The 144179-nt window shown below is 41.0% G+C and overlaps 3 protein-coding genes across 7 annotated transcripts; 2 read left to right on the top strand and 1 right to left on the bottom strand.

The window, feature by feature from the left end:
* Positions 1-29360: 29360 nt before the first annotated feature.
* Positions 29361-96270, bottom strand: CFAP91 (cilia and flagella associated protein 91). Of its 4 annotated transcripts, none has more exons than XM_014792219.2 (18): positions 96094-96270; positions 90683-90759; positions 90011-90168; positions 89142-89225; positions 87982-88038; positions 76595-76776; positions 63070-63247; positions 59419-59576; positions 56044-56226; positions 54937-55079; positions 52773-52889; positions 51225-51296; positions 49877-50023; positions 46952-47173; positions 44271-44419; positions 43602-43693; positions 40358-40519; positions 29361-30896 (listed from the first exon to the last, which is right to left on the bottom strand). In XM_014792219.2, exons 1-17 carry the CDS (start codon positions 96215-96217, stop codon positions 40359-40361), a joined length of 2304 nt encoding a protein of 767 aa, XP_014647705.1. In that variant the 5' UTR covers positions 96218-96270; the 3' UTR covers positions 29361-30896; position 40358. The 4 variants fall into 4 exon arrangements, with proteins under 4 accessions (XP_014647705.1, XP_087295783.1, XP_087295784.1 ...); XM_087439657.1 differs by lacking the exon at positions 29361-30896 and adding an exon at positions 32202-33026; XM_087439658.1 differs by lacking the exon at positions 29361-30896 and adding an exon at positions 33986-34154.
* Positions 96271-104039: 7769 nt separating this feature from the next.
* Positions 104040-111780, top strand: COX17 (cytochrome c oxidase copper chaperone COX17). Its single transcript, XM_004436536.3, has 3 exons — positions 104040-104233; positions 106144-106232; positions 110817-111780. Exons 1-2 carry the CDS (start codon positions 104127-104129, stop codon positions 106226-106228), a joined length of 192 nt encoding a protein of 63 aa, XP_004436593.1. The 5' UTR covers positions 104040-104126; the 3' UTR covers positions 106229-106232; positions 110817-111780.
* A 6973-nt stretch (positions 111781-118753) lies between these two features.
* Positions 118754-134805, top strand: POPDC2 (popeye domain cAMP effector 2). 2 transcript variants are annotated; one of them, XM_004436539.3, is made up of 4 exons: positions 118754-120125; positions 124015-124123; positions 128856-129264; positions 134368-134805. In XM_004436539.3, the coding sequence occupies exons 1-4, from the start codon at positions 119635-119637 to the stop codon at positions 134451-134453; spliced, it is 1095 nt and encodes a 364-aa protein (XP_004436596.2). In that variant the 5' UTR covers positions 118754-119634; the 3' UTR covers positions 134454-134805. The 2 variants fall into 2 exon arrangements, with proteins under 2 accessions (XP_004436596.2, XP_004436594.2); XM_004436537.3 differs by lacking the exon at positions 134368-134805 and having other exon boundaries at positions 128856-129435.
* Positions 134806-144179: the final 9374 nt, after the last annotated feature.

Here is a 144179-nt window from a genome sequence, read left to right as displayed (position 1 = left end):
AGAAAGGAAGAAATGGAAGAAGAAGGAAAAATCCCACTAGAGAGATTAAAAGAAACTCGAAGAGTGAGACAAATAGAAAGCACAAGATAAGATGGTAGAAATAGCAAATACATTGATAATTAAATGTAAATATATTAAATGTGGCCATTAAAAGACACTGAGAAAAATGGTGTCAGCATGTCAGGCTGGGCCAAGCTAAGATTCAGGATTAGTAGTTTGGGGACAGGCTTTATGTTGGAGAATAACGGATGGGGCAGATACTAAAATGGTAACTAACAATTATGGAAACTCACAGTGTTCTAGGTCTTTTGCAAAAGGTAACTCATTTATTCATCATAACAATTATCATAACATTTATCATTTTACTCAACAAACGTGTTTGAGCATCTCCCACACACCAGATACCCTGCCATGTTGGATCGTTTTTCAGGTCCTACGAGAGCTAGAAGTCACTCTTTTGGCCTGCTGTAAAACTCTCTAACGACCCACAGGCACAGAGTGTTCCAAAATGAAAGAGCATCACAGGAAGGGAAAATTTTATATGTAAGGTACTGTTTCAGAATGCACATTGGAGGAGTACTACCTTCCTTAATTTTCAGCTTCATTCAGGAGCCAGTATGAATAGTAGAATCTGAGGCTGTGGAGACGGTTGGCAGAGATTCTGCACATAAATTATCAGCTTTAGACAATCAGAGATAGTGAGATGGCACTTCCTCAGCAATCAGTACAAATGCTGTTCCCTAGAAGGGAAGTGATGATCACACTATGACTGCGTGAATCACAGGAGAAGCTCAGCGGATGGCATACACCAAGAAGATGAAAGAAATGTCTCCACAAGGACAGAGGAGAGATGTTTACTTAAACTGTGTCTGATTAATACAGTCCCCAATGCCTGAATGAGAAGGTATTAGAATTAATGCCAGAAGCTCATTCTATAGCATTTTTATATTTGGTTTTGTTTTGCCTAAATTTACTGTTAAATAAGCAGACACTGGCACATTCTGTAGTCCAGTCTCTCATAGCCTTATGAAGTCCCAGTTAGAGAACTCATGACAGCTATTTTCCAAAGATGGCCCCCAGTCAACCACACCTCCTGGGATTCCCACCCTCGTGCAGTCCCTCCATGATGAATCAAGGATGGTCTGGGATTTAACGGCGATGTGACACTGTGCCAGGTCTGGGCTCAAGCTGTAAGAAGGCCTGGTAGCTTCTGCTTTTGCCCTTTGAGGAGCTCTAAGACACCATGTGAGAAAGTCTGGCTATGCTGTTGGAGCAGCAGCCCAAAGGGACCAGGCAGAGAGGCCATGTGAGAAGGGAGAGCCTTGAGACGACACGGATGAGAGAGGCCCAGCCTTCCAGCCTTCCAGCCTTCCAGCCATCCCCACCAACCTCCGGTCATGTGAGCAAGCTCTCTTGGACATGGCAGCCCAGTTAAGCCTCCAGCCGATGCCATGGGGAGCAGAACTCCCAGCTGAGCCCCATCAACACACAGAATCATGACAGGAAACAAAATGGTGGTTGGTTTAATCCAGTAAGTTTTGAGGAGGTTTGTTACACAGTAAGAGATAATGGAAACGGAAATCCTGGAGTTCCACTAGAAATAGGTCGGCGCTAGGGTGGGGAGTGCCAGCTGACACCTGCAGTCCTGACCCTATTCCACTCTTACACTAGTCTTCCTTACAGAACGGTGCCCTGTGGGCAGGAAATGACAGTGACTAGATGACTGCTATGTGCCAGCCACATGTCTCTTTCATGTGAATTTCACAAGCCCAATTAGATGCGTAGTTTCAATTGATGCCAGCTGTATTTACTCTGAGAGTTGCACCTGCTCCTCACTGTGCCTGGTATTCTGTGAATCTAGCCAGCAGAGGATTGAAATGACTGCCTCTTGTATTCAGTGAAAGTAAAACACTTGTTCAGTGACGGCTTTTCAAACATAATTGTAAAATTCAGTATTTAGGCTGAATACTAAAGACAAGATATATTCTCAGCAAGGAAGAGCCATCAGTAAATGAATAAATTAATGAATTTAGTGTTTCTACACGACTGGGGCTCACTGCATTGGGCACATGTGGCCCCACCCCCTCTCTGGGTAGGTGATTGGTTGACATTGCTTAGCTAGTGGGAGGTGGAACCAGCAATTTGAATCCAGGTCAGCCTGACTCCAAAACCTGTGTTCTTAATTCAACATTACGCTGCATCCTTCACAAGACTTGTTTCTGAATGGGTGAACCACTTATTAAACTCCCTTCCTTTCTATGCAAGCTTTTTCCCAGGCAGTTCATTTCCGAGTCCCTCCACGTCATGTGATTCCTTTGGTGTAGCTGTCTGTTCTTGGGTGGAAAGTGATTTCCTGAGGCCCTCAGTTCTTGCCATCTCTACGCTAGTTGTAGCAGAAGGGACCGAGGAGCCTTGCTGCCCCTCCTGCCACATCCAGAGGCACCTTGTCCGCCCCGCTCTGAAGGGCTGCAGGGCCTTCCTTCCACATGAGAGAAGCATTCGAGGTTGTAATGGCCGTCCACTGGGTCTTGACTAGTCGCTGGGAGGCTTCCTCTGTATCCCACACCCTTGACTTTCTGAGCAGAGGCTCGTGGAAGCAGATGGCCACGTCTAAAAGAACCTGCAGCTTCTCTGGGGTTGACGCTGCCTGTTCCCTGCACATGCAGTGGTTCTCAGCCTCTGTGTTTTAGTCACTGAGGCTTTTTCTTCTGTTTTTCATCAGCCAGGGCCTTTTACTGAGCCCTGAAAAACACCAGCTTTGGCTTAGTCACAAGGGCCCATTGGAGAGCTTTAAGGTGGCCTACACATTGAGGATGGCCCCCCAGTGTGCTGCTGCCTAAGAGATGGTTGAAATTACAGAAGGCTCCGTCCTGCGCGCGTGCAGCAGTAGCCTTACCAGGCTGATGGACATATACACAGTGACTTCATTTGCTAAGGGCCCCAGAGCCCCTGTTAAATTAGGGAGAAGGGAGGTCCACAAATGATACACACATTCTCATGGGAATGACTCATCGTGACCAAACAGGACCCAGCTGTCCCACAGTCTCCTGGAGGCCAGAGGACTTTGGTTTTTGCTCCCTGGGGCTGCAAATGTAGTGACATCACCCTGGCCTCATTGTCAAGAGGGCCTGGTCCCTGCCACTGACCCTGGACTAACTCGCTCTACTCACTAACTTCTCTGCTGCTCAAGATCCTCGTAGATAAAATGCATCCTGCCGAAGAGGCCGACATGAACTTCGGGGTGAAGAGGGAAAGAAGAGTGCACTGTTACGTGGGATGTCGCCACGGGGGCAGATCTGGGACTTGGGGAGAAAGAAAGGAAGGAGAGTGGTGCATCCTGAGAGGATAATGGAGGGAAATTCTAACATGAATTAAGTTTCTGCTCTAGAAGGAGCGAGGATCCCCAGGAGGTAGAGGAGAGGAGAGGGACGAGGTTGGAGGGGGAGTCAGAGAGGAGAGTAGCACAGGGCTTGAAAGAGACCTCAGGGCTGAACTGGGAGCAAGGAAAGGGCTGCAGAGGCAGCCCTGCTGGATGAGAACTAGGTGGAACCCGTGGGTGGGCTGGGACAAGCAGAGAAGGACGTTGGGTTACGGGAGGTCGCACGGGGACTTGTGCAGAACTGTCCGGGAGAGGACTAGGAGCGATTTCAGGTTCCCAAATGTGGTTGAATGAGACCCTGCCTCAGGTTCCTGGACCTAGGAGTTCCTGATCCACAGGGATCAAGCTGTGAGATGCAGCACACTCCACGTGAATGTGGAAACGATCTGAGATGACTCAATGATACGGAGTAGATGGCTGATCATGACAACAAACTAGAAAAAAAATTAGAAAAACGTGTTCATATGCATGCCCCGCCCCCCCGCACCCCCTCCCAAAACCGAAAGAGCATGTGAAAGGGAAGCACTACAAGGAAGAGACTTGTGCCTTGGGGGAAAGTGGGAGGGTGGGAAGCGTTCAACTAGTAACATTTGGAGTGAAATGTTTAGAGACTGTGTGTGAGAACACGGGGAGTGGTGCTGTGGACACATCTAGGCCAACAGGCCAGGAATCAGGTACAGACGTGGGAAGGGGTTGTCTTCATGCACAGGAAAGAAAAAAATGCTCAGTAAGAGGTCCAAGATGCTGCCTGTTCGGTTGCGAAGTTTAGCAGAGATGTAAACTTCGGCTGCGGCGAAACAGAAAATTCTCACTAGAGCAGGAAGAACAGAATGCTAGAAGGGGAAAGATGGGCAGGAGAGAAGCCGTTGTTGAGGTGTTGGGATACAGTTGAGAAGCAGAGAGAGAGAACCCTAAGGAAGTGAGAATGGGGGACTGTAGTTCAGGACGAGCCAAGAGCGAGGGAAAGAAGTTCAAGCAAAAGTGAGGGGCCGGCCTCAACCAGTGGCCCAGGCGGTGGGAGGGGAGGCAGCATTAGGAGATGAAGAGGGCAGATGAAATGGGGCCCAAGAGAGATGGTGGGTGATGGGTGTTTCCGTCAGATGCACGAGAAAAGAGAAAAGCAGAGGGGCCACTGGTTGATGCTGAGGCCAGAGAAGAATCCTAGAGGAAGGCAGACGAGCTGTAGTGTCGTTGCTACAAACTAGGGAGCAATAGCTGAGGGTGACCTGAGGAGAATCGTGGTGCTTGTCAAAGCAGGAGGTTTATTCCGTTCCCAGGGTAACGGTTCGGGGGCTCCTGCATCACCTCCCACCCCTCACCCCAAACGTGCCCACGCCAAGCTTGTGTGTTATTCAGGGCGTCCCTTCCAATTTGTCTCCATGCTGCTCTTTGCTGGGGTAAGTGACTCTCTGGGGTCACAGACAGAAGGAAGGTCACTGTGTGAGACACAGGTCGTCTCCACCTCCGCTCTTCCCTGGCTACTTTGGCCGAAGAGCCCACCCACCCGAGCCAACAGCAGACTCTCCCCAGCTAGTGGTAGGAGAAAGTTCATCAAGCTCTCAGTTTAGTCAGTGGGTGTGTGGAGGCGCCCTTAGTCAGCTTAACTGGAGTCTGAGGCTTGTACAATCGGGGGAGTCTTCTTAAGAAAAAGAATACAAAATTGCAAATACATAATTAGGGACAAAAGAGAATATGTACTGGTGAGAAAGAATGAGAAAGGAAATCACAATAAATCACAAATATTAAAAAGGACAAGTGAAAAAACATCACAGAATCCAGAAGAATAGTGTAACATCTTAATTGCCTGACGTACCTCTATTCTATCTTTGGTTGTCTCTTTGTGGGAGACAGAATAATGTCTCCCCAAGATATCCACATCCTAATCCCTGAACATGTGAATATATTTCCTTATATGGTGACAGGGTCTTTGCAGGTGTGATTAAGGGCACAGACCTTGAGATAGGGAATTATCCAGAATTACCCAGGTGGGCTCAATCTGATCACATGAATCCTTAAAATCAGAGAAACTTTCCTGGGTTTGGCCAGAGAAAGGGATGTGACAATGGAAAACGGGTCAGATGCTATGTTGCTGGCTTTGAAGATGGAGGAAGGGGCCATGAGCCAAAGAATGCAGGTGGCCTCTAGAAGCTGGAAAAGGCAAGGAAACAGATTCTCCCCTACAGCTTCCAGAAGGAACCAGTCTGCTGACACCTTGACTTTAGTGCTGTGATACTGATTTTAGAATTTGGATATCCAGAACTGTAAGATAATACATTTCGTATTATTTAAGCTACCAAGTGTGTGGTAATATCACAGCAGCAATAAAAAAATTATACTCCTTATATAACAATTTTGTACTGTCATGTTTTATATAAAGAACAGAGAGATAATAAAGTCTTCCTTCTAGCATTGTTGATTAAGATTTACTTTTTCTTATGATAATGGAGAAAAGTTGCATCTTCACAACTGGCTGAGGATGGTTGTCAAACATAAGAAAATCTCTATCAGTCAAGATTCTTGCATATAAGTAAGTCTCCACACTTGGAAGAATTTTCCATGGACTAGGTTGTGCTCCACTCATGTCAAACCTCATCCCCCTCCTTTAGCCTGTGCTGGAACCACACGGTGTGGTGATACTGTGACACACCTCGGGCCCTGCACCTTCCCGTCATGTCTTGATGCTGGATGAGCCGGCAGAGTGGGGTGGTCCTGGAACCCGCTGCTGCACTGGATGGCTGGCAGTCACTCAACTCTACATGCAATGACTGCGACCATGTGAGTACACCCAAACTATGTGTGTCCCCAAGTCAGCTGCCCGTAGCCTGATCCCCAGCATGCCCATGGCCATGCCATCATCACTTGACTTCAGGGAAATTGTGACAGTGGAGTAGAAGTCATCTAAAAACAACCGTGGTTAAATATCTTACTTTTGAAAATGTTATGAATGTGTATCACTGTGAGAAGGAGCCCATGTAAGTGAGGGGCCCAGAAGCCTAAGCTTCATTAGCTTAAATCCATCTCTGCGCTGATTCCATGGTACCTATGAAACTAAGCCACACAAACGGCTAGAGTCTCCAGGGGCGACTACATCTCAGACTAGCAGCAGAACCTCTACTGCTCCATCTCCTCTCTTGTAAAGGAGAGTCTTATAAACTCACCCAGCCTGACCTTGCAGGAGGAGGATGCTCGCTAGGCCTCCCCCACCACTGCTGCCCTCAGAGGGGCTCCTGGTTGGACCAGGTCAAGGCCCTGGAACAAGGGCCCACAGGCTTTCTGTGGGCCTGTGAAGGATGGTTGCTCTCTCCCAGGGACAAGTGATACACAGACCCATTCAGATCCTCTCCTAGTGAATCTGGATGGCAGATACATAGACAGAGCCAAATTAAAGGGCCAGCTGGCTGGGCTGCTGCCTAGGGGACCACCATATTCAAATAAAACATTGCTGGAAATGAGGTAAACCATAAAGTGTTTCTTTTCCTACCAAAGTAGTCATCACCCTGAGGTGGAGATTTAAAACACTCCCTGAGAGTGCACACTCGTCTCTGTGGAGTGATCAGGGGCATTTATATGCCTGTCACACAGGGCCACTCCAGCCAATCACCTGAGGACAACCCGCTGGAGTCTGCAGACAGAGCCAAAATGGAATAATGCGTGGTGTAGGGCTGTGTGCAGGGAATAAGTGGACTATTTTATTATCTAAACACCTAAACATGGCTTCCAAGAAGTTTTCTGGTTTGGAAAATTGCACACAATAAAATACTTACTTTGACCATGAAGGACATGACACACATTAAAAGAGCATCACTTGCCAGCAAGCATATGAAAAGATGCTCAACAGCACTAATCATCAGGAAAATACAAATCAAAAGCACGAGGAGATGGCTCACACCCATTAGGATGGCTGCTAGCACAAAAACAGAAGATAACAAGTGCTGGCAAGAATATGGAGAAATTAGACCCCTTTTATATTGCTGGTGGGAAGGTAAAATGGTACAGCCACTATGGGAAACAGTATGGCAGTTCCTCAAAAAATTAAAAATAGAACTACCATATGATCCAGCAATTCCACTTTTGGATTGAAAGCAGGGTCTTGAGATATCTGTACACCGGTGCTCACAGCAGCATTATTCACAATAGCCAAGAGGTGTAAGCAACCAAAAAGTCCATCAACAGATAAATGAATAAACAAAATTTCGCATCTATGTATAATGGAATATTTTTAGCCTAGAAAAGAAAGGTAATTCTGACACATGCTACAAAATGGATGAACCTTGAGGACATTATGCTAGTGAAATAAGCCATTCACAAAGGACAAAAACTGTATGATTTCACTTATATAATGTACCTAGAATAGTCAAACTCATAGAAGCAGAAAGTAGAATGGTGGCAACGTGCAGCGTGATGGCTATAGTTAACAACACAGTATTGTTATCTGTGGTTGCTACGTGAGGTAATGGACGTTAGTTATATTGATCTTGGTAATCACTCTACAATGTATATGTATATCAAATCATCACCTTGTACACTTTAAATATATACAATTATATTTGCAATTATTCCTCAATAAAGTTAAAAAAAAAAAAAGTAGGATGGTGGTTGCCGGGGGCTGGGGGAAGAGGGAACTCGGGAGATGTTGTTCAATGGGTATAGAGTTTCAGTTTTACAAGATGAAAAAGTCTTGGAGATTGGTTTCACAATATAAATATATTTAACATTACTGAAGTGTACATTGAAAAATGGTTAAGATGGTAAATTTTATGTTATGTGTATTTTACCATAATTAAAAAAAATAACATCCCTTGTCACTATATAAAAGCTGATCTAATATGTGAAGAATATTAAAAGGGAAGCCAAACTATTAGAACCACACGCGTGCCCATGTGTCTCAGGGCTGCCTTGTACGGGGGCCCAGATACACGCAGAGAAGGCAGGACATGGAGCCAGGACGAGCTGGGAGGAAGTGGAAGGCATGGGGCAGAGAAGCAGCGGAAAGGGAAGTAGCAACAGTAGTTAAAAGCACTACAGTGAGGAATAAAAGATAACCAGGACAATTAAGCTGCTTTTGATCCTGAATGACCCTAGTTTTTGAACCACATTTGGATCTCTGCGAGGCCTGGGTCTGTGGCGGATAAGATTGTTGCCTGCCTTCTCTCCCAGGTCTGCTTCAGAACCCCCACTGCTTGAGGCAACCCAGAGCACATGCTTATAATCTAAGACAGGGATTCCCCAACTGTAATGCGCGCACAAGTCACCTGGGCATCTTGTTGACTTGCGCATCCCAATCCCTAGGTCTGGGCTGGGCCTGAGCTCTTTCCTGCCTTTCTGACAAGCTCCCAGGGGATGCTGATGCTGCCCGTCTGCAGTCCACACTTGGGGCAGTGAGGACCTAAAACATCCAGCTAACCCAGACAGAAAACCGCCAGTACACAAACAGGACATGATGGAGAAGTACACAAAAAGTACAGTACACAAAAAGGACCAAGTGCTGGGCAGAGAATACGGCAATAAAAACATTTTGAAGGTTCTAGAAAATAGAGGAAGTAAACACACGTGTGAAACAACAGGCATCATAAGTTGTTGTTTAAAGTCAATATATATTTGGGGGTGAGCTAGACAGCCCCCGCCCAGGAAAGAGGAGAGGCAGATACATCTAATCTTCAAATGAGTCAAATCAAAAAGCTTTGGAATCAGGTCACCAAAATTATGGGGAGGAAAGAGTGGGCAACTTGTATATATATATTCTGTCATGCACCACATAACAATGTTTTGGTCAACGATGGACTGCATCATACGATGGTGGTCCCATAAGATTAGTACATATAGCCTACGTATGCAGTAGGGTATACTGTCTAGGTTTGTGTAAGTACACTCTATGATGTTCGCACAACAACGAAATTGCCTAACAACACATTTCTCAGAATGTATCCCAGTCGTTAAGCGACATATATTTTTATGTATATATGTGTTAAAAAACAAAATTCAACTGAGTAATTTAAAGATCTAATTGGCTTTATTCAATGATCTATGAATTGGGCAGCATGCCATTTAGCAACTAGAAGGGAGGTCTGAGGAGCTGTACAAAATGGAAGACTTTTATAAGCAGAAGGAGGTGGGGCAAGGAAGTTATTCTAGCAAGGAGTGGTTTGTTTCAGGCAAGATCAGCTTCCTTTGGAGGAAGGCAGGGGTCTAGCAGGCAGATTACCTCAGTGGTGTTGACCAGATAATTCCAGATTGGCTGGTTAAAGGTTACCTTCCTGGGAGAGGCTGAAAATGCAGTTAGACTAGGTATTGTCTTGGTTTGCTGACATGGGGCTTAGCACAAGTAACTCTATTTTGGGCCTGTTATTTCTTTTTTTTTTTTAACACATGTATTATGTGTGTATTTATAATATGTATATATCTAAACATACATGTGAGTGTGTGCGTGTGTCAGAACTGGCCAGAGGGTAAAGAGGAAAAAAAGCAGATAGAGGGAAATTGTATAAGAATTGAATTCTAAGAAGTCGACAGTGAGGCTTATAAAACTGTTGGCTTTGTTCAATGAAGGGATAAGGTTGGTAAATTTATTAACTCACATTACGCAGGTTTTGCTGTTTACAAAATGATTTCAAAATCATCACCTCGTGTGGAGGTGCCTGTAAGGTAGGCAGAGCGGGGCCTGTCCCCGGTTGAACAGGGCGGGACAGGTCTTATTCTCCCTTTTACAAACGACAAAACTGGGGCTTTGAGGTGCGTCTAAGGTCACGAAGGCAATAAGTGATAGAACTTCTTTTCTTTTCCCTTTATTCTGGTTCTTCCTCTAGTGCAAATGGATATACTTTGTAAGTTAAATTTTTGTCACAAAACTCATGGGGATAAAATGAGATCACATACTTAAAACATTTTTTGAAATGGATCAAATATTGTGAGCAAAATTCTCCCCCTCCTTGGCCCTGGCATGGGACAGGTGCCCAGAGGGAACTCAGATGGCAAAAGTCACAGTGTATGAATTCAAATATAGGACGTTAGCTGCTATCTTCAAATCCATAAATGAAATTTGGTCTTTGTGCTTCCTGGGACACAGTCATCAGATCCAGGAGGTCAGAGGGTTTATTCACAGACACAGATCAGGATTGAGAGTGGGTGTCAGCCAAAGTCAAAAGTACACCCCGTACCCTCTTCTAATATTTAACAAGGTGCAGTGACCTCTGATTTAACTGCCTGTCTCTTACATGCATGGGTAGTGCTCTTGTTGCCTGTGGTTTTATAGTTTGACTCTTTGTTTGGAATTCACAGAGACCCAGGAGACTTGTTTCATATCTTATGTGAGGGATTTGGGTGTGTCTCTTTATCTTAATTTTCAGTTGGATATTCAGTTTATTTCATAATGTTTCACAGAAGTTCAGGAGGTGTGGCAAGAGGATTGAGCAGCGATTGGGTGGCAGGGGACTCTTCCCAGTTCCCTTCAAGTCACACCACCTAAAAGGCCCCTGTATACAAAAAGAGTCCCACACATTCTCCTATGTCCTTCCCAGGTTGTGACCAGGGCACAACCCCAGCCTCAAAAATCCTACAGAGAAGTCTCCAAGAAATATGAGTTCACAGTATGAAATAAAAATGAGTTAAGATCAGAAACATGACAAGAATGTCTAAGACATCTAAGTATTTGTGAAGGGTACCCCTAGAATTGTGCAGTGTACAACCCACACAACTGTATACATCAGCCCTGAGACTATTCTCTGTCGTGACTATTACTCCACACTGCCCTGGAAGGCCAAGAAAAGGCAATGAGATTAAAAAAAAAATAAGCTGTATAAAGATTAGGAAAGAAGGAACAAAACTCTTGTTATATATATATAATATGACTATTTACCAAGAAATTCCAAAGGAATCAACTGATAAACTTTTACAACTCTTAAGAGAATTCAGTAAGGTAACCAAACAAAATATCAAAACACAAAATAGATTTTCTATATATCAGTAAAAAATCAATTAGAAACAATAAAGCTGTAATGGAAATTGGCTCAGAAAAAGGAAATAAAAACAGAGTATCCAGCAACAGACATGTAAAAGTGAGAATTTAGTCCATGATAGCGGTGACATTTCAAGTGAATAGGGAAAGAACGGGCTTTTCAATACATGCTATTGGAATAATTCATAGAAATTAGTTCCAGTGGACTAAAGACCTATTTTTTTAAATGATAAAAGTATTAGAAGAAAATGTGCCAAAATATCACCATAATCTTGAAGGTTGAGAAGGCATTTTTAAATAAGACCTAAAGAGCAAAATCCATAAAGGAGGAAATTAATAAATTCAACTACATCAACATATTAATAGCAATAACAATAATAGTAAATACTTCCTTTGGCTAAAAACACGATGTAAACAAAGTTAAAAAAACAAGTGACAGGGCTGGCCCCGTGGCTTGGCGGTTAAGTGCGCACGCTCCGCTACTGGCGGCCCGGGGTCGGATCCCGGGCGCGCACCGCCGCACCGCTTCTCCGGCCATGCTGAGGCCACGTTCCACATACAGCAACTAGAAGGATGTGCAACTATGACATACAACTATCTACTGGGGCTTTGGGGAAAAAAAAGGAGGAGGATTGGCAATAGATGTTAGCTCAGAGCCAGTCTTCCTCAGCAAAAAGAGGAGGATTAGCATGGATGTTAGCTCAGGGCTGATCTTCCTCATAAAACAAACAAACAAACAAAAAAAAAACAAGTGACAGACTTGGAGAGAATATTTATTGTATGTATATCAAAGGATTACCTCAAGAATAAATATTAGGGGCCGGCCCGATGGCGCAAGCAGTTAGATGTGCGCACTCCGCTACAGCGGCCCAGAGTTCGCTGGTTCGGACCTGGGCACGCACCGACGCATTGCTTGTCAAGCCATGCTGTGGCAGTGTCCCATATAAAGTAGAGGAAGATGAGCATGGATGTTAGCACAGGGCCAGTCTTCCTCAGCAAAAAGGGGAGGATTGGCATGGATGTTAGCTCAGAGCTGATCTTCCTCACCAAAAAAAAAAAAAAAAGAGGAGGATTGGCAGATGTTAGCTCAGGGCCGATCTTCCTCACACACACACAAAAAAGAATAAATATTAGACTCATACAAACGAGTGGGAAAAGATAACCCAATATACAATAAGCTAATGATATGTATAGGCAGATAAGAAGAGGAAACACAATGGCCAAGAATTATATAAAAGATGCCCAACCTCACTGGTTGTAATGGGTTGACTCATGTCCCCCAGGACCTCAGATTGTGACTATATTTGGAGATAGGGCCTTTAAAGAGGTGAGTAAGTTCAAATGGGGTAGTTAGGATGGGTCCTAATCCAGTATGACTGGTTCTTGTAAGAAGAGAAAATTTGGACACAAGAGAGACACCAGGGATGGAGGCACACAGAGGGAAGGCCGGGTAGGTGGCCGTCTGCAAGGCAAAGAGAGAGGCCTCGGAAGAAACCAAACCCACTGACACCTTGATCTTGGACGTCCAGCCTCCAGAACTGTGAGAAAATAAACTTCTATTGTTTAAGCCATCCAGTCTGTTGTGGTATTTTGTTATGGCAGCCTTGGCAAATGAATAAATTAGTAATCAGGGAAATTTAAATCTTTTCTAAATGGGGTACTATTTTCACTCATCCAATTGGAAAATTAATAAAACGTTTAATAAATAGCAAGCATCAGGGTATGGAGGAACAGTAATTATCGTTCTCTGCAGGTAGGAGTATAATCTGGTACAGGCACATGGAGGGTAATTTGACAGCATCAAAAATTAAAATGCACATATCCTATGATGTTGCAATCTAACTTCTCAGTATCTCCTTTAAAGAGACACTTGCACATGAGCACAAGAAGACATATACAGTGAGGATCACTGTAGCATTGTTGGTAAGAGAGAAAAAATGGACACAGCTTAAATTTCTATTAAAAAGGAGATGGCTATCTACAAGGACTGTACTCTGTGGAATACTATGTGGCAGTTAGAATTAATGAGGTAGTGTTATAGATAGACATGGTAAGTCTCCATATGGAACACGGATATGGAAAGTTTGTTAAGTGAAAAAACAGAATGAAAATAATATGACAACAAATAGTTTATATAAATAGTCATGTGCCACATAATGACATTTTGCTCAATGATGGATCACATGTACAACAGTGGTCCCATAACATCAGTACCATATAGCCCAGGTGTGTAGGAGGCTGTACCATCTAGGTTTGTGTAAGTACACTCTATGACATTCACTCAACGACGAAATCACCCAGCAACGCATTTCTCAGAACGTATCCGTGTTCTGTTAAGTGACACCTCTCTGTATATGTATATGTGAATTACCGTCTGGTAATAAACACACCCAACTGGCTGTAGCAGTTACTTTCGAGGGACAGAGGATTAGCATTGGCAGGGTGGCTGAAGGAGAATTTAGCTTTATCCATACTGTCTTTTCATTTTACAAGGAGCATGTAATCATGAATTACGTCTATAATTTTAAAAAGCTGTTACCTACTAACAACAGTTTAGTCACTTTTGTGGTTCTCTCTTACGTCTATTCCATAATAATTGAGGAACAAGCTGATAGCTTTAGACTAGGAGTTGGTGACATTTTTCTGTAAAGGGCCAGAGAGTTAATATTTCAGGCTTTGGGAGCTACTGTGTTTCGCAACTACTCAACTCTGCTGCTGCAGGGCAAAAGCAGCCACAGACGATATGTAATGAGTGAGCATGGCTGTGGGCCCGTAAAACTTTGTTCACGAAAACAGCTGGTGGGCTGGGTTTGGCTTGTGAGCTGCAGTTTGCCAACCTCTGGTTTAGACTAAGTTTATTATACAACTAAAATGCATTTTAAATAAGTATGTTTGCTGTATGGAAAAATAATCTTTCCTATTAACCAACTGATTAAATAAGTAGTAGCCTCTGGGGCCTTGCTTAGAATACTTTAGACTCCGGCCATATCATCGGAGACTGAACGCCCATCCCAGTGGAGATAATCCTGTCACCTTGGCCGTCTCGGTGGTGACCATTGACTCTCCCAGCAGCAGAGTCACACAACCACCCCGTGTGGGAGGGGGACAGTGCCTGCCACAGCTGACTCACTGAATCAAGGTTCGGTGGCCTCAGAGGTCACGTCTGACCGTCCACAGATGTGGAGTTGCCTTAAGGCGAAGCCTCTGGCCACAGCCTCAGCCAGACTGGGCTGTGATGCGGGGAGAAGGAGGGCTCGGTGGCACTGAGCACACGTAGGAGAGGCTCAGCTCTGTGGGACAAGGTGCCTCCCCCACAAACCAAGGTAGAAAACTCATTGGTCCAAAGCCAACTCTGTCACAGGGCTGTGCAGGGGCGTAGCAGGGCCTCTGAGGGACCCCTCACTGAGGTGGTGAAGCTCTGGGACTGTCAAGCTGCTGTCTCAGCCTTGGTCCCAGGAACTGCCAACACTAACCCAGCAGGCTGAAAGGAGCCAGGGCTGAGCTGTTCCCAGCTCCCACAGTCCCAGACTGGGGTTCTTTCTGGGTCGGGAGATTCCAGCCCTGCAACAGAGAGGCGGCTGATTTTACGTATGACTCATGGCAGCTTATGTAGAATTGAGGTTTCCACTGTGATTATTTCTCTAGGAGGCAAGTGTGGGGTCAGGGAGCATCGTTAATGGGACTCAGTATTAAGTGATTGTTTTCATGGTTTCTTCCAACCTGGAAGTGTGGAGAGCAGCAAGGCCGACATGATACACAACCCCCTACGTTGCTGACCTCAAATGTAAGATCTATTTGTGTTCCCACACTTTTGCATGGGGCTAGGGGGCAGTCCACCCCCTGCAAAAGAAAAAGAAAGAAAAATCATACCTGCTTGGTGATAACTTCTTGGCTGTGACTTCTCCTTTGAGGTCCGCTTTGAGCAATCAGGAACAAATGATCAACCAAAATATCAATACTCCTGAAGCAGCGGTCTGGGGAGAGACTGGAGTATTAGCTTCACCTTTTGCTTTTCGCAGGAGTGAACTCTTCGCTGCGCGGAGAGGCTGTGGCTCCTGCTGAAGTCTAGGCCGTGCTTCGTCTTCCCGTCCTGGTCACAGGTTATTATTTCCCAGCATATGAGCCAGTCTTGTCTCTCACCTACATTTCAGCCCAGGTCAGGTGTAGGCTCTGAGCGCCACCCGTCTGGCACTCCTAAGTCCCAAGTCCAGCACTCGAACCAGCAAACGAACAGATTACCATATTTACTCTCACGACGTGCCCCCCGCTTTTTTCTCTCACGTGTCTTCACTGTAAAACATAGGAGAAGGGGGGAATGTTGCTAGTATCTGCTCTGCCTAATTAGTTCTGAGCAAATGTCATGCATCTGAGGGTCTCTGCGCTTTAGCCACTAGGCAGAGTTAATTTGAACCTAGATCTCCTGCCCCTTCTTCCTTTGTCTAAGCAACCTTCCTGGACAGTGTTACTTGACGTGAAAGTGAGCAATGTATTGGATTATGACGGCAGGTTTATGTCAGAGAGAGACAGGCACAGGGAGAGAGGGGAAGAGCGTGAGATGAGGTGGCCAAGCCCAGATCATGAGGGTGCGTGCGACCTGCGGCTCCAACCTCAGGACCGCTGGCTGACCAGGAGCAGGGAGAATGACCATGGGGAAAGGTCCTAAGGGTTCTTTCCTCCTCCAGGCCTGCCAGGATCCAGCAGCTCCTCACTCCTCAGCCTAATCCTTCATGTTCCCCAGCAGCAGCTGCTGATGGCTGTTCTCGCTCTCAAGGGAAAAGACTAGACAAAAAGCTCAGGTGGGTGGGTTTCACAAGATGTTTCTTCTGCTGGCTTTGATTTTCAAGGAAGCTTTATGGAAGATGTGAGGAATGCATTGGGCCCATGCTTCAGACAATGGCAAAGCAGGGTCATCGGGCGAGGGGGAGGGGACTGATTAGACAAGCGGAGAAGAGAACTAGGGATTTCCAAAAACTTATCACAGCAGTCAAAATTTGGACTTCCTTACACTTATTTTCTGATTTAAATTGTTCTTATTTTTAATTACATGTTTTAATCCAGCCCTCCTGATGAGAAAAGCAAGAATATCTAAGTGTGGTTTTTTTTTTTTTTTTGGTGAGGGAGATCAGCCCTGAGTTAACAGCCGTGCCAATCCTCCTCTTTTTTTTTTTGCTAAGGAAGACCGCCTCTGAACTAATATCTATTGCCAATCCTCCTCCTTTTTTTTCTTCCCCAAAGCCCCAGTAGATAGTTGTATGTCATAGTTGCACATCCTTCTAGTTGCTGTATGTGGGACGCGGCCTCAGCATGGCCAGAGAAGCGGTGCATGGGTGCGCGCCCGGGATCCAAACCCGGGCCGCCAGTAGTAGAGCGCGCACACTTAACCGCTAAGCCACCGGGCCGGCCCTAAATGTGGTTTTTTGTTTTTTAGTTAAACTGGTTTCTTCTCTCCCACTCCAGCTGCCCCTCGCAGGGGTAAGGAGGATTTGAGTCTGGGATTTCCTAGGGGTCAACGCTTCTCAAGTGGTTGCTTGTCTTACTCTTCCCAACCAAAGGCAGAAAATAAGATGGCTCACACAGCTCACTGCTAGCAACCTTCAGCCAGCAGTGGTGACTGGGACCTGTGGTCAAGGGGCTGCTTTCTTTCAGTCAAGTTTCCGAATGTCCACCGAGGATGCTACTAGGGCTGGGAAGCACTGGATTATAAATCCCACTGGTTGGGATTTTTAGGATAAGTGAAATACCGGATTCAGGTCCCAGTGGAAGCAGCCTGTCTAGTGGGCCCTGGGGGCTACATGCTGGGCCTGGTGGCACCTCTGGTACCCTGAGAAGCTGTGACCAGAAGGCCATGACCATAGCCACAGGGGTTGGGAAGGCTGAAAAGAGTTAGGAGCTCACTCCAGGAAACTTTATTTCCAAGATTAAAAGTAAGCCTTTCTGGGAGCACAGAGGATTTTTAGGGCAGTAAAATACCCTTGTATGATACTATAGTGGTGGGTACATGTCATTATACATTTATCCAAATCCACAGAATGTACACCACCAAGAGTGAACTTTAATGTAAACCATGGACGTTGGGTGACCATGATGTGTCAGTGGAGGTTCATTGATTGTAACAAATGTACCACTCTGGTGGGGGATGTTGATCATGGGAAGGATGGCATGTGTGGGGGAAGAGAGTATGTGGAGAACCTCTGTACCTTCCTCTCAATTTTGTTGTGAATTGCTCTAAAAAAAATAAAATCTTAAAAAAAAAGTAGACCTTTCTGTAAAGACAGACATCTCTGCGTCCAGGAAATCAAGGCAGGAGCCCAGCTCAGGTGGGGCAGCTTGCCAGAGATCTTGGGTCATGGCTAAAACACATAGCTTTCAGTATCTCTCAAATCTCTCCTGGCTCACAAGGCCTGGCCTTATCTCTCTTATAAAAGAGGTGAATTATTTACAACAGAAACAGGGAACTAAAGATAAGTTATAAAATCACTGAGGCAAAGGAACTATTCTCAGGCTTTTCCAGAGATCGTCTGGATCCCCTTTCCTCCAGGTCTGTGGTGAGGTCACGGACCAGACGACTGGAGAAAGGCTGTAGGACTGTCAGGCCTCTCGAGTCTATGAGTGCAGTTTTGACATTAGGCACAGCTCTGAGCTAAGAAAACACTCAGAAAATGCACTCTAGTTGTTAAGGACAGCGTACTGATGGCTCTGACAAGGGTCTGAATCAACCTCACGCACAGCTGGGAAGTAGGAGAAGCTGGAGTCCCTGGCCCCCATTCTACACTTTGTCTATTGCAGCAACCAGAAACGTGGACCTCCTAAGCCACTCGTAGAGAAAAGCAGATCTGATAAGCCTAGGGAGTTTCCTTAGTGTGAAGTCATTGACTGTTTTACCTCTCTCCAAGGAATATTTATATTTAAAAAGAAGAACATTGAGAGCCAACTAAAGGAGTTGTGCCCTCAACAAATTAAATTCAGGTGGAACCTGAGGAAAACAGGTGTTTATCAACCAATCAGGTGCTCCTTCTCAAAATCCCCTAGGATTCCTCTGGGGTGTGCTCAGGCAGGCCCCTGGAAAAGGGGGCAGCCAGGGCAGGACATGGAGGTGACTCTGACCCCGTGAGGCAATCTTGGAGGAAGCCTCTCTCTTTTTGCCCTTGGGTGGAGGCAGCAGAACGGTGCCCAAGAAGACTAGGAGTAGGAACCTTCTCTTTGAAAGTGGTCCCATTTTGTCACGTGGAAGCAGTGACAAGAATTTTCCTGTCCTAGAAATGGCAGGTTCCAGCAACTGGCGTGTAGGGGGAACCACTAAAATTGAGCTTCAGCTGTTCCAGACCCTAGAATCGCTCCAAGCCTCCATCCATCATACTTGTGGTTGGAGCCTCAATATCTCTTTTTTCAGAATCATGGAGCACTTAGTTGTCACCTCGTTTATGAATCATACTGAGCATGTGATACCTATGTCTTCCCTGCTCTCCAGGTTATAGTCTCCCTGAGGGCAGAGGCCCTTACCTGTCTTTTATATCATCTTGTACCAAATTCATTTGCTGGGGGCTCAGTTCAGTTTAATAATTCTTTTAAAGATGATCTTTCATAACACCGCTTTAATAGTTCTGCTTTTATTGAAATGGAGAAAGAAATCAGCTCACAACCACCTTGAGAGAAACTTCCCTGAAGCTCATGCTACCATTAAATAACGCTCATGCTTACTATTACTTTGTTATTAGATGAAGTAACGCTCAAATGAGTAAAACCTGTTAAACTTTAATTTTTTAGATTTGAACACGTGATGATGGCCAATGTCATGATGGAGATACATTATTATGTTGATAGCAAAGAGATAACTGGGTATTTAATATATGGATTTATCTAAAAACCAAGAAGTGATTTGGAATTTTATATACATATTTTTAATAAATCATTATAATGTATAAGAGGGATAAGAGATTGAGGACAGAAAGTGAAAATCTGGAACCTGATAACACAACAATGCCTCTTTCTAGCAAGAATAATATGACAATTACCTTCTCTCAATAGCTGTAGCTGTTAAGTTCCTTTGCTCCACAATGTTACATGAGAAACTCCTGAATAAACTGTAAATTTAGGAGTCAGATGGGGAAGACCTCTAGCCCATGAGTTGGATCATCTCTAGGAAAAATTGTGCCTATTCCATGGATAGACAACCAAATACTGATCATATTTACAACTATTGAGGTTGCTTAGCCAGCCAACTTCAGCCAGCCAGTTGCTTAGACCTGTTTTGTCTCTGTAAAATGAGATGTAACACTAATTCCTAGAGTAGGAATTCAAGAAATTCATTCAAGTATTTAAGTATCTCAAAATTGCCAGGTACTTTTATTTTATTAATTTTATTTTTAAATTTTTATAAAGTACAATTTATTAGTCTTTAAAAATTTTTTATGATGGTAAAATATATGTAACATAAAATTAGCTATTTAAGCCATTTTAAATGTACAATTCAGTGGCATTAATTACATTCACAATGTTGTACAACCATCAGCACTATCCATTTCCAGAACCCTTTGATCACCCAAACAGAAACTCTATACCCATTGAATAACTCCCCATTCCTCCCTTCTCCCAGTCCCTGATAACCTCTAACCTACTTTCTGTTTTTATTAATTTGCCTATTCTAGATATTTCATATAAGTGGAATCATTCTATATTTGTCTTTTTGTGCCTGGCTTATCTCATTTAGCATAACGTTTTCAAGGTTCATTCATGTTGTAACATGTATCAGAACTCCATTCCTTTTTATGGCTGAATAATATTCCATTGTATGTATATAGCACATTTTGTTTATCCTTTCATCTGTTCATGGATACATAGGTTGTTTCCCCCTTTTGGCCCTTGTGAATAATGCTGCTACGAACATTGGTATACAAATATCTATATGAGTCCCTGCTTTCAATTCTTTTGGATATATACCTGGGAGTGGAATTGCTGGGCCATATGCTAGTTCTATGTCTAACTTTTCGAGGAACTGGAAACTTTTCTTTGTCTTTTGACAATCTGACTATAATGTGTCTCAGTATAGATCCATGTGAGTTATCCTGCTTGGAGTGTGTTGAATGTCTTGGATGTGTAGATTCATGTCTTTGATCAAATTTGAGAAGTTTTCAGCCATTCAAATATTCTTTCTGCCCTCCTCTCTCTCTCTTCTCATTCTGGAGCTCCCATAATGCATACATTGATCTGCTTGATGGTATCCCATAGGTACCTTAGTCTTTGTTCGTTTTTCTTCATTCTTTTTTCATTCATACTCCTCAAACTGGAGAATTTCAATTGTTCTATCTTCAAGTTCACTAATTCTTTCTTCTGCCTGCTCAAATCTGCTGTTGAATCCCTCTAGTGAATTTCTTATTTCAGCTATTGTACTTCTCCGATGCGTAATTTCTATTTGGTTCCTTTTTATAATTTCTATCTCTTTATTGATATTCTCATTTTGTTCATACATTGTGTCCCTGGTTTCCTTTAGTTCTTGTCCTTGGTTTCTTTTCATTCTTTGAGTATATTTAAAATAGTTGTTTTAAAGTTTTTGTCTAGTAAATCCAACGTCTGGGCTTCCTCTTGGACAGTTTTGTCAATTTATTTTTTCCTTTGAATGGATGATACTTTCCTGTTTCTTTTATGTTTTGTGACTTTTTTGTTGTTGTTGAAAATTGGACATTTGTATATTATGATGTGTTAACTCTGGAAGTCACATTCTTCCCTTTCCCCAACGCTTGCTCTTCTTAATTGTTGAAGGTTTAGCTTGTGTTCAATTAGTGTTTTGACAGAGATTTCCTTGAATGCCAAGAGCTAAACAAAACAAAACAAACAAAAAAGCCCACCTCTCCTATTTCTTTGCAGATTGGCTCTGTCCTGGGGCCATTTAAAACTCTTCATCAGCCCTCCCTTCCTCCTTGCAATGAACCTAGAGATCAGCCAGTGGAGAAAGCTTAGGTTCTTCCCAGGTCTTTCTGAACATGTGTCCTGTCCTAGGCATGCATGTTGCTTTCTAAACTTCCTAGTATACACAAACACTTTTGAATTGCCCTAATTTCCTAAAGAGACTCTCCCTTGCTTTTCCTCCCAGGCCTTAGGCAGTCTATTGTATGTCTCAACCTTAATCTTTTGCCCACTGCATGTTTTTGGTTTGCCTTACAACGCTTTTGAGCAATGCTTGTCACTTTACCTCTCTGAATGGGTTCCAAATTAGGCAAATGAGAGACAGCACTTTGCATCAGTCCTTTGGTTAGCCCTCAGTTTAGGACAGACAAACACAATAATTTGTGCATAAGGTCTGCTCTGTTCCCTCAAGAACCAGAGACCAGGGTCCCACACTGGGAATATAGGCTGCTGACTTCAAGACTGCTGCTGAGTCAGGCAAGGGGTGTGGCAAGAGCAAGTAAAAATGCCACAAAGCTTTCCTACCATTTTTAAGTTGCCTTTTTGTTGATTCAGCATTTGCTTGCTTTTTGTAAACCTTTGACTCTTTTGAGAGTTCTAGCAAAGTTAGTTCTGACAGTTGCTGCTTGTTTGTCAATATTTCTGTGGAGGGACAGGAGTTTAGAGCTGTCCACTCTGTCATTTTGCTGATATCACCAGTGCTAGTGGATGACTCATTTCTTAAATTCTTTGTGTATGTCTCAGTTCCCTGCTCTGTACAAGGAGATGATACAGGCTGCTTGTGGTGAGGCTTTCCTTTTGAGAAAAGTGACCAACAAAATTTAAAAGAGCTGATTCCAGAAGCCCAAGAACTTTTTGTGTTGGGCTTTGTGTCCACATTGGTCATAATGGTGAATGACATCTCCCCAGAAGGAGCTGTAGGCATCTATCAGTCTTTTTTTTTTTTTTTTTTTAATGATTAGGACTTTTTGGGTCCCTTGCAGATAAGTCATGAAGACTTTCTCCTATGTTTTCTTCTAGGAGCTTTATAGTTTAAGCTTTTAACTTAATTCTGAAATCCATCTCAAATTAATTTTTATGTTTAGTGAGATGTAGATGTCAAGATTCATTTTCCCCCCTTTTCATTTATTCAGTTGTTCCAGTGCCATTTGTTGAAAAGACTCTCCTTTCCCCATTACATAGCTCTGGCACCTTAGTCAAAAATCAATTAACTATATACATATGGGCCTATGTCTGGACCCCCTATTCTGGAATGTTTATCAATCTATCCTTATGCCAATTTCACACTGTCTTGACTGAAGCTTTACAGCAAGTCTTGAAATCGGGTGGCATCGGCCATTCATCTTTGCTGAAAATTCTTTTGGCTATTTCTAAGCCCTTTGCTTTACCATATAAAATTTAAAATCAACTTATCAAAATTATTAAAATGTCTGTGATATTTTCATCGTGATTGCATTGAATCTGTAGATCAATTTGGGGAGAACTGACATGGTAGTAATATTGAGTGCTCCAGTACATGAACATGGTATATCTCTTCATTTATTTGGATCATTTTTTTTTTTATCATGACGTTCTGTAGTTTTCAGTACAGAGCTTTTGCGAGTCTTTTGTTAAATTTATTCTTAAGCATTTAATTTTTGATACTATTGTAAATAGAATTTAAAAAATTTCATCTTCTAATTATTTGCTGCTAATATATGTATATACATTCTGCATATTTCAATGTGTCCTGTGACTTTGTTAAATAGTTCTAGTACTGTTTCTTAGTATTCTTTAGGTTGTTGCATGTAAATAATCATGTTTTCTGCAAATAAAGACAATTTTACTTCTGCCTTTCCAATCTTTATGCTTTTTTCTTGCTTTATTGCACCAGTTAGAACCACTAATACAATATTGAATAGAAGTGTGGTGGGGGTGGATATCTTTGCCTTGTTCCCAATCTTGAGGTGGGGGCATTCAATATTTCACCATTGGCTATGATGCTAGATGTAGGTTTTTTTATACACACTTTTGTCAGATTGAGGAAGTTCCTTTCTATTCCTAGTTTTTTGTTTTTTTTTTTTTTTGAGAATCTCTGGTCATGAATGAGCTTAGAATTTTGGTGAATTCTTTTTTCAATTATTGAGATCATAATGCTTTTCTCCTTTTTCTCTATTAATATGGTGAATTACATTGATTTTTCGCATGTTGAACCAACCTTGCATCTTTGGAATATATCCACTTGTCTTGATGTATTGTCCTGGTTTTGTTTTGTTTTTGTAGTGCTGAATTTCATGTGGTCACATTTTGTTAAAGACTTTTGCATCTATACTCATGAGGGATATAGATCTGTAACCTTATTTTCTTATTTTTGTCAGGTTTTGGTATCATGATTATACTGGCCTCTTAAAATGTGATGGGAAATGTTTCCTCTTTATTCTCTGAAAGAGTTTGTGTAAAGTTGGTATTGGTAACCTTAAATGTTTGACGAATTCACCACTGAAACCCTCTGGTCCTGGAGGTTTCTTTGTGGAAGGTTTTTTTTAATAATGAATTCAATTTACTTAATAGATACAGAGCTATTCAGATTTTCTATTTATTCTTATATCTGTTTTGGTAAATTTTATATCTCAAGGACTTTGTCCATTCCACCTAAGCTATCAAATTTATTGTTTTAAGTTTTCAAAATATTCCCGATTATCCTTTTAGTGCCTGTAGGATCAGTAGTGACATCTCCTCTTTCACTGTAGTGATACCCTCTCTCCCATTCTTGACATTGATACTTTGTGTTTTCTCTTTTTTAAACTGGTTTTGCTAGAGTTTATTAATTTTATTGATCTTTTCAAAGAACCAAATTTTGGTTTTGTTAATTCTCTCTATTGTTTGTAAGTTTTCTGTTTCATTGGTTTCTGCTCTTACCTTAAAATATGCCTCTTATGATTTTGGGTTTACTTTGCTTTTCTTTTTGTATCTTCTGTAGGTGAGAACTTAGATAATTGGTTTTAAACTTTTTTCTAATATGAGCATATCAAGTTACATATTTCTCTCTAAGCACTGCTTTAGCTGCATCCCATAAATTTAAAAATTGTATTTTCTCAATCATTTAGGTCAAAGTATTTTCTAATTTCTAATGTGATTTCTTCTTTGACTTAAAGGTTATTTTGAAATGTATTGTTTAACCTCTAAATGTTTGGGGATTTTCTAACAATTTTTTTTGCTCCTAATTTCTAATTTAATTATTTCTGTGGCCACAGAACATATTCTATAAGATTTCAATCTTTCAAAGTTTATTGAGACTTATTTTATGTCCTGAGATATGGCCTATTTTGGGAAATGATTTATGTACACTTGAAAAGAATATGTGTCCTGTAGTGGTTGGGTGTAGTGTTTTGACTAGGTCAAGGTGGTAGAGAGTGCTGTTCAAATCTTCTATAATTTTACTGGTTTCTTGTCTAATTGTTCCATCAGTTATTGAGAGGAAGGTGTTAAATCTTCAACTCTGATTTTACATTTGTCTATTTCTTTCTTTACTTCTGTCGGTTTTGCTTCATGAATTCTGATGCTCAGTTATTAGGCACATAAATACTTCAGATTGTTCAGTTTTCCTGATGAATTGATCTTTTTATCATTATGAAGCATCCTTCTTTATTTCTGGTAATACTTCTTGCCTTGAAGTTTCCTTTGACAGCTATATTAATAGAGCCACTCTAGTTTTCTTATGTTAAATATTTTCCTGGTATATCTTTTTCCATCTATTTACTTTCATTCTTTCTGTTTTTATATTTAAAGATGTCTCATACAAATATCATATAGTTGGGTTTTGCTTTTTTTTAAATCCATGTTGACAATCTGTGTCTTTTATTTAGAATACTTAATCCACTAATATCTAATGTATGTTATAATTGAATTTAGGTATACTGTTTTGCTATTTGTTTTCTATTTGTCCCATCTGGGTTTTGTTTCTTCATTCCTTCCCTTGTCTGGGTTAAATTTTAGTACGTCTTCTCAGTCAGCCAGGGATGTATGGAGAACTTGTCTCAACCCTTTCAGGATCTCCCCATTAAATGTCTGGTTGGTCTGCTGCTCACCCCAACTGGGACTGCATCCTTGGGCTAACAAAGCTGTGGGTTTTCTCTGTTCATTTCTGAGTTTGCTACCTTTAGCATGTCAAGTCATAAGATTTCTCTCCACCGCCCCACCCTAAATCAAGTCTTCCCCTTCTGGCAGCAAAGCTGCTGGGTTAACGACTACCATTCCTGCTGACTGAGCTGGGTGGGGGTTGGGGGAGAGTAGTAGACTTCTGTTGTTCTTACCTGAATCTCTAGCAGGTTTTCAATTTGTTGTCCAACTCTGATAGATTTCTAGTGCCCTAAAATGGGTATTTTTGACAGTTTTGTCCAGTTATATACTTTTTTTAGTGGAGAATAATTGCTGATCTCTTCTTTCTGTCATAATTGGAAGCTGACTTTATAGTTATGTTTTAATATAATGTCTTTAACCTTTATTAAAAATAAAATGAACAGTGAGAACAACATTTCTGGATCTTTTCTAAAACCTCTGTTAGAGGTTTCTTAAGTTGTTGAATGTTGTTTGTGCAAGAATAAGTGGGATAAATTCCTTTCAGGATGTAGTACAGAGGTCTCCTCCTCCCTTTATGACTTACTTGATTCCTTCATAACAGGCCCCAGTTGAATCACAAAAATTTAAATCTTTATTTGATAGAAATGAATATTATAAACTAGAATTTTGTTCTTGAAAACTCATTTCATGCCACAAAATACCAAGACATCATAAATGTTCTTCAAAAGCAGACAAATATTTGCTTTTACAAAAATTAAGAATGTAGAATTTCATTCAATAAATACTTATTGAGAGATTACCACATGCCAGAGACTGTGCCAGGCACCAGGAAGAAAAACAAGTGAACTCAGGAGGCGCAGTTCCCGCCCTCCCCGCAGAGCTAACAGGCCAGTTGGTGAGAGAGAGGATTATGCAGGCAATTACAATCAAGTGTGATATATGCAATTGCAGAGGAAGTTCAGGTGTTATATTGTGCCCAGTATCAGTGTTTCCTCCCACATTTTCTTTTTTGGTCTTTGGAATCCTTGAGGCTTTAGAAATAAAATATCATTAAAACCTAGATTGAAGACACGTCTTCTGTGGTAAGTCTCTCTGAATGTTAAATGCTTGAGGATGGACAGTTTCCTTAGGAAAGGTTTCTCCTACTCTAAACCTTGAAAATGCATTAGCTTTTAAAAAATACCCTTGCCTAATCAAAATGAAAAGACAACCCACCAGCTGGGAGAAAGTATTTGCAAAGCCTATATCCAACAAGGGGTTAATCTCCATACTCTATAAAGAATTCACACAACTGAACAACCAAAAAGCAAACAACCCAATCAAAAAATGGGCAGAGGATATGAACAGACATTTTTCCAAGGAAGATACACAGATGGCCAATAGGCACATGAAAAGATGTTCAACATCACTAATCATCAGGGAAATGTAAATCAAAACTACACTGAGACATCACCTTACACCCGTTAGAATGACTATAATCACCAAGACAAAAAATAACACATGTTGGAGAGGTTGTGGAGTAAAGGGAACCCTCATTCACTGCTGGTGGGAATGCAAACTGGTGCAGCCTCTATGGAAAACAGTATGGAGAGTCCTCAAAAAATTAAAAACAGAAATACTTTATGATCCAGCTATCCCAGTACTGGGTATCTATCCAAAGAACCTGACATCAACAATCCAAAGAGGCTTATGCACCCCTACGTTCACTGCAGCATTATTCACTATAGCCAAGAAGTGGAAGCAACCTAAATGTCCCTCGACTGATGACTGGAAAAAGAAGGTGCGGTATATATATACAATGGAATACTACTCAGCCACAAAAAATACAAAATTGTCCCATTTGCAGCAACATGGATGGACCTGGAGGGTATTATGTTAAGCAAAATAAGCCAGACAGAGAAAGACAAACACCGCATGGTTTCACTCATATGTGGAAGATTAACACACAGACAGAGAGAACAGTTTGGTGGTTACCAGCAGGAAGGGGGTTGGGGGGCTGGGCACAAGGGGTGAAGGGACACATTTATATGGTGACTGACAAACAATAATGTACAACTAAGAGTTCATAATGTTACAAACTATTATGATGTCAATAAAAAAAAATAACCTTGCCTGGCTCTACTTCTAGAGATTCTATCTTAATTGGTCTGGAGAGAGGCCCAAGAACCAATTTTCTTAAAGTACTCAATGATTTTAACATGCAGCCATGGTTGAGAACCATCCTAGCCCTTGCTTCCAGTTTCCTCTTGCTTCCAGTTTCCTCAACATTTGACACCTATAATAAAAGATGCCTCCTTCTTCAGTGGTTTTAGTTAAGTTTTCTGGGAAATTCTTCTTCACGATATTTATGGCTTCCTTCTACTGCTCTGGTGTCAGGTAGAGAGGGAGCCCTTATTATCAACACTTTAAGGTTCTTCAGAACCTGGGGCACTCATTCCTCTCCCCCATTTGTGGGAGAGGAGGGATGATAGCACATCCATATTTTCTCTCTCTTATTCTCCCCCAAGTGAGATGGAGAAACTCATCTGGTTGGTTAGAGACTGACATCCACTGGGCCACTTTCTACATAGCCGTAGTTGTAGTTACTTTGCCTTAAAAACAGGAAACATGCTCCACCCATCTCTCTTTTACTTCTATCCCATAGTGATAGTAAAAGTGGCCAGTTGGTGCTTATTCGGTGCTTACCATATGCCAGGTGCTGTTCTAAGCCTTTTACGTAAGTGAATTCGTTACATCCTCACACCAACCCCATGATGTACTTTCTGTAGTTATACCATTTTAGACATGAGGAAGCTAAGGCTTAGTGAGGTTAAGTAACTTGTCTGAGGACACACTGTCACTGGACTGGGATTTCAATCCAGACCATCTGGCTCCAGAGCCTATTCTCTTAACCTCCATGCTACTCCACTCCTAGGGTGCTAGCTTGGCTTTTGCCCCACAAATGGTAAGCACAGTTGGAGGCCATTCACTGTCACTCCTGCTCGCTGTCATTCTCCATACTAGTGGTAACTGGGTCTGTGAGCGTCTGTGCACCCTGCTGCATACAAGTACTCCAAGTCTTCCTAGTAGATGCAACTCTACTCCCAAGTGGGTTCCATGGTCCAGCATTGAGAAGGGGGATGAGAGTTGTGGGAGTTTCCCTTGAACCAACATACACTCAGACTTTAATCTAATTTTTCTGGGAGCTCTGTCCTTCAAGATTTGGAATCTTTCATCCCAAAGAGATCCTTTACTCACACCACACACTTCTTCCTTGGATTTTAAGCATTTTGAAGAGAGGCAATGCCAAAGGCATTGCCAAAATCTCTTTGTCATTGTGCCTTTGGCACAAGGATCACTATATCTGATTATACATCCATGCAAAAAAGTTTTCCACCTCAGAAATCAGCTCATTGTGATTGTGTATTGCTATCGACTGGACTAGTCTAGTGCCAATCCATGACGTGGCTCCAGCTGCCATGATCATGTGGCTTTAAACATGAGTTTTGTTCATCATTCAAGGTGTTTTATTTTCAAGAGCAAAGGTTTTTAAGTTCAGGAGTTTAATTAAAGCCATTATAAGTAGAGGGTTTCTAGCATCAGGAAAACATTTTCCTCTGCTGGTAAACTTCAATTAGCTAATGAGAATTCTGTAATATCTTAATATTTTCATTTTTGTCTAAATACAAAGCTTAGTTTTAGAAGACTACATGAGGATAAATTTTTTTTAGAAAAGATTCTATTTTAAGTTTCATGATAAGTTCTTTATTAGAAGCCACTTTAAATCCTTTTTCAAAGTAGGCATTGATTTTAACTTTAGTTCATTGCTATGTAGCAGGGATGGGCAAACTATGGCCCAAAGCCAAATCTGGCCTGCTGCCAGTTTTTGTAACCTTTTGTAAAGACTGATTGGAACACAGCCACGTTCATTCATGTGTGCGTCATCCTTCGCTGCTGTCACCCAGCAGCGGCAGAGTGGCGTAGTTGCAACAGAGACTGGCCTGTAAAGCCTAAAATAGTTACTATCTGGCTCTTTAGAGAAAAGTCTGCTGATCCCTGCTGTACAGCATTCCCCTCCCACCTCTATCCCCTCATGCCTCACTCGCTTCTTCTCATTTTGTGTTCCTGGTTTTTTATGTCACAAGTGAATAATATCAACTTTTACCTAGTTCAGGTTAGCATTTTTAAAGGAACAAAACAAAGTTCCATTGCCTCCTTACTCGGGCAGCACTTTTCTGCCGGTCAGTGATCCTCAGGAGAAAAGTTGCCCCCATCCTAGTTTTCCAAGTCAAGGTCAACTCTTTCAAGTTTGTATGGTCAAGTGTTTTTTCAGCTCAGAAAATCTTTTATTATAACTTTGATTATCGTTTCTATTTTGTTTGTGTTGGTTTCTTCTTTACGAATTCCTATTGCTTGTAGGATTGTCCTCCAGAGCCGGCCTCTTTGTCATTTTCATCTCTTTGCCCTTTCCTTCCCAACGCATACTGGATGACCACACATTGTCAGCAACATCCCCTGTTTTAGTCTCTGCTGTGATATTTCTGTTCTTGTAACTGAATCCAAAGGGATGTCATTGGATTTTTAATCTTTTTGTATATTTTTTTGATCTTAGCCTGCTTTCTTTTATTCTCAGCCTGCATCTGTCTCTTTTTTGGGCTCTGTCTGTTCTTATTATTCCTTGCTTCACTTCCCTAAGAGGCCATTTCTTCTTGCCTTCTATTAAAAACACCAAGCAGACAGTTTCTGAAGCTTTTCTCATTTCCTACAAAGAAGGTAGGAAAATATCCTGTAAGATATTTTCTAAGACAGGCTTTTATTCTGTTTTCAGAGTAACATACATTTTTTTTGGTAAATTCTTTATATGGGTCCCATGTTGACTTGTTGTTGATGCTTTTGCTTATTTATTGTTTTTCCTATTTACTGATCTTTAAATGAAGAGGGATCCATTCAACCCTGATGCTTGTCAACCACAGGATGGGCAGATTGCTCTCCAACAGCGCCCTTTCTATGGGTGTTGCGTGAATATACTTCTTAGATCTAGAGCTCAGTAGTGAGTTGATGTGCCACTCTACAGATACACCACAGTTTATTTTTCTGTCCCAATGTCGATGGACATTTGGGTTTCCAGTTAAGGGGTTATCACGAATAATACTGCTATGAACATTCTTGTCATGCCTGTTGGTGCACATACTCATGCATTTCTACTGGGTATATATTTAGGAGAGGAAATGCTGGGTCACGGGGTATGCATATTTTCAACCTTAGCAGATAACGCCAAAGCGCTAGGAATAACAAACCAAAACTGCTTAAGATATATTTAGTAACATTTCTTTTTGTTTGATTCTACAAGCCAACAAATCCTCATAGTTAACAAAATGCTGAAATAAGAGACGAAAAAGTTTTCTCTTGAAGTAGAGCATCTAGGAAACACCAAAGAGAATAAAACTCCTTCATTTGATTACCATCACTGAAAATCATTTTAAATTATTGGGAGTTTAAGGAAAATGTATCTCTTTCCTCATGAATCACACATTGACAAGCCCATAAGAGCAGCCCATCTTGGGAGAAGCATAGACTGCTGGATTCTTTATGATGATTTATACAGCTTCCTTTAAAAAAGATCATAATCTGGAAAAAAAAAACACAAATGTTTATGATTATGTCATCTTTTTAGAAGCAATCATTATCAGATCAATACATCCAAAAATTGCTGTGATACAATTACACAGAGCCCTGGTTTTGAAGTCAGACAGCCCCAGACATATCCCAGCTCTGTTACTTATGAGCCAAATGTTTATGAACTCAAAGGGTCTCAGTTTCTGAATTCTAGCACTTAAAATAAAACTTTAACTGGGTTATAGGCGCTGGCTGCATGGCGTAGCGGTTAAGTGCACGCTCCGCTTCTGGTGGCCTGAGTTCAGGTCCCAGGCGCGCACCCATGCACCGCTTGTCAGGCCATGCTGTGGTGGCATCCCACATAAAGTGGAGGAAATTCGGCACGGATGCTAGCTCAGGGCCAGTCTTCCTCAGCAAAAAGAGGAGGATTGGCATGGATGTTAGCTCAGGGCTGATCTTCTTCACACACACACACACAAAAAAACAACTTTAACTGGGTTATAATTGAAAACTTAATATGTGTACGTCATTAAAAAATTCAAACTACAGTGGATATAAACATGAGGAAAGTAAGTCTCTTTCCCCCCAGTCTGACCTCCTCCATTCCCCAGTTTCCACGCCTAGCAATAACTACTTACCAATTTCTTTTGATCTTTCCAGAAATATTCTGTGTATACTGCAGGCATAATGTATGTATATACATGTTTGTATATATATGTTCATATTTCTAACTTTTAATTATGGAATATGACACATTATAGGCAAGAACAGAAAACCAATGTGCAGCTTAATGAATTAATGTGAGGTGTTCATCTGTGTAAATACCACTCAGGTCAAGAAATCCCATAAGCTCCCACTTACTCCTTCCCAATCATAACCCTCTCCCTACCCTCTAAAAGTAAGAACTATTCTGATTTTTATTTGATTTTTAAAGTAATCACTTCCTTGCTTTTCTTTATATCTTTACCTCTTATGTATGCATTCCTGAACACTACAGTTCATTGCTTATTTTGAACTTTATATAAACATACTCATACTGTAGATTTTTGGGGGGGTTTGGCTTCTTTCGATCCTTATTATATTTGTGAGATTCATCCATATTGTTGTATTTAGTTCTACTTCACTCATTTTAACTGCTGCAAAGTAGGAATTCAGAAACTTTTTCTGCAAAGGGCTGGATAGTAAATATTTTAGCCTTTGTGAGCAAAAAGACAAAATTGAGGATATTATGCAGGTACTCAAATAACAAGAGAGAAAACAAATTTTCACAAATTTTTTATTGATAAAATTCAGAAGATAGTAATAACAATTGCCTGCAGTTTTTTGTAATACAGATCTACTAATGAGAAGAATGGAACTCTTATTTAGGGGATAACATTTTGCTTAATTGGAATTTAAATCATCAAAATGTTCATCTGTTAATGGTGATGTGTATCAAGACTTCTTCCCATCTCAGCTTTGAAAATGTCCTTCACACAGATAGGTGCTGCCAATGCTGATATCAATCCATGAGCATATGCTTTTAATTGTGCGTATTTATTGCCTGGAAGGCATTTACAGAATTCCATCAGATTCTTCTCTTGATATTTGCCTTTTAGCACGTCATCACAATGCAGATTAGCCACTTCCAACGGAAGGTTAGATGGACATGCCTCCAAAGCAGTTAAATAGATTTTGAAATACGGAAATTTCCTTTGCATTTGTTTCAAGGTCCAAAAAATGCTTCTGGAAGTATAGTTAAAGCTCAGAAAATATATTCACTGCAAGTATGTGTGGGAATTGAAATCCTGCTTCTTCTTGTAACTTTTGGCAGCACAGGAAGCATGTAAAGCATCTTACCATTACTCACAATTCAGACAGGGTTAGTTGCCATGGAAATGACTTTACTATAGTACAAGTTCTGCAGATAAGCTCTGTTTTGCCTTGTAATTTTAGGCTGGATCCATTAAAGAACATTACCAAGTCTGCAGCAAGAGCTAATTTCCAAAGCCGTTCAGTGTTCCATAATTGTGGTTATGGGTAGTTTTCCTACTTAGAAAAACCTCAATCTTGGTCCGAGCTCAAAAAATTACCCTAAAACATTACCATTGCTAAGCCATCAAACACCCGTGTGGTAGGGCAAGTCAGGATTTTCAGCTATTTCTGTCAAAAAAAAAAAAAAATTCATGCAACAATGAATCAACAATGGTTAAAGCCATGAGACTGAGTGAAGATCACCTTTGACACAGCCGATTAAATAACACAATAGATGCCAACATTTTTCCACTAGTGAAAAGTTATCTAGCAAAAACCAAAGGCTGACATTCTGTGGGGAAATTTGGCCTTATGTTTGGAGCTCCTCTAGATTCCAGTCTATCCTCTGGCCCACACAGACCTTAGAAGCCTTGCTGGTTTCTGTTTCCTCTAGCAAAGTCCCTCTGCCTTTGGCAAGTCTGAGTCTTACCTTGTGCCCAGACTTGGCCAATGGCCCAACGGAAGAAAATGGCCAGTGAAGGACTGGAAGATCACTTAGGAAGGACTCTTCCCTCTCCACCATTTCAGTTCCTCTAGTCCTCTTTATTTCCACAGCTCTCCAGTGTCTTTAAAAGCATGACATTCACAAGGTATCCATTATTTTCTCTAATTGTTGCAGCTACTACTACACCCTACCTCAAATCAGAGGACCTGTCTATTTTCTGTTTTATTAATTTTTGTTGTATTTTTATTTTATTATTTCCTTCCTTTTACTTTTTTGCATCTAATTTGCTGTTCTTTTTCTAATTTCTTGAAAAGGATGCTTAGTCTTCTTTTCACTTTTTCTTTTCTAATAAACACCTTTAAGACCACAAATTTCCATCGAAGCACCACATTAGCACCATTCCACAAGTCTGATATGTACATAGCATTTTTGTCATTTTTCAGTTCAAAATGTTTTCTATTTTCTATTCTGATACTTTCTTTGATGAACAGATTATTTATACCTGTATTTCTTAATTTCCAAATATATTAGAATTAGCTTGCCATTGATTTCTAGTTTCATTGCATTTTTATCAGAGGACACACTTTGCATGATTTCAACTCTTTGAAATGGTTGACACTTGCTTTATAACAGAGTGTATAGTCAGTTTATGTAAATGTTCTGTGTGTGCTTGAAAATAATATGCATATAATATGCATTCTATAGTTGTTGGGTGTAATATTCTATAAATGTCTATTAGGTCATTTCTTAATTATGTATCTCAAATCTTCCACTTTTTACTGTGTTTTTTTCTCTGCTTGCTCCATCAGTTCCTGAAAGAGATTAAAATTTCCTACCATTATTATGGATTTGTTTATTTCTCCCGGCAGTTCTATCAAATTTTGCTTCACATAGGTTGAGGCCATATTATTAAATGATCCATTCAAATTCTGACTCATCACACTTTCCCAATGAATTAGACCTTTATCTTTATGAAGTGTCCCTCTTTTTCTCTAGTAGTGCTTTCTGCCTTAGAGTCTTCTTTTTCTGATGTTAATATAGTTACATCAGCTTCCCTGTGGATGGTACCTTTTTCTATCCTTTAATTTGTAACCATTCTGTATATTTAGATTTTTATACATATGTCTCATAAACAGCATATAATTGAATTATTTTTTATTCAGTCTGACAAATTCTGACTTTACTTTGAGCATTCAGTCTATTTATATGTAATGTAATTAATGACGACAACGATAAAACCTACAAATTTATTCAGTGCTTTCTATTGGTTCTATTTGTTTCACTTTTCTCTCCTTTCTATCCTCCTTTTGTATTGTGTTTTTTATTCTCTTTTTTTCTATTAGCTTAGATGTCATACATCTTTTTACTATCCTTTAGGAGTTACCCTAGAGGTTACAAAATATTTCCTTGAGTTATCAAAGATAATCTTAAATGATACTTTTATCCTCCCCCTAGACAATGCAAGTGCCTTAGGACAATTTAATCCATTTATGCCCTTTCTGACTTAAATTTCGTTGTATAACCTTACTGCTGCTATTGTTTCTGTTGTTTTATGTAGTCAATAAATATTTATCCACATATTAATCCTTCATTTACTTCCAACCTTCCAACTGGGATAATTTTCCTTCTGCTTGAAGAACACTCTTTAGTAATTTCTTGTAGTGCAGATCTCCTAGTGACAAATTTGCTCAGTTTTCTTTATCTGAAAATGTCTTTCATTGTCATTCTTGAAGGATATATTTGCATGGTATAGAATCCTATTTTATTATACTATTTCAGCATATTGAATATACCATTCTATTATTTTTCTAGCTTTGTTTCTGATGAGAAGTCAACTGCCAGCTTAATTACTGCTCCTGAAGGTAATTCATCCTTTTTCTCTGAATGTTTTCAAGATTTTTTTCTTTTGTTTTCAGCAGTCGTATTAAAAGGTACCTAGGTATAGACTTCATTTTATTTTTTCTGCTTGGGTTAAGACGGCTTCTTAAACATTGAGCCTTTCATTGATTTTAGAAAATTCATATTTCATAGGATTTCCCAACATATTTCTTCTCTTAGCAGTCAAATGTCTTGGACCAATGGTCGAAGCCTACTATCCTTTTGTCCCTTCCTAAGGATTAAGTTACCCTACATGTCTCCTTCCTTCTCTTCTGCAGTTTCCATCCCTTTGTCCCTGTGATTCTTTCCAGGTAAATTCTTCTGATAATTTACTAGTTTTTTCTTCAGCTATATCTATCCTGCTGTTAAATCCATTCATTGAGTTTCTCATGTTGACTATTATATTTTTAAAATCTAGGATTTCTATTATTTTTTTCAGATCTGCTACATCATTTTTATCATTTCTAGTTCTCTTGAAAATTTCAATATTGACTTTCATGTCTTTGAACATAGTAAGTGTCTTAGCTCACAAAATACCACAGACTGGGTAGCTTAAACAACAGAAATTTATTTTCTCATAGTTCTGGAGGCTAAAAGTCTAAGATCAAGGTACCAGCATGGTTGGTTTCTGGGGAGGACTCTCTTCCTAGCTTGTAGATGGCTGCCTTCTTGCTATGTCCTCACATGGCAGGGAAAGAGAGAGAGAGCAAGCTTTCTGGTGTCTCTTCTTATAAGGGGCCTATTCCCATCATGAGGCACCCACCCTCATGATCTCATCTAATCCTAATTATCTCCCACAGTCCTCATCTCCAAATGTTATCATACGGAAGGTAAAGGATTCAAAATATGAATCTTGGGGGGGACACAATTCAATCCATAGGATTCTACTCCAGCCCCCCAAAATTCACATCCTTCTCACATGTAAAATATATTCATTCCACCCCAACAGCTCCAAAAGTCTTCACCCACTTGAGCATCCATTTTAAAGTCCAAAGTCTTAAACATCATCTAAATCAGATATGTGTGAGACTCAAGGTATGATTCATCCTGAGGCAACATTCCTCTCCAGCTGTGAACCAGACAAGTTATGTGCTTCAAAAATACAATGATGGGATGGGCACAGGATAGATATTCCTATTCCAAAAGGGAGAAGTCAGAAGGAAGAAAGGGGTAATGTGTCCTAAGCAACTCCAAAACCTAGCTAGACAAATTCTATTGGATCTTAAAGCTTAAGATGAATCCTCTTTGGCTCAATGTCCTGCCTTCCAGGTCCACTGGGATGGCAGCAGTACTCCCATGGCTCTGTGGGGTGGCCCTGCCCCCTCAGCTCTGCTGTGCCCCATTACCCACAGCTCTCAGTGGGGGTCCTGTCACTGCAGCTCTGCCAGGGTAGGGTCCCATGGGCAACCCATCCTTAAGGTTCTGGGGAGAGGCCATCTGACCTATTGAAACTGAGGCAGTGGCCTCAATAATCTCTGAATTGCCTTCAGGGTTATTTTTTCCTCTTCTTGAAGAACTGTGCACAGTCACAGCGTAACAGCTCTCATCCTGTCAAATCCAAGAAGTCTGACAGCCTTCCTTCATTTCATACTGTCTCCATCCCCTTCAGTTCAAATTGGCAGTGTTCCTACTTTTATAATGCCATAAGCTCTTTATCAAATAGCTGTTCAGCTACACTCTTAGTGTTCTTTTCAGAATATACTTTCTCATTTTTTGAAATATAGATAGGCTGAGAACTTTCCAAATCTTCAAGTTCTTGTTCTTTTTTGCTTAATAATTCCTTTTTCAATTCATCTCTCTCCTTTCACATTTTACTATAAGCAGTCAGGAGGAACCAAGTCACTCCTTCAATACTTTGCTTAGAAATCTTCTCAGCTAATTATCTAATTTCATTGCTCACAAGTTTTATCTTCCATAAAACACTAGAACAAGTTCAGCCAAGTTCTTTGCCACTTGATAACAGGGATTGCCTTTCTTCCAATTCCCAATAACACGTTCCACATTTCTGAGACCTCACCAGAATTGCTCTTAACATTCATATTTCTAGCCTGCACCTCAAAACTCTTTCCGCCTCTACCCATTATCTAGTTCCAAAGCCACTTCCACATGTTTAGGTATTCGTTACAGCAGCACTCCATTCCTGGTACCAAAATCTGGCTTAGGCAGATCAGGCTGCCCTAACAAATACCAGACTAGGCGGCTTAAGCAACAGAATTTATTTTCTTGTAAGTCTGGAGGCTAGAAGTCCACAGCAGCAAGCATGGCTATTATAAAATCTATGTCTAATAAGGCTAACGTTTTAGATCCTGTTAGGTCTGTTTCTATTGTCTGTGATTCCTGCTGCTGCTTGTTCATGTCTTCTTATGTATCTGGATAGCTTTGATTGTGTTCTGGAAATTGTACACGAAAAACTGTTTGTGAAAATAAACTGAGGTCCAGGATGATGTCAACGTTCTCCAAAGAGAATTTAAGTTTTGTTTCTGACAAGTTCCATGAGACAATAGGAATCAAAGATCTCTTTAATTCAATCCGGGATTGAGATTTTTTCTGGATCACTCAGATGATTAGAAGCTAAACTGTAGCCTATGTGAGGGACAGTTTACTTCCTATTAACTCTTATTAGGGCATAGCCTTTGGAGTCCCAACCCAAATGGAGGAGGTTTACCAGGGCCTCAACCTTGAGGCCAGTTTTTTTTCCCCCTAGTTTTGCAAACCTGGTGAAAGCACTGCTCAGCCTTTCAGCTACATTTTCTAGAATTTGCATATTCCTTCAGAAAAAAAAGTGGCCACAAATGCCAGACCCAACCCTCTGAATTTGTCTTCTCCTGAATTTTTGCCCAGGAATTCTTCACTATTTTGATAGCTCTCCATTGTCTTCAAGCTGATTAAAAATATTTTTTTAATCAATGATCCATGCCTACTGCCCCTTTCCCTAAGCATTATTAAACAATCTCATATCTGCCTTTCCCTCCGAGAGAAGGAAGAGAGAGTAATATATACTACAGGGGCAACTTAGCACCATGTTCCAACCATTTAATAAAGTATTAAGAAGATACTTTATTAATTTATTGGCTGATCTTCCTTGCTGAGTGTCTGTAGTTAGCCTGGCAACTAGATTTTTTTTGAAACTATGTTTTATAACTACAATACGCTTTACATAGGGTTTTTTTTTTTTTTTTGGTGAGGAAGATTGGCTCTGAGCTAACATCTTTGCCAGTGTTCCTCCATTTTTTGTATGTGGGATGCTGCCACAGCATGGCTTGATGAGCGGTGAGTAGGTCCGCACCCAGGATCTGAACTCACGAACCCTGGGCCGCTGAAGCGGAGCATGCGAACTTAACCACTACACCATTGGGCCAGCCCCTTAACATAGGTTTTAATGAAATGTATTTTACTTTCAGTAAATATAAAAGAGAAAATCATTTTAACAGTCCTCTGGCTTGATTTCACAGATCACCATGGATGTCACAGAACAGATATTATACACAGAAGTAAATGCAGATGAATTCAATTCAAATTATGCAAATTATTAATCTTATTAAATTTGTACATAAGAAAAATGACTACCCCAACATTAAGGGTGATTTTTATCACAATAATAAGATAGACAATATGCTTTGGTCCTTGAATTTATATTATACAGATAGTATATAACATTATATGTAAATACATGGTTTATATCTTCAATGATTTCAGAGGTTATTTCATTATTAATTAAAAACAGAAGATTTTCTGCTGTAATTTACAGCCACAGCTTGGTATTTAAGAGCCCTTTATCAGTTTTCTCTCTGCTTTCCTTCTTAACTGCCCCCTCATCTCAACCTTCCTTCCACGATCCTCTTTGATTGAGACTTAAGGTCCCAATAGATTCCCCTGAAGAGGGTCTCTTGGTCACATATGCATGGGCAAACCTCAAGGAAGGGAAATTATTTGCATAAGATTATACAGTTAGTGGCAGAGCTGACCGACACCCAAACCTTCTGAATGCCAGGCTCGCATTTCCCCTAAGCTTTTGTGCCTTCCCCCACCTGACAGCACACCCTTCAACCAAAATAGCGGACAATGTGCCTCCACCACGGGAGGGCTGAGGGAGACGGTATGGGTAACGGGTTCACTCCCTTTCCCCTTCTCATGAGGATTTTACTTTCAATTGACTCTCTAGCTCTGTTCTCCTAGTAATCTGATAAGGTGGTATGTGCCAACTATGTTACTAAGCAACAGTACTTAAGGTAAAAATGACCCCTGATTGGTAACTAGCATCTCACTAGGAAGAATTATAAATGAATTACCTGATTGATACACCTAATAGGAAACTGCAGCTTTGAGCTTTCCTGAGTGTGCCAACTTTTGTAACTGGGCATATCCATTAGGGGAAGCCTGGAAACTTCACCTATGGAATTATTACAAGAGATACTAGCCCGTGGGGCAGGTAACCCAGGGCAGCTCCTGCACCGACCCAATGCAAATCTCTTCTCCTTGCACCTGAGCTTTGTAACCTGGGGGCTAAAGAAAATAGCTACGTGTTCTTCTGTGTGGATATGGCAAGAGCTCCCAGAGGAAGAGAAACTCCTGATGGTGCCCTGCGGGAAGCTGTGGTTCCTGTCTTATCTCTTTCTGAGCAGACTGATACTCAAATCAATCAAATACGGCCTATGTTAGTGTCACGAGTATGAATGTTTGGTTGAGCCTAAGACCAATGCTTGGTGGGCACTGTGGAAGGCATCTGGGTCACAACTGGGCAGACTGTGCCTCGTGCTATGCTTACAACTAGCACAATGCGACAGAAGTACCTTGTCTACCTCCATAAGAGCAAGCTTTTTTTTATAACACTGACACATTTTGCAGCTTTTTTTGTGATGGAATATAGTCAGATGCTAAAAGAACCCATAAAAAATAATCTAGAGTCCTGTTTTCTGGTCACAAGAGTCCAAATGCTGTAATATCAACTCTATTCTCTAATAATTTCAATAGCAGATTACATAACCTAGATGAAATGTGCCAATTCAAATGGGAGTACTTCCTTTTCTTAGACAATGGACAATCTTTTGCTTTATGACTGTCAGAGTATAGCACGAAGCTGAACGATGCTGCTTTTCCTCCTCCCTCTACTTCCTTCCAGATGAAAAATCAAACTCACCTTAGCTGTCTTTCTCATTTTGGGTTTCTCCCTGTAGTAACTCGTCAGTGTCCGAGACCTCATCTTGCTGCTGCTCAACAAGATTCTTTCTGACCACGGCTTCCGTGTGCCTGTGGATGATCTGATGGGCTGCAAGAAGATGCTTCCGCTGTGCGTTCCTCACTGTGCCAAAGTCACAGAGGAATTTTTACTCTGAAAGTCTGAAATCATTCCCACAGGTTTTCAAGGCAGGAGTGATAGAAATGATAATTTTGCAAACCACATATTCCTTTGCTGAAGGCTGATTGGGTTAAATAAAAATTACCTGCTCTCTGTTTTAGAAGGACACCTTCTAAACGTAACCAAACCCAAATCTGATTATCGCTGCTCCCCTGTTCCCATTCTCTGTTTCTGTCCCATCATACCCCTCCCCACCAGGCTTGCCTCCACCCCACTCCTCAGCCAATTCCCTCGCCTGGGACACCAGCACTCCAAATCCTACCCTTTCTGCAAAGCCCAGCTCACGTCCCAGCTCCTCCAGGACATCTCTGACTGCGTCAGCCCACATTTACCATCACCACACCGGAGTGTGTACCAACCCATTCAGCACTGAAGCACTTCATGTGAGTGACATTTTCTTTTTTACCTAGATTGTAAATGACTTAAAGGTAAAGCCCTTATCTCAAACTTCTCTTTGAGCTTCAGTTCCTAATATGGAATGCACTTGTTGATTGATGATGAGTTTCTGAGCTCATGGCTTTAGAAGGTGGTCCTAACTCCATATTCTAAGAATATTTACTATCAAGGCTTAGTATGTTAAGCATTCCATTTCCCTTGGAAAGGAGTAATCAAGATGATGATGATAATGGTGTTAGCAGTTAGCATTTGTCCTTACTTTGTGCCAGGTACTGTTTTAAGCAGTTGGCATATGATCATTCATTTAAATCACCCTACAATCCTACAAGAGAGTACTATTAGTATCACCATTTTCAAATGAAGAAACTGAGACAGAGAGATTAGGTAATTTGCCCAAAGTCATACAGCTAGTAAAAGACAGTAAGAGGTACTGCGGATTCTGTGCTATTCAGGTATCAGCCAGTTCACATACGGTAAATCACACGGCAGCCAATAGCACTTCACAGTAGTATGGCTGAAAGAACGGGGGCTTTGGAGCCACACAGACAGACCATGGTTCAAACATGCAAGTCGTATAATATCTCTAAGCACTAATTTCCTTAACTGAAAAATGAGAACACACCTACAGCTATTGTAAGAAATTGAAATAATGTACTTTTAAAAACCCTTAGTACGTTGTCTGGAACTCAACATGCACCTAAAATTTGGCAGTTTCTGTTATTTTACATGTATATACAGGTCTCCTCAAGGTCCTTCCAATCCATGAGCTTTTTAAAAAATGAGATATCTCAAAATGGTCTGTATATAACATTAGCCTATTTTTGGGTAAAGAGTATATGTAATACATATGGTTCCCTTATTTGAAAAGAGAAACTAAAGGTCCTTGTGCGTGCTCCCTGTCCATATGGCTTTCTTGATTTGGTACAAATACAAAGGGAAGAGGCTAAGGACTCACCCAGCTTGCCCACAGACAAGTCCTGCTGGATTCCTTCAGCTCAAGTCCCCCCTCCAGCTTAAGAGAAGCTCGGGGAGGGGGTCACAAACTAATAACTATTAAACACACTATTTCCCCCCGTCCTTCAATTCTCTCAGGTGGAATTTATCTGAAGCAGGCTGATCTCACTTCAGACCTGAAAGAAGTAGATAAGAGTTGCATGTTTTCTGAGGGATCTAGAAAACACAAGATCCCTTTTATAACATAAGGTGACACAGAAATATTTATTTAATCTGAAAATTAAATTTTGTTGGTATAGGCACTATTATATACTGTTGACAGGAGAATGAATTAGAACAATCTTTTTGTGGGGACAATTTAGTAACACCTATCAAAATGTAAAATGTATATATCCTATTTCCAGCATTGCATTGCTAGAATTTACTCTCAGAAGCATGATGAGGATATGTGTAAAATATACTGACTGAAGCACTGCTATTTATAGGAAAACACACCAGAAACAAACCAAATGCTTATTACTAGACGGTACTGGTTTAAAAATTACGGTATAATCATGTAATGGAAAAATAAGATATTTCTTCATTCTCTTCAAATGCCTTAGAACTCCACCATTCCTTTATCCCTGGTTAAGTGATCTGAAATATTACACTCTTTTCTCTTAAACCTCCAGAATTCCCCTGCATACCTCTTTCCGAGCTGTTATTTCACTTAAATATTAGTCTTCTCCTGGTTGCCCCCCTTCCTCTGGGATTAGGTCTGTCACCAATAGTCTAAGAGCTCTAGAAGAATATTCTTTTTTTTTTTTGATGTATTTTTTCTTTCCTTCTCTATTGACTCAAAGCATCAATCTTCAAAACCATGCCACTTTGACACATGATAAACGAGGATATTCAGACTTAGATACAGTCCAGGCAGACACAGGAGCTATTTGTGGCACAGCCGGAGCAGCCGAGGAGACTCGGACCCTCAGGCATCCCTGTTTCTCCACACCCACCTCCACGTGCCTCCCTCTGAGAGGTGCTACAGCCTGAACATCCTACATATTCTCAGCATTTGTTTTATGTTAAAAAAAAAAACAAATAAAAAAATACACCTCTTGGGCTGGCCCCGTGGCTTAGCGGTTGGGTGCGCGCTCCGCTACTGGCAGCCCGGGTTCGGATCCCAGGCGCGCACCAACGCACCACTTCTCCAGCCATGCTGAGGCCGTGTCCCACATACAGCAACTAGAAGGATGTGCAGCTATGACATACAACTATCTACTGGGGCTTGGGGGAAAAAAAAAAGGGAGGAGGATTGGCAATAGATGTTAGCTCAGAGCCGGTCTTCCTCAGCAAAAAGAGGAGGATTAGCATGAATGTTAGCTCAGGGCTGATCTTCCTCACAAAAAAAAATATATATATATACACCTCTTCTGGGAACTTTGGAACTTCCTCTTAAAGAAGGTTTAGATTGGGGTACTCTGTCCAACTTATTAGCACTGCAGCCCGTCTGCACTAGAGGTGAGAATGTTCTGGAATCAGCCTGAAGAGAACCTGACAATCTCTGAAATAAGAAACCTCAGGGCTTCTCCTTCAGAAATCTCCCCACACCTCTACTCAGGTTTAAATCTCTGGGATATTGAAAATAATTTATGTCTCTTAAAAATCATAAAATGAAGCATTTACATTGGCTTACCTTTTTCTTTGACAAACTCCTTTTGCACCTGTGGGATCAGGAAACTATAAACCAGCTCGGCAACAATCTCCTCTGACTGAAGCTGAGTTCGACTAAAAAATAAAAAACAAATTAAACTATTCCTTTGTTGCCTTACTTGAGCTGCCGATTTGTACTCAGCTCCTCCTTGCTTGTGTGAGGAGCTCCACTGCTCAAATCCCACCGTCGCCTTTTCCTTGATTAAGTGATCTGAAATATCACCCTCCTGGTGAGCTTGGTTAACTCTGTAGAAAATTCAGAATTGACCCTGTCCTTCATTTACCTGGCCTGCCAGGAAGGGAATGTGAGACATACAGCTTATTTATACATGGAAGCCAAAAATCTTGGGGTGAAGTCCGAGTAATGTTGCACATCCTTATCTACATTGCTTTCCTGCTGTTCTAACAGTAAGTAATATGAAGGTGATCCAGATTGCAGAGGATTACCGAACAGTCTATTCCCAGTGCTCCTACCACACTAAAGTATAGGCATGTTGCCTTCTAAAGAGTTATGCTAATAAAACAACGGACACTGAAGCGTGAGTTATATATTTGTTTCTCCTTGGTGGTGAAATCTTAAGCTCTTGAAAAAATACACATGAGTAACAGCAAATGGGCTGTCCATTCTACCACCTGTTCTCTTGGTACACACCGGCTTTCCATTTCATAAGCAATGTCATTGATTTCCTCAGCCATCTTCTCAATTTCTGCCCTGGCTTGTTCTTCTGCAGTATTCTCTTCAGTATTCAGTATTATGTCTTCCAGGTAGGAAGTTACAGTACTTTGGTGAACTTTAATCACCTGTGAAAACCAAAAATATCCCAGTTACTGAGAACAGGAATGCTGGTAAACAAGACAAGACAAATGCACAAACATGGGTGGACTTTTTTTGAGCACTTCTACTTTGTCCATTAAGTCAACAGTCCCCTCACTGATCATTCCTCTTCTTCATTATCTAGTCAGTCTATTTGTAACCCACCTACCTGCCCATTCTGGGTAGCCCCCACCCATCTAGCCCATTTTAGATTATGGGTCTTACTCGGGGGTGGGCAATACAACACTGAAGAAAGATCATGGGCTTCAGAGTCAATGACCCTCTAGCAATATAAAGTACTTGTGTGTTTACATGTACCTTTATAAATGTGTAAGTTTCTGGACACATTTGTGCTTGTGTGCATATGAGTGAACAAGGAAACATAGGCGGCTATATGTGTGTTTCTCCATGTATTTTTAATATTATGTACACTGGATTATATTTGTGAATACATCTTTGTATATGTGCAGGCAAAAGTTTGTGTGTTTAAATATGATTTTATGACCTTCTGTACCTATGTTTCTCAATATCCATATGTTATTTTTCTGGAAATTTACTTAATGTATATATTTCTGTGTTTTGGTATATTTATGTGCAAGCATGTTCATCTTTAAGAGGGTCGTATGAAGCGAGATGGGGAATTTAAATGATGGATGGTATTTGAATCTGGGGTCCATAGATAGCTACATTCTTTACAGAAATGATCTGTAATCAGGCTGGAAGGGTCATCCCAACACTTCCTTGCCTTTCCTGGACATGGCTGACATGTCCTGGTCATTCCCACTTAGAATATCTCTTCCAAGAAGGCCTTTACCGCTCCTCCTTTCCATGTTTTTGAGCACAGTGGCTCCTCTGTCCCTTTCCTTTGCATTCTCACCCCTGTTGGTTCTTCCCACCCCAGCTGGGTTTTCCTTCGTGATATTAGGCAGGGGATAGTAAGTTCTGGTTTGCTAATCATTTCTACTCAGTAACTCTTTTTGAAGCAAAATGTGTTAGGACGACAGGAAGCTAGTATATGAATTATTATTACAGGCTGTTACCATTGTAAATGATCTGCCACTCCAGTTAAAAAGCTGAACTTGACAATATATAACACAAAACTTCTTAAGCTGTATAGACAGAAGGCACTCTATTTAGTTTTTAACAAAACATTTTTTTATTTAAAAAACCAAATACTATTCATGGATCAATCCTAAATCCACGGGAATCGGGTAAATCCTTAAAATCTCAGATCAAATAAGAAGACTCCAAATTGACATTGTATTTTATTTTATCTGATGAGCTCAAAGGTATCCACATATACAACTCAGACAGCCTCATGGACAGGAATGTTTTTAAGTTCCAGGTTGGCTCTTTCTCTCTTTCCCATGTGACCCACATCTGGTTCAAGGGAAACTCTCACACAGGCTCTGCCCTGACATATTCTGGGTATGCCCATGCAGCCTCTTCAGTGCCCACTTCCAAAGCAGCCAGAGAGCCCAGCTCCCCTTCTTTCCATTCCTAGGGGGTCAGACTCACTGAGAAAATTCATATCAAGCTCTCTAAAGACTACAGGAACGGGAAGTACCTCCCCAACCTCTGGGTGTGTTTTTAGGGGGAGTATTAGTCACAGCACCAGCACAGATCCCCTCCAATTTTAACACTTGAGCTTTTATCTTCTTGATGCTGGTGAGGGCGCTTTGAGACATTACTGGTTCCTTGACTCTCCTCTCAATTTGCATCAGGTCATTTTGGAATTTCACATCCATTGTGTCTTGGTCAGAATTATAATTTACGAACCTGGTACTCTAACTCCCAAGTTTATATCTTTAGACAAAACCTCTCTTCTAAATTCCATCTTATATATCCATCTGCTGAAATGGCACCTCTACTGAGATGTCTCCAATATAATATAAATTAAATTCCTGCTTCCACCCCTGCCCCTAAACCTATCCCACGCTCAGCTTTCCCATCTCAGGAAATAGTAGCATCATCTTCCCAGTTGCTTAAGCCGGAAACTGGATGTCATACTTGACCTCTCCCTGTTTCTCACTCTGGCCTATACTACTTCAACAGCCTCCTTGCTGGTCTCCTCATTTCCACTCTGTGCTCCCTCCAACCTATTCTCCTCACAGCAAGCAGAGTAACCTGTTTAAAATGTGTCACTGGACCCCATTTGTCTCCTTCATGAAACTTATTACATTTTCTAATTCTACACTTATTTGCACATTATATAGTATTTAAGCTCCAGGAGAGAAGGGACCCAGTCTGGCTTTTCCCCTCCAAAGTATCCCACAATGCCTCTGCCCAGTGCCTGAACCCAATATATATATATGCCCAATATAGTATATTATATATAGTATATATATACCCAATATATATGTATACCCAATATATATACCCAATATAGTAGGAAGCCAATACATACTTGTTGAATACAATGAAAAACAAAAACAAATGCCATTTTATATCATGAGTTTCCCTTGGTTTGACTCCGCTCCTTACAAGCAGCTTCCAGACATCCAGCCGCCCCCACTTGCCTCCTTAAATATCTGGTCCTCCTCCCGCAGGCGCCTTTGTTCCACCTGGCGCCGACCACTCTCTTCGGCTTCTCGCATCCTCCGCTGCCGCTCGGCCAGCATGGCAAAGGCGTGGACCCTCCTCTCTTCCTGCAGTCTCACCAGCTCTTTGGACAGAAAGTCAAACATGTCGGCCAGCACCCTTCCTTCCAGTCCAGCCAAATGGTTTTCCACCAGTGACACCTTAAAAATAACAATACGATTTTAAGGATACTAATTCCACTAAGAACGGTGATTTATAAAGAGGGATGCTGGAGTACCCAGAACTCTTGACAGTCACTTTACTTTCAGAATGTACTTAGTTTTCACTAGGAACATTATCTCTAGACTGGCCCCAGCCCAAGGTTCTTACTAGGAAAGCTTATGACACAAACTTACACATGAGAAAGTAGATTGCTTCATCAGTCACTGATGGATTATAGTCCTTTAATTATGAAGAGGCTTTAGCAAAACATTTCTGTTAGCATCCACACAGAATGTTTTTTTTTTCTTTTGATTATATCCAGAAGGTAAAATGCTTGTGTCTTCTCAGACGTGAAGGGAAATGTCAAAGTTTTTATCAAAAGATGATGTTGGAGTTCAATAAAATAGAATCTCCTAGAAATTCACTCATGATACCTTTTAATATTTTAATGCTTGGTCCTTTAACACAAGTTTGGGGAATTGTAAGCTCTTGATTAACATGAAAGTAGAAAACTGTGGTAACTTTTTGTTCTTTTAAATAACTTCAAAGTCATTAAGAACTATCTTTGAAACAGAGCAGGAAAAAGCCTCCACGTCTGTGTAATTATTGAGGTAAAGTAGAGGCCTGAGTTCCTGGCCAGGAATAAGCCACAGTATCTATTTATGGATCCCTCTGTCCTGGCTTTGACACATGGAGAATAAAAGTGTTTAAGAAGATTGTATCCTTTGCAACTTCCTCCTCTTCCCTCTTCTATCCTCAGGTATAAGGGAAAAGAGCTCTTCTCCCAGCCATATGCTTCTGTAACACTGACACTTCTCCCTCTGTGCTCAGTTCCCCTCTGGTTTGTATCTGAAGGCAGGAAACCCCTACAGGTCACAAAGGTGGTGTAGCTACTGGGTGAGACCGTCATTCAAGTGTGGTTGTTAGCCCCAACGCCCTCATCCTCATCCTTACTCACCTCCCCGCCCACACATACTTTCTAAACACAAAGTTCAGCTTTACCTATATAATAAGGAGAGGTGGAAAGAAAGGGCGAGACTAAGATGCACCTTACATTTAGAAACTGTGGCCATTCAGCCCAGAGATCACAAACACACTTTTTCCTGTCTCCAGGGATCACAAGCTCCCTCACTTGGGGGGCAAAAGCAACCTTTAAAGTCCCAAGATGGCTACCTGTTCATGTCTAGCCTTCTCTCTCAGCAAGAAATTTGGGTATGCTCAGGTAGTACAATCTAATTTGAACATTAAGTAAAAATATTTAAGAAGGTGATTCTGCTGTGATCATATCATGTAATGTATTACATAATTGGGAACTGTGCATTTTCTGGGCTGCTTTCCACAGAAGTATAAGAGAAGGAGAAAAGGAGAGGATCAGCATTGCTGTAGGGATACATGAGGCACCCACTCCCTCAGACCCCTGCATCTCATTGGTGTATCGAGGCACAGCTGAAGGGAAGTAGGGTGAGTCCCTGGCTAAGCGACAGCTCTTCTCATTAACTCCTCCCTTAGCTCTTAGTTGACACAATATCAGTCAAGTATTTATCCACTAAATGGGATAGATAGATGAGTTGAAAAGCCTGGATTGTCTTAGCTGCATCTGCTAAAGTTTATAATCAGAAACCTTAAAGGGCAGAGGGGGCACTTTTCCATCCAGGACCTGGGACCTGGTGCTTCCAGGGTATTCTGTTCCCTCTCTGAACAGCAGTGCAGCCCCATCTTCATCATTTCCAGGACTCTCGGACCTCCAGAATTCAGCGACTCCAGTGTCCACATTCTCTTCTTTCTCTGGTCTCTCTGTTGGGTCTCACAGCCTGTGGCTTTCTTCCTCCCTCCCCCATACAAGCTCCCCAAAACTCAGCGACCATCCATAGTCCTGCAGTCATGTAAGAGGAATAACTTGTGCTCATTTCCAAGCTGCTTACCATTTGTGCCCAATTCCACACAGCATGAGAGTTATTTGTGTTACCAAAGGTGAGTCATATTAACTCAGCTGTAAGTTTACTTTCTTAAAACACTACACTCTGTGCAAACTGATTCTTTTTCACATTAATTTACAGATAAGGGGGAGAGAGTGTAAGAGTGTATCTACAATGAAGTCAACAACATTAAAAACTGTATATATATAGACAGACGCCAGATAAGTAAAAACATTTACAGTTGTTGGGTTAGACCTGCAATTACCAGCCATTGTCAGATGACACAGAGCTTAGAGGTCATGATAAAAGTCACAGAATATCATGAGATATTAACATATTGAGTATGCAGTTTAACCAGCATGCTATGTACAACTCCAAAACTTACAAATAAGTGCTGATGTTTTAAAATAAATCCCATTTCTCACTATTTTTCTTATGGCTTTTATTACTTATTCATTCTGCTAAGCTCCCACTGAAATATAGTTGAGTCACCAAATACTTAAGAAAAATTGGAAGGAAAACCTTCTAAAATGTGGGGTTTCTTTTCTTTTCTTTCTTTCTTTTGCAAAGAAAGAAAGGCCATATTCAAATCAGCAAGGGCACACCACATTCAAATTATGGGCTGCGGAAGCATTGTGTGAAAACGCTGATGGGGACAGAGTGATGGGATTGTGGGGGATGCTTCCTTTTCATCACTTCATTTATTGTTATAATGTTGCATATACAGTAATAAACATCGAGGGAGAAAATGTAACAAGAAAGTAACAAGCAAGAACAGGAAAGGACCTTGTGCTCACGCAAGTTCCTCTGCCGCTGTAGGGCCAGGGTCACTTGCTTCTCCGCCTTCGTCACCAGCCTGTCATCTTCCTGTAGCGCATGGCTCGTGCGTAGCTCCTGGATCAACTCCAGTCGCTTTTCTTTCCCTTCGAACATCTGTACGAAATCACAGAGAGACTTGCGAATTAGCATCCCTTGTGCCAGGAGCGAGGACTCGCACACAGCGACTTGTGGGGCACTTGTGAACAGTGGGTTCTGTTCTGCCTATTGGGACCACAGAGCATGAGTGTTCCACAGAGCTGGAGTCCAGCCCTCTTTTCTACACCTTCAGCTGCTCAGGCAGAGAAGGAGCTTAGTTATCAGGTAGTTGTTTACTCAATTTCTTAAAAAAATGCCTCTCAAAGACCAGGTGAAAACTATAGGGTCATATTAAGAAACTAGAACTTTCCCCTCATTTCCTGTGCTCCTTCCCTAAGAAGCTTGGGGATGGTATTTTTCATGGCCAATATTTTCTTTTCTAAGAGATCTGCCCCTGGTTTGTAACACATAATCTGCTGTCTGAACTTAACTGTGGTATTTCTCCTGGAGAAAACTGAGCAGAGAGTAAAGAATAATGCTGAGCACAAGATGCTCCAGACTTACTCATCATAACTGAGTCTCTTAAGAGTTATAGCTGTCTGGGAGAAAAAACTTTTTAGCTGAGGCTTTATATCAGTCCATTTTTAAATTGAAGCGTGCTTGTTCTAGCAGCACAAATAATCCAGTTAAGGCTTTATAGTCAGGAGACCAGAGTTGAATTTGCTGGCAATTAACATAATCTCTCTCAGACTTACATTACTTGCTTGTAAAATGGAGTAATTGATAGAAAAAAAAAATGAGATGATTTATGTAAAGCAAAGAATATATAATGTGAAAATATAAAAGGGGTTCAAAACTGTAGTTATTATTATTTAGCTATTTCATTTATTATTCAGGTATTGCTAGCTATAAGCAAACTCAAATAATTATATTATGACTTTATGGAAAATTAGGGAATCCACTTGGTTTGTGATGCTTTAATAGTCAAAATTCAGGTAAGAAAATTGGTGGATTTAGCAATCCCAAGGAAGACATTAGTTTCACACTGCCTTGGTTACAACCACGGCAAAGAGCTGCCAGGTCCTTTCTCTCCTTGACATCCTGCCACCCGCCTGGACAAACCATGGCAGTAGAAGGGAATGGGTAGGTAACTCAAGAGTGTAGTGCCGTAGGACAGCAAAGTGCAAGAGGGAATTCACTCCAAGGAACCAAGCACATGTGCATTCTAGAAATCTATCCTCAAGGAGAAGCACAGGGCCAGTGGTTGGACCCTACCCACCACGTTCTGAACAACTCTGCCCCGGAGTAACTTCTGAAGGTAGATTACAGCCATTTCTATATCTTCTTCTTCCTAAAAGAAGAAAGGGAGAACCAAGCAGCTTGAGAACGGCAGCAGTCTACATCAAATGTTTTTTGAAGACTTACATCAAGCAAAAGAGACTGTGCTAGACGCCAGAAGGATTTAAAGAGAAATAAAACATGGTCCCCACCCTCACTGAACATAAAGTACTTTAAATGTTACTTACTGTATTGTTATAATTCATTATTATTTTTCATCATAAATAAGATATCATTAGCAAATCATATCAAGAGCAAAAATTCACCCACTGTCATGCTATCCCTACAAATTAAGCCATTTTCATTTTCCTAGACTCCTTTCCAGCAAAATACTCCTTGAAGCAGCAAGCATTGCTTATAATATCCCTTTTGCAATAGTTTCCTCACGTTTGATCATGAGTAGACAAAGAATACAGCTAGTCTCTGTCACAGTCTAGAGTGAGGTGCTTCTCACAAGAATTTAGTTAAACTGGGAAAATCAGAATATAACGGACAAGATTAGCCATCTGCAAAAATTACCTTAAATAACTATGTTTCAAAAGCAGAAAGAGCAGAGCCTGCAAATCTAACTAAGATGCCTCTGGATGCAAAAGAAAGCAACAGTCGAATCAAGGGCACTAACACATGTGAAAGACAACAGGTTAACCACAGCTGGTGGTCGGCACGAAGTGTAGAAAAGGGGACGCTGTCCAGAAGCACGTCCCGGCCAGTCAGTGGGAGCATCCCAGTCCCTCCACAGAGGTGACCCATCAGGGACGCTAGTGAGATCCCCCGTCACTCCCCTCCCTCTGACAAAGCACAACAACCTTCTGAATACAATTTGGCTTCTTGTGAGAACAGCCCGATCCTGGGAGATAGGGCTGACCTGTCAAGAGGAACATCCTGATCCATCACACGGTTCTATTTCTCTCCATAGAGTAATAAATTTGCATTGTGGCACCTCTAGCAGTTTCTAGTGGGTTTGTTTAGTCCTCGTCAGTCTAAACCTTAACCAGCTCTGGTACCTTGCCCAAGCTGAGTTTGGGGATCCACGAGGGTGAAGTATGGCCCTGGTCGGGGCGAACTCTTGGAGCCTGTCCTACCTCAGAAGCTGGCCTGCCACCTCTGGCATTTTGTTCCTCTCTGCCTCCAGCTGTTATCAGCCACCTCCCCGTGTGGGAAGATAGCGATGACAACTGAGCATCATTTGATCTGCTTTTTTTGTTTGACATACATGAGGATTACCTTCTGATATCTATTTTTCTTGGGAAGATTTTTTATTCTTTGTGTTTTTATTCTTGAAAAGGATTGGGTTTAGATTTGATTTGATTTCATTTCATTTTGCTTGTTTTTGTCTGTGTGTTTGAAACATAAAAATAAAAGCACCATAAGTCAGATCTTGGGAGATTAACACCATTAAATTAGGTTTGTTTTTAACCCAAACTATCCTAAGAATAAACGGACAGTAATACTGAATTTAATATTTCAAATAAAAAAGTTTCAAGCTTACATTGGAACTCATTTCCAAGGTTGGAGTTGGAAGCCGAGGTTGAGGAATTGGCTTTCTTTGAAGAAAGCGCAGAGGTTTCTTTGGTTCAAGAGCCTTATTCTTCTTATCCAACAGTGCCTGCAATAACACCAACAAGTGTCATATCTTACCTTTGTATTTTCTTCCACTACCAGATCTAGGCCACAGATCTGAATATCAACCAGAAATAATCTTCTCTATGGCTGTGCTAGGACAGTTGGACAAAGTCCAAGCCGGGGTGTTTGTATGTCTTAAGGGATGCTATGATATTCCTAAGGATAAGTTAACCACTGAATACACATAGCACATATTCTAGGCAGATCCATTTAAATCAAAGATTTGGGGGATTTTAAAATTAAAAGTTTTTAAAAGGTTCTGTCATGTGTGTCTGCAAGCAAAACCCCCAACTCCTATTCTTTCACATGAGCTAAAAATTCTGAACAACATTATAGCAAATCAAATCCAACAACATACTGTCATGCACTGCATAATGACATTTTGGTCAACAATGGACTGCATATACAACAGTGGTCCCATAAGATTAGTACCACATAGTGTAGGTGTGTAGTAGGCTATACCATCTAGATTTGTGTAAGTACACCCTATGATGTTCGCACAATGACAAAATTGCCTAATGATGCATTTCTCAGAACCTATCCCCGATGTTAAGCAATGCATGACTGTATTAAAAATAAGATAACACACCTTGACCAAGTTAGGTTCATGCCACATATGCAAGGATAGATTAATATTTGTAAAAAATTATAAATGTTCCTTACTATAATAATAATTTTAAAAAGAAAAAATATGTAATTACCTCAATAGATGCACACAAAACATTTGATAAAATTCAACATAAACATACAATTAAAAGCTTCAGTAAATTAGGAATAGAAGGGAACTTCCATATCCTAATAAAGAGTATCTGAAAAAAAAAATCTTACAGAAAGCAAGAGAATGATGAATATGGGGTTCAGAATGGGTAAAGGGAGACAGGGGGATGAGGTGGGCAAGAACCACATAGACATACGTAAATTATTGTCAAAGTCCTAATTTTTATCTTGAGTATGGAATCCCATGGATTCTTATTCTAATACTAACACTAACTGAACAGACAAACATGCATGGACCAGTGGTGAGAGTATGTCACAAACCAGTGAGTCTCAAAGTGTGGCTCCTGCAGCATCAGCATCACCTGGAAACCTGTAAAAAATACAAATACTCCAGCCCCACCCCAGACCTACTGAATCAGAAACTGGGAGTGGGGCCCAGCAACATGTGTTTTAACAAGCCCTCCATGTGATTCTGATGCACACTAAAGATTGAGCACCACCATTAATAACCAGGAATTCTCAAGTATCCAAGTTTCTACACCTACAGTCCAGTTAACAATAGAGAAAGTCCAGCTGGTGGATGCTGTGTAGTTGGTTCGTGGGGATGATCATCAAACTTTCTCATCTAGTTGAATTTTAAACTAGATGAGAAAGGAGTTGAACGTGACTCTCTTTCTTCATGATGCCCTGGTAACAAATCTAAAAGGAAGAAAATGAGGCCTATTACACTATTAAAACCAATAGTAATCCCTAACATTAGAAACTTGCGGGCCGGCCCTGTGGCTTGGTGGTTAAGTGCGCGCGCTGCGATGCTGGTGGCCCGGGTTCAGATCCCGGGTGCGCATCGAGGCACCACTTCTCCGTTCATCCTGAGGCCGAGTCCCACATGCAGCAACTAGAAGGATGTGCAGCTACGACATACAACTATCCACTGGGGCTTTGGGGGGAAAAAATAAAATCTTCAAAAAAAAAAAAAAAAAAAATGAAACTTGCTACTCCTCAACGTAGCATCAAATTTTATTATGTAGATCCAAAGTCAAAACCACTTTTAGAAAGTAACATGACTCCTGCAAATGGGAAGAATAACCTCCAAAAGGTTTTCCTACATTTGAAACGAGAGAAAAAAACACATTGGTTCAGCACAGCACAGGCAACCTCCAGAAGAGAAGAGTCTAGAGGGGAGAAAGAATGTAGGGTTGTGTGTTGAGAACTATGGGACATTGCTGCCCAAGACAAAGTGCAATTTTTGGAGTGAAGTATTTCTCTGCAAAAGTCCCACTAGAAGCATCTTGTCTTCCAGATAAGGATTATACCTTATGAACCTCTGCCAACTCATGGTCCATCCTTGCTGCCCTCTTCAGAAAACCAGCTTTGGTGGTAGTGACTTTTGGTTTTGGAGGTCTGATTCGGGGTTGTGTCACAAAATCTGGGAGACACGACTCAAGCTCGACTAATCCTGTGGGAAGCAAGTACATGTTTTTAGTGTCTGGTGCTTAAATTTACCATTTTAGAAGCATATTGTTAATTTCAGTGGCTGTTTGCCAAGTGGTTTCATTTAGAATTATTGATAAGGTGTATCTCATATAATTGAATTGTCCCCAAAATGTAAGGTAAATTTCTGTATAATTAACTCATGTTCTCAGTGACTTAGACTATAAAATGAGAAATGCATTCTAAAATGAAAACAGTGCCCTACAACAAAAGTAACAAATTCCACAAAAATAACCAACAGAAAATTAATTATCATATGACAGATGGCACCACCGTTCTAAAGTGAATGTACACCAATTTATCATATTCTGCTCTGGAGATGGTTGGCTAGAGCTACAAGGTCAACAGTGTGACCATCAACTCATGGTCTTGGCCATGTGATGCTTCAACTTGTCAACTGAAATTTCAACAATTTAAATTAAGCCTCTTGGACTTTATAACAGGTACAGCCCTGCCCATGAATTTATCCCCTGCTTATCCATCCCGTTGCCCACTAGTCTTCTGGCATTTCTTCCTAAAGGGCTTATTTCACTATATATTTCTTGTTTGCTTCATAAACCTGGTATAAAAGCTTTTTCTATTTCGTTTTTGCATCACTTTGATTATTAGTGACATTAAACATGTTTAAATGCTTAGTAGCTAATTGAGTTTACTTCTTGATAAATTGTTGTATCCATATATATTTGAGTCTTAGTAGTTTTTGTTAGCTTGTTTGAACTCATATTATTAATAATATTAAATGTATTAATTGTTTTACAACTACAACTTAATACAATTAATTAATTTAAATGTATTAAAAATATTAATTTCTTACAAATATTCTTATTTATTGTTTAGCTTTTAATCTAAATTGCTATATTTTACATATCTAATTTATATTTCTAAGATAACCCTCTTATTCTGGACTTGTAATTATGTAAATTGCTTACCTTCATAGGTGTTGAGATAGTGGTTTTTTACTACAAAGTCCTCTGAGCTGTTGTCTGGGAAACGACCAAGGCGCGATAGAGGTCCATAGACCTGTGATGCATAATCAGAATAATCCTTGATGATGTTTCTTCTCTCCAACTTCCCTTCTATATTCTTCCCCTTTCCCACAAGTTTTCTGATTGCTAAAACAAAACATACCTCCATGACTATCTCCAGAATATTGTTCTGAACAATCCAAATGCAGAAGAGTAAACCAGGTCTAGTTTTATTCACAGGGAAGATACTGAACCGAATGAATTTCACGATGACCACTCACTGCAGCCAGAATGTAACACTGAAAACAGAGCTCTGTCATCTGCACAGTGGGAGTGACAAGCTGAATCAGCTAGTGCCCTCAATTGGTACTCATCAAAAATCTTTTATAACTGTATTCCAAGCTCTGGGCCAAGAAGAGGTATTCAATAAAAGTTTGTTAAATGAATGAAAGAAACTCAAAGTAACTGAAAAATATATGTTCAATGGAGACTAGGGGAATTATTCTCTCCAGGAGAATAATTACAAGGGAGGGAAGAAAGGCAAAGGGGCACATGTATATGGTGATAGATGGCAACTAGACTTCTGGTGGTGAACATGATGTAGTCTACACAGAAGTCAAAATATAATGATGTACACCTGAAACATACATAATGTTATAACCAATGATACCTCACTTAAAAAAATAAATTATAGGAAAAAATATATATACAAGAAGAAGAAATGAATGAACTCTAAAAAAACAGAAAAAAAAAGAGGGAAGACTACGGGTTCTTCAGTAATATCTATCCAGCTTGGCTAACACCAGAATAAATCAGAATCGATCCTAGCTAGTAGCTTTCAGAATTGTTTGGCAGTCAGAGGGAAAAGGCCCAGCTGTGCCTATTAGGAGTCTACTCATCTAAGGAGTCATGCGTACTACCCCCGCCTGCTCCTTTTTCATTCCTATCACAGACTCATCCCCTTTTGAAGGCTCCACATCCTGCACTCTCAATGGGTACAACATCACATCGTGAGACTGTGAAGTCATATTGCAAGAGGTGGCGGTGGGGCCTCTACTCCTTTATGGATGTTGTCTCTGTTTTGATCCTCAGTGCTTTTGTGTGTGACCTGGGGTTTTAGAATTAAATAAAAACAGTTCACATTTTATTATTTATCTACAAAAGTTAGTCAACCCATCATTAGTTATGTCAAGTACTGAAAAGAAAAAAATGTTGACAATATCTAAATGCATAACTAGCAGCTAGCTAAGTTAAAAGTTATTTTCTCACACACACAAAAAGTTCAGGGGCATATAACAGTGAGAACAGATAACAGGGCCCTGACTTATCTGAGGGGTCCTTGAAGGCCTCCCTGAGGAAGTGACATGTGAGTTGTGTCTTAGCCTGGGTTCCCCCAAAGGCAGAGCCTGAAACATTGGCATGCGTGCAGGTAGTTTATTTGGGAGGTGATCCCAGAGGGCAGAAGGGAGGGACAGGAGGAGTAAAAAAAAAAAAAAGTCAACCCATCATTAGTTATGTCAAGTATTGAAAAGAGAAAAGGTTGACGATATCTAAATGCATTCTTAGCAGCTAGTTAAAAGTTATTTTCTCACATCAAGAAAAACTTAAAAGTTAAGTTCACTAAAAATAACTTTTCAGGAGTTAATTTAATTTTTATAATTGTTTTACTTTTGCTAGAAAAATAATTTTGAATGATTTTTTTAAAATGTGATTACATTGCTACTATGTATGTAAATCATTAATCTGCATATATAATCAATACCCAATAATTTTTATAAGCAAATAAATTACAGTAGTCCCTCCTTATCTGTGATTTCGCTTTCTGTGGTTCCAGTTACTTGCAGTCAACTGTGGTCCGAAAATATTAAATGGAAAATTCCAGAAATAAACAATTTATAAGTTTTAAATTGTGTGCTGTCCTGAGTAGCATGATGAAATTTTGGCTGTCCTGCTCCTTCTCACCCGGGACGTGAATCATGCCTTTGTCTAGCACATCCACAGTGTATATCTGCTACCTGCTCGTTAGTCACTTACTGGCCCTCTGTGTTATCAGATCGACTGCTGTGGTATCACGCTGCTTGTGTTCAAGTAACCCTTATTTTACTTAATAACGGCCCCAAAGCGCACGAGTAGTGATGCTGGCAATTTGGATATGTCAAAGAGAAGCCGTAAAGTGCTTCCTTTAAGTGAAAAGATGAAAGTTCTTGACTTAATAAAGAAAGAAAAAAATCATACACTGAGGTTGCTAAGATCTACAGTAACTTTTATTACAGTTTATTGTTATAATTATTCAATTATTATTCTATTATATAATTATTCTATTATTCAAATAGAATAATGAATTATTCTATTATTCATTATTGTTGTTAATCTCTTATTGTGCCTAATTTATAAATTAAATTTTATGCTAGGTATGTCCCTATATGAAAAAATGTAGTATATATAGGGTTCAGTACTATCCGTGGTTTCAGGCACCCACTGGGGGTCTTGGAACATATCTCCCACGGATAAACAGGGACTACTGTATATTAAAAGTTACTCAGCAAATACAGCTACAAAGTTTAAATGTTACTAAGTTAAAAATTTTTTAATTTAAATTTTTATTTAGTCATTCGTAATCCTCCACTGGATCCTCTCATTGTATACAGTACAGATACACTTACAGTACCTAAACAGATACACAGTATATCTGTGGTATTAAAATTTCATGGGAGTGGGCGAGTGGGAAAAAAGACGTCTGAATGTCTCTTTTAGGAGGCAATAATGAAAAAAAGGTTGAGAAACAGGGCTCACTATCCAGGGCCTCAGCCCGTGAACATGAGGAGCCCAAAACCTACACACACACACACCCCATAATGTCAATAACTCAGTTACCTGTTAGAACATCATGACTTGATTTTCTTAGTGAGGAATTTCCTCCATTCTTCTACTTTTTTTTTTTTTTTTGAGGAAGATTAGCCCTGAGTTAACATCTGTTGCCAATCCTCCTCTTTTTTACTGAGAAAAACTTGCCCTGGGCTAACATCCATGCCCATCTTCCTCTGCTTTATATGGGACGCTGCCACAGCATGGCTTGATAAGCAGTGTGTAGGTCTGTGCCTAGGATCCAGGCCTGCAAACCCCGGGCCGCCAAAGAGGAGCATGCAAACTTACCTGCTACACCACCCTGCCGGCCCCTTGACTCTTCTACTTTTGAGAAATAACTCATCTCCCGTCCCTTACCTATTTAGTAACACTAGGGCCAAAAAAGAATTATATCACTGTTAAATTAGGTTTGGGCAAGGATCCAAAGCAAAGTCAACTCTTCCATTCTCTGCATTGTTGATACCACACCATTACCTGATACGTGTGTGTGTTGAATTTGCGCCAACTTTGCCTCCTTTGCTTCCTGCAGTTGAGACCACTGGGCATTCAAGTGCTTCATGTTCACTTCATTCTGATTCTCATCACGCTTCTTCAACAGCTCTTTCAGAACTTCCAGGCGAAGCTCCTGCAGTCTTCAATACATCACAAAACACAAGGAAGTATATGGTATCTCAAACCAGGTGTTCCACTAGAGAGAAAGGGAACACCTGCCATACACAAGATCTCTGGGCTGGTATCGGATTCATGTATTTTAAAAAGACCACTCTGGCAAAGTGTGACAAAGGAACTGGGGGTTTGGAGGAGGCAACTCCACCGTGAGTCTCTGTATAACAGGAACATGTATGGGTGTAGTTCTGAAGGACGAAGAAGGGTGGGTCAGGTAGATGGGGTGAAAATAGGAGCTCTCTAGAAGACAGATCTAAACGAACAACAAGATGTTGTGCACAGTTCCAGGCCGACTGGTACAGCTGGAGGGTGAAGTAACAGGGGAGTGAAGAGAAAATGAGGCTGTGGCATGCCATCTGCAGTCCTGCCAGTGTCTGGCACAGGTACGTACTCAGTCTTTGTTTCCTTTCCCCTTACCCTCACCTTCTCCAGGGCTCTTGCTCACGCATATACAACCATGTACAGATGACTTCAAAAGCTGTACCTCCAGCCCAGATATTTCTGAACCAGAATTTCTGTCTACTTGAATCTCCAGCTGTCCCCTGACAACCTAAAAAACCCACTTGTTTTGTTCCCCCAGAAATCTACCCCTTCTCTTACACCTTCTTCCCTCCTCTAATGAGTCCTCCTCCAAAACCCTTCTTTTATCCACTCCCTAGCTCACGTCTTTCTGTCACCTCTCTCTTAATTTGGACTCTAGTTGCTAGTCTAGTCTCTCCTCCTTCCAATCTTGTTCCACATAGCTGTCAAGATTTTCCTTCCTAAAATAGAGATTTGAACATTTTACTCCTACTTAAAAATTCGTACAGTAATTTATTCAGTCACTCATTTGTCAAATATTTATTAAGTGCTCACCATATGCCAGGCAGGGAGCAAACAATGATGACCAAGGTAAATGCCTTCTCTCAAGAAGCACTGTTCTGGTGGAGTAGGCATATAAATCAACGTTTACAACACAGGGAGATAAACACCAGACCAGAGGAATGAGAAGCCTTCTGTGAGAGAGGAAATGGCAGAGCACCCATGTCTAGCGCTATTCCCAGTTGATCCGGGGGAAGGAAAGGATGGTAGGGAAGGCTTCCTCAGAGGAGCCATTAACTCAGCAGTCTTGAGGATAGACAAGGATTTGCCACATTGACAAGGGAGAAGTGAGGCCTCAGCAGAGGGAGCGGAATATTCACAAGGACCAGAGACAGAGCAGACCTGTCATACTGCTGGAGCTTCTCAAAGTGAACACACACGGAAGGGTGGGGAAGGAGCGACAAGGGAATATGCAGAGGCAGGCGTTTTTAAAAATAACCCACACACCAAAGTCACCTTTCCCTCTAGAGTTAGAAATCCTAGGTTCAGTTCTCAACTTCATCGCTTACCTCAACTTCTTCAGTCATAAAATGGACACAATAATATTATCCATCCCATAAGGTTGTTGTGAGCTTTAAATGAGTTAATGCATACAGTGTGCTAGAACAGTCGTTCTCAAACTTGAGCATGCATCGGATAATCTGGAGGCCTTGTTGTGACGCAGATTGCTGTGCCCCACCCTCTGATTCTGTATGTCTGGGGTGGGCCCTAAGAACGTGCCTTTCTAACACGTTCCCAGGAAATGCCGACGCTGCTGGTCTCTAGACCACACTTTGAGAGCTGTCGGCTTGGAACTTGGCTCCAGCACACAGTAAGAATTCTGGAAGTGTTACATGCTCTATGAATATCACCACCATCATCATCATCACCACCACCACCACCCATAGTATCGTCTACCTGATGGCTTCTTACCCTTCAACACTCAGCTCAGAGGCTACTACCTCTCAGTAGTTTTCCCAAATCCCCACCCACCTGAAACAGAACTGACTCTTCCCTCACCTGGGCTCCCCAGCACTTTGTGTACAGAGCAGCACATCACCTGATGGACCCTGCCTGAGAGTCGTTGGTCTGCAGGTCCTTTGCCCCATCTCCCCCCATCTCCACCCCCAGTGGACCATAAGGAGCTCTGTCAGGGCAGGGCCATTTCCTATTCATCCCTGTTTCCCCAACTCACAGCACACAGCCTGGCACATAGGAGGAACTCAAAATATGTTTATTAAAACTAACCTCAGTTTAACAAAAGTACTCACTTTCTCAGGTGATACCTTCATTCTGGCCAAATACATTTTTAATATTTTAATGTCATTCTGACAAGAATATACCTCTACAAATTACAGCAACAAATTTAAATTTCTACAGACAAGATTGGATATCTGACACCTACTTTGCCCCAAACCCTATTTTCTATTAAATTACAAGCTTTTACCAAAACATCGCACAGTCTGGATTCAGGGTTAATCAGAAGGTGTTACAAAAAGACACACATATTTTGAGTTCAGAACCACACTGAGTCCCTAACTCTCCTGGGCCCTAACTTTCTCGTGTGTGAGCGCACTGTCAGGGGCCTTGGCAGCACTGCTATGAGCAATAACGGGCCTCAGCATAGCCTGGAACAAAGGACAACCCCAACCAGTTCCCTTCTTTTCCTTCTTGCTAGGGAGTTGTATTTTTTTGGTTCTCGTCATTTCTACATATTCCAGGGACAACCTCATTACTGAAAACATCCGTTAAAATGATTGAAAACTCAACCAGAAGTACCTCAGCATATTGTTCTTTATGTGCTGTGAGCTCATCTCTTAATTGAAGAATTCCACAATTTGTCTTTTAAATAGAAAACGTCCCATTAGCTGTAGCTAGAACCCAAGGTGTCCTGACTGCGAATCCAGTACTGAGGGAATGAGAGACAGGACCAGCTGGGAGGCTGTTTGGGGGATATAAAGAGGACCAAGGCCTAGGGACAGTGGCTCTGGGAATGAACAGAAAGGGACAGTTTGAAAGACATTTTGCAAAAATCAGTGGAATTCTGTGACAGCTGAGACTAGACACTAAAGAGAAAAGGCAGGAGAAGAATCAGAGACGCCTTGAGCAATTGTTCAGACCCGGGTTCCACACTGCACTTCCCACACAAAGAGGGCATGATACATTTTTATATTAGTGGAGAGAAAATTATAGAGCGATTGCTCCTGAAAAGAACCAGAAACCCGGGGCCAGCCTGATGGCGCAAGCAGTTGGGTGCGCCTGCTCTGCTGCGGCAGCCCGGGGTTCGCCAGTTCAGATCCTGGGCGCACACCAATGCACCACTTGTCAGGCCATGCTATGGCAGCATCCCGTGTAAAGTGGAAGAAGATGGGCATGGATGTTAGCCCAGGGCCAGTCTTCCTCAGCAAAAAAAAAAAAAAAAAAAAAGAGGATTGGCAGATGTTAGCTCAGGGCCGATCTGCCTCACACACACACAAAAAGAACCAGAAACCCAATTTCCTATCTCTAAAGCTTGAGGATTGCTTTCAAACCCATGCATTTGGGAAAATGCTTTACAGATAAAAAGTATTAATGTTACTCTCAGTGCAGAAGCAGTTGTCTGGGTGATCAAGAACCTACTTTTCAATCTCCTGCTCTCTGAAGGCCCACTCCTTCCTCTCCATCACATTCATCATCCTCCTCCTCTTCTCAAACTGGGAGGTGTCACTCAGAGAGGGAAGAGTGGCTTCCCAAGCACGCTTCTCCCGGGCACGTTCTATCATCTCTACCTCAGCTTGACCTGCTGGGAGACCTCGACCTGGAGGGTGAAGCAAAAGACTTTAGAAACATGTAGACAAACCATGTACGTACCAGTATTTAATTTACTCCTGTTTAGTTCCTTTCCTCTTTAAATTCAAGGGTTAAAACAGTATGAAATGATATTAGGAAATATCTCCAGATGTGCCTCACAGCTTGTGCACTGCACTGCCTCTTGTTAGTAATTCAGCCAGAAGACACTGTAGTTGCATGTAAAATGCTAGAAAGTATTTGAAGAATATTATGTGACTGCTGAATAATCACACCTTGCAATGCCCTGTATCGGACAAATCTATATTTTGAAATACAAAGAAATATCAAAGTAACTTGCAGAAGGTCACTGCTGGTCAGTGGTGGAAATCAGGATTTGAACGTGGCAATCTGACTCTTGTGGTCTTATGCACTACACTATATTCCCTCTCTAACAAAACAAATATGAAACAAAAATAAACTACACAGACAAGCCCACAGCTAACATCATAACCACAGCTAACAACAGTGAAAGGCTAAAAGCTTTTCCTCTAACATCAGGAACAAGACAAGTGTGCTCACTTTCACCACTCCTATTCAAAATAGTCCTGGTAGTCCTAGCCAGAGCAATCACGCAAGAAAAAGAAATAAAAGGCATCCAAACCAGGAAGGAAGTAAAACTGTCTCCGTTTGCAGATGACATGATATATAGAAAACCCTAAAGACTCCATCAGAAAACTGTTAGAACTAATAAATGAATTCAGTAAAGCTGCAGGATACAAAATCAACATACAAAAATTAGTTGTGTTTCTATACACTAACAATGAACTATCTAAAACAGAAATAAAGAAAACAATCCCATTTACAATAGCATCAAATATAATAAAATACTTAGGAATAAATTTAACCAAGGAGGTGAAATATCTGTACACTGAAAGCTATAAGACATTAATGAAGGAAATTAAGGAAAACACAAACAAATGGAAAAATATCCCATGTTCATGGACTGGAAGAATTAATATTGTTAAAATGTCTATACTACCCAAAGCTATCCACAGATTCAATGCAATCCATGTCAAGATTCCAATTGGTATTTTTCACAGAAATAGAAAAAACAATCCTAAAATCCACATGGAACCATAAAAGATCCCAAATAGCTGAAGCAATGTTGAGAAAAAAGAACAAAGCTAAAGGCATCACACTTCTTGATTTCAAAGCTATAGTAACGAAAACAGTATAGTACTGGCATAAAAATAGACACATAGGCCAATGGAACAGAAGCAAGAGCCCAGAAATAAATCCTCGCATATACAGTCAACTAATATTTGACAAGGGAGCCAAGAATACTCAACAGGGAAAAGATAGTCTCTTCAATAAACGGTGCTGGGAAAACTGTATATTCACATGCAAAAGAATGAAACTGGATCCCTATCTTACACGACTCACAAAAATTAACTCAAAATGGATTAAAGACTTAAGTGTAAAACTCCTAGGAGAAAACATAGGGGAAAAGCTCCTTGATATTGGTCTTGGCAATGAGTTTTTGGATATGACACAAAAAGTACAAGCAACAAAAGAAAAAATAAACAAAAGGGACTACATCAAACTAAAAAGCTTCTGAACAGCAAAAAAAAAAAAAAAACCATCAACAAAATAAAAAGGCAACCTACAGAATGGGAGAAAATAATTTCAAACCATGTATCTGATAGGGACTAATATCCTAAATATATTAGGAACTCATACAACTCAATAGCAAATAACAAACAATGCGATTAAAAAATGAGCAGAGAATCTGAATAGACATTTTTCCAAAGAGGACATACAAATGTCCAACAGGAACACGGAAAGGTGCTCAACATCACTAATCATCAGGGAACTGCAAATCAAAACCACAATGAGATATCACCTCACACCTGTTAGAATGGCTGTTACCAACAAGACAAGAGATAACAAGTGCTGGGAAGGATGTGGAGAAAAGGGAACCCTTGTGCACTGTTGGTGGGAATATAAATTGGTGCAGCCACTGTAGAAAACAGTATGGAGGTTCCTCCAAAAATTAAAAATAGAACTACCATATGACCCAGCAATTCCACTTCTGGATATATATCTAAAGGAAAAAAATCACTATCTCAAAGAGATATCTTCACCCAATGTTCATTGCAGCATTATTTAGAATAGCCAAGACATGGAAACAACCCAAATGTCCATTGACAGATGAATGGATAAAGAAAATGTGAGACAGACAGACAGATAGATAGAGACACACACACACACATATATGTATAAATATTATTCAGCCATAAAAAAGAAGGAAATTCTATCATTTGTGACAACATGAATAAAACTTGAGGGCATTACGCTAAATAAAATGTCAGACAGAAAAAGACAAATACTACACGATCTCACTTATAACTGGAATCTAAAAAAACCAAATTCATAGAAACAGAGAATAGACTGGTCATTGCCAGGGGCAATGGAGTGGGAGAAATGGATGAAAGTGATCAAAGGGTACAAACTTTCAGTGATAAGATAAATAAGTTCTGGAGATCTAATATTCTGGAGATCTAATGTACAGATCTATAGTTAACAATACTGTATTGGATACTTGAAAGTTGCTAAGAGAGTAGATCTTAAATGTTCTTGCCACACACAAAAAAATGGTAACTATGTGAGGTGATGGATGTGTTAACTAATCTTATTGTGGTAATCATTTCACAATATATATGTATATCAAATCATCACGTTGTACACCTTAAACTTACACAATGTTATATGTCAATTATATCTGGATAAAGCTGGGAAAAAATGAACTATACATAAACAAAATATAGTATTGTTTTTTATTTAATATTTACATACGTATATTTTACTATAGGTATCATTGGGCATCTTGGTTTTTTACTCAACTTTGTTTTGAGGACCTAGCCATACTGATACACAGATATCTAATTTCATTCTTCCACTGTAGGCATCTACCACAATTTAAGCTATCTTCTCAAACTGACATTTAGATTGCTTCTAATTTTTTGACTGCACATAATAATGCTGCTACAAACATCCTTGTACTGGTCTCATTATGCCTATATGTGAATTTCTCTACGATCCTTCAAAGAATCTAGAGTTTAGCAGCTAGATCATAAAATATGGTCATTTTAAGTTTTTCTGGATATTGTCAAGTTTGCCTCCGGAAGTATATTTTTGCTCAAGCCTTCTTAGATTCCCCTGATCCTCTCCCACAGTCTATGCTTCCTCACATCCTCCCACATTGCTTCTGCTTAATCTCAGCTGCTCTTTGCAGTCCTTAGAAATATTTAGTAGTTCACAGATTATTTATATATATATATATTTTTTTAGTTTCGCTGAAAATGGAATTTGTGGGAGTTGTGTTGTTCTTGTTGCTTTTGTATAATTTCTGGGAAGAGGAGAGGAACGATGCTGACTTACGTAGGCACGGCTATATTGGGAGCAGGGATTTGAATCAGAATTGCTTGAAGGTATAAAATATTTGGGGAAGAAATAATATCTATGAAGCACGTCTTCCCATTTATAAACATGGTGAGCCTCTCTTTTTACCAAATCTTTGTTTATGTGCTTAATGAACAATCTATATTTTTCTCCATAAATGCCTTGCACATGTTTTTATTAAGTGATTTCCTGGGTACTTTGTTAATTGCTGCTATGAAGAATATGATTTTTTTCAATAATATTTCTAATTAGATATTTCCCATATATAGGAAAGCTACTGATCTTTGTATATGCCAATTTCATAATCAGCTACCTTGTTGAACTCAAGTTCTTAGTTCTGATAATTTGTTATTTCATTTGATTTTTTAAACGAGCACATTGTCTGCAAATAAAGACAGTTTTGCTGCTTCTTTCTAATTCTCATAGCTCTTTCTTTTTTTTCCTCTTACTGCATTGACTCAGTATTTCTCAAGCAGGGTGCTGTTATGGCCATACTGGGCACACGATTATTTGTTGTATGGGACTGCCCCACGAAGGACAGGATGTTTAGTATCCATGCCAGCCCACCACAAACCGCATCCCATGTGCTAAACGCCAGGAGCACTTCCTAATCGTTACTACATAAGAAAATGCCAGCCATGTTTCCAAACGTCCCTGGGGTCACAGCCCAGCTTAATAAGCTCTGGGCTAGGATCGTCCCTGCATTGCTAAATAATAGTGGTGGTGATGGGATCATTGTGTTTCTCTTTACTTTAAGTGTAAAGCTTCTAAAGTCTCACCTTTAGTATTATGTTTATTGAAGGCTGTGATAGATACCTTTATTAAGTTACTAAAATTTCCTTCTTATCCCAGAAGTAAAATTTCCTTCTGATTATATCATGAATGAATGCTGAATGTTATCAAATACTTTTTCTGGATCTATTGAAGCATTTTTCCTACACTTTCTCTTAAAATAATAAATTATATTGGTTGGTTTTCTGATATTGTACTAAACTTGAATCTATGTGATTAACCCACTTGGTTATAATAAGTCATCTTTTTAGAATACTGCAAGAGTTGATTGCTGGTGTCTTATTTAGAATTTTTGCATTTTCTCCATATGTGAGATGGGCCTGTAATTTTCCTTTCTAGTACTATCCTGATTCAGTTTTCAAATCAAGGCTATACTAGCTTCATAAAATGAATAAATTAACGCTTATTCTCGCTTTCTCTTTCTGGAAGAATTTGCATAAAACTGAGCGTATTTGTTCCTTGAAGGAGTGGTAAACTTACCTGTGAAACCGTTTAGGCCTACTGCTCTTAAAAGGGTTTTTTTTCCTTTACCAAGTCAATATCTATAGTTATTCTTCTGCTCAGGTTTGCTATTTCTTCTTGAAACCAACTTGGTCATTTATATTTTCTTTGAAAATTGTATAATTTATCTAAGTTATAAAATACAGGGCAGAAGATAGGCACAGCCTTCTCTTACAGTTCTTAAACACTTTACTCTGTAGTTATATCCCCTCTCAACCTTAATACTCTTTATTTGCGTATTCTATCTTTGGCCTTGATGTTTCCTACAAGAGGTTTGTCTACATTATTCATCTCTACCCAAAAAATTACTTTACGGTCCTAATGACCATTTCTTTTGCCTTTTAAAGATCTATTTTATTAATTTCTAATTTAAATTTTATTATTCACTTAAGTTGTGAAGATTAAGTAGGTTAAAAATGTAGAGCACAGGGTCGGCCCGGTGGCGCAAGTGGTTAAGTGCGCGTGCTCCGCTGCGGCGACCCGGGGTTTGCCGGTTCGGATCCTGGGCGCGGACCGACGCACTGCTTGGCAAGCCATGCTGTGGCGGCGTCCCATATAAAGTGGAGGAAGATGGGCACGGATGTTAGCCCAGAGCCAGTCTTCCTCAGCAAAAAAAGAGGAGGATTGGCAGATGTTAGCTCAGGGCTGATCTCCTCACAAAAAGAAAAAAAAATGTAGAGCACTTCATGAATAGGCAGCCCAGCAGCTGGGAAAAAATATTTGCCAACTATACATCCGACAAGGGACTAATCTCCATAATATATAAAGAACTCACACAACTAAACAACAAAAAAATAAATAACCCGATCAAAAAATGGGCAGAGGAAATGAACAGACACTTCTCCAAAGAAGATATACAGATGGCCAACAGGCACATGAAAAGATGTTCAACATCACTAATCATCAAGGAAATGCAAATCGAAACCACACTAAGATATCATCTTACACCCCTGAGAACAGCAATAATCACCAAGACAAAAACAACAAATGCTGGAGAGGCTCTGGAGAAACGGGAACCCTAATCCACTGCTATTGGGAATGCAAACTGGCACAGCCTCTATAGAAAACAGTACAGAGATTCCTCAAAAAATTAAAAATAGAAATGCCTTATGATCCAGCTACCCCACTACTGGGTATCTACCCAACGAACCTGAAATCAACAATCCAGAGAGGCTTATGCACCCCTATGTCCACTGCAGCATTATTCACTATAGCCAAGAAGTGGAAGCAACCCAAATATCCCTCGACTGATGACTGGATAAAGAAGATGTGGTGTAGGGCCGGCCCCGTGGCTTAGCAGTTAAGTGCGTGTGCTCCGCTGCTGGCGGCCCAGGTTCGGATCCCGGGCACGCACCGACGCACTGCTTGTCCGGCCATGCTGAGGCCGCGTCCCACGTGCAGCAACTAGAAGGATGTGCAGCTATGACATACAACTATCTACTGGGGTTTTGGGGGAAAAAAATAAATTAAAAAAAATTTAGGAAAAAAAAAAAAAGAAGATGTGGTGTATATATATATACAATGGAATACTACTCAGCCATAAAAAAAAGACAAAATTGTCCCATTTGCAACAACATGGATGGACCTGGAGGGTATTATATTAAGTGAAATAAGCCAGAAAGAGAAAGACAAACACTGCATGATTTCATTCATATATGGAAGATAAACCAACACACGGGCAGATAGAACTGTTTGGTGGTTACCAGGGTCAAGGGGCTGGGGGGTGGGCACGAGGGGTGAAGGGAAGCATTTATATGGTGACTGACAAACAATAATGTACAACAAAAATGTCACAATGAAGAAAAAAATGTAGAGCACTTGGAACAGTTCTTGGCACATATTTAGCACTCAATTTTTTTTCTTAATGCTCACAGCGTCAACCTTTTTCACTGTTATTATTTTTCACTTATTTTTATGTAAACTTTTTATGCAGAAAGGTACACAAATGAACATCCCACATAACCAGCACTCAGATCAAGGAACAGAATACTACCAGAACTCTGGATTGCCCATCATGCTCCCTCCCAGTGTCTACCTGCCTCAAGGATATCCACCATCCTGATTCCTAACACATTGATCTAGTTTTGATAGGTTTTGAGCTTTATATAACTGGAATCAAAGTGTAGGTACTCTTTTGTGTCTTACTCTTTTGCTCAGAATTATTTGAGAATTATTTGAGATTCACCCCTGCGGTTACAGGTAGCTGTACTTTCACTCTCATTACTATATAGTATCCCATTGTGTGACTACACTACATCACATCCATCCATTCTACAGTTGATGGACATCTGGGTTGTTTTCAGTTTGGAGTTATTATGAATAGTGCTGCTATGAACATTGTCGCACCTGTCTTTTGGAGTATATACATACATATTTCTGTTAGTAGAACTAAGTACTCACTTTTCTTTAGTATAACAAGGGATGAAATTCCTGGGTCATAAGTATAAGTGTGTTCAGCCTTAGAAGACACTACCAAACGGTTTTCAAAAATTGGTTATAATATACACATGTAGTATAAGAAATTCTCTTTGCTTCAAATCCTTGTCACCACTTGGTAATGACACTCTTTTTAAGATTAGCTATTCTGGTATGTGTGTAGTAGTATCACACTGAGGTTTTAATCTGTATTTCCCTGATGACGAATCAAGTTGAACACTGTTTCATATGTTAATTGGCCATTTGAAAACCCTTTTTATTAAGTGCCTGCTCACATCATTTGCTCATTTTTCTATTGGGTTGTCTTTTTCTTACTGATTTGTAGACTTTCTTTATGTGTTCCAGTTATGAGTCTTCTGTCATACGGCTATTGCAAATATCTTCTCCCAATCTGTGGCTTGCCTTTTCACTATCTTAATGTGTTTTGTGGTGAATAGAAGTTCTTAATTTTAATGTGATCTAATTTCTCGTTTTTCCCTTTATGGTTAGCATTTTTTTGTCCTCTAAATGAAATCTTTGCCTGCCCAAGGTCATGAAAATATTCTCTCATGTTTCCTTCTAAAAATTTTATTGTTTAACCTTTCACATTTAGATATCTGTAATTGATTTTGGTTTGTGGTGTGAGGTAGGAATTGAGAGTCATTTTTTTCAAGATGACTATCTAATTGACTCAGCACCATTTATTGAAAAGATTATTGTTTTCCTATTGTACTGCAGTGTCATCTTTGTCTTAAGTCAGATGATATTTATCTGTGGATTAATATCTGGACTCTCTATTTTGTAACAGTGATCTATTTGTCTATCTTTGAGAATATTCCACACTGTTTAATTATTACAGCTTTATAGTAGATCTATATGCGGTAGTGGATATTGCTCTGTTTCTTCCTCACATTTGCCTTGGCTACTTTTGACCCTTTCACATTTCCATATTAATTTTAGAATGAGGTTACCAATTCACACACACACACATACGCAAACCTGTTGGGTTTTTTACTGGGACTGCATTGAGGTAGGAATCAGAATCAAAGTTTATTTTTTGCATATGGATATCTAATTGTTTCATCACCATTTATTGAACAGGCCTCCTTTTCCCCACTGAATTACAGCAGCATCTTTCTCATAAATCAAACGACTATAAGGATGGACCGAGGAATCCAATCTTTACTACGAGTAAGGATTTGTCCATTTCTGTTTGTGAGTCAATCAATTTTTGCTTTATATATTTAAGTCTATGTAGGGTACACACAAGTTCATGACAGATATATCTTCTGGTGGGTTGCTCCTTTTATGATCATTACACATCCTTCATTGTCCCTTTTAATGTTTTTCAGATAAACTTTGGTCTAATAACACTGTTACACCAGCTTTCTTTGGGTTAGCTTTTGGTATATTTTTCTGCCCCTCTATTTTCAAAGTTTCAATGCCATTTTCTAAGCAGCAAGCTGTTTTTGCTGGGTTTTTATTATTCCAATCCAAGAATGTCTTTTTTGTGTATGTGAGGAAGATTGGCCCTGAGCTAACATCTATGCCAATCTTCCTCTACTTTGTATATGGGAGGCCACCACAGCATGGCTTGGTGAGCAGTGTGTAGGTCCGCGCCGGGATCCCAAACTGCAAACTCCGGGCTGCGGAAGCGTAGCGTGCTAACTTAACTACTATGTCACCAGGCCAGCCCCAAAAGAATGTCTTTTAATAGGCAAAAAAAAAAAAGTCACTTTTATGTATTTTGATTATTAAAATATTTGGACATTTTTCTGACATTTTACTATGTATTTTCTATCTACTATGGTTTTTCTTTGCTTTCCCCCCCCTTTTCTGCTTTCTGTTATTTCGTCTTTTTCCTCTCTACCAACCTGAAATAATATATTTCTCCATTTTTTTAGAGGTTTCCCATAAATTTTTTAACTTAGAAATTTCCACTCATGGTTTTCCAATAAAGTCTAAAGCTAATTAATATCTCTCTCACCTTCCAAAAGGAAATAGAATTTTGGTAAGCTTTACTCTTATTTCTTCCCCAACGCCGACACTCATGAGGTGGTTCTTGAACCAGGTGCATCACCATCACCCGAGAGCTTATTAGAAATGCAAATACTTGGCCCTTTCTCAGACCTAATAAAGCAGAGTCTCTGGGGTGGGGCCAGGAATCAGTGTTTTAACAAGCTCACCCGGTGATTCTCATTCACGCTAAAGCTTGAAAAGCACTGCTCTAGAGCAGAGTCAGCACGATTTCTCTGGAAAGGGCCAGCGAGTAAACATGTTAGGCTTCATGGGCCATAGAGTCTGTTTCAATTCTGTCACTGAAACAAATGAGAGTGGCTGTGTTCCAATAAAACCCTATGTAAGGTCAGTGAAATTTTAATTTCATATAATTTTCACATCACAAAATAGCAGAATTTTTCCTTCCATTTTAAAATGTAAAAACCATCCTTAGCTTGCAGGCCATGTAAAAAAAGGCAATAGGCCAATCTGGCCTGTGGACCATAGTTTACCAATCCTTATCTAGGGTTTTAGTACCTGCTTTAAAAAGAAAAAAAAAAAAAGAAATTATCATTTCTAGAAATTCAACACTTTAAAATTTTAATTACTTATTTTTCTCTTTTTGCTCACCATGTTCTTAAACCTTGCTTCTTCCTTTTGGGTTCATTTTTCTTCTTGTTGAAGTATGTCCTTTAATTCTTCTTTTATTCAAACTAATTGCTAACATTTATAGAATGCTTATTTACATGCTAGGCACTGGTCTAAGCACATTACATAAATGAATGTACTTAATCTTTACAATATCCTATGAGATAGATGTTTTTATTATGTATGAAAATGTCTTTATTTCACCTTCACTCCTGAATAATAGTTTGGCTGGTAAAAGAATTCTAGGTTTGCAGGGCCGGCCCTGTGGCTTAGCGGTTAAGTGCGTGCGCTCCGCTACTGGCGGCCCAGGTTCGGAACCCCGGGCGCGCACCAACGCACAGCTTCTCTGGCCATGCTGAGGCCGCGTCCCACATACAGCAACTAGAAGGATGTGCAGCTATGACATACAACTATCTACTGGGGCTTTGGGGAAAAAAAAAAAGGAGGAGGATTGGCAATAGATGTTAGCTCAGAGCCAGTCTTCCTCAGCAAAAAGAGGAGGATTAGCATGGATGTTAGCTCAGGGCTGATCTTCCTCACAAAAAAAAAAAAAAGAATTCTGGGTTTGCAATTATTTTCCTACACAACTTTAAAGGTAATGCTACAAAATTTCAATTTGGTTTTTGTTCCTTTGTGAGTAATCTGACTTTTCTTTCCAATCGCTTTTGCATTTTTTACCTTTTCTTTTCTTTTTTTTTTTTTGTGAGGAAGATTGGCCCTGAGCTAACATCTGCCAATCCTCCTCTTTTTGCTGAGGAAGACTGGCCCTGGGCTAACATCTGTGCCCATCTTCCTCCACTTTATATGGGACGCCGCCACAGCATGGCTTGACAAGCGGTATGTCGGTGCACGCCTGGGATCTGAACCGGCGAACCCCGGGCCGCCGCAGTGAAGCGTGCGCACTTAACTGTTTGCACCACCGGGCCGGCCCCTGAAGTTTTTTCTTTTTCCTGTATTACTAGGTATGAATTTTAAAAAATTTATCCTGCTTGGTACTCAATGGAATTTTTCAATCTGTGTGCTCATGTCTTTCTCCAGTTCTGGGAATTCTCAGCCATTATCTTTTCTTGCACTGCCTCCCCACCACTCTCTCTATTCTCAATTTCTGGATCTTATAATCTTACCCCCCATAGCTGTTCCCTTTTCTTTTCTCTCACTCCTCCTCTGTATGTTGCATTCTGGAATACTTGTTCCTTTAATCTTTCATTTCACTAATTTGCTCTTCAGCTTGGTCTATTCTACTACTGAGCTCACTTTATTTCAAACTTCATAGTTTTCCTTCCCAACGATTCCAATTGGCTCTTTTTCATAGCTCCCATTCTTGTTTTCATTGTTGCTATTTCCCCTTTATCTCTTTGAGGATATAAAAAGTACTTCCTAAGTCCTTTTCAGATTGCTCCATTGACTCTGTTAGTTTCAGGAATTTATTCTTCCATTTTCTGTACTTTTTGTGGCTCACTCCTGGTGTCTGTTTCTTAGATATTTTGTGATTCTTGGATTGAGATCATCTACAGATTTCTCTCAGGAGCACCCTGGGCAGTAGCACTCTTTGACTTGGCAAGAGGGACAGCTCTCCAGCCTCATTCTTTAGAGCCCTGCCCATCATCACAGGGTGAGGAGTCCAAGGGACTATGCCCACCTGGAGCTACTCCTACCCTTCGAGACCCTGGAATTCCTTGCACAAATGGCCCCAAGCCTGCTTCCAAAGTCTACATGGGCCTCCTCCCGGGATTCAGACTCCTGAGGGCAGACTATACGCTGCTGTTGGTTTAGCCTAAAGCCCAGGGTATGGCCCCGTGGTGGCTGTTTTCAGGGATGTGTGAACAGAGATTGGAAAAGCAAGGTGGGGTAACCACAGGCATGCATGTCAAGCCCCTCACGATGTGGAACAGAGCCCGAGTGGGAAGTGAAGAGGGCACGCCACAAGCCTCTCCCCTTGCTGCCACATTTCAGCATAGAATCCCCAGGAGTCTAAGAATTCTAAATTTAAACTTGTCCTTTCAACTTGTTACAAAGATATATTTGTAAAAATTACAGAATGTATTTTACTTAACAGATGTTAGCTTGATTTATAATTTTTAAACATCTTTACATATGGTATGTGGGCCTCCATTTGAATCTCAACCCAGGGCCTCACAAACCAGGGGGTAGGCCTGACTCATAGAGCTTTTTATTGACACTTCGATCTCAGAGCTGCCAGGGGCATGGCTCCAGATTAGGCTTTTTTTCCTAGTGAGGCATTGCTGAGCCCCTGCCTAGATCTCTTGCTTTAAAGGGCCTTGCTCTGGTGCCTCTGCAGCTCAATGCTAAGCCCATATCACACCAAAAGGCAAAGCCCAAGACCCCAGGCAGGAACACCTGACTCAGCTCTGGCTACGATCTTAGACTGGCAGGCACAGGGCTTCAGTCTCACCTGTGGGCAGGAGACTCTGCTTCCTCTAGTTCAGGCAGGTGACTCGGATCTGGCTCCCCACCATTCATAGTCCCTGCTTATCATCCTAGGCTCCCAGCTATTTGTTTCTTCTGGAAGAAGTCTCTATTTTCTTCCTTGTTTTTAAGTGTAGCTATGTGTTTACTAATTTTTTGTAATATATTTTTTATGTGTTCAGAGCAGAAGGAAAGGTTTCAGCATATTTTTAATCTGTCATCTAGGCCTGAGAGTAGAGCCTCCGCCTTAGATCATGGGTGTCAAGAATGCTTAACCTGGATGCATAAAGTGAGCCAGGAAACAAGAATCAAAACCAGAGCTCAGACATGAACATCTTCACTGCCTGTGATGCAGACTTGATCCAGCTATCCACTACAATGGGGAAACAAAAGTGATCTCATTTTAATAAAAATCATTACAGTGTATCAACTATCTCCACGACCTTGGAGGAGTCAGTCTCTCTGCTTCTCAGTTTCCCAACTACAACCAAGTGAGTTCAATAAGCTAATTTCTAATAATTTCTAAAGGCCCCTTCTCTTGACAATTTTTATAGTTTCACATAATATAGCCCTAGGCCAGATTTTATTGCATTCTAAGAGTGAATTTCTGAGCCTGAAAGATATTAGATTTCAGAGATAATATCAAAAGAAATCATCCAAATCATCCAATAAGGTATGTAAGAGAGATTTGATAAGTTGCAAGATATTTTGGCAAAATAAGATAATATTATTACATATGTTGGAATATGCATCCAGTATTGTACACACAAAAAAGGTTTATAAGTAAAGAAGGAGTATGGGTTGCTCAATGAAAAGGAGTTGATTCACTGGGAGAAACAGGGAGAGGAGGGAGGCCAGTAGTCAGCAAAGCAACAACAAAATTAAGCTGAAATATAACTTCAGTTTCAGGGACAGAGCACAATAAGCCTCCTTACAGTGAAAAGGGCATATCTCTCTTTGAACAAAACTATTATAAAACGTATGAGACTCTGAAACAGTTCTACTGAGCAAGACACTTTAAATAGCAACACTTTAAACCACAGTTGCCTCTGTGTGCGTCATTTCCAGGAACTCAATAGCATGCAGTTATCAGACTGCCATCTGCAAATATTCACAAGAATGACCAACTCACCCCAAGTCAGAGTGGCCAGGGTCAAGAGCTCAGGGATTGAGTCCTGACATACGACGTATTCTGGAGAATACGGATCTGTTTGAACTTCGGCATCCCGATAATCAGTCTGAGTGCTCACAGTACATTTTGAAGAGATGTGTTGGTACTTAGTAGAAGCAGGAGGAAAAGTATATGGCTCTGTCCTATAAGGGAAAATTATTTCAGATATTAAAACCTGATATGATCACTTAGGATACTATATAATCAAGTAGACATAAATTCTTGAGTTTCACTAAGTCCATTCCCCATTTAAACTTCGACAGGCACAGAGCTGTGAATCCAATGTAATCAGGATTATGTCCAATAATCTTGAGAGAATTTTCTTGTTATTCTCACCTCTGGCACGAAACTGAAGGGGCATAAAAATTTGAGTGTACTCACTAAAGCACCTGTTTATCTGTGTCTCATGGGCAGGCTTGTAGCATGAGCCATAAAGCGTAGATTCTAGGGTGTCATACAGTTACTTCTGAACCTGTTCGGAATTGCTACATTCCCTGGTTTCTTTCTTCTCTGCTTTTAGTTACACACCCAATTTTAGCTATTTCCCTCCAGAAATTCAGGAATAGAGAAAAAAGAAGACATGCTTTCTGATTTTAAAGAAAGCAAGCCTTTTTCTGGCTAGATAAATCAATCATAAACGCTGGGACCACTTGGTTAACCAGGTGGGGACCGGCCCGGTGGCGCAAGCAGTTAAGTGCGCGCACTCCACTGCGGCGGCCCGGGGTTCGCCAGTTCAGATCCCAGGCGCGCACCAATCCACTGCTTGTCAAGCCATGCTGTGGTAGCCTCCCATATAAAGTGGAGGAAGATGGGCACGGATGTTAGCCCACAGCCAGTATTCCTCAGCAAAAAAGAGGAGGATTGGCAGATGTTAGCTCAGAGGCGATCTTCCTCACAAAAAATTAGAAAATAAAAATACTTAACATAAAAATGAGGCTATAAAAGTACTAATAGGAAGCATAAGTAAATATTTATATCATCTTTGAGTGAAAGTCTTTTTAAGCATGGATCAAAAGCCAGAAACTATAAAAGGAAATGATCAATAGAATTGAGGCGAAGTTGAAACTTTTATACCTCAAAATATCATAAACAAAATTAAAATGTGAATGGTAAACTTGGAAATAGGTTTTGCAACATATATAATAAAAAGTTAAACAGGCTTTCTATATAAAAAGCCCTTGTAAATCAATAAGAGTTGAATTCCCACAGAACTGGGGAAAGGACAATTCATAAAACAAAAAGTCAAACTTCTAACAAACATGAAAAGATAATGAACATAATTAGTAATCAAAGAAAAGTAAATTAAAAGAGCAAAATGCTATTTTATTACATGTCACATAAGCACAGATTTTAAAAGACAAAGTATCTAGCATTGATGAAGTTGTGAAGAAATAGGCATTCTCATAAACTGCTGATGGAAATTCAAATAGGTACAACCTAACTAACAGGTAATTTATCAATATATATCAAACGCTTAAAATACCTTTTTTCCCCAGCAATTGTACTCCTGGCAATTTACTCTAGGAAATAATTGGACAAGTGTATAAAGACATATGCAAACACGTTCATAAAGTCTCCTTTATAAGAGTAAAAAATTACAAACTCTTTTTTAATGGCCAATTTTATTTTTAAAAATGGTTATACCTAAGTCATTAGGCATCAACCTTGGACACATTATTTTCTTCTTTGTTTTTTTCATTCTGGCTATTTTTAAATACAGAGAAAAAAATCTTAGATTAATTCACTTAAACATATGCCTACCCTTATACACAATTTTTATAACAATAAGTATGATAGCACATATGCTTTAACTTTTTAGTGCAGTGTTTTTTTCTTTTACTTTTGAGTTTGCCTCCCTCCAATCCCTTTTCCTTCCTATCCACTAATAGCAGTACCCTCTATATATAGAGAGAGAGATCTAGAATATACCCTAGATATATCCTTGAATTACATTTTGCTATATTTTTATCCAGACTTACTTTTCTACACTAACATATATATGTGTGTAAATATATACAAATACAGTGTTATTTTATTGTTTTACTAAAATGGAATATTATGAATACATTTTTGCATCTTGCTTTTTTGACTGACCAATACCTCACAGAAATCCTTCCCACTCTACTCATGTTGCTCTTTTTGTGAAAAAAAAAAAAAATTACAAACTTAAACGATCACGATCAATAGAAGAATTGTTTTAAAAATGGCACACCATGGGCCGGCCCTGTGGCTTGGTGGTTAAGTGCGCGCGCTGCAATGCTGGTGGCCCGGGTTCGGATCCCGGGTGCGCATTGAGGCACCACTTCTCCGGCCATCCTGAGGCCGAGTCCCACATACAGCAACTAGAAGGATGTGCAGCTATGACATACAACTATCTACTGGGGCTTTGGGGGGAAAAAATAAAATAAATAAAAAAAAAAAAAAAAAAAAAAAAAAATGGCACACCAATAATGGAATTTATGCAGCTATTTAAAGTAACAATGGGGGGCGGGCCCAGTGGTGCAAGCTGTTAAGTGCGTGTGCACTGCGGCCTGGGGTTCATCAGTTGGGATCCCGGCGCGCACCGACACACCGATTGGCGAGCCATGCTGTGGCGGAGTCCCATAGAAAGTGCAGGAAGATGGGCATGGATGTTAGCCCAGGACCAGTCTTCCTCAGCAAAAAAAGAGGAAGATTGGCAGATGTTAGCACAGGGCTGATCTTCCTCACACACAAAAAAGTAACAATGTAATCTATATTTATGAACATACAAAAATGTCCATGATTCAACGTAAAGTGAAAAAAAAGAACACTATAAGCCAGAATGTATAGTAAGAGTTCATTTTTATGTTTTTAGAAACTGTGCTTTTATGCATAGAAAAATGCCTAGATGGATATACAATAAAAAAATAACAGCAATGATTTCTGGAGAGTAAGATTACAGAGAGAATTTGTTTAAGCTTATAGTCTTCTGACTTTTCTAATTTTAACTAATTTTCTAAGTCTAGTTTTATTTTATTTAACTAAAATTTAACTAATTTTCTAACTTTATTTTAGCTGGACATGTACTACTTTTAAAATGATAAAAAAAAATAGCCATTTCCATTTAAAATAAAACATTTTTTCTAGTTAGTAGAAGAATTGGTTAAATTACATAAACAATAAATAACTAAAGATAATGGCAAAAAAGAAAAATATTAGAACTTTGAAAAACAGTGAAAAGCAATGGGAGGTACTTATATATGAGTATAACATACACAGCTAAGCTCTAAAAAAAGCACATTTCAAGCCAGTTGAAAAGAAGCACCTATTTGGAGGTTCCACCTGTGACGGAAGAGTACTTTACATTGTTTTTAACGATGAATTTCAGCAGTTGCTATGAATTTCTAACATATGTAGACAACATAGGTATTTATGGTTTCTTATGTTTTTGGCAGAAATTATTCTACTGTGAATATTCTAGTTGAGAAAATAACTTCAAATCAGCTTTATATCATCCAAGATCATATGAAATTTTATTATCACACTATTAGCTTGAATCAAGACAATACTGTTTTCCAAATTAAAGAATTACAAACTTGACCCATCTGATCAAATGTGCTAAGACTATGAGGAAGCCTAATGAATCCTTCTGCCTGAGCATTCTGATGACTTAGCATCCTTCCAGGCAGGTCAGAGGAGAGGATGCAAAGGAGGAATGCAGAGACAAAACTCCTATGGTAACTTCATACAGCTTCTTTCCTAACTAACTTTCTATTTTCTCCAACCTATTCATTTTTTCTCCATTTCAGTTCGTTTTAGGGGAGAGTAGAATGTCAATAAGAAAGAGCGATGATCTCTTCCCTTCCTCCTCCTCAGCCTCAATCAGGACCCAAAACCAGAAAGACCCCACATCTGCTCCGTTTGGCTTTGTCCTGGATCCCAACCTCAGGCAGGATCCTGGCTTTGGTATCCTTACAGCGGCCACTGCTGCTCTGTTCCCCCTTTCCAGGCCCTTCCTCCTCCACGATTGCCTAGGCACCAGGAGCATGCACTGTTTGCCAGAACCACAGTCTTCTAGATTTTCCCTTCCCACTCCAACAAAGCTACACACAACAGGGAGCTTCACAAAGCCAGCAAATCCCGCTCTGTTATTATGAACTCTATTGTATGTTTCTTTTAACACAATTTTTTTAGAGCAGTTTTAGGTTCACAGCAAAGTTGAAAGCAAGGTACAGAGATTTCCCATATTCCCCCTGCCCCCACATATGCATAGCCCCCCCCCCCCACTATCAACAACTCCCACCAGAGTAGTACATTTGTTACAATGAATGAATCTACACTGACATACCACAATCAGTCAAAGTCCATAGTTGACCTTAGGGTTCTCTCTTGGTGTTGCACAGTCTATGGGTTTGGTCAAATCCGTATAATGACATGTATCCACCATTATACTATCATACAGAGTATTTTCACTACCCTAAAAATTCTCTGTGCTCCTCCTATTCATCCCTCCTCCACTCCCCCAACCCCTGGCAACCAATAATCTTTTTATAATCTCTGTAGTTTTGCCTTTTCCAGAATGTCATATAGTTGGAATCATACTATAGGCAGCCTTTTCAGAATTGGCTTCTTTCACTTAGTAAAATGCATTTAAGGTTCCTCCATGTCTTTTCATGACTTGATAGCTCATTTCTTTCTAGCACTGAATAATATTCCATTGTCTGGATGTTCCACAGTTTATTTGTCTATTCACCTGCTGAAGGACATCTCAGTTGCTCTCAAGTTTTGGCATTTATGAATAAAGCTGCTATAAACATCTGTGTGCAGGTTTTTGTGTGGACATAAGTTTTCAGATCCTTTGAGTATATATCAAGGAGCCCGATTGCTGGATTGTATGGTACGAGTATGCCTAGTTTTGTAAGAAATCACCAAATTTTCTTCCAAAGTGGCTATACCATTTTGCATTCCCACAAGCAATGAATGCGAGTTCCTGTTGCTCCACATTTGGTGCTGTTAGTGTTCTGGATTTTGGCCATTCTAATGGGTGTGTAGTGGTATCTCGTTTTAATTTGAATTTCCCTGATGACATATGATGTGGAGCATCTTTTCATATGCTTATTTGCCATCTGTATATCTTCTTTGGTGAGGTGTCTGTTAAGGTCTTTGGCCCTTTTTAAAACTAGGTTGTTTGTTCTCTTATTGTTGAGTTTTAAGAGTTCTTTGCATATTTTGGATAACAGTCATTTACCGGATACAGTTGTCCATCAGTATTTTGCAGGAGATTGGTTCCAGGACTCCTCAGGGATACCAAAATCTGTGAATGCTAAAGTCCCTTATATAAACTTGTGTAGGATTTGCATATAACCTACGCACATCCTCCCATATACTTTAAATCATCTCTAGATTACTTATAATATCTAATACAATGTAAATAGTTGTTATACGCAACTGTTTAGGGAATGATGACAAGAAAAGAAAAGTCTGTATATGTTCAGTACAGATGCAACCATTGTAGGCCTTTTGATCCCTGGTTGGTTGAATCCACGGATGCAGAACCCACGGATACGGAGGGCCGACTATGTCTTTTGCAAATATTTTCTCCCAGTCTGTAGCTTATCTTCTCATTCTATTGACATGGTTTTTTGCAGAGCAGAAGTTTTTTAATTCAATGAAGTCCAGATTACCCATTATTTCTTTAATGATTCATGTCTTTGTTTAGTACCTAAAAAGTCATTGCCATACCCAAGGTCATCTAGGTTTTCTCTTATGTTATCTTCTAAGAGTTTTATAGTTTTGCATTCTACATTGAGGTCTGTGATCCATTTTGAGTTAATTATTTTTGTGAAGAGTGTAACGTCTGTGCCTAGATTCATTTTTTTTGCATATGGATACCCAGTTATTCCAGCACCATTTGCTGAAAAGCCTATCTTTGCCTCATTGTATTGCCTTTGTTCTTTCTGTCAAAGATCAGTTGATTATGTTTATGTGGGTCTATTTCTGGCCTCTCTATTTTATTTCATTGACCTATTTGTCTATTCTTTCCCCACTACCACACTGTCTTGATTACTACAGCTTTATGGTAGGTCTTGGAGTAAGGTAGTGTCAGTCCTCCAACTTTGTTCTTCTCCTTCAATATTGTATTGGCTATTCTGGGTCTTTTGCTTTTTCATATAAGCTTTAGAATCAGTTTATCAATATCCACAAAACAACTTGTGGAGATTTTGACTGAGATTACATTGAATCTACAGATCAAATTGGGGAGAACTGACATCTTGACATTTTGAGCCTTCCTATCCATGAACATGGACTCTCTCTCCATTTATTTAGTTCTGCTTTAATTTCTTTCATCAGTGTTTTCCAGTTTTCCTCATATAGATCTTGTACATATTTTGTTAGATTTGTATCTAAGTATTTCAGTTTTTTGATGCTAATGTAAATGTACTGTGTTTTTAATTTCAAATTCCACTTGTTAATTGCTGGCATATAGGAAAGCAATCAACTTTTGTATATTAACCTTGTATCCTGTAACCTTGCTATAATTACTTATTAGTTCCAGGAGGGGTTTTTTTGGTTAATTCTTTCTGATTTTCTACATAGATAAACATGTCATCTGCTAATGAAGACAATTTTATTTCTTCCTTCCCAATATACGTACCTTTCATTTCCTTATCTCATCTTATTGCAATAGCTAAGACTTCCAGTATGAAGATGAAAAGGAGTGGTGAGAGGGGACATCCTTGCCTTGTTCCTGATCCTAGTGGCAAAGCTTTGAGTTTCTCACCATTAAGTATAATGTTAGCTGTAGGTTTTTGTGTAGATATTCCTTATCAAGTTGAGCAAGTTCCCCTCTATTCCTAGTCTACTGAGAGTTCTTATCTTAAATGGGTATTGGATACTGTCAAATGCTTTTTATGCCTCTACTGACATAATCACGATTTTTTTTTTCTAGCCTATTGATATGATGGATCACATTAATTGATTTTTTTTTTTTAAAGATTTTATTTTATTTATTTTTTCCTCCCCAAAGCCCTAGTAGATTGTTGTATGTCATAGCTGCACCTCATTCTAGTTGCTGTATGTGGGACGCAGCCTCAGCATGGCGGGAGAAGCGGTGCGTCGGTGCACGACTGGGATCCGAACCCGGGCCGCCAGCAGCGGAGCACGCGCACTTAACCGCTAAGCCACGGGGCCGGCCCTGGTTCTTGTTTTCTGATCCACTCTGACAATATCTGTCTTTTAATTGGTGCACTTAGACCACTGATGGTCAAAGTGATAACTGATATAGTTGGATTAACATCTACTATATTTGTTACTGCTTTCTATTTGCTGCCCTTGTTCTTTGCTCCTATTTTGTCTTCCACTCCTTTGCTGCTTTTTGTGGTTTTAATTGAGCATTTTATATTATTCCATTTTCTCTTTATTAGCATATCAATAATACTTCTTTTTTTCCTTTTTTCCGTGATTGCCCTAGAGTTTGTAATATACATTTACAACTAATCCAAGTCCACTTTCAAATAACATTACATTGCTTCCTGGGGTGTGAATACCTTATACTAACAAAATAATCCTAATTCCTCCCATCCATCTCTTTATCATTGCTGTCATTCATTTCATTTATATACAAGCATACATAAGCATACATATATGTGTGTGTATATATATATACACACACACACATAAGATATATATATATGCATTCATAATCAAATACATTGTTGCTATTATTATTTTGAACAAACTGTCATCTGTTAGGTCAATTTAGAAAAACAAAAGTTTTTATTTTAACTTCACTTATTCATCTTCAATCTTCTTCTCTTTATGTAGATCCAAGTTTCTGACCTATATTATTTTCCTTCTCTCTAAATAACTTCTTTTAATATTTCTCATAAGGCAGGTCTACTGGCAACAAATTCCCTCAATTTTTGTTTGCCTGAGAAAGTCTTAATTTCTCCTTTACTTCTGAAGGATAATTCACAAGATACAGAACTCTAGGTTGATGTAGTTTTCTCTCAACACTTTAAATATTTCACTTCTCTATCTTCTTGCTTTCACGGTTTCTAAGTGGTCAGACATAATTGTTATCTTTGTCTCTCCATAGGTATTTTTTTCCTGTGACTTCTGTCAGAATTTTTTCTTTATCTTTGGTTTTCTTTAGTTTGAATATGATATGCCTCAGTGTAGCTTTTTGGGGGCATTTATCTTGCTTGGTGTTCTCTGAGCTTCCTAAACCTGTAGTTTGGTGTCTGACACTAATTTGGGGAAATTTTCAGTCATTATCCTTTCAAATATTTCATCTGTTCCTTTCTCTCTTTCTTCTCCTTCTGGTATTCCCATTACATGTATGTCACACTTTTGTAGTTGTCCACAGGTTCCGGATATTCTGTTCCTTTTTGTCAGTCTTTGTTCTCTTTGCTTTTCAGTTTTAGAGGTTTCTACTGATATATCCTAGCTCAGAGATTCCTTCTCAGCTATGTCCAGTCTACTAATCAGCCCATCAAAGGTATTCTTCATTTCTGTTACAGGGTTTTTGATTTCTAGCATTTCTTTTTGGTTCTTTCTTAGAATTTCCACCTCTCTACTTATATTGCCTATCTGATCTTGCATGCTGTCTACTTTCTCTGTTAGAGCCCTTAGCATAGTAATCATAGTTGTTTTAGATTCCCGGTCTGATAATTCCAACATACCTGCCCTGCCATGTCTGGTTCAGATGCTTGTGCTGTCTCTTCAAATTGTGGGGTTTTTTGCCTTTTGGTATGCCTTGTAATTTTCTCTTCATAGTCAGACATGATGTACTGGGTAAGAACCACTGTAAATAAGACTTTAGTAATGTAGTGGTAAAGTGCTGGAGGAGGGAAAATAATCTACTGTCCTATGATTAGATCTCAGTCTTTTAGTGAGCCAGTGCCTCCGGACTGTGAATTTCATAAGTTTCTCAGCTTTTTTCTCTCCTGCTCTTAGGTGACACAGGATGGCTAGAGGGGGCTGGAATCCTCAGGTATTTCCCTTCCTCCAGGTCAGTGAGGTTCTAATAATACCCCAGCAGATTAGGCTCTGGTTAACTAGCTTCCTCTGAGGGCAGGCCTTGTTAGAGTTGAGTGCTCTAGTATATTTCAAAATGGTTCCTTTTCCCTTCCTCCTGCAGTAAGCATGAGGGGATTTTTCTCCCATACTTACTATGAGAACCTGATTGAGCTCCTGGAGGTAAATCTCACAAAATTGTGAGGGCCCCCCTATTACTGAATCCCCCTAGAGTTTTTAACTCAGAGTTTTCCACACTGAGCTTCCAGCAATCCATCGATTACAGTTCACGTTTTCCTACCTGGGACAGGTTCCTGGGGCAGTTTCTGCTCACGAATCTCTTTCCAGGAAGCCGTGACTCCCTCTATTCGCCTGTCTGTCTCTCCAATCTTGGGGGCAGCAGTTTGCCCTGGATCCTCCTCTCTCTTATGAATCCAAAAAGAGTTGTTGATTTTTCAGTTTGTTCAGCTTTTTACTTGTTGTTCGGACAGACTGGCGACTTTCAAGCTCCTTACATGCGGAACTGGAAATCGCCATTGAATGTTTTGAAAATAATTTTGTATCTTCTTTGCCAAAATGCTTGAGTCCAAAGTAAAGACTCCAACAGCCAGCCATGAAAACAGTACGGTTGGAGAAGGTCAGCTGGTCCCCAGACAAGTCCATCCCTGCTAACATAAGGTGGAATTATCCTCACCGCTCAGACACTCAACCCCACCAGAATTCCAGAGTTGACTTCACTCAAGGATACTGATTCATTCTTTAAAATCTTCTAAGAGAGATAGAGCCTATCTAGAATGTCAACTGTCATGGTTTAACAGTCAGAGGGAATCTTTTTCCCTTATTTCACAGTTATTTAGGAAGGAGTGGGGAGGCCCACTGTTCATTACTGTAGACCTCCAAACTCCCTACAATTAATTGAACAACTTTTACACCTGGGGTAATTACGACCTCCAAAGCAGGTGATCCAGTGGGCCTGCTTTTAAAGAATTACCAGAGGTATCTATAGGGATCCACCTGTCTCATAGCTCCCTCTTTGCTCATACAAAGCAGTTCATAGAAAATAAATCTGCAGCTGTCCCCAGGTAAACTGACATCACACAGGGTTGCTCTGTCTAGGGGAAGAGCAGGGAATCTATTCTCCATCTACGTAAGAGACAAAGGTATCCATACACAGTCTTAAAAATTTAGAGGAGAACTGAGATCATAATTGGCATTTTTCTTGAGGATTACAGACATTTGATATCATATGTCCTATTTATAAGATGCTAATATCATTAGGGGTAACCATATCCTTTAAATGCTTGTTTGAAAGCCAAGCCCTATCTAAATTTCTATTCAGAAATCTGAGACCTTAAAAAGGTTTCTTTTCCTGATTATTTCACGAATACTTTGGATTTTTTTTTTCTCTCATAGACATATTAAGTTAACACAGGAAAGAGTATAGCAAAAATTAGATTTTTTTTTCAGAGAAGGATTTGCCCTGAGCTAACATCTGTTGCCAATCTTGCTTTTTTTTTTTTCTTCTCCTCAAAGCCCCAGTGCCTGGTTGTACATCATAGTTGTAAGTCCTTCTAGTTCTTCTATGTGAGCCACCACCACAGCATGGCAACTGACAGACAAGTGGTGTGGTTCTGCAACTGGAAAATGAACCCGGGTCGCCAAAGTGGTGAGAGCCCCGAACCTTAACCACTAGGCCATCAGGGCTGCCTCAAAAATTAGATTTTTAATGAGATACTTTACCTAACCTGCCTTGCCCTAAAACTAAAGATTGGAGAACTGTACATTTATCCCACATTCTGCCCTTGTTGTTGACTTCCCTCTTACCCTGGTTCACTCCTCTGTGGGGCAGAAACCATGTTTCATTTATCTTTGTATACCACACTGCCTTATGTAGGTTAGATGATTATTAAACTATAAAATTCTAGCATTTAAAAAATAGTGCATAACTGATTAGTTTTCTTGATAAAATGTTGAAGAACTATTGTCAAATAAGCATGTGTTTCAGGGAAGCAAAAGAGGACATTTAAAGCATTTTTCAACTTTTATTTTTACCACAACTCGTTATAAGAAATATATTTTACATCATAACCATTATTAATATTAACACATGTATATATCTATTTGAAACAAAAGTTATAAACGAAAAACAACCTGCCCTCAATATGTCTGATGCTTTTGGTTATTTTCTATTCTATTTCATTTTTTAAAATGCTGCTCATGACCCACTAGAAGATTTCATGACCTTCTAATGGTTTCTGATCCAGTTTGAAAAATGTGGCTTTAGAGAACTACCTCCTGGAAGCAAATATGGAAGCGAATAATAAATAAAAAAAACTAGAAAAAAAAGCTTTAAAGTAATGATTACTTACTTGGCTGCTTCAAAAACAACATTCAATGGCATCTGTTGATAAAATGGAAGGAAAGGCCTGGGGGAGAAAGGAAAACACAACCATGTGGGACTTTTGCATTGTGTGCACTCAGCTTTCTTCTAATTCTAATATTTGTCCCTTAAAATCAGTGAGCGTGAAAATTCCATGTATCAGTAATCCCCAAACTTTGCCATACACAAAATCAGGGGGAGTGGGGAGATTCTTTTTTAAAATGCAAATTCCCAGGTCAAGCGCAGGAGATTCTAGGGTAGAGCCAATGAATCTGCATTTTTAATAAACACTCCAGTGTTTTCTCTGCAGATGGGAAACAAGCCACACTTTGAGAAGCAGTGCCCTGTACTTGGGCTTCAGCTGGCCTTTAGCTCCCAGCAACTTCTCAGGTTCCCTGAGACATTCTGAAATTCCCAATGATTTAGTTTTTAAAACTTCCCCTGAAAAGTCTAGGAATGAAGTATACTATTTTTAAGAATTAAATGTCCCTGGAAAAGTCAGCATCATAAAACTTCACTAAGGAGACTGCTCATAAATAATAATGTGGATTACCAATTTACTTTCTCAAGGAAGCTTATGTAGATATGATATCAAGACTATTTTTCTAACTCAGATAAGACCTATAGAGAAATCTTCATCTTATTTTATTTTATCCGAGTATATGATCATTGCATGAGTATTAATCACAAATGAAACAAAGTAAATCTTTTAACCATGTTGGTTTTGGCAACATTCACACAAAGAAAGAAAATGTCACCAATTTACCCACTTTTAACAACTTGCCCTGCACTATGACTGTCACAGTATCTCTGCTGTATCTCATTTCATTTTGTTCTCAGATATACATTCTTATGTGCAATTAGTACCTCTGAAGTCAGGGAGACTTACTTGGAATCCCAGCTCTGCCACCTGCTAACTTATGTGACCTTGAGCAATTTACTTCTCCTTTCTTGGTCTCAGCTTCCTTACTGGTAAAGTGAGGATAATATATCCTATTCTACATTTCTGTTGTGAAAATTGATAATATATATGTAAAGCACTTACAATGGTGCCCGGCACATTGCATGCACTTAAAAATGATAGCTGCTATCATCGTAAAGAGGTTCTCTAATAATACCAAGGCTCATATTCATTAGTAATTCCTCTACCTTTCAAAATATTTATAGCGATTCTTTCCAGTAACTTCAGGATCTTCATAAACTTCTTTAGGCATCTGAAAAGAAGTGTCAGTTCTAAAACGAAGCAGGAAAACATTATTAAAGACTAACATATCATTTCCAAATATAATTTCTATTTAATATTTCTATGTCTATAAAGTAGGAGATGCACAGGTTATCTCAGACTGAGAGCAAAGTCTTCTAGAACATGCGTCTGACTGACTCCATCTCAGACTAGATATAACTACTTTTCTGAGCCAGGAAACCAGGAGCTAACAAGAGGAAGTGAGAGTTAAGAAAAGAGCAGATTTATGAAATCCCACATACAAAAATGCCCACTTTTAATTAATAGCACATGAGAATTACAAAGTTTCAAAAGACAAATTTTTATGTCCAGGCTGAAAGGTAGCATTTTTTAAAAAATTTACTAGATATGAACTTATAAATAATTAAAATAATAAGGAATTCAAGAGACCTGTCTCTGAAGGTGCTTTGGCTGCAAGTCTCCAAAAAATATATTTAGATACTAGCAGAAAAGTCCACTTGCAATTTCAAAGATAAATCAAAGGGACGACAAATTCAGTCACCTCTACTTTTGGTGGCAAGTTGTCATTTAATCTATATATTCACTCCAACCTTCTGAGAACATCTATTAAACCAATAAATCTATAACCATTGCTCCTGAATCAGGCTCATTTTAGTCAAAGGGTTTAAGAGAGAGAAATTGGGGTCAACTGGCCTAAGTGTAACATCACAATTGTACATTTTATAATAATGCAGAATAAATAGGTAAAAATTTTTAAAAAGAAAAATATATTCATTAAAAACATGAGCAGCAGCTGAAGCTACCTGACACTTACGCAGCAAGTTGCAGGAGGGCTTCTCTGTGTTTCTCCTTGTGACCCTTCCACTCCCGACTGATGAATGGCGGGACGGGGTCTGCTTTGCTCCAATGCAGAGAATATCTTGGATAATGTATCAGGTTACTGAACATGGTCCTAAACCTGGGAACTTTTCTCTAATGTTAGGACAGGGAACCAGGGAGGAAAAGGACAAAATTATACCATCAGATTTTCTAAAGCATTTGACTTATGTTGCAAACTTTAAAAAAAAGGTACACAGCATACATGGCATAGAACGAAGAGTTATTGGTATATGTATAGAATATCTCTAGAAGGATACCCAAGAAAGTGATGCCAATCGATGATTATGTGAAGAGGGCTGAGGGTTAGAATTTACGTCATACGTGTATGCTTTTATACTATTTGAATTCTTTTAACTCAGGCATATATTACTTTTCCCATTGAAATAAATTATATTATAGTGAGTCCTTTATTCACTATTAGTTAATTAATCCCCAGATTGGGCCACAAGTATGAAGATGCCTTGTCCCCTAGTAATCATGGCAAAGTAATTTCTGCACAATACAAAATCCAGTGGCGATCTGGTGCTTAGTCAATCTGATCAGCGCAGTTAACCAAACTAGCTGGTTCAGGTTCCTTAGGCTGCCTTACTGGATGAATTAGACCTACCAGTTTGCTTCGAATCACGGTGGCTTGGATATTTGCCTGTGTGTGGTCTTTCTCACTTGACAAAATAAACAATGGATCTGCGAAATAAACAATAAGGTAGTATAAGGAATAGAACATATCTACTGCTAGGCTGGGAATAATGGCAAAGCAATGTAATTTCTTAATTGGAAAACAAATTAGAAAATTCAGATATTGCCTACCTCTGCAACAGCTCACAGCCCTGTTACTCTACCACTAGTGAAAGTCTGTTAGATGCATTTCTTTCCTGTGTATTCCAAAGTCAGTTTATAGAATTGGAATGCAAAAAGAAAGCCTAACATGTTCTCAAGCACCACAGCCTAAACATGCTCTCTTCTCTCCTAGGAACAAACCACCTTCTGGGTCCGGGTAGCCCAGGAAACACTCCAAGAGGAAAGACCATGTATACATGCACTATGTCCACTTGCAAGTGAAAGAAACAATAAATTTGGGCACTAGCTCCCATATTCAGTACACAGGGAAGATACAAACTTTTAACGGCATGTCACTTCAGGATTGGTAGACACGGTAAGAAAATGTCATTCTCTAATAAGAGATAAATCAGATCAGCTATCTTTAGAATTTACCCCTTAAGTTTATAAGTATGTTGATGATGGAACTAAGTTATTTCTCCAAAGTTCAACAAAAGACTGCCCTGCTGTTATAAGTATGTGCTTGTTAGGTATATCTTTAAAGTGACAAAGAGTATTCATGATTGATTATACCATCCCTTAAAATCAAACAATCTGACATTAAATTCACAAGCACCCTTCAGATACAGACTTGATTTCCCAAGTAGACATCTCTTCAGAGACAAATACCCTGACCAACTAGTCTAGATGACTTGGTAACATGTATTCCTCCACAGAAATTAATAAATTGGTATTGTGATTTAATGTGAGTCAATTCCTAGAACCTAATAACTCCTCGGTTACCCAACAAAAACGATTTATTGGATGCAGACATTTGATATTCCCACCAAGGCTGAAAAGCTACAAGAGGCTCAGGTTCTCTTTACTCTTTCATTCAAGAAATATTTATTGACTGGCTACTACGTTCTAGGTGCTTGGAAGACATCAACAAAAAGATAAAGATCCCTGACTTCATGGGAGAGAGACAATCAACAACAACATAACAAATTAGCAATTTATATAATATGTTAGAATTAGAGGGTAATAAATGCTACTAAAAAAAAAGAGGAGAGTAGGGTGAAGCAGATTGGGTTACAATTTTACACAGGGTGGTCAGGGCAGGCCTCATGGAGAAGGTGACATTTAAGGAGACTTGAAAGTAAGGAAGTTAGCTATATAATTATCCGGAGGAAGAGCATTCTAGGCAGAGGAAAGAGCTAGAGCAAAGGCCCTAGGATGGTGGCATGCTTGACATGTTTGAAAAACAGCAAAGAGACCAATATGATTGAAACAGAGTGAGAGGGGGAAAAAGTAGGAGATAAAAGGTCCGAGAAGTTACCAGGGGCCTCAATCACACATAGAGCTTCGTAGGCCACTGAAAAGACTTCACTTTTAATCTGGGTAAGACGGGGAACTAGTGCAAGATTTTGAGGCACAGAGTGACAAAATCTGACTTATGTTTTAAAATATTCATTGTGGCTGGCCAGTTAAGAACAGAGTTCAGGGAGAGAAGCAATGGAAGAGGCCGGGAGACCTATCAGGAGGCTCATGCAGTAATCTGGAAGAGATGATGATGGTTTGCACACGGTGGTAGCAACAGAAATGATGGAAGTGGCAGGATTTTAGATACATTTTTAAGGTAGAGCAGACAAGACTTGTTAACGGATTGGAAGGTGTGAGGGAGATAGGGGAGGCAATGATGGCGCCAAGATTTTTGGACTCAGCAACTAAAGGGTGGGGTTGGCACCAACCGATACAGGAAAGCCTGTGGTGGAGCGAGTTTGTGGGGAGAACATCAAGAAAGCATGTCTTAGGTGTCTATTACATGTTCAAATGGAGACATAAAGTAGGCAATTTGATATCCAAGTCTAGAATTTGGGAGAGAAGTCTAGACTGGCGATATAAATTTGAGAATCATCAGCCTTTAGAAATATTCTTCTTTAGCTGCATCACCCAAATCCATTATCTGCAATTCAGGTTGCGAAGTGATGGAAACTGAGCTGATTAGGAAGAGGCCAGATTTTATAACCTCAAATTACAGGCTAGTGAATTTGAAGGCAGAATGAATGTACCTGTTTAAAGGAAAGGAAGAAAATAGCTTCAACATCTCTTATATATTGGAAATAGTATGGGACAAAGGGAAATTTCTATTCATACTCTTACTGTAAGTGATTTAGAAGATATCACTGGGTCTATAGTGGCAATTGTGTTGTTCATCTGAAATTAGTCTACCTTGCATTTCCCCTAAGTCTGAATAATAAATAATAAAACATTCTCCTCTTATTCTCATAAGGAGTGGGAAGACATGATACATATAGAAACATTCTTGCCACCTGTAGAAGATAATGACACAATACTGTATGATTTGTGACTACACAGTCTGCAACATATCCTAAAACTGTGATTATAATCAGTGCTGAAAAGGCAGCAGAAAGGCCTCTGAGATGCCAGCAGTCACCAGATATCACTTGATTACTCCTAGACAGGTATTAAGTGCTTTATTTGCAATATTCCATTTAATTCTCACAAAAACCCAATGAGGTAGGCACTAGGCCTCCTTTTTTTCTGGTGAGGAAGATTGGCCTTGAGCTAACACCTGTTGCCAATCTTCCTCTTTTTGCTGAGGAAGATTGGCCCTGGGCTAACATCCGTGCCAATCTTACTCTATTTTATATATGGGACGCTGCCACAGCACAGCTTGATGAGTGATGTGTAGGTCCACGCCCAGGATCTGGCCCACAAACCCCTGGCCGCTGAAGCAGAGTGTGCAAACTTAACCACTATGCCACCGGGCCAGCCCCACTAGGCCACCATTTTATAGGTGAGGAAACCGAGCCTTCAAGAAGTTAGCAACTTACTGATTGGAAGTTAGGATTTAAACTCCAGTCCTTCCAGCTCTCAGGCCTAATGTTATCAAAAGCCCATGGATTTTATGGGGGAAATTTTTCCATGGAAATCATCAGAGAGCACCTCAGCCAATTTACCCATATTGTAGAAACAGTTCTAAGAAGCCCAGGAAGTTGTCACAACCAAGTAATGGTGAGAGAGAGGAAGTGTTTCAAACCCCAAGACATAATGATTACTTTTAGGGGAAAGTATAATAATTTGCAGATTCTGGGGAAAAGAAAGGAAGAAAGAGCTCATAATAAACCTAGAAAGTATTTTAAAACATTATTGGAAGCTAGGAAAAATATATATTTAAAAGATTTTAATCATCAGGGCAGTAATGTAGCTATTAATCCATCAACAAATATACAGATTCGGGGAAGTGACAAAGTACAGTGGGCACTTCAAGAAAGGCATTTTAGAGATACAAAGCATTTACAACAAATGAGTAAAATGCAAAATGGTATATAAATGAGGTAAGATTTATTAAAGACTGATGTTAACTATAATTTTGGAAAGGTGTTCATATTGGTACTATTGACCTCCACAGCCCCCCCACCACAGTTCTGTCAGGGTGGAAATTTGACCTACGCCAGTCAACTCATTGGCTGGCCAACAACCTATCTTACTCCTCTCTTCAATTTTCAGCTAAGATACAAAAGGACTCTATATAAATGGTGGGGAGATTTAGGCTAAGAGGTCACGTACAGTGCCACCCCAGTCCCTGTCATAATAAGAGAAATCCATATATAGTGGCTTTCTGTCAGACGGAAGAAGGAAGAAAGAAGGATATGCACAGAAAACAGCAGGATTAGAGTTGCCAGATAATATACAGGATGCCCAGTTAAATTTGAATTTCAGATAAGCAATGAATAATTTTTATATGCATATGTCCCAAATATTGCATGGGACTAAAAGTTCATTAATAGTATAATAATAAAATAATAATTAAAATATTATTCATTATTTATCTCAAATTCAAATTTAAATGTGCATCTTGTATTTTCATTAGCTAAATCTGGCTACCCTAAGAGGGTGAAAGACCATAAGTTCCAAGGAATTGAGTGGCACTGAACCTTAGTTCTGACCTTTCCCGTCCTGGTTCTAGTCTGTCCTGGCTACTTTAAGCATCCTGTCCATGAAAAGCTGAGACTGCCTGTTTTATTGAAACAATCCAAACTTTCATTTGATCTATTCTGAGTGGATTTCTGTTCCTTGCAAGGGACATGGAAACATTTAGCAATCCCTCTGCAAAAAAAAAGAGATTCATTCAGGGACAAAAGATACAAGGAGCTTAATAAATTCTTTGCTTGTCTTTTCCGAAGATGTCTATCCCCATTTCCAAATTACCTTTGAAACAAACTTGGTGATGTATTTACAGCAGTTTACTAGATTTATTTTATCAGATGAAACCAAGAGTGAATAAAGAAAACCACTGATCAGAATATGGAAGCAATCATTCATAGCCCCTATACCAGGAAATGGGCAGCCTACAGATTCCCATCCAAAGGAGACCCTGGGAATTCCAGAGGTAACCAATGCAAGGTTCAGGTGAAGAATGTGGGACTACTAAGGGCAAAATTGGAAGAAATCATGCTTACCCGATTATAATTATTGTAATAGTAAATTCAATAATTCAATAAACATTTATGAAGCACCTAGCATGGGCACAAGCGCTGGAATAGGTACTGAGAAGGCTACAAAAATGTATAGAACAAGAACTTAAAGAACTCAAGGAATTTAAGGTCCAGTAGAAGAGACAGAACATAAACGGACAATCAGGGCATTAAAATAAACCGGGGCTTTATTGGCCCAAAAGGACCCAGGGGACTTAATTTATAAGCAATGCTTTGATGGATAGATTAAGTTTAAAGAAAAAGAGAAAACTAAAAACAAAGGTGAAATAAACTGGCACTTCTTTACCTAGAATGCCAAATTTGGAGTTGCCCAGAGAATGGGAGCGGGAAGGTCATTCTTGTTGCGCATTTTATGCAGTTTGAACGTGGGAATGTTGAGTGAATCTCCAAGTCTGCAAATTATTGCATACTTTTCTGGATACCAAAATGCCCAGAACAGTTTTCAGGAAGATGGCTAAGGGCTGCGCAAATTATCAGGAAAAGAGGGTGGCGAAGAGAAGGCGACCCCGCGCGGTGCTCCGAGACGCAGAGCCCATCTGCAACTTCATGGCGCCCTCGAGAGCGCCGCCACCTGGAGGGCTCGGAGCTGTCCCCACCCAATCAACAACAACCGCGGGCAAGGGATCCCTCCTGAGGCTCGTATATCTGTTCCCTGCGCCAGTGGCCAGGTCCCACCGTCTGGAAGCCCACCTGGCCCAGGAGTCGACAACTCAGGAGGGAGGTATGGCGCCGCCCTTACCGTACAGGAAATCATACGTTCGATTGGAGGAGACCTGGCCCCAGGTCCCCGACCTCACCCTGCACCCGGTCGGAGACACCTGCGGCGTGGCCTGGGGCTCCTCGATGGTCACTACGTGGCTCATGCTGCCGCCTCTTCCCTCCCGCCAGCCGGGGATCAACTAGGGAGGCCTAGCTGCCGCTTGCACCGTAGCTATGGTAACCTACGGCAGCGCGGAGACACGGGGGGGGAGCAGGAGAGGAGGGGCGGGGCGATGCTAGGGGGCGGGGCTTGAGAAGGGAGGGGCGGGGTTGGCTGAGAGAGGAGAAATGAGGTGGGGAGGGGAGCAGGAGAGGAGTGGCTGGGCGAACATACGAGGCGGGGCTCGAGGAGGGAGCCGCGGGTCTGGCGTGGGAGAGGAGGAGCGGGTAAGATAAGCAAGGGGTGGGGCGAGGCGCAGGAGAGGAAGGATGGGAAAGAGTAGACGGGAGGGGCGTCAGCAGCGGGGGGCGGTGGGGAGGGAAGCGAGTAGGAAAAGAAGGGCACATGTGGGGAGGGGAGGAAAGCGGGGCGGGGCGGGATAGCCTCGCTTCTCGCTGTACGCCTGAGACAGGGGCGAGTCCACCCGGGGTGAACGCTGGAGCGCCGGAGGCTGGGGACAAGGCTGTTCAATCCAGCAGCTATTTGCCTGTTACACTCCGGAGGTAGCCTCTTTCGAAAAGCCCTGGGAAATCTCAGAACCTTCTAAAAATAGTTGGGGCTTTCATTTCGGACATCCCCTTTCCGCGGGGCTTCTGGGAGCTGAGGAATCACTGAGGAACAGTGAATTTCTAATACTTTCAATAATTTTCTTTATTACCTGGGATTCCTCTATAAAAAGAACTTTCTGTCACCAACTCATTGGTTATCCTGAAATACAGGGATAGTAGAGGAAAGGAAATCTTTCACTTTAATTATCAATTTCAGAGAAATGAGTTGGTGCTCTAGCAACCTCCAGTGTTAACCAATAAGGTTTTGTTTGCTTAGTATCATTATGAATGCAAGCATTTCTACATATCTGATGTGTTTTAATCCATTATAATCATTATTCTTTATGATGCTCAAATTATCCCATTAGGCCATAGGACACCTTCTAGTTGGCTTCTTTGTCCTTTTGATATGATCCATAGACACTTCTTGAGTAAGCTTCCTGGCCTGCCATTCCTCTTTCCACACATACTCCTGGTTTTATTTTCTCTACTCCTAAACTTCTTGGGATTTTTGCAAACCAGACTTATACTTTGTCACCTCCAAGCCTTTGCTCAAGCTGATTCTTTTACCTAAAATGCCTTTTCCTATTTATGCTCCCCAACTAATTTAGGTATCCTTCGAAGGGGAGGAAGACTGTCCTCTACCCACTTTGGGTCCTTTCTGGCTGGGCTACAAATTAAATTGACATGAGATCGAATAGCAGAAGAAAAATCAAACAAAGCTTTATAACTTGTATACACGAGAGAGACCCGGGAAAACTGGGTAACTCAACATATGGCGGAAGTTCTCATCTTTAAATAGCATATTCAGGTAAAGACAAAGGAGGATGTTGGGGGTGGGGGAGTCAGCTATGAGAGATTACCAGAAAAGCACAGTAAACAAGAGTAAGGTTATTAAGCAGATTTAAGGCCTTGCCTTCCATATTGACAAGTTTCTAGAGATGATGTCATCCCCCTTTCTTCCCAGTACAGAGATGGTGATACATTTACAAATGGAGATTTCCTTTACAAATGTAAATGTTTGGTAAACAGAACTTTGATAAGAATGGGCTTAGCAAGGACCCTCCCAGTCTATCCATACCCAGAGTTATCTATGGTGATGGCCTGTCATGCGGACAGTGCTCTTATCTTAAATTCTTTTAGGCAGTTAGTGGAGGGGGGGAGGTCAAAGTGTCTTTCAGAATAAAATCAAGGTAAAGAGACATATTTTGAGGTAGCCAATTCTGATCCCCCACACCTTCAAGTCTCAGCACTAACTTTGCCACCTTTAGGTAGTTTCTCCAATCCCCCAAAAGAGGGAGGCTTCATTCTTTCTTCCAAAGCTGTAGTAGCACCAATAGCACTGACCACCTTGTATCAGCAATTGTTTGCAACTCTGCTCCCCACAACTGTGAGTTCACTGAGGGCACAGGCCTTCACATGGTCATTCTGTATCTCTGAAGTACGTGGTAAATGAAAGCTCAATAAAATGATTTCTAAATGAATAAATCCATCCATTTATTAAACAAATTTACTATCTGCTATGGAATATTGAAGATTGTGAGATAATTTGTACAGCTCACTGAATGATGGAGAAAACAGACAGAAACATAAATTACAATGTTGTAATAGTATGATAATATTTTTCTATCTGTGGGTAGAGCTACATTTCCCATTTTCTGTTCCTTCTTACCAGAATGTTCCTCACCCCCACCCCCATCTTCTCACTGCCGACTCATGATTTGAGGTCTCAGCTAAAATGTCCCCTCCTCAGAAAGAATTTTCCTTACTCAGTCAGATAAGTTATCTGAAGTAATCGACAAACAACCACCTCCATAAACACATCAGGAGACACTAACCAACAGAATATGTCATTAGTAATGGGGTATAGGTAACTACGTGACTGAATTACATAGACTGTAGTGGCCGTTTTGCTGGAGTTGCTCACTCTCTCCCTTGCTGGCTTTGAGGAAGCAAGCGGCCGTGTTGGGAAACCCCATGTGGCAAGGAGCTACAGGTGGTTTCTCAGAGCTGAGGGCAACCTCCAATCCACAACCAGCAAAAAACCAAATCCCTCAGTCCTACAACTGCAAGAAACCGAATTCTGCCAACAATCTGAGTGAGATTAGAAGCATATCCTTCCCCAGTAGAACCTCAGATGAGACCACAATCTCAGTCAAAATCTTTATTGCAGTCCTGTGGGAGCCTAATCGGAGCAGCCACCTAAACCATGCCCAGATTCCCAACTACAGAAACTGTGAGATAACAATGAATGTGTACTACCACTAGGTTTGTGGTAATATTGTTCCACAGCAAGAAATGACTAATACGCAATCGTCATGAAATTGGGTTCTGTGTCTTTTAGTCTCCCTGTATAGAAGAAACTCTGATATTGGAGAGGGGTGCTAGTTAATAATAAAATTTCATTAAAAATGAAAGTTAGACTTTGCCATGTTGGGAAACAGTTCTCCATGGGTCTCATGTTTCTGCTTGTCTTGCAAGGGGGGCACTGTCTGCCCTTGTTCCTTTGTTAGCGTAGGAAACAACCTTCGAAGATACAGTGTTGGCCTCTGGAGCAAAGGGCAAGTTTGCTTACAGCCTTAGAAGTCAGAGATAGTGTCTCCCTTAGAGCCAAGGGCAGACATTCTTACTGCTCATTATTAAAGATTTGGGTTTCTTAAGCTCACTGTTCCTTTCCTGATGCAACCCATGTGTATGCAGATGTTATCTGGCCTTCCTCACGTCGCCCTGGGGGAATTGAGGCTCAGGGAACTGGCACAAAAATGCTGATACTTTGCTGCTACTGCCATAAGAGATAAATTATCCTTCATCTCTGACCCAGCAGTTTGCTGGCTTCTACCAGCATTCATGGAACTGTGGCAGGCAAACGGTAAAATTTCAGACCCTTCAGAGTTCTTGAAAAGCTGTAGAGAATGATGTGTAGCACATATTTACTTGTGCAAATTGGAAAGTATTTTTTTTTTTGCAGGGGCAGAAATGCAAATACTATACAAAGCTACCTTCAAATCTATTAACTGGGCAAGTGAGAATTCGAGCCTTGTAATTCTCCTCTCTCAGCATATGGTGTCACTCCTTCTCTACTAACCTCAACTAGCCACTCTTACTTGGTAAGGTCTCCACTCCTGGGATTAGTCAGGCATGAACAATGGCTAAGAACACTTTTAACATGGAGGGATTTTAGAAAGTATTTCCTTAGTTGTTGTTTGTTACATTACCAGGGCTGTCATCCCATCCACAGAATGACTGCTTGATGCCATTTGTAGCTAATGTCCTCATTCAGTACCGTAGAAAAACATATTCACTGTGCTATGAAAAAGTCCATTTTAGTCACCATTTCCACTCTTGCTGCTTACTAATTTAGTGATTATAGCAAGAGCAAAGAGCCCCAGAGGCTTAAAATATAAAGTATTACTGGTTAAAATTGGAACTGGGTACAAAACGTACTAATCAAACTACCCTCAGAGTTGCCGCTGTAAAACACATGGTTGAATCCAGTCTTATATTATGTAGGCTCCACATGCCACCTACTCCCAATTTAATCTCTGACGACAGCTCTCCAAAATTGTTGTTTTCTTCTTGGGGGAAGTGGGTCATTGAGATTTTTCTTGGGGTAGAGTGGGAAACACTAAATTTCATTGTTGTATACTCCTACTTTTCCTTTAATACTAAGACAGTCTATCCCACAAGTCTGAAGGCATTTCAGCTGGGTAGGAAAAGTAAAGCATGATGTTAATGTAAATATCAGTAGTTAACCTTAAAGCTAACTTATTCATAAATTAAAAGGCAGAAGAAAAAGTAACTCTCATGTGTTACTGCACGTGTTCTGAAATAAGAGGAGAGTTAAGCAGCTGGATGTAAATGACTAAATATTTCACTTTGGAAAGGAATATCCTTTGGTCCTTTTCTCAAGAGCAGGAGAATATTCCATCCCGAAGAAGCAGTCGTTGAAAGAGTTTAGGAGTCACAGTGCTTGGGAAGGAAACCGAGGGCTTGTTAATATCTTGAACATAGAAGGTTAAGGAAGTATGGGGCGGGGCAAGGGACTAACTTCTTTGTCTGAGGCCTGTTAATATTAGCTTACCCTGAGGAAGTCACAGCGAATGTTTTCACTGCAAGTACCCTCTCTTCACTGAAGCAGGGAAGGCAAGGGGGCAAGAAAAATCTTTTCTCAATTGCAGAAAGGCTGTTTCAGCCTTTGGTCTATAATCTGTGTCTACAGTTTATCTTAATTCCCTTAACTCCCTAAACTCTCTTAGATATTTCTTTCTCTTTTCTTCCTTGTTCATTTCCTCGACAGAAAAGTTCAGTAGCACAATTAAATACAGATCAATGACTAGTTTTAAAATAAGAAATATTCATCTTGCATTTAGACAAATTAAGGGATAGTATACAGATAGAAAACAGACCTTAGAGGAAGAAGAGGTTGAGACCCAGGGCTGCCACTTACAAGTTATGTGACCTTGAACAAATCACGTCCATCTCTGAACCTTAACTTTCTCATCTATAAATGTAAATAATAAGTTCAACTGCTGTGAATATTAAATGATGGTTCACAAACTCAACAGTGCTACATATATGGAAGGTATTTTAGTTGAAGATTATGTTGTCATTTCTACTAATTATACATTCTGAGTGAGCACATTTTTAAAAATCTGGCTTCTCTATTAAGAATTATCAGTGCCATAAAAGAGTTATTGGGCAGTACTAGAAGGGAAAATCAGTTCAAACAACATTTTCTTTTTCTTATTTTTTTTGTTTCTCTGCTTATTTAAGAGAGATCTTTCTATGGAAAAAATCCCTAGATTCTTGGCAGCAACAGGGCGAAATGAAGCTTTATTGGGAATAATTTGTCTGAGTAAAAAGCCTTTATGCTGTGTCTACCGTGTGCTAACTACTGTTGGGGGACCAAAATCAGTATGACAAGATGACATCACGTCATCTAGAAATTCACAATATCTCTTATGACAAAATGATTATTTTTACTTAAAAGCAAGGAAGAGGCTTAAGCCCTTAGAATAAAACTTACTTTGTCCTACACCCCCTAAAAGCGTAGTGACAGAGGACGTTAATATAATTAAATTCAATTTTTACCCCATAAAGCAGTGTTTTCCTATTGCACTTAGTGGGATGCAACCAGCATAGTTGTCCTCGTTCTTCAGGTGCAAGTTGACTTCATTATCCTCCTCTGCTCATGGCACATTATCATCATTGGTCCCTGCAAGGTCACTTTATTTTAATTTATCCCCATTCTCCACCCCCTCTTGCCCCCTCTCATGGGCAACATTCTGACTGTTTAAAGCAAACCTTTTAACATGTATGTGTTCTTATGTGTATTCTTATTTTTTACCCCATATTTAAATTTATGTAAATGATATTTGGCTATATATCTATTCTGTTTCTTACTTTTTTCCACTACCCATGCTATTTTAAAAATTTGTCCTTGTTACTGTGTATATGTTGTCAATTTCTTCTAGTTTGTGCCCAGTGCTCCACATTTCCCTATCCACCTCCCCAGCGATGAATACCCACATTGCCTCCAATTCCCTGCCACATAAACGTGCTGTGACAATTATCCCCATACATGTTCCCTGTGGACTTGCTGAGAAATTCTTTGGAATATAGATCCAGGAATAGAATTGCTGGATCATAGGATATGTACCTATTCTTAAATTAACTGGATACTGTCTAACTGCCCTCCAAATGGCAGGACCAGTCTACATTCCCAACAGTCACCCTGGAGGATTCCTGCCTCCTCACTGGTACTTGGCATTGTCTAGTTTTCTAATTTCTGTCAGTCTAATGGGTGTAAAGTGATACCTCATTGTTGTTTTATTTTCCATTTCTATGATTAATACTATTTTGGAACATCTCTTCTTATGAATGTTAGCCTTGAGTTTTCTCTTCTTCTATTAATTTCTTAGTTTGACCTTTCACATGCAGAGCCCCTCCTTTTGATGTGGTGTTTAATTTTCTCCAGTTAGTCTATTTTCTTTTCCCCACTGATTTGTTGAACCATGTTTATTATATATTATGTTTCCAAGTAATGTTGATGTTGCTGATCCAAGAAGCACTGTTTAAGTGGTAACATACTAAACAATGGAAATGAACACCTAGTTGAAAGTACTGCTAACAGTGGATAAGGGTGAATTTAGGAGAACATAAGGGTAATGTGTTGTATTACTAAACATATCAATCCAGAATGAAGTAAAAATCATGCTTATTAGAAGTTTTTAGATGACAAAACAGAGACCATCTTAGTAACTTGGAAAACACACGTATAGAAATTATTCCTAGACAGCACCAATTCACAGACACACCTATCGATTCCCTGAGCTAAGTTCCTGAGATACAAAAACAAACCTTGGTTAGGTGACACTGAAAGTTTGATTACCCAAGATATCTATCACCAGATAGCTCTTTGAACAATGACTCAAAGTCCTGCATTAAAAAGTAAGTTCATTTTTTTTCTCCAATAATTCTCTGTAGGAAAGAATGCAATGGTTATGTTCATTCTATTGCAAATAACGTAGGCACCAGTTTACGTATCTACCTAACTGAATTCCAGAAATGCCAAGGAAAAGGCGTTTTTCCATTTTATTAACCGGTATTTTGCCCTATGATTAAACAATTCATACTGAAATCAAATTAGTGGGAGAGGGGGCTGTATACACCAATTAGCTGAGGATTTCAAATGTGTGGGGTGAGCTAGGGGTGGTAGAGGAATTTTTTTTCAACACTGGTGGATTGGACTGTTCAAATGTCTTTGCTACCCATTTTTAACTAGGTCACTGAAAGACGGGGGGTGGGGGGGTGCAGGATGAAGGCAGACACTGCCCCAGCATGAAATACGGGATTACTCAAGGGGAACTGGCTTTCACTGGCGGTCTCTCTTGTTCAGCATTGAGAAGTCATTTCATCTCTCGGGCTTCAGTTTCCGACATTCATGGTGGGTGGAAGGGTTGAGAGGATCTCTGAGACGTCTTACTACCACACTGCCACATTCCGTATTGCCATTTTTGTGTCCTCCCCAAGGTGATTTACGAACTCCCGGCGACGTTCCACTCCGCCTCCCTGCGCCTGCGCTGAAGAGGGGCGCTCGCATTACTGCCTTAATTTAGCCTCCTTTGCGCATGCGCCCTTTTTTGACCTTTCTTGCCCACCCCCTCCCACCCCACGCTTCCGAGAGAGGCAGGACTTCCTGTCCCTTTTAGAGCGACTGACGGAGGTGACTGCGGACGAATCGGCGTTGGCCCAGGCTGGGAGAGTTTCGGGTGCTTGCGCTAGTCGCTGCTTTTGGCGCGAAAGATGCCGGGTCTGACGGCCGAAAGCCCTGCCCCGTCTGACTCGCAGGAGAAGAAGCCGCTGAAGCCCTGCTGCGCCTGCCCGGAGACCAAGAAGGCGCGCGATGCGTGGTCAGTGCGCAGGCGGGGAGGGGGCCGCGGGCCCCGCGCGCCGCCTGCCGGTGCCTCCGCCCTCGACCTGGCCTGGGCCTCGGCGGGCTGTCGCTTTGCTGGGCGGCGCTCGTGAGGGTTGTGGGCCGCGTAGGCTTCGCGGCGGGCTGTCCGGTTAACTGAGCCTGGGAAACGGATGAAGGGGTGGACGAGAGGTCAGATTGATCCGGGCTCGCTTCACCCCATCATTCCTTCCTCTCAAGGGTTCTTGAGCATCTCTTATGTGTCGAGCACTGCCTTAGGTCCGAAGACAGAACTGGATAAAGATGATGCTTGATTTAAAGGAGCTTAAAGTTAACGGAGACATATACCAGTTGCTATACCACGTGGTAAGGGCTATGACAGAGGATTTGGCAAGACCAAAGAGTAAAAAGTTTTCTGGTAATTTCTCCCCAAATTTAGACGTAGTAGGAGACAGGGTACATTTCCTTACAGTACTGAAGAGTTTCTCTTACCCTCCACCCCATTTTTAGCTAGATGATTTAAAAATCACTCAGTCGCGACAATTTAGTGTTTAGAATACCTGTAGTACATCTAGATTGCCGTCAATCCACAAAATGTTTTGTTTGTTCTCATTTTATACAGCCTCAATTGTGGAGCAGATCTCATTAGAAGGAATCCTCAGATGATGTGAATGCACACCCCTTCGTCTAGCCCCTTTCTAAGTGGCATAGTGGGGGGTAATAACTAGGAGCTCAGTGCTTTTTATTAATAGTCAGTACTTCGCACATAATATTCTGAAGGGAGAATTGAAGGACTATAATCTGATGCTGAAATCGCTTCCATAGTAACAATAAATGCTTATTGAAATTTTAGATAGTATGGTGTCATGATTAAGAGCCTGGGATCCAGAGTCGAGGTGTGAATCCTGGGCCACCAGCTTTTTGACCTTGAGCAAATTATTTAACGTATCAGCCTCAAATGTCTGTAAAATGAGCCTAATAAAAGTATCTGCCTCCAGGATTACGGTAGGGGTTAATGATATAAGCCACATCAAGTGCCTAGCACAGTATTTACAGCATTCAATAAATGATCAGGGCATGCTGGCTATTGTCTTCATAAGGAGCTTGCTGTCTCAGACCTTGGGTCTCATTTGCAGGCAGCCCTGGAGCTATTGAAGGATGTGTAGGATATAGATGGAAGGAGAACCTGCCCTTCTTTAAATTCTTTTTGCATCTTTTCCTCAGACCACTATAGCTTCTCCCCAAATGTCTATAGTCAGGAGTCAGTTTTTTTGTTGTAATTGTATTGGCTTTAACTTTGCTAAAATTACATTTTCAGGTCCTAGAAATAAAGCTGTGTGGTCCTAGTCTTTGCTTTGTGAATTTTACAAGTAAAAAGTTCTGTGATCATCATGAGGGGGGCTCATCAGGCTGCTCCTGGCTGCCAGATCTTTTGCTATTTATGTTGGTGAGTGTCTTGTGATTAGAAGATTTATTTAGGTGTATTTGAATGTAGGGTAGAATCAAAAATTTATTTGCTCTATGAGAGCAGGCAAAAAATTAAGCTCTTCACTCTGTCTTTCATTTAACGTAATTATTTTATTCAGTCAGTTTATTTCATTATAGAGCAGTATTATTCCTTGGATATAGATGAGGGGCAATATTTGCTATACATAGTTATTTCTTCTAATCAGATTACCCCCAAAAAACTAGTTATTTGTGCAACATCCTCATGAGCATGGAATTATCACACGGGCAAATAAAAACAAAGCCGTTTGGTGTAACAGCATTTTTTAAAACTCCAGCTATTCCGTCAGACCCATGTTCTGCCTCACTTTCCATCACTGTCATGCATGCGAGTGCATGACATTTACTGGTAATGTGCTTAATGCCTACTTTGTTAGATAACAAGTTCATTTTGTTTTACAGCATCATAGAGAAAGGAGAAGAGCACTGTGGACACCTAATTGAGGCCCACAAGGAGTGCATGAGAGCCCTGGGATTTAAGATATGAAATGGTGAGCATGATACTTTCTGATTGGGAAGGTAATACGTAGGCTTATTGCTTCAGACTTGTGTATTGCTTTACAGATTTAGCAGTCATTGGGCAACGTTCTTTCTGAATGGTAGTTCACCTGGTTAATGTAACATGCTTAAGTGTCACTAAAAAAATAATTTTTCTGTTCCTAATATAGGGAGTAAATGATGATAATAAATTGAGAGGCATTCAGTAGCTTTGGGAAGGGGAGAGTTTAGCTTTCAAGCAAGAGCTTGACAAAAGCCCTTAGAGTTATGTTAGAGTCAGAAGGAATTATGGCTTAGGCAGTTCAAAATATTCAGTTGTCTGACTTAAAAGAACCAAAAGGAAAATGTTCTCTATTCCTTATTTTTAATATTATGGGTCTTTAGTAAGTTCATTTAAATTGGGAGTAGGCAGCACGTGGAAGCATTGTTTTCTGCAAAACAGAAATGGAATTATTGTTGTTTCTTTTGTACCATGCTTTATTCTAATAAAACTGAAACCTCAGGCCATTTTTTGAAGAACTTTGAGCTTTGAATCCACATTTTAATGCTGAAAGGGACTTTGATGTATTTACAACAATACTGCAAATAGATGATTTTCTTTTATTTGGAAGCTCTTCCTTCAGATAGCAACGTGACTCACTCCCTCACTTCATTCAGGTCTCTGTGCAAAAGTCTCCTCATTAGAGAGGCTCTTCCTCAACACTCCATCTAAAATAGTATCCCTTCCCCATCACTCTCTCTCAGCACTGTCCAGTAGAACTTTCTGTGATAATGAAAATGTTTTGTATCTGCATTCTCCAGCATGGCAGCCACTAGCCATATGTGGCCATTGAGCCCTTGAAATGTGGCTAGTGAAACTGAAGAACTTAATTTTTAGTTTTATTTAATTTCAATTTTGATAGCCACATGATTCTGAACACCATTGCCTGCGTATTATGTATTTATTTATCATCTGCATTCCTTTACTCCAACTAGAATGTAAGCTCTGAGAGAGTAGGAATTTTCTGTTTCATTCCCTGTCATATCCAGGACCTATAATAGCGCCTGGCACACAGTAGGTACTCAATAGAGGATTGTTAAATAAATAAGTAATAAATAAGGAAACTAAGGCCTATAGGTATGAAATGCATCCCAAGGCAGGTTAGCAGGATCAGAGTTGGAACCTCTGGGTCTCCAGACAGACTCCCTCTGCTTTGTGCCCCTTCCCGCCCCCCGCCATAACATCCATACCATACCACCACTTTTAACTTAATAATAGTCGAGAGATAATACAAAGCCACATACCAATATAATAGTAAGAGAGAGCCTGGCTTCTTTCCCTTTCACCTCTTTCCTGCCTCTTTGGAATTTCACATATGGCCAGTTTCCTCAATCAGCTGTGAAAAAGGAGGAATAGGAACCTGTCCTGAGCTGATAAGAAATATCACTGTGTAGTGGAAAACAGTCTAGGCTGAAAGGCCTGAGGCTTAATTCTGGTTCTGATGTCTAGCTGAGCATGGTTTTCACTTCAGCTGCGTTTAACGTTTATCAAGACGTTAATCCTCTCTGGATTTCACTTTTTTCATTTATAAAAAGAGAACTATAATTTATTTTGTGATTCTGTATATGGTATGGTATATCTACTCTGTGTATATATGACATACTTAACTGGCTTTTAGACTAGATACTTATTTAAAGAAATCCCGTGGTGAATCATTTTGTAAAATAAGTAAATTTGGATGGGTACTTATACTAAAAGTGTAAGTACATTTATTGATTATTTTTAAAGACACGGAATCTCAACATTTGTACATGGTTTCCTTGTTCATAATCTCTCTTCCTAGTCAGTTGTATAAGCTGTTGCCTAGGGCTGAACCTGCCTTGATAAAAAGGGTGATTAAAAAAATGCTAATTTTAGGCGCATCAAAAGCTTCTCTTGGACTTCATGTGGACTACAGAGGTGGTACAATTGTTGTCATAAAGAGCATGTTCTCAAAAGGACCTGAAGATATAGTTTATGTTATTGGGACAGAGAATGAGAGTGATTCCTATGTGCTTCTTTTGTGTATAAAAGAACATGCAAGAGCTTTGAACTTAGAAGACCTGATGTTGAACTGATTCTGTGGTCTTGGGCAAGTCCTTAACTTTCTGAACTTTAGTTTCCTCATCTGTAAAGTAGAGATAATAATACATGCCCAACCCACTTCACAGAGTTGTTGTGGTGATTAAGTAATATATGTATGAAGAGGCTTTGTAAACTGTAAAATAGAAACCAGAACAGAATAGCCCATATCTTGGGAGTTGTGGCTAGCATAATTGAGGTCTGTTGAATATATGACCTGATTATGTATTTTTGAATCCTGGTTACAAGAAGAACAATCTGAATCCAACTAAGGCATTTCTAAGAATTCATAATGTCATGTTTTCGTATTCACCATCATAATACTTTTGGAAGAGGAACAGGTGTTCCTCCTCCGCATTGGTCCCAGGTGTCCTTTTTCCCCAACCCTTTGGGGTGAAATGGAGGATCAATGAAGTCAAACAAGACTTGCTCCCGTTAAGAGTGGATAGGTGGTTGGGCCGGCCCGGTGGCTTAGCGGTTAAGTGCGCAAGCTCTCCTACTGGCGGCCCAGGGTTCGGATCCTGGGCGCGCACCAACACACTGCTTCTCCGGCCACGCTGAGGCCGAGTTCCACATACAGCAACTAGAAGGATGTGCAGCTATGACATACAACTATCTACTGGGGCTTTGGGGGAAAAAATAAATAAATAAAATTATAAAAAAAAAAAAAGCCCATTGTTTAAAAAAAAAAAAAAGAGTGGATAGGTGGTAGGGCCGGCCCGGTGGCTTAGCGGTTAAGTGCGCGCGCTCTGCTACTGGCGGCCCAGGGTTCGGATCCCGGGCGCGCACTGACGCACCGCTTCTCCAGCCATGCTGAGACGGCATCCCATGTACAGCAACTAGAAGGATGTGCAACTATGACATTACAACTATCTACTGGGGCTTTGGGGAGAAAAAGGAGGAGCCTGTCTTCCTCAGCAAAAAGAGGAGGATTAGCATGGATGTTAGCTCAGGGCTGATCTTCCTCACAAAAAAAAAAAAAAAAAAGAGTGGATAGGTGGTGGAATTAAAACTAGAGTCCAGGTCTTTTGTGTCTCCAAATCACAGGCATTGTACACTTCACTCCTTACACTTCGTGAGACTTTATTATCAACATATTCATTTTTAGGATTGCACATAGTCTTGATCTTCAATCATAAAACTTTATGAATACTAGTTAGACCTATTGAAATGCATAGGTATATGTAACTTACATAGGTATATGTAGCTCAGTAACCAGGTCATTGGCTGTAGGGTAAAATCCAACACAACCATCTATACTATTATAAGATAAACTTAACTAAATTGATGTGTCTTAGACTGTTAGACCAATTTTTCTGAGGATAGCTTCACAGGAAAAATATTTTGCAAACTTAGATCTTCCCCGTAATGCTCATGAAAGTTCCTTAGTTCAAAAATCTTTGTAGATTTTAATGTTATTCCTAAATGATATAGGTCTTAATTGTAGCTTGAATTCACTAGGTTAGGACTTAATATAAAAGTAGGCTACATTCAGCCAGAGGTGTACTTCAGACTCACCTGAGGAATGTTTTCCAAAATTCACAAGCCTGGACCCTGATCTGTACCTGTTGCCTCAGAAACTCCTAGATAATTTTCACGTGCACCCTCCTTCAGAACCCCTGGCTTATGTGAAGAAGTAGCAGGGATAAAGCTAAATATAAACTATCAGAGGATTTAATAGGTAGCAAAGGTGGAGATTTGAAAACTACTCCTAAGAAAAAAATAGATGTGATGGTGGTGATTATGGACACTTTTTTCTGTCTTATGACTGCTTCTTTTACTGAAAGAGAAACTAGAGGAATGTAGAACCTGCTTAGAAATGTGAAGAGGAATGGCAGCTAGTTATCTTTCTGCCTTTAGGAATCAGAAGAAACCTGGAGGCAAGTTCTTTAACCTCTCTGAGCCTGTTTCTTCCGTTAAAGTCTGGTGTTGACTGACCAGACCAGCAACCCTATCCTCTGGTACTTTCCCTTTTTGATCTTTCCAAATGGATTTCAAAAGGGTTACCCTTCTTTGCCCTTGGACTTAAGTGAGTAACTTTCCACAGGAAGTGCCTTGTGCACAAAGCTGACCTTCTGCCTTCCACTTAGTGGCTCTTTGCCAAACATTCTTGAATCAGCAAGGAGGGCTTTGCACGTCTTTTCTCTGGCATATCTGTAAAAATAAACTGCCTTAGCCTTTTTTGGGAACATATTTTTGAGAAAATAAATAAATATGTATTTAGTTTTTACTTCAACAAAGACTTCTCAAGGTTAAACAATGTAATGGATTGAACAGTTTCAGTGATGTTTTTAGTTAAGCAAAACTAGAATTTAAAAATGTGGATCTTTTATTTCATGACAGGTTTAGAATAATCGTGGTAATTAGTTAATAGTATTGTCTGGGGCATTCCTTTCTAGTGGTCTTAATTCCCTAACTCCATAGGTCTGGCATGATGTTTGAAATCTGACTTTCTAAAATAAATTTTTGTCTGTAGGTGGTCTGCTGTGTGACTGAATAATTCCTGAAGAATGAAGAAGATTCAAGAATGTTGGGAGTTCTTTGGTGAACTTTGATAAATGGAAAAAGTATAATTTTTAAAAAGAAAAAAAAAAAAGAAAATATGCCTGGTCAAAAATCTTCAGGTGTTTTTGTGTGTGTGTTCCTCACATCCTCCCATGGCATTTATTTATTTTTCTTAAAGGATATAGTATAAACAAATCTTGTAGTATAAGTTTCTTATGTTCTTCTGTCATTCTGGGAACTCTGGAGATTTTTTGTAAGGAAAAAGCAGATACTGATCTCATCCAGTGAAGTCTCCAAAATTAGGTGCATGGAAGTAAGAAAATAACCCTTTACGAATTCAGAATGCATATGGTAGCCATATCATCTCATTCAAAATCTTGTTTTTTATTTTTAACTTTCTTAAAGACAAGAACTGGACAAGCCTTCAGTCTTAGTATTTTAAATCATTATTATTTCTTTACTAGTTGTCCTTTGGGAAAGTAATTTGTTTAGATTTTGGATCACATTAGGGTGCCTTGGCTTGGAAGATCTCAACTGTTTGGCATAATTAATCTGTAGATGGCTGGTTACATTTTAGAATAGACTAAAATCATAAGTTTAATGCCTAAGGGCCAGACAGTTGTCTCTTCTTAATTAGAAGCTGGCCTGGGCCAGAGGCTGGGTTGTGCAAATAAGTCACCAACAAAATAGCGCAGTGCTATAGTGGTACCTGGAATAGAACATCGAGTGTGGCTCGCTTCCATAGCAGCCCTGTGGTCCTACTAGTTGCTTATGAGCTCATGAAGCAACTGGTCATATTCTACCTTTAAGTAAACTGAGTTTCCAATCTTAACAACAAAAGATACTGAGGAATGTAAGTAAGAAATATATAGTGTTCATATGTTGTGTGATGGGAAAATTGCCTCTTCTAAAATAAAGGAGCTGAATTAAATTATTCTTCAGGATTCTTTCCTAGTTAATTAATTAAGAGCATAGCTTTGAAGTGTGACAGACTTAGGTTTAGCAGCTGGTGATGTGGTCTCAAGCAAGTCACGACCTTTTTGGGTCTGTTTTTCTCATCTGAAAGAAAGAAAGAAGCAGGAATAGTAGTAATATCTAACTTACAAGACTGTGAGTACTGATTAAAATGGTGTCTTAAAGCCTTTGGCACAGTATCTAGCATTTACTGTATTAATGTTCTCTATTTCTTTGATTCTATATTCGTATTTTCACTTGAATATTTGGGTATATTACTTTGATTTTAGTAAGCACTTTATAGTTTTCAGAGCATTCTTCTAGGTGAAGAATAGAATCTCGGACTCCTAAGACAGATATGTACCAACTTCCCACCCAGTACAGATCACTGGCAGATAGTTATCCAAATTCTGCTTGATCCTGGAACTATAAAAAAGAAAAAAAAATCCATAACCTTATCACCCAATGTTAATTTTTGATGTGTGCTGTTCCAGACTTTTCTTTTGCATTTATTTATATATATATATATATATATATTTTTTTTTTTTTTGGTGAGGAAGATGGGCCCTGAGCTAACATCTGCCAATCCTCCTCTTTTGCTGAGGAAGAGTGGCCCTGGGCTAACATCCATGCCCATCTTCCTCCACTTTATATGGGACGCCGCCACAGCATGGCTTGCCAAGCGGTGTGTCGGTGCACGCCCAGGATCCGAACCGGCGAACCCCGGGCTGCTGCAGCAGAGCGCCTGCACTTAACTGCTTGTGCCACCAGGCTGGCCCCTATATATTTTTTTAAAACAAAAAATGATCTCTCATTTTTCTATATTGCATATTTTTAATGAGATCATAATATTAGTTGCCTTTTTCCCTTAATATATTTTTCCATCAGTGAGTAGAGTTCTACAATGTGATTTGTATTGGCTGTGTATAAATCCATTTTGTGGCTGGCCATAATTTAACCAATTCCCTGTTGTTTGTACATTCATTCATTAAACAGATATTTTGTAGAGTGCCTGCTGTGTGTCAGACACCATTCTAGGAATTGGGTCTTAGTCTTGAACAGGATACATACCAGCTACCTAAATTATTTCTGATTTTTTTTTTTTTGTATTTTGTTTTATTGGTTGGTTTTATGGAAATATATAAGGAAGAAAGGAAGAAATTGCGTGAAATCCCACCAGTCTAAAACAGGACCACTTTTTGGTGACCTTCTTGCCATACATCCCTTTCTGATGTATATACGCTTTTTACTTTGTACTTTTTTTTGGCTACTCCATAGTAACTCTGCAATGAAAATTTCCATAAGAAAGTCTTTCTGAGCATCCTTTACTAATTACTTACCTAAGCATGGGCCAGTGGCTATTCATGTTTCAAGGCTTAGATGAGTACTGCCTGACTGATCTCTAGAAAGGGGGTACCCATTTATACCTTAGTGTCTGAGGGTGCCGATTTCCCTAAGCTCTTAGCGAGGTTAATTTTTTCAACCTTTGCCAATTTGATATGCATGTCACCTGATTTGTAAAGGAACTAAAGCACCCTTCTTGACATCTGGCATAGTTAAGAATACATGTCACAAGACACTCTGCCCATCCTTCTCTATTGCTTAAGCCTTCCCAAAGATCACGTGCAGCTTTTCGGTACTAATATACTAATAATAGTAAGACAGGTTACTACGATAATTGGAAAAATGAGTAACCTAGCATCCTAGTAGGTGACTGCCACATTCTGACATAATCTCTTTGCTAAGTCCATGCTATTCACAATAATTCCCAAACTGTTAATATAGATACATTCACACTTTTTTCTAATTAGTTCCCTTTGTCTAACCTTGAAACAATTGACTTGAAGGTTGATGAGAACAGGACCATGTCCCTAGGCAAGGCCTACCTTAGGATAACTATACCTTCCACAGGTCTGATGTGAAGCTGACAGAGAAACTGTAATCCTCATTTTATAGGTGAGAACAGGCACTCAGAGAAGTTAAGGAAATTGCTCTGGCCAAATAGCTGGTGATCTTGGGTGTGAGTCTTGGTATTAGAGTTCAAGCCCAGTGTTCTTTTCTGTACCAGATGTCTAATATAAACATCATGTATTCATAGTTATAAATTCATTTATTCCTTCAGTACATATTTAGTGAAGGCCTGTTATGTGCAGGAAACTGCCCTACATGTTGAGTATTTATGTGTGAATCAGACATACATGCCGCCCTCAGAGATGAGAGACGGTTTGACTCAACATTTACAGAAGACACACTATATGCCAACTATATGCTAAGTAGTGAACAAAGGTTAGTAAGACACAGACCCTGCTCTCAAAGAGCTTATATAAACTATAAAATATAAAGTTGAATATTAAGTGCTATGAAGAATATTCCAAGATGTTTTCCTAAAAAGTGCATGTGTGAGTATACCCAGCATTTCTTTCTTTAGCTGTTAAAAACTGCTAGATGGTAGTTCCATCTGTGTCGATTATGGTGCTTTTGACAGCAAGTAATAAATACAAAATACTCGTCCAGGAAAGTCCAGAGTTAGGGCAAGCTCTAGGTGCAATGATATCATAGGTTCAGTGATGCCATCTAAGAGCCAAGTTATTTTCATCTCAGAGCTCTTTTCCAGGACTGATGAAGCCAATCGTGCTTGCTTATTTAATTGCAACAGAAGAGAGAGAAATCATTCCCAAGGCAGGAAGTCCCCTTTTTTAGTCCAATTGAGCCAAATTAGGTTATATGTATTTTTTTGGACCAATAATAGTTGTCAACAGAATGCCTTATGCTGATTGGCTTAAACAGGATCCCCACCTTGGATCCATGTGTAGGTTAAAGAGCAGAACAGAACTGGAATGCTGTTACAAGGAGGAAGAGGCAAATGCATATTGAGTAGGTGACCGATTTTCCACTTGTTCACTAAACAACCACGTCAAACTGAATAGTCAAATTGAGTTAGAGGAGCAATTCCTCTCATAGTTTACTCAATCTTTTGAGAAAAAATTATTGGTAGAACATAGTAAGTTGTCTGATGTTCAGTTTTCATAGAATAGGACGATCAGCAGATGTTCAGGAAACTGTTCCCTGAAGAGTAGTCTTTATGGAGATCCTTAGGGAGATCTGGATCTGGATGTATTTAACTGCAAGTATCAGAATACCCAGTGGCTTAAGCAGTAAATGTAGTTTATCTCCTGTCGTGAAGTCTGGAGGTTGAAAGTTTCAGATTTGAGACAATGGCTCCGTAATACTTTGAAGAACCGAGGCTTGTTCTGTTTTTCTGCTCTTTATCTTTCCCCTCCTTAGGCATATCCTATCTCATGGCTCTGGTAACTTCAAGCATTACATCATCACACAACTGTATTCAAGCCAGGATGAAAGGGAGCAGGCCTCTTATACTGTCTCTTCCAGGGGGGATGCTTTTCCCAGAAGCTCCCTCCCACACTTCCTCTTATATCTCGTTTGTCACATGACTGCACTTAAACCCATTACCATTGAGGAGAATGGGGCAGGCCTGGTGGCGTAGTGGTTATGTTCACGTGCTCCACTTCGGCAGCCTGGGATTCACAGGTTTGGATCCCTGGTGCGGACCTACACACCGCTCGTCAAGCCATGCTGTGGCGGCATCCCACATACAAAATAGGGGGAGATGGGCACAGCTGTTAGCTCAGGGCTAATCTTCCTCAGCAAAAAAAAAAAAAAAAAAAGGATATTATGCTTGGCTTTGACTAGTATTAATTCAGGCCCTGGCAACTGGGGGAGAAGCCCACCTTCTTTAACGTGGCCCAAGAGAAATCACAGTTCCATAAACGAAGGAGCAAGGCTCTAGGATAGGCAACCAGCAGGTCTGCCTAAGATCAGCTTGGCCGTGTGTGTCCAAAGCTGAAAATTACGCCTCCATTCCATTTTAGTATCTACATTAGGAAAGCATTCATCTCAAGCCCAGTGTTTCTCAAACTATATGTGGTGAAGAACCAGTACTGGGAAAATGAAATAAAAAAAAATAGACTAAAAAAAGAACACTAAACAAGCTGAAAGTTTTTATTAAATTCAAAGGCCATAAGTTTCTCTTTCAAATTGCTGTAAAAATGTCTAAGTACTCTCCATATCTGCCCTTGTCTCATCATGGACCGTAACAGTGTGCGGACAAGCCGCGGTTCATGACTACACTTGGAGAGGCACTGGTAGCCAGCTGACTTCATGATCTGGCCCCAGCCTGGCTCGTGGCCCGCCGCTCCCTTTGATTCACCTACAACAAGCTGTTCTCAGTTACCAGAATATGCCGTGTATGTTTGTTTTACTTCTGGACTTGACTTCACATTTTGTTCTCCCTTCCTGGAATGCCCTCCCCTAGCTGGGGAGCACCTAGTCATCTTTTTAGACTAGCTTAAATGTCACCTTCCCTGTGATGTTTTTCCTCGATTCTTGCTCCCCCAGCAGTGTGTCCTTGGAACCCCGAGTATCCTTATTTTATTGGGTGGCAGTTATCTCCGGGTCAGTCTCCCTCACTAGACCAAAAGTTCCTTGAAGGTGGTAGTTGTCTTGATCTTCTTTATATCGTCTGTTCCTGGTGCACATTCTTTGCCCTAAATAAATGCTTATTGGATTGAATCGACTCAACAAATGATGTGACTTCTGTTTCTTTCCTTTTATTCTAGCCCCAAAATTTTCTACTGTGCTTCTGCCTGCTTGTTTGTGGGTTTCCTTATAAGAACATACCATTTTGACATGCAAATTTTTCTTTCCTCTTCTATCAGATCTGGATTTAAAAACAAGATACAACTTTCCATTGTTGTGTTCCCATCATAGGTCCTATCCTACAGGCATCGATGTGACTGTCACTGCAGGCAGCATGTGGGTTTGTGCACCCATGATGCCACCCCAGCAGCGTGTTCAAATGCCCTGTAGCAATAAATGAGCTTGTATATGGATACATATAAACTCACAAAAGTACCCAGCAAGGTGGAACAGCACAGAGAACATATGATTTAGAGTCACAGTGACCTAGACTTCAGTCCTTATTCACATACTATCTCTGTGACCTTGGGCAAGTTCCTTAACCTCTCTGAGCCTGTTTTCTTCCATGAAAAAAAAGTTATCATGGGATGACACGAGGAAAGAATAACTGCTTGGGGCTGGCCCGGTGGCACAAGTGGTTGAGTGCGTGCACTCTGCTGCGGTGGCCCGGGGTTCGCCTGTTCGGATCCCGGGCGTGCACCGACACACCACTTGTGAAGCCATGCTGTGGTGGCGTCCCATATCAAGTGGAGGAAGATGGGCATGGATGTTAGCCCAGGGCCAGTCTTCCTCAGCAAAAAGAGGAGGATTGGCAGATGTTAGCTCAGGGCCAGTCTTCCTCACAAAACAATAAAATAACTGCTTGATACATGTTAGTCCCCTCTGCTCAGATGTGCACGTGTGTGGATTGACAAGGAAGGCAGGCTAAGAACAGTAGTCAGTGGATCTGCCTGTCTCTTTAAAGGGCCAGGGCCAGCCCATTAGCCAGTCTTGCTGAGAAAGATGACCTGCTTTGAAATTCTATCTTGGGCAGAGCCTAGGTTGCTTCTCTGTTCCTGTGCTTCTGATTTCCTTGCACACAGCTGGCAGGGACAGCTACCCTGGCAGCGCAGGGGGCGCATGACTAAGGTGGAAGGATGAGCAGCTGCTGCTTGCTAAGGGGGGTGGGTTGGTTGGGAGGCAGGCAGGTGACAGAAAAGCAGCATATGGAAATCCCCAGACTCCACTGCTCAAATGACATCACAGATCCGAACCATTGCTGGGAGGAGGCACTGAGGCCTTTCCTTCTCCAGCCACTGGCTAGCTCTTTTCCTTTACCATGGATTTTCTCCCCCTTCAACTTTAGAAAGGAGAGAACGAGATGCACGTTTATCGGGCAGATTTTAATTACATTTGAAAAACTGGCTTCCGTCAACATGCCCTACATTTTCACACTTCTGTGCCTCTGCTTCTGCTGTCCCCACCACTACAAATTCTCTTCTCCCTCTAGCTACCTGGTTAATCCAACCCCTACACCTCAACTCAAATGTTGGCTCTCAGTCTCCCTTCCTCTGTGCCACACCTGCGTCTAGGCTGCCGCCTCTCTAACTGTAGCTCAGTTATCATGCTTCACACACTGAATTGCCATTGTTTTTTGAGGTATCCTTCCCTTGATAGAGGGAAAGCTTCTCTTGTGAATCTTTGATTCTCTAGGTGCTTGGCTCATAGTAGACACTCAATAAATATTTGTTGAATTGAAAACTTCTACTCCTTGGCATATTTGATGATTTCTAATTTCTCTCTAATTTTAGCTAGATTTTAGAAGTATAATAAAAGTCCCTATGGGTTGAGCACTTCATTAGTTCTGGAAGGTTACTGGGTGCTTTCCCTGTACCTCAGGGGCAGTAGGAGGGATGGTAGTAAGTGTTAACCAGCAGCAAGGAAAAAAACCAAGGAGTCATTTGGAAGCCAGAGAGACATTTCTTAGTTTAATGTTTGCATATTCCAGATTTATTTCTTAGTGACCCAAAGTAGATCCCAAGTTCACCCAGAAGTTCCTTGAACGTCATCAGAATTCCTGGGGAGGGGGGGAGTCATGGATCTGTATTTCCACTTACCGTGCAAACTACTTGGGACACAGCAGTAAGTCTGAGAGACGTGGGTTCAAATCCTGGCTCTGCCACTTGTGACCTGAGGAAACTTGTTACCTCTCTGAGCCTCATTTTTTTCTCATATCTAGGAGGAGGATAATATTTATTTGGAAGGTTTTTGTGATGTCTAAATAATAAGTGTGTGAAGTGCCTAATCTAGGTCTGGCACTTTGTAAGTGTTTAATAGGTGGTAGTTATTATGATTTGCAAATAGTGGGGTGGGTAGGGTGATGGTCTGAGCAATGTATTACCATTGTATGAACTATTACTAGATCCAGATATATGCAGGGGAAAGTCAGCTTAGAATTGAAAAAGCTGCTTTGCATAGCTATTTTTGTTTAATGGATGTCAAATCCCGAGTGATATTTACAATGTGACTTAACAAAGGCCTTCAAGGGATTTTCCAGTTCTCACTGTAAGGATTTTTTCAGATAATAGTCCCATACTTTCCTCCTTTTATGTGTCCTACCTCAGGAGAGCCCCTAGCCCTCCCCACAGGGAGCTCTGGACAGAGTCCTGCCTGAGGTGTTGTGGTAAATTCTGTGCTCACTTTTCCATTGTCGTCTGTCGCCCCCCCTACCTTTGCCCCAGAGTCTTATCTTGTCCTCTGGGGAGGTATGTTAAGTGCTCTGCCAGCCTGCCTCTGTGCCTGGCCTGTTTTTTCTCACTGCCAGTACCTCTTGGATTCCAATTCCAAACATGGTATCCATCTGGGGTCACCCTTTCTTCCGGTGCCAAGAGAGACGCATTCCAAATGGAACACAAGTGTGCCTCCCGTGCTGGGCTCTCCTCATTCTGTTTGGGGACAACAGAGAGCAGGATGTGGCCACTTTATCCCTCACTGCTGAAGTTTTCAGGCCCATAGTCCTATCTTTTCCTCGCAGCAATCTAGGTTTTCTGCTAAAAGCCAAATGTGAAGCCTGTCCTAAGAAACCCGGAGCCAAGGAAGCTCGCCAAAGCTCTGCGGAGAGGGCCAGAGCCTTGCTGAGGGAGAGAGAGACGGAAAAACAGTTTTTAAATTCTCCATGAAGTGTGCTATGTTCTGCCATTCATTCCCGAGGCTACTGGAAACATTCCTTCCAGGAAAGGTGGAATTGGTGATGAGAAGCCGGAGGTGAGAAGACATCTGGGAGGACAGATTAATCCATTTTCTGAGTTTCCTATGTGGGGGTAGTCTTAGAGCCCCGCAAGGCTTTGAGACGCCCTGAGATGAGCGCCAACAGCAGCGCGGGGGGCCAGCTCCTCTGGCAGGGGCCGGTGTGCAGCGGCTGGAGGCAGGACCTGGAAGGGGCTCTCTACCACCTGGCCAACTGCTTCCTGCTCCTGGGCTTCATGGGGGGCAGCGGGGTGTACGGATGCTTCTACCTCTTTGGCTTCCTGGGCACGGGCTACCTGTGCTGCATGCTGTGGGGCTGGTTCCACGCCTGCGGCCTGGACGTCGTCCTCTGGAGCTTCCTGACGACAGCGGCCTGCGCGCTCCAGCTGGCACTCCTGGTGTACCGCCTGCGCGGGGACACCCTCCCTGAGGAGTTCCATCTCCTCTACAAGACACTGTGCCTGCCCCTGCAGGTGCCCCTGCAGACCTACAAGGAGATTGTCCACTGCTGCGAGGAGCGGGTCTTAACTCTGGCCACTGACCAGACCTATGCTGTGGAGGGCGAGACCCCCATCAACCGTCTGTCCCTGCTGCTCTCCGGCCGGTAAGCTCTTCTGTCACCGCCCCAGGTTTCTTCCCCTTGCCCACGCTTCTCCTTTCCCACTGTATCCCTTTCCATTTCGTGTTCCCTTCCATTGAGGGAAGGATGTGGCAAGTCAAACGAACCAAAATAGATTTTTCTAAGCATGGGTTTGCTTCCCCTTTCTTAGCATTTCCAAGAGGAAATTAGATCATGAGACATCTTCTTGGTTGGCAGGAAGGTTTGTGTGTACGCTTGCCACTGGGAGTTGTGGGGTGAGTGTTTCTCAAGCATGGGTCTGAAATGACCACACACAAACACACACACCAGTGTGTCATGCCTAAGCTGCAGCAAAATCTCTGTAAGCTTAGAGAAACCGAACATTTCAAGAAGATTAATTTGTTCCTTCCATATGCATTCAACATTTGCTAAGTGCCGACTACGTGCAGGGAACAGCACCAAAACGGGGAGGGTTTCCTGTAACCCCTGTTCCCGGCCAGGGCATCAATGAAACAGGCCCAGGTGTGTTGGGGGTGTCCTGTACAGACTCCAAGGTAAAGCCATTCTGTATACACCCAGGTATGGAAAGGGAATACCCCTTGTCCACTTTTCCATTTCCAGTTGTTCTATTGAGATCCTTACAGACCAAGAAGTCAAGTACTGTAAATCTGAGGGCCAGACAGTGAGGGAAGAGTAATGTTGCCCAGACATGTTTAGTTGAGGATTTGCTGGAGACACCTGGCTGGCTCCTCTTAAGAAGGCTGACAGTCAGACATTAGCAGAAATGGTCTTAGTCAGGGTTAGTGTACGCCCAATCAGCCTGCACGTGAGCCTTGGCCATTGGCTGATGTCTTCTGAACAAATACCATGGGGCTCTGTGCTGCACGTTTGGTAGGCAGTTGTGGTTCTTGGAAATATTGCCTTAGTGGGACTTGTATGTGAGATAACCTGGGATGCTTGGTCTGGCTCTGTGGAAAGCAAGCAGAGTATTTCAAAAGCTTTGTCCTTCATTTCCTCCCCTGCTTTCTTGAGACCAGGAGAATATGGTAGAAAAGATCAGATAGTAATCAGAAGGCTCTGAGGCCAAGGAAAAAAAAAGAAACCAGATAAGACTGCCAACCACACGGTGAGGAAAAAAAAAGAATTTGAGGATGATGATGATGGTACCATAACAACTACTTCTAGTAATCCTATACATTTCTGTATTAATTTATAGAATCGAAAGTGTTGTGTAGACATTTTTTGATTTTATTTGGCTCAGAGGTCCTGGGTTGAATGAGCTATGAGGTTTTCTGGGGAGACATTTCATTTCATTTATGAGTGAATCAAAGTATAAACAAATGCAATTATTTGTAAACAAATACGTGTGAATACAAAAACATTATGACTGTTGCCAAAATGTTTGCCACCTACAGTTCCATGCTTAAAAGAAACACAACTTAGGAAATATGCTTATTCATGAGATCCGTGAGGTTTTTTGCTCCTCCTGGCTCCTCTCTTCAAAGGAGGGAGTTAAGACTGGTGGGAGAAACACCCACTCTGCCTGTATGGTGCTCGTTTGTGGAAGGATATTATGATTATTGTATGGCTCAGGTATCTTTTATATGATGGATTTACCATGAACTTGTATAAGACCACTTTTCTGTGAAGGGGAGAAGGGGGCTTGGCTCCTCAGTGTGGCTTTTCCTAGTATACTTAGCATCAAAAACCCAAGTCAGAAATTAGACAATTTTGATTTTTTTTCCTACTTTTCAAGGCTTGGAGTAAGAGTTTTGTTTTGTTATCTTTCAATGTCATCCTGTCTCAACTTTGCTAAATTGGAGCTGGGGGAAGATACTTCTAGACTATGACCAGGCTCCAGTTTTAAAGGAGAATCATTGTACCCTTGGCTCATTACAGTGAGGTCCCAAACACCTCGAAGCAGCGGACAAGAACTCCATGCTAGGAAGTGGGGGCTTCTTGTGCAGACCTCCCTGTCTCACATGCAGACTCTCACCTGGAGCCCTTTGCTGAAACCTCAGACATTCTTTTTTATTTTAATAAAGTCAATCAGTCCTTTTCAAGACTCAGAAAGACGAAGTGACTTCCTCAAAGTTTATCACCCTCTTAAGCTGTGCTTAACTGTTTGAGAGTTTCTCGTATATAAAATTCAAAGCACAAACTCCTACAGGCACAGCCTCCTAAGCAGGCAACTGGATGTCTAAGCTATTCACGTAGGAGGAAATTACCTGTCGTCCAGGAGATCAGGAAGGAAGAAGAGACTCAGATGATAAAGGACACAGGACACCAATTTAAGTGGTTTTAGGGAGCCATGCAGGCTCATTAGATGTTATTCACACTCTAAAATGTTGTCACTCCTTGGTGGCTGGCTTAAGTGGCCAGATTCCTTGCCTGAGGAGACGGTGGGAGGATCTGATCTATCTTCTCTTGTCTTTCTTCCTTTATTCGAGAAGTTTTTCCTTGAGATTTTGGTCCCCTTTTATGGTGACACAAGTGAGTTCATTTGTTTGATCCTTCTTTCCTTCTTTCCTTTCTCCCTCCCTTCCTTCCTTTCTTCCTTCCCCTCTTCCAAAAATATTTATTGAGTGCTAGGGACTAGGGATCCAGTGCTAAAATATGAAAAATATTACCCTTGTACTATGGAGCTCACAATCCATCAAGAAAGTCAATAATTAACATTTGACATAGTGGTGAATAATAGACATAATATTTCCAGGGAGAAATGCAAAGTGCAATGAGAGCACGTAACCGGTGGATCTAAGTTTTCTGGGGAGGTCGGACAAGACTTCCTGAAGAAGGAATGTTCAAGCTGAGATCTGAGGAGAATGTGGGGATTGGGAAGAGGCCCAGAAAGATGGAAGAGAATATGTGAAGAGTCTGAGGCAGGAGAGCATGACACTTCATTTTCTCTTGTATTCTTTCATTACTCAGGGAAGTTCTGCCTGGCTATGTATATATATTACCTGGTCTTGGAGGAGCAAGCGTGTTTCTGCCATCAGAGACTATTGGCTGACACCATATCCTTGGCTTGGTTTGAGTCCTATATCCTCTTCTGTCTTCCATCTTTAGGTTGTCAGATAATAGGCAATAGCTTATTAATTGATGATGGTCTTTGGTAATTTGTATGCACAACATATATATCTAGGCATTCATTAGGAGCAAGACTTGGAGTGCTAATATCCCATTGGCCAGAACTTAATCACATGGCTATACCTAGCTGCAAGGCGGATGGGAATATGCAGTCTAGCTGAACAGCCATGAGCCCGGCCAGAACTCCAGAACTGTGGAGGAAGGGAAAAAGCAGATATTGGACAACAAACTGCCACACTGGATTTCCCAGCCCTCCATCCATCCCCATCCTGATCTGCTTCTCAATATACTATTCACCCTTCAAAACTCAGCTCAAATGTCGTCTCTGAGAAGTCTGCCACTCGAAGAGAACTAATCTATCTCTCTCTTCTATTCTCCTGTTTTACAACAGCACACATTGACTTGCAGCCTGTTACTTATGTACCTGTGACTTCCACTAAATTGTGAAATCCTTAAGGCAAGGATCAGATCATACCCATCTCTGCATTTCCAGACCTCCAGGAACACAGGAAGTGCTCCATGCATGTTTGTTTAGCCAATAAAACTCCAGAAAAAAATGGAACAATAGCTCCTTCCAAATGGACAGGGTTTCGGTTAGAGATCTTTTTGTCTGCCCTTGGCCTGATAGAGACACTTCCTTTCCTGGTATAACTCACTTTAGAAGAGAGGTTGAAGCTGAGACTCTGAGTCTTCTGGGAAACGAGGAAAAAGCCCATGCTGGATCCTAATCATTTTCCATTTTTTTGTATGTAATTTAGACTTTGAGGAGGGTTTGGGGAGCCATTTCCCTTTTCCCACACAGTCTCTTCTCTCCCTTTGCCAGGGTTCGCGTGAGCCAGGATGGGCAGTTTCTGCACTACATCTTTCCTTACCAGTTCATGGACTCTCCCGAGTGGGAATCGCTGCAGCCCTCTGAGGAGGGGGTGTTCCAGGTAATAGGGAGACCCATGGCAGCACCGTCCCACTGTAACCCAGCAGTATCCCCCCTCCGTCTCTCCCCTCTTCCATCTGTCCTTTGACCCACTGCCAATATGGTGCTAGGGGTGGGAGCACTCTCCTTCTGTGAAAAGAGTGCCTGGGCTCCTGGCGGAGGTGGGGTGGGGTAGAGAGGTACTGACCCTGAAAGGCAGGCCATGTCACTCCTATGCCTCAAACTCTTCTAGAAGACCCCAGTGACCACAGATAAAACCCTACACTCCTTAGAGAGTAACCGAAGAACTCTAGTGATATCCAGCCACATCTCCAGCACCTTCCTCCCTCACACTTTTGCTCTTACCAGCCATGCTGAACTACTAGTACTTCCCCAAATACACCACATTGCTTTGCAGTGCCCATGCCTTAACCCCTACTGTCCCTTCGACCTGAAATGCATTTCCCCATCTACTTGAGGCCATGGCATCTCACTTCCTCTCAGGCCTGCCCAGATTGACCTCACCAGCTTCCATCCCCACAGCATATTGTTCCTGCCTCTGTGCCCTTTCTATTCCTTTTACTTACGCTAACTGGTGCACATGATGCTCTCTGCTCTACTGATCTGGTTTCCTTTCTGTCCTACGCACACTGAACTCTTTGAGGTAGAAATCTGGGCTTCTCCTCTCCATCCCCAGGCTCCAAAGGACAGTATCTTGAACACAGTAGGTGTTCAATAAAGATTTGCTGAACTGGCTAGGCAGTGGGCAGTTGGTGTCTCAGAGGACTCCATAGGGCATTCACATACCCGCTCCAAGGGGGGGCTGGCTGCTCGGCCCTACTCTCCTCTCTGCCAAGCCTTCAGACTTTGGTTACCATCTTTGTAGTTCTCACTTACTGAATGGCTAGTACGTGGCAGGCACTGCGTATTATATTGCCTTATTGATTCTCACAACAACCCTCTGGGTTGGCTATTATTGTTACCCCATTTAACAGATGAGGAAACAGGCTCAGAAACATCAAGTAATTTGCCCAAGGTCTTCAGCTAGAAAGTGGTAAGGTCAAGTTGCCTGGCTCTACTCTTTCTGTTCTTTTTTAAAATCGGAGGGTCACCAGGAGAATGGAGTTTACACACACACACCCCGTTATAGGAACTCCCCAGTCTAGATAGCTTGCCAGTACTGGGTTCCATGTGTCTCCTACTACTTCTATCAGGGAGTCCCTCAAGCTAGCATATGAGCCAACCCCAGAATAGACACATGCCAGGCGGTGCCACCTGGCTGGGTCTGCTTCCACCCCACCCGGACTCTTGGCTCTATGAGGACAGAGCCTGAGAGGCAATTCTGATCCCACTGCCAGGGCCACCCACCACAGACCCCCTCTGATCATGTTCCTCCCCGACCACACACACCCTCTCCAACCAGCCTAGCAGTCTCCTTGGAGAACTGCCTCGGAGCCATAAGAACATCCAGGAGGGCTGAGTCAGGTCCTGAGCCAGCCAGACCAGGCTCTGTTTCTGACACTGACACCGGGGGACAGGTGGTGGATAAGCCGGGTGTCCTCCCCTACTTTATGCTCGAAAGGAAGGGCTGTAACCCCAGACGGCCTCTCAGCCTGGAACGTAGGTACCATCATATTCCTCCCTTTATATTTTTAGTGTGCACCTCCTTTGGGAGCAGTGAGATCCACACATTTGCCATCGGCTGTGTAAAGGCCCACTTCCTCTTTGCAAATGTCAAGTGTTGTCCTGAGTTATAGTTCATCCTGTCCTTGCCTTTTGCAATTACATAGTCTTTGTTGACTAATAGGGCAATCCACAGTGACTGCCTGAATCATAATTCTTACTATGTTTACCACAAATGAATCAACATGCCATCACACCTCTCAACAATTCAGTTAAATAAGAATTTATTGATTCTTCAGCACTGCGACCCTCTCATTAGTCACCAAGAACACAGCATGGGAGGAATCATTAGTATTTTTCCCGTTTGCGTCGTGTTTTACTGGACCCAAGACCTCTTTACATATGTTATCTCGTTAAGTCCATTCAACCAAACTCTGAGGTGAGAATTAAAGAAAAAGCTTTTCAAAACGTTATTGCAGGCATGTGCCTGTGTATGTGGGAACCAGTCACTGAGCAGGTTTCCTGAAAACCTTTAGGGAAGGATTTTATACAGGACATGAGAAAGTGACATTAAGTTGTTTTACAACATACAAGATGGGTGATCTTCCCCTGATTCATGTGTTCACTTCAGTAATATTTATTGAGCACTTTTTGTATACCAGGCACTGTTAAAGGTGCTTGGAATATATCAGTGAATAGAACAGATGAAGGTCCCTGACTTCATGCAACTTACATTCTAATACAGGAGACAAAAAATAAGCCACAGACATAAATAAATAATGTAATATGTTAAAAGATAATAACAGCTAGTGAAAAAAAAACAGTGCAGTGTAAGGGAGATATAATTGCAATTTTAAATAGGGTGGTCACAAAAGTCTTTGTTGAGCAGGTGGCATTTGAGCAAAGACCTGAGGTGGGTAACGGTGTGAGCTTTGTGAAGCTGAGGGAAAAGCATATTAGACAGACGGAAGAGCAGTGCAAAGGCCCTGGGGTGGGAGGGGCTAGCATGTTTGAGGTCCAGAAAGGGGACCAGAATGGCAGAACAAAGAGAGGAAGGGGCGAGAACAGCAGGATGTAAAATCAGAGAGGTGATGAGGAGCCACATCATGTAGGGCCAGAGCGTATGTTTTCTAGACAGAGACAAAAGGATTTCCTATTGCATTGGATGTAGTGTATGAGAGAAAGAAGATCAACGAAGACCGTCAGGCTTTTGGCCTGAGCTACTGGAAGGATGGAGCTGCTATCAACTGAGATAAGGAAGGCTGCAAGTAGACTTGGTTTGGAGGGAAGAGAGGAAGTTCAGTTTTGGGTATATTAGATTTGTGTCATCTATGGACATTGAAATGGAGATGCTGCATAGGCAGTTGGATGCTTGAGTCTGGAATTAAGGAATGTGGTCTGAGCTTGAGATGTAAATTTGGGAGTTGTTGGCATAGAGATGATATTTAAAGCCAAAGGCTTGGACAAGATCACCAAGTGAGTGAGTTTAGACAGAGAAGGGGTTCAAGAACCAACCCACCCTGGGATACTCTAGTGTTTAGAGGTTGGAGAGAAAAAGAAGAAGCAAAGGAAGCCGAAAAGGAGCAATCAGGAGATTGTACAGGAGAGTATGGCCTCATGGGAGCCAAGGAAAGAAGGCATATCAAAGACGAGGGAGTGATCAACAGGGCTGAACACCACGGGAGCTGAGCACCACAACGGAGAGTCACTGGTGACCTTACCAGGAACAGTGCTGGCGGGCTGCCGGGGCAAAGCCAACTGGTGTAAGAGAGAGTGCGAGGAGTGGAAGACAGCAAGTACAGACAGCTTTATTCATGGAGGTTTGGCTGAAAAGGAGAGCAAATTGATGGAGAGGTAGCTAGCCCAAAAGCGAGGTGAAAAAACAGGATTTTCGTTTTGATTTATTTTAAGATGGAAGAAGTAACAGCATGTTCGGAAGAATGCCCCTGGCCTCTGTGACATCCAGATGAGCTCTTACACACACCGCTTCGGGATCAGTACTCTGATTCCTTGTCTGGGAATCGATAGTAAGGACATGTAAAGTGCAGGCTGTGGCAGACAGCGACAACTACTTGCTGAACTGTTAGTATTGGACAGATTGTGAGTACCACTTCCAGAATTCTTTCTCATGAGGCAACAAGCTCGGAGAGATTGAGTGATTTGTCTGATGTCACACAGCTGGTAAAGGGGTAAAGCTGGAACTTGAAACCAGCTTCTGGCCTTGATGAGGTAATTTAGGGTCCTGACTTCAGTGCTGATGATGGGGGGAGGGGGGGGAGAAGAGGAGAGGACAAAATGAATGAAGAAAATGGAAGAGGGGTATGGCAGAGGGGAAGGGAGAGGAGAGGAGAGTAGCGGGAGATCTGGTAGGCAATGCAGGAATTAGAAGGATTATATAAAATCTCTAATAAATCAAGAATGTTTGCAAAGTCAACCCCACCTTTAATTAGAGGATCCACATAAAGAACTTAACACAATGCCTGGCACACAGTCACCTCTCACTAAACAGCTGCTGTCATCATTTCCACCGTCTCTGTTCACAAATCTTCCTCATGAACTCTGCTGGCCTCACTTTTAAAGTATTATGGCCAATCAGGTTATTGAAAATATGTGATTCCACACCCTTTTCCTTTACTATCCTAAGCATGTTTCCATGCTGGCTGGCTTTACCATTCACCATTGTTTTAAAAAGGATTTATCAAGCGCCCACTGTGTGCTGGCCACACATCATTGACCCTGCAAGTGTAATTCAGCTTTGCCTCCTGGGTGCGTAGTGTGTGCTCAGAAATTCCTAGAGGACTGAATAACTGGAGAGTGGGGTGCCCTTTGACGTTGTGCTCTTAAGAGTTCCTCTTCCTCTGTGCCCTTTTTCTCACTTTAGTCATCAGATCCGTTTGGTTACTTGTTGTGGCCAAGTCCTGAGCAACCTCATGGGCCTGAATCCGCCCCCCATCAATGCATATGATTAAAAGTCATTCACTGGACCTCCTCCAGGCAAGGCCATGGAGGTGCTCCCACGGCTTCTTCAGTAAAAGTGCTGCCATTTGCCAAGTAACTAGATGTTTCTGTGTGCTAAGCATGGACACGTTTTCTAGTTTAAACCTTCACTCTCTGCTCCTGACCCCTCTCAGGTCACTCTGACTGCCGAGACAGCGTGTAGCTATATTTCCTGGCCCCGGAAAAGTCTCCACCTTCTTCTGGCCAAAGAGCGATACATCTCCCGCCTCTTCTCGGCCCTGCTGGGCTATGACATCTCGGAGAAACTCTACGCTCTCAATGACAAGCTCTTTGCTAAGTTTGGGCTGCGCTTCGACATCCGTCTCCCCAGCCTCTACCACGTCCTGGGGCCGGCTGCCCCAGATACAGGGACAGAGTCCGAGAAGGATGATGAGGATGTCCGTGAGCCAGCCACGTCCTCTCCTCGGGCCACGCCCACATCTGTCCAGCAAACGCCCCCTTGCTCTCCCTCTCCAGCTGCCACCAACCCTCCGGCACCTCCTTCCCGGGCCAGGATGTCCAGGTCTGACAGCGGCGTCCTGGGTGAGGACTCCACCAGTCTGGTGCTGGAGGATTTTGAGGAAGTGTCAGGATCAGAATCGTTCATGGATTATAGGAGTGATGGGGAGTACATGAGGTGAGGGAAGAATTAACATGGGCACAGCCACCGGGCTCAGGATCCTGTGTAAGTACTCAGAAGGCAGCTGCCACACCTTCCTGCCAACAGCTGGCCTTAACTCGGCTTGTAAGGGCAAAAAACCATTTCATGGCATCTCTCCTCTCAGTGGACTCCCAGAAAGTGGCGTTAACCCAACCTTGCAGATAGCAACTCACTCCAGGTGCAAGCTAGGCGTGAGGGGATTTTTTAACTCATTTCTTATTAAGTGTGATTGCATTTTGGAAAGTGGGTTAGTTGACATTGTGAGCAAGCAGATAGGTTGCTAAATTGTTTGCAAGGTTTCGCTAATACCTAAGGCCACAGCTAGGGCTAAAGAGGATTTTATTTGTGGCATGCGTTTTAAAGGGGGGAAAAGCTGGCCTGGTTCTAATTCCTATTGGTTCTTCCTGGATACAGTCAGCCCTGGAACGCAGTGCTTATTAGCCTGGATTGGGCAGATATCTCTGCTAAAATCACATATTTCAAAGAGGCTTGTGATACAAACTAATAACCCCGGGAGGAAAACGTCCCCACCCTGTTCTCCTCTCACCCAGCGGAGAGCGTATGGGTCGCTCAGGCAGAGGATGGATGCTGCTCTGACTGAATGTTACTACGATCGGATGGGTACGCAGCAGCCTGGCTTGCCCTGCAAACCACACCTGTGTGAGATGGAGTGGGCTCAAATCTGGGGGAGATACGAAATCCTAACGTACACGTAGGATTTCCCTCACAGCTCAGCAGAGTGTACAAGAAAGGCTGTCCTCAGCAGTTCTGGGAAATGGCTTTCATGTTCCCCCTGGCTGCTCTCACAATGCTGTGACATTTTCCTCTGGGACTCCACCCACCCATGGTTGAGGCCTGGCTTTTCCTGAGGAAAATCCTACTGTTCCCAATTTGGAAGGCATTTCCAGGTGTGTGTGTGGGTGGGTGCCTTAAGAGACCCATTGTTCTTGGGAAGCACTGACAAATTTCCCAAGAAACTAGCCCAGTGAGGAAGGTTTCCAGGGTACACGAAATGAATAAGTGAACGTTTGTATATTTTGAAAAGCAAGTTATATAAATGATGAAAGAGGCAAAAGAGGTGAATGATAAGAGGGTAGAGATTTGGTTTTATAGGTATGGAATTTATCATCTCCTGTGGTACCAGTGTCCCCAGAACCACAGTTGAGCTGATTCTGGGGTAATTCCAAGGATCAGTGGAGCACCCAGGACCGCTTTGTTGATTTGCTCCCTTTGCATTGTTCACTCTCATCGCCCCTTCCCGCTGTGCTGCTATCCACCTCCCTCCTCGTCCATCCCCCGCCTCCCCGTGCATGTGGATTATGTCCTGTGGATCCCTCTCTTCGTCTTACACGCCTACCCACCTGTACATGCTCTTAGTCTACAGCAGCTCTCAGTTTTTTCATGTTTTCCTCATTTTCTTCCCTTTTCCTGGTTCTATTTCTTCTCTTCTTCTTTCTCTCTTTCTGGCTTCTGCTCAGTCCTTGGTTGCCTAAGTTTGCTGCTCTTCAAAAGAAAAATGCCCTTTTCTTTTTCTTGTCAGTTAATTTCCCCTCTCCATATTTGTCCTCTACATTGTCCCCATTGTATTGTTCACACGTTTATCTCTGTATCACCTTCCCTTTCCTGCCTTGCTCTATCTATCCTTCCCCATAAACTACCCTGTACCCCCATCTTAGCTTTTAATCCTGGCTTTTAATACTTCCAAGATCAGTACCTCTCCCTCTGCCTGGAAAGAAAACCATTCAAGTGAAGGTGTGAAAATTCCCCACTTTAGGTGGCTACACATTTCATGCATGAGTTTTCCCAAACATTAGGGGGCAGGCAGCATGGCACATAAGAAAGAGACCTGGGCCAGGAGCCCGAAGTCCTGGCTTCCATGTCTGGCCCTCTATTTTTTGTAAACCACACAACCTCAGCAGACCTCACTTTCTTCATATGAGTGTTTTGGACCAGCTGGCCCGGAAGGCCCTATTGGGTTGATGTGAGAAGGCAAAGGATGAGTGGTTCAGAGGAGGAAAAGGGAAGCAGTCAGTCAGCAGTATAATGGACACAAGCCCCCAGACATCCGAGTGTCTTTCAGCGAGAAGTCTCTGCTATGTTTCATAATTGCTCTTGTGACTGGGGACTGTCATCCTCCCTGCTGGGTGGTGGGTCCTGCTTGATTAGAAGTTCTCCATTCTGTACCTGTGAAGAGTCTATCGCCTGGTATGTGATGACAATGCAGATATTCTATCTGAAAGGAGGTCACGACTCAGTCTCCAAGGTCCTCTACCCTTAATACTGTCAGATGAAATGCCCCTTTTCAAATTCAGCCGTTTCTGAAGCTCAAGATGAGAAAACTGCTAATATAACTCACTTTCTAAAGTACTCATGTTTGCAATATAAAGAGAATAGGTTTTTTGTTTTTATTTTTGTTTTTTTTGGTGAGGAGATTGGCCCTGAGCTAACATCTGTTGCCAATCCTCCTCTTTTTGCTGGGGAAGACTGGCTCTGAGCTAACATCTGTGCCCATCTTCCTCTATTTTTGTATGTGGGATGCCGCCACAGCACAGCTTGATGAGCAGTACATCAGTCTGCACCTGGGATTTGAACCCACGAACCCAGGCCCACCAAAGCAGAGTGCACAAACCTAACCACTATGCCACTGGGCTGGCCTGAGAATAGGTTTTTAAATGTTTGTTTAAGTAATAGAAAGGAAAAAACATGTTGTTTACTTCCAAACCACAGAGTTTTCAGAACAACTTGAAAACATAATCAAATTGGCCAAATTTCAGATGGCTTTCAATTTAGTCTGTGATAATGAAATAATTTAAATCAGAGATCCTTTTCTGGAATTGTGGTTTTGGATGTTTGGTTGGACTTATTTGCCATCAAACTCCTTCCAGGGTCATTACTGTAATGAATAAGCATGGTCCCTTGTGATTGGTAGCAAGTTACTATCGTTTCCTTTATAAAGTTGGGCACAATCCACCATCTATCCCCTGGCTCTTCAGTTACCCAAACCGTAAGCTCATTGCTATTCATCCCAGCACAGCACTTACATAAGAGGTATGGCACTGGCTGAATTCTGCATCGTCGAGAGTGACGGAGCTTCATCACACTGACACCAGAGCTTATCCCTCACACAATCCGACTGAAGACCAACTAAAAATAGAGCTTCCACTGGACCGCTTTTTTGAAGACGGTACATTTTGTAGTCTGGTGGTGCCCAGGGTTGAAAAGCAAATGGGTGCTACTTCTTTTAACAGGCAAAGCAGTGCTGCTGGGTAATGTAGTCATGCAGGGTCCTACCCCGCATTAACCCACCTTCAGTAGAATTTTCCATTTAATTCTATGGACACTCTTCACAATGTTCCATTTGATGTCTTACTTATAGGAGATGCTTGATGAATGCAACTCTGAAGTGGTCAGTTAAGTAAGATAATGAGTCCATTATCACAAATTAATTGAAAGCTGTCTGAAATTTGACCAATTTTGATTGTTTTTAAGTTATTCTGGAGACTCTATGGTTTGAAAGTAAAAACTATGTATTGTTTCCTTTCTATTATTTAAATAAACAAATAAATGAGAAACAGGTTGCAGCAAGGAGGCTAATTGTGGTCAAGGAGGAGCGCAGCACCATGACACGGTACCAAAGGCCAAGGACCAACTCAGCCTCACAGAGTAGGGAGTTACTCGTCCCTAGACGAGTTCAAGCACGGACCCGAAGAAATCTCCTCCGAGATTTTATAAGGTGGTTCAGGCTCTGAGAGAAGGATGCCTTAGATTATTGCTGTTAAGGTAACTTCTAACTCTGATGCTATGATTCTAAGATCTGATCCCAGGCTTTCCATTTAACCACCATCAAGAGCAGTTCCTCATCTGCAGAACAGGACTAATAGTCTAATAGAGAACTAATATCTACTAATAGATAGACAGGTAGGCTCTGTCTGTCTTACCAGGTTGCTGTGAGGAGTAACTGAGGGAAAGTATATAAAGGCAGTTTGTAAGCTGTAAAGCACTAATTTAATGTCTAAGGTATTTTAAAATTCTGTTGTGTGTAGAATTGTTCGGCAATCTCCTTCTCTCTCTTTGTCTCTCTCTGTCAGAGATACCTGATTTCCCCTCTTATTTCCCCTAGTCTGGCTTTCCAGGGAAGGTGGCAACTGGCAGACCCCCAGACAACAAAAGGAACAGCGGAAAGCTAGAAACCCAAACAAAACACACGCTGGCTACTCAGGCCGAGTGTAACTAAGCGGTGGCCAGACCGTCATCTGTTTTCCTTCATTCGCTCAGTGCAGACCGATCACCATCACCCTGTATTCATGCTCTCTCCTTCTGAAGTGGCTGTGAGGTGCTTTGGTAGCTGTCACTGTTGTGAAACAGCACATTTCTCACAGAACCACTGGAAAGACTCGTGGGGCAGAAAACTTGCCCTTGAAGGTGGCATGGCAGGAGCTGCCCGAGGTCTCAGGCTCTGAGTGTCTAGATGGCAGCACCCCTCTACCTGCCAAGGCTCCAGGTTCAGTCTGGTGACTTAGAGGCAGCAGTTCCCTGTCTGCCTGCTGGACCACAGCAGCCTGCAACCCCTGCCCACTTCTGCTGCTGGTTTACAGGCCTCATTTACCCACCCCTGTCTGTAAAAATAAAAGACAGGGGTCTTATAAAACTCACCATTTTTCTATACAAATTTTTTAAAAACTTATTCGATAGTGTTAAATAGGAAGTAGAGTTCTACACATTCTCCATAGGAAGCAACAGAAGTTGATCTCAGTCTCTTTACCTAAAAAATGAGAGGATTGGACTATATAACTTCAAAGCTGCCTCGTCCTAATATTCTAGAATGAAATGATTCAAAGATATAACTGCCCCTATCATGTCATGCGTCGGGTACACTTAAAACATTGGGAATTGGTGGAGGAAAAAAAATGGAAAAGAATCCTGTGAAGTCAGGCAAGCTATCTGGAGCCATAGTGCTCAAATCCTTCCTCTTTTTCTTTCCACAGCTTCTAGAACTCCTCTCCAAAGCTACTCTCAAGTCATGTCCAGGGGACAGGCCCCCTTGGCTCCAATCCACACACCTGAACTTTAAGGATCAATGGGCCATCCTTTTCTGGTCACATTAATCTTCACAGGAAGGTCACTTGTATGCACACCCCTCTTCTCACCCACTGGAAGGCTCACAGGCACGGCCAGAGCAGACACAGAAGATGCCAGCACTGCAGCCACACCGAGGGCCCTGAGTGACTTTTAGAAATTCACCTTCACCAGCCTTCCTTCCAGGAGAGGGCATCCAAATGTGCAAAAGCACCGACTCCATCCTTCACTAACTGCAGAATCTTGGGCAAGTTCCACAGCCTCTCTGAGCCTCTCCTGTAAAGCGGGGACTAGAAAACCCACCTCACAGGGTTGTTGTGAGGAGTCAACGAGTTGATTGAGGTAAAGCACTGGGTAGTGGGGCGGGTGGTGGTGGGGCACCTGGAAGCACTCAATAAATGACTCATTTCCTCTCCTTGTGTTGTTTCTTTCAACTGAGAGGATCAATGAAGTCAGCTGGCCAAGATGATTTCAGGTTTTGTTTTTTTTTCAATTAAGTTTCAATTTATGGAAGTAGACATGTAAAAACCTAGTTTTCCCTTAAGCTTTTAAGTTCAACTTACAAATCTCTTGTTCTATTTATGACCCTCGTATTAAACAATAGTTTTCAGAGGGATTTTACAAACTTAATTAATTTTCCTTAATCATTTTAAAGTGGATTTATAAATTTAACATATTCTATTTCATTTTTTCCCTAAGTACTTCAACATATATTCTGATGATCTATTGCTGTGTAACATTCATCTCTAAAACAGTGACTTCAAATAGTCACAACAATTGCTCGTGAATGTGGGGCTTGCCTGGGCTCAGCTAGGCTGTCCTCAGTGTTTCTCATGCTGCTGTGTTCGGATAGTGGCTAGGGCTGGAATCATCTCAGAGGCTTCCTCTCTTGTGTTTGGGGCCTAGTCTGGGAAGGCTCAAACAGCTGAGGGCTGGAACAGCTGGGCATCCTTAAGCATCTCTCTCTCTCTCACAGTAGTTTGTTCATTTTTGTGACTGTATAGTACTCTGTTGTAAGAAGATACCAGAATTTATTTATCCCTTCTACTGATGGGTGTTTGGGTAGTTTCTAGCTTGGGGCAACTATGAATAGTGCTGGTATGAATAGTGCAACTATGAATAGTGCAGTCTTGAACATATGTTTTGGTATACACACACACACACGTATATACATTTCTTGGGTATATACCTAGGCCTGGAATTACTCAGGCATCGGGTATGTATATGTTCAAGTATAGTAAATACAGCTTAACAGTTTCCCTAAGTGACTGTACCAATTAAAATTCCCACTAGCAGTGTATGAGACTTCTAGCTGCTTCTAATCCTCCCCAATGGTTGGTATTGTCTTTTTTTTTTTTTTCATTTTAGAAATTTGGGCGTATGTAGCAGCATATCATTGTGGTTTTAATTTTCATTTCCGTGATGAATAATAAGGTTGAGTACTTTTTTTTCATGTTTTTATTAGCCATATAGATACCCTCTATTGTGAAGTGTCTATTCAAGTTCTTGTCCGCTTCTCTATTTGTTTGTATGCTTTTGCTTATTGACTTAAAGGAATTCTTTAAATATGCAAGTTAAAAGTCCTTTGTTGCTTATATATATTCAAGTATATTCTCCCACTTTGTGACTCTTCTTCTTTTCTCCAAATGATGTCTTTTGATGAACATAAGTTCTTAATTTCAATGTAGTAATTTATCAATCTTTTCCTCTATCATTAGTGCTTTCTGTGCCATGTTTAAGAAATCTTTTCCTCCCCTGAAGATATTCTTCTGTTCTCTTCTAGAGGTTTTGTTGTTTTACATTTCAGTCAGATCTACGATCAACCTGGATTTGATTTTTGTGTGTAGTATGAAGTATGGATCAAATTTATTTTCCAGTGGATATCCAATAGACTGAGCACTACTTATTGAGATGATTATCCTATCCCCGCTAGTGTTCAGTGTCCCCTTTGTCATAAACCAAATGTCCATATATCTGTAGGTCTGTTTTGGGATCTTCTATTCTGTTCCATTAGGCTATTTTTCTATCAATTGACAATACCACTTGGTTATAATTATTGTAGCTTTATAATAAGTTTTGATATCTGGTGGTCACCAACTTTGTTCTTTTTCAAGTCTTTGTTATTCTTGGCTCTTCCCTTTGTATTTCCATATAAATTTTAGAGTCAGCTTGTTAATCTCCACAAAAATATAACCTCTGCTTAGATTTTTATTAGAATTACACTGATACTGTGATCAGGTTTTTAAATAATTGATACCTTTATAATATTGATTTTTCAATCCATGAACGTAGTATAGCTCTTCATTTATTTTGGTCTTCTTTATTTTCTCTCAATAGTATTTTGTCGTTTTCCATGTAGATATCCTTGCACAGCTTTTGTTAGATTTATTTCTATGTATTTGATGAATTTGATGCTATTGTAAATGCTATCACTCAATATTTTTTTACTTTCTAATTTTTTATTGCTGGTATATAAAAATATAATTGATTTTTGTATCTTCAACTTCCATCCAGTGATCTTGATAAATTCACTTATCAATTTTAATCGTTAATCCATAGAGTCTTCAAGATTTTCCATAGATTCAATGATGTCATCTGTAAATACAATAGTGTTATTTCTTCCTTCCTGAACAGCACCTTCCTCCTCCTCCTCTTTCTCCTCTCTCTCCTTCTTTTTCTTTTGGTGCCTTGTTGCACTGGGCAGGACATCCAGGTACAGGGATGAATAAAAGGGATGATGAAGACATCCTTCTCTCATACTTGACCGTAAAGAAAATGTTTTCAATATTTCACCATTAAGTATGATGTGTACTATTAGGTTTTCATAACATCTGTATCAGATTAAAGAAGTTCTATTCCTAATTTGCTAAGAGGATTTTTAAAAATCATAAATGAGCATTGAATGTTATCAAATGATTTTTCTGCATTTATTGAGATTATTTTTCTCCTTTATTCTGTTAATGAATATGTGAATGTTAAAACAACCTTGCATCCCTGGAACAAATCCAATTTTATTATGATTTATTTTCCTCTTCATATATTTCTTTCTTTCTTTCTTTTTTTTTTTGGTGAGGAAGATTAGCCCCGAGCTAACATCTCTCGCCAATCCTCTTTTTGCTGAGGAAGATTAGCCCTGAGCTAACATCTGTTGCCAATCCTCCTGTCTTTGTTGAGGAAGATTGGCCCTGGGCTAACATCCGTGCCCATCTTCCTCTACTTTATATGTGGGACGCCTGTCACAGCATGGCTTGATAAACGGTGTGTGGGTCCGAGCCTGGAATCCGAACCTGTGAAACCCCAGGCCGCCGAAGCAGAGCGCACAAACCCAACCACTATGCCATTGGGCCAGCCCCCCTCTTTATATATTTCTGAACCTGGTTTGCAAATCCTTTGTTTAGGATTTTTGCATTTATATATCTTGTAATATCATTGTCAGGTTTTGATATTAAGGTTATACTGACTTTGTAAAAGGAGTTGGGAAGTATTTTCTCTCTCTCTCTCTTTTTTTCCTATTCTTTGGAAGAGATCTTTAAACCAAAACAGTTTTATAACTCTTGATTCCTACCCCACTCACCTTAGCTTCTACTCTCTCTGCCTTCTTCTTCACTCCACTGCCCCTGCCCAAAAACCCTGGAGTCTTTCCATCAGTCTTGTTAGTTTTATATTCAAAATATGTCCTGAATTCAACTTATCCCCTCCACTGCCACCAATATTTCACACCTAGATTAACTTCAATAGACTATAACTGGCCTCCTGATTTCTCCTGTCCCTCCTCCTTACAATCTATTCTACACACAGCAAAGTGATCGTTTAAACATGTATATGATCTCATCACTCTCTTGCTCAAAATTTCAAATGACTTCCTATCACACTTAGAATAAAATCCAAACTTCTTACCATGTGATATTAGTCAGAATCAGCTTATTACGTCTTGATAGCACAAAGGTTTATTTCTCTCCGTACTTAAAGTCTACTGAGAGTCTGCACGACTCATCAGGGCAACTGTCTTCATGTTGCAATTCAGTGATTCAACGCACCTTGACCTTCTGGCTCTGTCGCTTGAAGGAAGAAACAGCTTGACATTCCTGTGCTAGCTCTTTGATGCTTTGGCCCAGAAATGATACAAATCACTTGTGCCCCTAGTCCACTGACTAGAGCTCGTCACCTGGAACTGCTTAATAATCAACTTTGTGCTTTGTTGATTAAAGGGACTGGGAATGTGGGGAAGCAAAAGGAATGTTTGATGAGTCCTACTCTTCCAGCCACTTAGGACCCATGAGGCCCTACCTGCCTGTCTCTCCAACCATATTTCATTCTGCTCCCATTCGCCCTCGTCAAGTTTCCGCCACACTGGTCTTTTTGGTATTTGTCAAGCATACTTCATTTCTGTCTCGATTAGGGCCTTTGCAGTTGTTTTTCCTCTCTGGAATGTTTTTCGCTCAGGCCTTCTGGCTGGCTTCTTCTGGTCATTCAGTTCTCAGCTCAAATGTCACCATCCCAGCAAATATACCCACACCTCACCACTCTCTGTCCTCATGCCCTGCTTGGACTTTCTTCAGAGTCCTATTTTCTCTTTCCTCTCCTTTTAGGATTCCAATTATGTGCTTGGCAGAACTTTTCAGTGTGTCCCATATACCACCTATGTTTTTTCTCAGTTTTTTCTGAAGTTACACAGTGTATTTATTTTCTTTCTTGTTTGATTTTTGTCTCTTCCATGTACATTTCATAATAGAAGTCCCCTGTCAGTCTTGAGAAATTCAATAGCTCTCTTGTCAACCCTAGAGGGCTGTTGTGGAGAATAAATAAAGCAACAAACAAACAAGAAAAAAGCTCACTGTACATTGTAAATTGAGATGAAATGTTAGGTGGGGTGTGGTGTCACCCCTCAAGCTGGAGGGCAGCCCAGGCAGGGCTGTTGTGATACACATGTGGCACGTAGCAAAGCTTCCTCAGGATGAGGACCTCTTTTAAATTTTGAAAAATTAATTCATATATTAGACTTATGGGTACATTTTTAACAGGTGTATTCAGAATCGTATGTATTTTTTTAACTTTTTTTTTAATTTTATTGAGGTGGGGACCACTTTAGTGTGAGTGTGTGTGTGTTAGTTTTTAAAAGGATCAGAACTTACGTGGTAGAAGTTGTGCTTTTATTATCTAATGGTATATCTAATGGCAAAAGACATTTGGATTCCAATAAGATTTCTAGATAAATTTGTGGATTTTTAAAATTAACCACAATAGTATCTTTATATATTTGAAATATAGCATTACACCTATGTACAAAGCACTGTATTTACTCAGTCTACAGGAAATTCTTGACATGATATGGATTTGTGAGCCTCTCACAGTCACCCCACACTAGAGGTCCACACATGTGAAAAGAAAATCTTTGGGTTATAGCTTCATATTTTCAGCAATAAAGCCTGGCATATAGTCAGATTTGCTCTGTGGAGAGGACAGTAAACATTCTTTTCTCTCATGAACGCTTATTGAATATCCACTGCTGTCAAACACAATGCTGGATACCACATGCTTCACTAGGTGAATCATTCATGCTTTCTGCCCTGAAGGAGCTCGAGATCTAGAAAAGGAGATACACGAGCTATAGGCCCCCCCACCCCCGCCAACGCCTTATTAAGTCAAGCTCCCTGGGCCTGACTCCTTTGAGGATTAATCTTTTCCCAGAAAATTCTTCAGACTCTTGTGTAAATAGGCTTCTTGTGGCCCATAAATAGTTTAAGGTGAAGCTGGATCCCTGACGTACATACAGATAAACACAGGCCGTTGTGGAAAGCATTACATGAGTGGTTGGAACCACTACGTGACCTACAGAAATTCAGCAGAAGATGTCACTTCCTGTTTCTGGGATCAGGAAGGGTTCATGGAGAAGGTGACGTGCAGCTCTGCCAGAGCTAGGCAAGACAGAAGCGATCCAGGTGAAAGAAAAACCGTAAGTCAAAGTCCCAGGGCTGGAAGGTACAAGGAAGGCATGCCTGGAGAAGACGAGAACCAATGGCTCTTCATGACCAGCTGTGGAATCTGAGCTCTAATCAAACGGCAGTGGGAAGTGAGTGGGAAAATGGTGCCCTCAAAGCAGTGCTGAGGGAGATTGTGTTCAGCCCACACCACAGAGTCTGGCAGAGTGTGGCTGTTTCACAAATATCTGTGATCTGAGTGACTTGAGTAGAAAGCACGAAGCTAGAACAGTTGAGGCCAATGAAATGGTCAGTGGGGTTGTGAGATACCAAGGGCCAGAACACATCATGGCGACGGTAACAAGAGGTAGACACCTGTGAGACACCCCAGGGAGAAGAATTACCTGGGGAAGGTGGGGGTGAGAAATTGAGTCCATCTTAGAGGTTCTGCGCCTCTTTCCTTTTATATTCTTGCCACCCTGGTTTCCTGTAGACTTCCCCACAAATCTCAATGACTGGAGGAGTGTTCTCAGCAGTTTCACTTCTAATTGTCATTGAATTCTTACACCTACATGTGTTTCCCACGCAGAAATTTCCCTGGAGATCATGGGATTTTATCTCACTTTTGGTTCACTTCTCTGACGTGACCTTTCCCGAGGGTCCTGCACAGCACATGACTGCCAGCTATCAGCTGCCAACTGACAGAGGTTCCACAGCCTGGAATTGCTCTCTACCCCTTGGCCCTCCACCCTGAATCCTATTCATCCCTCAAGGCTGATACAAATGTCCCCTCCCTTCCCATACTCTCCCTGCCATCTACCCCACCCCTGTCAGAATTAACCTGCCCTCTTCAGGGCTCTCCGAGTCCTCTGGGACCACCTCCCTCAGCTTTCCTTTCCCTCTCTAGACTGCCTCTCTAGGCACTTGAGGGCTGGGCAGATTCTTACTTATTGCTGTGGTCCCAGCACCTCCCATGGTGCCACATGCCTGGCGATTAGTTGGTAATTGTTAAATCTTTGTTAAACTTAGCTGCTAACCATTTCAACATGGGTCAGGTTAACATTTGGGATTTTAGAGACTTCTAGTTCTGCTTTCCAGTTTTCTGTTGCTTCTTCCCCCTCTTCAAGCCAGAACACGTTCTCTTTGACTCTCCGTGAGGAAGGAGATCCTTTCTGTCTGGTTTCTACAGGCCCTTCCGAGGAGCTCAGGCCTGATGCCCCCCATCTCCTGTCCATGGACAGCTTGGCCTTCTCGCCTGCTCCTCCCTGAAGTGTCTGAGAGGAAAACATTGGCTACTCCTTCTCCTTTCTCCAATTTCTTCCCTGAATTCTGTTTCTTGTAACCTGAGTCCTCATTATTCACCACTTGTCTTCTATTTCTCTTCTTTTCCCCCTTTCATAGCTCTTAAATTATTTTAACATCTGTCATTTCTTCATCACAAACATAAACATATTTTTTTAAACCCTCACATCTACCCTGTGTTACTTTATCTAACCTAGTAAACCCCACTTTAATGCAACTAAATATATATGTGTTTGAGAAGGCCTTCATTTTTTGTGTGTGTGGGCATGTGAGTCCAGCTCCTGGCCTGGTATCCTCAGGCCCAGCTAGAGAAGCACCTCTGCTGGGGGTCCAGACATCAGGACTGCCACTAGGGTGGCTGAGCCCTGGAGCCCTAGGATGCCGTGAACAGTCATGGAAATCCTCCCCTTTCCCTCAGTGGTCAGAGTTCTTTATCCCCACCATTGCTTCCACTATGTCTGATACATACTTCTGTGTTTGCAGTGATCCCACTGTAATTATTTGTTTAGAGCAGTGGTTCTCAACCCTGGCTGCATATTAAAATAAACTGGGAAGTTTTTAAAAAATACCAATGCCATAGACAAGACAGCAATGAGAGTTGATAATTGTTGAAGCTAGGTGATAGGTACATGGAAATTCATTATTCTATCTTTCTAATTTTGTATATATTTGAAATGTTCCATAATAAAAAAGTGAAAAAGTATATATAAAACTAGGCCCATAGCAAACCAGTTAAAACTGAATTTCTGAGGGCCCCGGGCTTAAAAGCTTCCCAGGGATTCTGAGGATTTGAGACGGGGCCATGGGGACATGAAGAGGAATGAGTCTTTACTGTATAGTAGCTACCTCTGGCCTGTGAGCTTTTGATGAAATGTCAGACGACTGCCTCTAGAGTATTTATTCCTAGCTTGGAAAATTGATCAAACATTCCTAGAATGGCAACTAAAGATAACTCATTTATCCCACTGTCTATGCTGAAGTATTTTAAAGTGAATTATAGACCACCAACACTGGCACATGATGGCTCTTTTTATTATTATCCTAGTAATGTGTAAGCTTCTGAAGAGAATAGTCCTTCTTGCCTTATTTGTATTTGCATTCTCAGTACCTAGCACATGGCCAGACAACTTGCCATTAGCAGCAAATGTTTTTTAAATTGTTTTTACAAAAAGGAGATGGGGATGACGTAAGTAGACATTGGGTTAGGATGCTCTATCAACATAGTGTAAGGTTAAGAATACAAAGATCTGGAGCTAGAACCACAGGGTTCGAATTTCAACTCTGCCACATAGCTTTGTGTCATTCGTTATCTAGTGACTTAAGTGCTCTACACCTCAGCTTGCTCATATGTAAAATGGCAATAAAAAAAGATCCTATTGGGCCGGCCCCGTGGCTTAGCAGTTAGGTGCACGCGCTCTGCTGCTGGCGGCCCGGGTTCGGATCCGGGTGCGCGCCAACGCGCCGCTTCTCTGGCCATGCTGAGACCACGTCCCACATGCAGCAACTAGAAGGATGTGCAGCTATGACATACAACTATCTACTGGGGCTTTGGGGAGAAAAAATAAATAAAAAAAATCTTTAAAAAAAAAAAAGATCCTATCTCCTGTGCTTGTTGTGAGAATTCAATATGTACTATATCCATAGTATACATACAATATATATACTAAAGCACTTAAAACCATTCCTGGCACATAGTAAGCATTCGATATGTTGGAGTTATTATTAAGAGGATTGCCATCAGAATAGTGCCTGGTACATAGAAGGCTTACAGTAAGGTTTGCTGAATGAACGAACATTCTGGTTTTGTGATCACTTGTCTCCAGTTTTACACATTTCCCTGTACTCTCCAGATAAGACATATAGCAGAGAGCAGCTTCTGAATTGAACATTGAGTTGAGAGTCAAAGGGGGTGATCTTGAGGTTAGGGCAGGTTGAATTTCAAGTCCATGCCAGGAAGGCTGAGTGGACACTGTGAGAGGGCTGGTGACTGTAAGAAAGAAGGGGCATTTTTATTTGAATCCATCCAACCCTAGTGCTGTGAAGAGGGACGTCCACATATTGGGCTGCCCTTCCCAGGTTATTTACCTAGATCTCTTTCCACCTCTTCACCTTCCAGCTCTGTCTAAAATAAGATCCTCTCTACTGACTTAGGCCTGGATAGATGTTAGAGACCCAGAGCTTCAAGGCAGAAACAGGAATTTACTTCCAGATAAACACTATCCCTTGTTCATCTTCAAAAAGTTATGAAAGCTCACATTCACATGTAATGAAGAGTCACATAGAGTTATTAAAATCCAGTACAAGTGCCATCCAGACAATATAAATGGGAGAGCGGCTGTGCTCTTCCCTAGGGGCTGTTTGGCTTCAGGCAACTCCCTTGATCTTCCTGGGCCCTGGTTTCCTCCTCTGACATTCTGTGGCTTGATGACTAATACACAAGGACTGTTTAAAGAACACAATCATAATTATTATAGTAGATCAACCCAGCAGGGGCTAAGAAT

The sequence above is a fragment of the Ceratotherium simum genome, chromosome 15 (assembly GCF_057802395.1).
Source record: "Ceratotherium simum simum isolate JZ-2026a chromosome 15, ASM5780239v1, whole genome shotgun sequence".
Taxonomy (NCBI): domain Eukaryota; kingdom Metazoa; phylum Chordata; class Mammalia; order Perissodactyla; family Rhinocerotidae; genus Ceratotherium; species Ceratotherium simum.
The sequence above is the reverse complement of the archived record's forward strand: the minus strand, read 5'-3'. Positions and strand labels throughout refer to the sequence as shown.

Bases quoted from the DNA above. Each gene is read 5' to 3' on its own strand.
- CFAP91 (XM_014792219.2), bottom strand. From the start codon at position 96,217: ATGAGCCACGTAGTGACCATCGAGGAGCCCCAGGCCACGCCGCAGGTG. The intron at 52,890-54,936 runs GTATAATCCTTA...GTGTTATTGCAG, and splicing joins AGTTGGCAGAGGTTCATAAG to GCACTGTTGGATAAGAAGAA. The intron at 47,174-49,876 runs GTCCTTTCCTGT...GTTATTTTTAAG, and splicing joins GGAACTTGCGTGAGCACAAG to GTGTCACTGGTGGAAAACCA.
- COX17 (XM_004436536.3), top strand. From the start codon at position 104,127: ATGCCGGGTCTGACGGCCGAAAGCCCTGCCCCGTCTGACTCGCAGGAG. The intron at 104,234-106,143 runs GTCAGTGCGCAG...TTTGTTTTACAG, and splicing joins AAGAAGGCGCGCGATGCGTG to CATCATAGAGAAAGGAGAAG.
- POPDC2 (XM_004436537.3), top strand. From the start codon at position 119,635: ATGAGCGCCAACAGCAGCGCGGGGGGCCAGCTCCTCTGGCAGGGGCCG. The intron at 120,126-124,014 runs GTAAGCTCTTCT...TCCCTTTGCCAG, and splicing joins TCCCTGCTGCTCTCCGGCCG to GGTTCGCGTGAGCCAGGATG. The intron at 124,124-128,855 runs GTAATAGGGAGA...GACCCCTCTCAG, and splicing joins CTGAGGAGGGGGTGTTCCAG to GTCACTCTGACTGCCGAGAC.